Raw genomic sequence first — 144,179 nt, 5'->3', positions numbered from 1 at the left:
GGCTTGCTTGAATCCTGATGGAGCAGTGAGAAAGGGACTCATGTCTGAGTATACCCTGCCACACCTATAGAGGCCAAAAACGATTCAGAAAAGGGGGTGGTGATGAACAGAGTGTCTGAATTAAGCAGACCACTCTTACCCAGTCCAAAGATCAGGGCTTGATCCATCACCGTTATTTATCAAGCATCCTAGGACCGGTGTGTGGAGAGCATGGGACTCACATCTGAGACTACCCATCCCACTCGGCGTGACAAATGCAAAAATAACAGTGATGAACAGAATGCAGAACAATGTCATACATTTACCCCAGTACAGAGATCTGGGCCTAAATCCATAGTTTTTTTGCACTCCACACCACCCCAGTTCAGACATGGCCATATGCAAATCAGCCTTGAACCTGTGCCTCATGGGAACAGTCCAGCCCGAACTGCCAAGCCATGTCTTTCCTGGACCGGAATCAAGCATCCTAGGACCGGTTTCTGGCTATCAGCCGTCTTCAGCCAGGATAGCTTGACTCCAGTGGTGTGGAGAGCATGGGACGATTGTCAAGGCCTGCCGTAGGAGTGACTTATAGGTATATATGTGTCTATATATAAGGTAGGATATAGGTATACTATATCTAAGCAAGGGGTGTTTACACCACCCTGCCCAAGCTGAGTGATCAGCCTGTGGTGTCAGTTTGGCTGGCCAGCCAGGGGTGGTACAATTCATGCTGCAGCCCCTGGTAGGCCTTGGATGCACCTATGCCCTGGGTACCTATGGTACACTATACAGGGGCTCACAAGGTGACCCAATCCCCCATTAGGTATGTACCTAATGTACATGAAGTCCATTTTACAGAGAGAGCAGATAGCCTGGGGCAATGAATAGCAGGATCCCAGGCCAACTAAGTCAAAAACCATCTAAAGTTGGGATAACCATATAGTCAGATATCCACCTTCCTACAGCCGGGATGACGTAGTCGGAGTACTTAGACGCCGCCTGTGAGAAGTTGGCCTGATATATGATGCTCACTAGTTCTAGTGATCACCTTGTATCAGTCCAAACAACCCTTATGGTGATTGGTTATAGACCAGCTATCCTAATGGTAGCATGGACAAAACAGTCGTAGGCTAAACTCTTTTGGCATGTGAAGCCAGCTGTTTTACCACATATAACCCCTTGAATACCAAGTGAAAGGACACCACACAGGTTGTTATGAAAATAAACAATATATTTATTAATAACAAACACCTCTGAACTCTTTATGAGATCAGAGGGCTAAGCACATGACAAGACTCTTAGGAAAAATATGTTTAAGTTGCACGGATTCCAATGGTGCCCTAGGGGCACGAGAAACCATATAATAAACAAGTGGTATAAGGAAATCGATAGAAGGAATGGAGCTGTCCAGAGGCTGTAGGATCGCTGTGACTACACTACCCTAACCGTAGGTAAGTAATAGGAGGCCCACGGGACGCGTGTGCAGAGTGTGAACTCACACGCGAGATGCGGAACAAAGTCAATGGACAGTACAATTTACGAAAAGGTAAGTATTAGACAGTTCCGACTAGCTAGGACTAAAACGACTGGAAATCTGGACACTAGGAGAGTCAATCTACCCTGTAGCACCGAAATGCTCTCGTTACCTCACCCACGGGCTGCAGGTGCATAGGTGTCAAAGTGTGTCGGGTTTCCGCGTTGAAGTCTATGGAGCCTTGAAGAAAGATGCAGCAGGCGACCAGGAGGAAGCTGTCCGGAGTGATCCAAGGGTGGATCAAGGAAGATGAAGACCTGAAAGCAGAGGGGACAATGTTCACAGTCACTAGCCAGTGACTGTGGTGGAACCAGGAAGGAACCAGATAAAGTCGTTGCGATCAGGTGAAGAGTGGACGCTTGACTCTGCAGCCACGTGGACCAGGAGGTGTCTTCGACGACCAGGATGGGGGCACGAGCTGTTCTACGCAGGCTCTCGCTTTCGGCAGTGTTGGTTCCGGATTCGGCGTCAACAGGCCTTGGCAAAGGCAACCCACGCGGTGAGTGGAAAAGGCGTCTGGTGCGGACCAGGATGGTCCGGAGTGCTTCTCCTTTACAGGGAAGCAAGGGCCAGTCTGGAGCAACCAGACCAGCGGTGTGGATTTCAAGGATCGTCGTCTAGGAGGCCACTAGCCAGCCGGCAAGTGACCAGACAACGCGTCGAGCAGCTATCAAGCAAAAGGGCCCCACGCAGATCTCGTGGATGCTGGAGGGCTGATCTTCTGTGTAGGAGCTGCTCGGGCTGGGGCTTCTCAATCCCCAAAGCACTTCGTCGAGGATGCCTCTGAAGTCGTGCTGGAAGCGAAGTGCAGTTTCTTCAAGATGGCCGGTCCCACATGTCTCGTCGCACCCACGGATCTCAGCTGTGCTGCAGATGTGAGTTGAGGTCGGAGAGGTCTGGAAGTCTGGATCCACCAGGGAAGACGACAAAGTGAACCGCTGGAACGCTTGATGGTGCCTGCTTGTGCAGGGTGGTCACTCCTTGGCCACAAGGGAGATTTCTTCAGTCTTCTGTGGAGCAGAACGTCGAAGTCCAGAGTTTCTTCTTGTAGAGTTTCGAATCAGGATTAATCTAATTTGGAATGGGTCCAGCTCTTACCTTTATTCTCCTAAAGGGGGCTGTACTATCACTAGGTCCCTCCTATGGGTGGGACCAGGAAGGGGGGTGGTTACACCCCCTACCCTTTGTCCGGTTTCGCGCCAGAGCTGGGGCTGGAGTGCCCCAGCAACTGGTTTCAACCGGTGTATGCACAGGGACTCCTTGTGTGCCCCAGGCATGTCTCATTCCTTTCAGGCCTGTCCTACCCAATACACAAAATCCTGTCTGGGGTGGTGCTAGCACCTCCCAAGGCAGGAAACCCTTTGTCCAGGCCTCCCTCGCTGGAAGGACTCCCAGCAGCAGGAGGTCAGACTTGTGTCTGTGGTGGCAGCATCCATTTTGTGATGCTGAGGCTCGAGTTAACTTAAACCGGGGTTCACAGTTACATACATGTCGTGTCCCTCTAAAAGGGTGGAATGCTACCCCCGTCGCCAGAATTGGCGAGGGGGTAGTATTCCAATTCGTATGACACCTTGCTCGACCTGTTTTGATAATGCTATGCCAAAGTTAGCAATAACCGCGAGGATTATAATGCACTTAAAAGTATATGGTATAGCGTTATCATGGAAACAGCTAAAGGACATGGTTCCGAAAGCTGCAGACAGGCTCAGCTCATGCCAGAGCACTATCTCACATAATTCCAAGCACTCTGCCTCCAGGATTGTTAAGGCCTGCCATAGGAGTGACTTATAGGAGTATATGTGTCGATTTTAGGTTTAGATATAGGCATACTATATCTAAAGCAAAGGGTGATTACACCACCTTGCCCCAGCTGATTGATCAGCCAGTTGTGTCGGATTTGGATGGCCAGCCAGGGGTGGCATAATACATGCTGCAGCCCCTGGTAGGCCTTGGGTTCACTTATGCCCTGGGTAGCTATGGTACACTGTACAAGGACTTACAAGAATGACCCAATACCAATTGGTAAATGCACCTAAAGTGCATGGATGTCAATGTAGAGAGAGAACAGCTAGGCTGTAGGTTTGATTAGCAGGCCCACAGCCAGGGAAAGTCGTAAACCAGTGAAGCAAAAAGCAAAAATCTGGGGTGACCATAGGATTGCAGACCCTACTCTCCTACACCGCCCTTGCGCGCTGACGTCACTTCTTCTTTTTTCCGGGCGAGCAAATGCAGATCTGGGAAGAGCAGTACTCCTAGTCATTTTTTGATGAAACTTTTTCGATCTCTTTTGGATCTTCTCAAGCCGATTCTCGACTCTCGGTGCCGATAGGGATGCCCGGGTTCAAACCCTGATACGACTGTAACCGCATGATGTCAGTTACCCACCCCCACAGTCTGTGCCTTTACTGCCTTGGGCCGACCACGATGACAAGTCGTGCCCCGACTGCCGGTCCTTAACGTCGAAGGCTATGCGGGAGCGGTTCCGTAAGCGCCTCGAGCTCCAGCAGTCGCCCCGTTCCGCTCGAGGTCCCGGTCCAGGAGTAGGTTGAGGGACCGGTCGCGGGGCCACAGTCATCACAGCTCAGCGAGTCGACACCACTCGTCTGGCTCCAAGTCCTCAAGTAAATCGAGGCACAAGAAGTCGAAGAAGCGACATTGCTCTTCTGACTCCCCCCGACGGTCGCGCGACGCAACCGGGGGTTCGGGCGACACCACCCACGCAGCTCCACCGGAACGCGCAAGCACCGCGTTCATCTCCACACCCGCCGGTCCCAGGGCTGCACGCAACACCGTAGGAGATCAGCGCCTTCCTCACGGCCATGAGGTTGCGCTTCCCTCCGTCGGAACCTGCCGAGGCGCCTTGGGCCCGGCAGGTCCGTCTGGGAGCCTAAGCGGGCCGGGTTCGTCAGGATCCAGGCCTGGATCCGTGATGACACCAGGTCGACCTTACAACCCCTCCTCTGGGGCCGTCACCATGGGTGTTGTCCCCGGACGGCGTCGTCCCCGATCCCCACCCTGGTACGGATCCGGCGTCGGACCGGCGCCGTCTTCAACGCCGATCGGTGAACCCTTCACCGACGACCCGGCTCCATCATTTATTCCTGACTTTCAGGAGATGGATGACGAGGAGGATTGGAGGGGTCTGAGGACCCTCTGGCACTGCAGTGCCAGTTGAGGCAGGACTGGGCAGACGAACTGGGGGAGGCCAGTGGTCTGGACACTTCGCCTCTCCTACCGTGGCTACGGAGGAGGGGGCTGCTTACAGCATGGTGTTGACTAGGGCAGCCAAGGCCTTGGCTCTTGAGCTCCCAGTCGCGGCAGTGAGGACTAACCTCCTCACTGAGGTGCTCAAACCGCAGGCAAGCTCCTCAGAGCCTCTCCTGCCGTTTAACGAGGCCCTCACTGACGTTCTGTTGGGCACCTGGTCCAAGCCCTCTACAGACCTCCCTGTAGATCGAAACATGGCCCAACGCCGGCTCCGGGCGACCCCAGATTCCTGTCCGTTCACCACACCCCTGAGAGCCTGGTGATCCAGGCCTCAACCTCGCAGACCGCATTCCCGCCTGCCCCTCTGTATCAGGAATCCAAACGGTACGATCAGTTCGAGAAGAAACTGTTCTCCTAACTGAGTTTGGGGTTGCGGTCTGTCAACACCGCCTACCATTTGGGCCGTTACTCCCACTCTCTGTGGGATACGGTTGCTGAAGTGCTGCCGCAGTGCCCGGCTGAGTTCCAGGCAAAGCTTACCCAAGCCCTAGCAGAGGGACAGGATGCAGCACGCTATTCCATTCGGTGTGGACTGGATACCACAGACTTGCTAGGTAGGGCGATTGCAACGACGGTGGCGGTTCGCGGCCACACCTGGCTGAGGTGCGCCAATTTTTCTTGGGGATGTCCAAGCCTTCCTTATGGACATGCCCTTAGATGGCCGTCGCCTCTTTGGCTACAATGTCGGATAGTGCTCTGGCATTTCAAGGACTCCAGGGCTACGGCCAAGTCCTTGGGCCCCGGCCACCGCCAGCAAACCTCCGCCTTTCGTCCCTTTCGTGGCCAAGGAAGGGGCACCCCCTCACGTCCAGCTAGCCACAGGCCGCAGAACCAACCTCAGCACGGACGTGATAACTGCCGTGGCAGTGCCGGGGGACACCATCAAGGCCAGTCCACACCCGCAGCATCTGCCTCAAAATCCGCCTAGTCAAAGTTTTCAGGCCCATTTGACGCCCGTGGGGGGCAGGGCTCACCATCACCTCCTCTACTGGCGCTCCATCACGTCGGACAGGTGGGTGCTGCAAATCGTCCGAAGGGGCTACTCCCTCTCCTTCGAGGCGACTCCTCCAGCCATGCCACCACAGTACCACCGCATGTCGGGGGATCACTTGCAACTTCTGCACGAGGAAGTTACGGCCCTCTTGGCCAAGGGGGCTGTCGAGCGCGTTCCTGGGCCAGAAGTAGAACGTGGTTGCTATTCCCACTACTTTCTGGTACCCAGGAAGGGCAAAGGAGCCCTACGCCCTATCTTGGACCTCCGAAGCTTCAACGGCTTCCTTCGGATGGAGAAGTTCAAGATGCTGACTTTGGCTCAGGTTCTAGCTGCCTGGACCCACAAGACTGGATGGTGGCGTTGGACTTGCAGGACGCGTATTTCTACATCCCTGTTCTGCCGGCCTACCGGCGTTACCTGCGGTTCACAGTAGGCCACAAGCACTTTCAGTTCACTGTGCTCTCCTTCGGCCTTACCAGCGCTCCACGGGTGTTCACGAAAGTGCTGGCGGTGGTCGCAGCTCATCTACGCAAATTAGGGGTTTCGGGCTTCCCCTATCTCGACGATTGGTTGTTGAAGGCGGGCTCGCCCTAGACAGTCCTCTCCCACCTCCAGACTACGGCCGACCTCCTGCACTTGTTGGGGTTCTCCGTCAACATGCAGAAGTCACACCTGTGCCCCTCTCAGAAGCTCCTTTTCATCGGAGCGGTTCTGAACTCAGCGCAGTTTCGGGTTTATCCCCCGAACAGCGGGTTCGGGATATTAAGGCTCTGATTCCGATCTTTCAGCCTTTAGCCCGATTCTCGGTCAGGTTGACGCTGCGGCTTCTGGGGCTGATTGCCTCCTGCATCCTTCTGGTGCATTACGCCCGGTGGCGGATGCGGGCTCTGCAGTGGGACCTGAAGTTTCAGAGGGCACAGCATCAGAGCAACCTGTCCGACCACGTCCGGATCTCGGAGGGCACTGCAAAACAGTTGCAGTGGTGGCTCACGTACCGCGATTGGGTCAGCGGCAGATCTCTCTTCCTACCCCAGCCGGAGCATGTAGTGGTGACTGATGCGTCCCTCCTGGTAAGGGGGGGCCACGTGGGAAAGAGGGAGATCAGAGGCCTCTGGTCTCCGGCGGAGTCCCGGCTCCACATCAACCTTTTGAGCTGCGGCAATCCAGTTTACACTGAAGGCATTCCTTCCCTGTGTCCGGGGGAGTGTAGTGCAGGTGTTCACGGACAACACCACCGCCATGTGGTACTCCAACCAACAGGGCAGGGTGGGATCGTGGACCCTATGCCAGGAGGCTCTGCGCCTCTGGCAGTGGCTGGAACATCAAGGCATGACCCTGGTGTTTCAACACATTGGTAGGTTCCCTGAACGCCAGGGCGGACGAACTCAGCCGTCTGTGCATGATGGATCACAAATGGCGTCTGAACTCGGACGTGGCACAAGGTCTCTTTCAGCAGTGGGGAGAGCCTTGGTTAGATCTATTCGCCACCGAAGAGAATGCGCAATGTCATCAGTTCTGCGCGTTGGAATTTCCAAGGCGGCACTCGCTCGGAGACGCTTTTCGTTGCGAGTGGAGCTGCGGTCTGTTGTACGCCTTTCCGCCTACCCCACTTCTGTCCAGATTGCTGAAGAAGATCAAGCGCGACCGGGCACAAGTCATCCTTGTGGCTCCGGACTGGGCACGAAGGTACTGGTATCCCGAGCTACTCAGTATGTCATTCGATCCCCCAGTTCGTCTGCCTCTTCGGGAGGACCTTCTGTCGCAGCAGCAGGGGACGGTCCTCCACCCGAACCTGTCCAGTCTCCACCTTCATGCTTGGAGATTGAGCGGCGACAGTTGAGGCCATTTGACTTGCCTCCTGAAGTCTGTAACATCATTCTGGCAGCCAGGTGTCCCTCTACAAAGTAGGTATACGACTGCAGGTGGAACAGATTTGTGGCATGGTGCACAGCAAAGGCTGTGGATCCCCTCAATGCCCCTCTTTCTGAGGTTCTCCTCTTTCTTCTCTCACTTGCCCAGCAGGGCTCTGCTCTGGGCACTGTCAAGGGCTATCTTTCAGCCTTTCTGAGGCTGCCTGACCAACCTTCTTTGTTCAAGTCCCCTATCGTTAATCGATTCCTGAAGGGCATCACTCATACGTTCCCTCCTGTTCCCTTCGTGATGCCGCAGTGGGACTTGAACCTGGTTCTTACGTTTCTGATGTGCGCTCCCTTTGAGCCACACCACAACTGTCCTCTTCGCCTTCTTTCTTTGAAGACTGCCTTCCTGGTAGCCATCACCTCTGCCAGGAGAGTGAGTGAGCTCCAGGCTCTATCTTGTAAGCCTCCTTTCCTTTCAGTCCATCCGGACAAGGTTGTGTTACGGACGAGGCCCTCCTTCCTACCCAAGGTAGTCACAGCCTTCCACATTGGGCAATCCATCACGTTGCCCACCTTCTTTCCGCCTCCGCACCCCTCGAGAGGAGTCCAGAGGAGGAGAGGCTCCACCGTCTGGACCCAAAACGTGCGCTCTCATTTTATCTGAATCGCACACAACAGTTCCGGGTGGATGATCAACTCTTTGTTGGATACGCGGGCGCTAGGAAAGGGAAAGCGGTGCACAAGCGGACCATCTCCCGGTGGATTATCTTGTGCATCCAGGCGTGTTACTCCTTGGCTAAGTGGCTCGAGTGGAAGGAGCCCTCAGCCGAACAGGGGGTTGGGCTGAGGGCTCATTCCACTCGAGCCACAGCCACTACAACTGCCTTGGGCCGAGGTGTGCCCTTGCAGGACATTTGCCAGGCGGCTACGTGGGCCTCGCTGCACACGTTTGCAAGACACTATTGCCAGGACAGTCAAGTCCGGAGGGATGGCTACTTTGGCCGTTCCGTCCTCCAGGACTTTCTGGTGTGATTATTGGTTCGCAGACCCACCACCACGGGGTTGGTATTGCTGGGGTATCTATTCTAAGGTAAGGAATCTATCACTAACGTGTTTTTTTCAGATGCACAAGTTACTACTTGTCTAACGATATATCTGTAAGAGACATTAGTTAGTGATAGATTCCTTACCGACCCACCCATGGTCCCCGTTCTGCGAACCGATATCTAGGGTTAAGGTCATCCCCTTTCAGGGCCCTAGTTTCATGGCACCAGTGTTGGTTTTTGGCATGGCTCTGCGCTTCTGGCGAGGAAAAGCTGTGTCTAAGAACTGACGTCAGCACGTGGAGGCGGCGTCTAAGTACTCCGACGACGTCATCACGGCGCCCATGACGCGGACGACGGACGTGGAGCCGCAGACGACGCCTACCGACGCGCAAGGGTACTGCTACGCAAAAGTTTACGGATCCAGTCTGACGCCTGGGGATATTCTAAGGTAAGGAATCTATCACTAACTAATGTCTCTTACAGATATATCGTTACACAAGTAGTAACTTGTGCTTCTGTGTACATGCACATCCGTGCATGTACACTTGTGCCATGTGGCACACACACATGGCACACAAGCCAGAAACAGGGGTGCAACAGGGTGTCAAAGTGACTCCCTGTCCCCCTTGGAAATTCTGTATTTTTACCGATTCGGTAATTGCTATTGAATCCTATGGGCTTCAAGGCCCATAGGAATCAATGGCAAATACTGATTTGGTAATTACCGAATCAGTAATTACCGAATCTTACCGATTCAGTATTTTTACCTTGTTTTTTTGTTTTTCCTACATAGCAATTACCGATTAGTAAATACCGAATCTGTAAAATTCGGTATTTACCATTCGGTAATTTGCTATTACCTACATCTAGCACCAGATGCCCTGCCTCACCTGTAATCTGTTGTGGTGCATCTAAATATAATAGTGCATATTTATTTTTTCAAAATGCAAAGTATGACACAGGTCGGGTCGTCAACAGTCCTTAATTAAAATCATTTTGTTTTATTTATTTATGTGCACATTGTGTCACTTTTTCTGCTCTGAATTGCATTTCTTCTTGATCAACAATGGTGCAGAATTTGGTAAATTACGTCCATCAGGTTTCCAAGAAAAACGTTTATTTATCGCTTTATATTTTAGGACCTTCGAGCCCTTGTACTGTTGTTGTCGGTGCACACTCCCAAACAGCTCAACCCGGCCTTGATTTCTACTTTGCAAGATCTTTTGAGTAAGTGCAAGACTTGCCAGCAACAGAGAAGTTTGATGCAAGAACAAGAAGCCAAAGACCGAAAAAGTAAAGGTTTGTTTATCTTGTCTATGTTGTGTATTTTTGCCTCCTGCAATTATGACCTTTTTTTTTTTGTAAAATTTTTATTTATTGCATAGTAAAGAGAAAGAAAGAAACATAGAGAGAGAAAAAGTGAGAAGAAAACAAGCGGCCGTATTGCAGTATGATACATGGGGAATATGGAAGGAGGCTCAGACAGAGGCTTCTGCTATGGTGTTCTCCAACAGGGAAGGTGTCCTGAAAGCAAGAAAAGCCAGCAAAAGTCAATGAGCTGACAATCATATGTTCCGGAAGTCTCGGCCGCCTCCTCCAAGGAGAAAGTCAATCCAGTAAGTTCACGGGTCTCGAGGGCCTCCGGGTAAGCAAAATCTCCCCTCAGCCATGCAACGCCGCAGCAAAAAACAGAACCCCCCCCCCCCCCCCCCTAAACTCCCGCCTCCCCAAACTGCCCCTCCCCCCAAGGTGGTGGCGCCAACAGACATTCATTCTTATTCACAGTCGCACTATCACACAACCTACTTAAATCTGGAAAAGATGAAATGCTCGTAGGGCCGATGGGCAGACCGCTGACGGCAAACCTCGCGATAAATATCGGACCAAAGGGCCCCACCGAAACATAAAGTTCTTAAAGTTGCCCAGAAAGATGTCCGCCATTCTCTCCATGCTCATCAACCTCCACAACTTCGCGTGCCACAAGGACATAGCCGGTGCCGTTGGTTTCTTCCAGGCCGCAGCCAACGTAAGTTTAGCCGCTCCCAGGCAGAGCCACAAAATCTGTTTGTCCGCCTTCGTTTGGTGCTCCAATAGCGGGTCCCTCAGGCCCAAGATGACAAAGGCCAAGGAATCAGGGATCGGATACCCCAACATATCTTTGATATGTGACAAGATCTCGGTCCAGAAGGGCCGTATGACCGGACAGTCCCACCAGATGTGGCTAAAGTCCCCCAATAGACCACAGCCCCTCCAACAGCGGTCCGAAGAAGCCGGGAAGATGCGATGCAGTTTCGAGGGGTACAGGTACCAGTCGAACATAGTTTTAAAATGGGCGTCCCGTAAGTCCACTGAGTGATTATGAGTTCTAATGTCACGCCAGAGACCCTTCCATTCTCCTTCAGCTATGTCCCTACCCAGCAGACCCTCACAATGATCCATGTAACGTGGACGGGGGGAAATTGTCATACGAAGCAAAAGTTTATACAGAAAGGAAATCGCTCCCTTCATTGTGACAGTTCGTAAAAGAAAGGCCTCGAAGAGTGAGGGCGGTCTAGTCGCCGCTTCTCGCAGTCCCGTCGAGGTAGCCCAATGGATCAGTTGGGCATATCTAAAATGTTCCGTGGAAGGAAGGCCATAGTCATGCATACAGTTAGGAAAGGAGAGCGGCTCCGTACCGTGAAACAGGTGCGTAAGGGCTCTGCACACCCCCTCTCTTCAGAGTCAAAACAGCCCCTCTAGCAGCGCCGGCGGAAAGGCCGGGTTAAAATGCAAAGGAGTAAAGGGAGAAGGGAACGTCGTCTAGCGCTCATCCCCCGTCACTGTGTCCCACACCTTCAGGACGGTGCTTGTGGGCGTGCTGATGTAGGCGTTTCTGGGCCTGTCAACTTTGGGTTTCCAGGCCAGATCCCAGATCGACCGTCCTGCCACACTCCTGTCCATGTGCAGCCAGTGCTTCTCAGATTCTTGCTGTGACCATTCCACCAGCACTCGCAATTGTGCAGCTTTATAAAACAAGTGCATATCAGGGAGTCCGACCCCTCCCTCCTCCCTTGGGCACCGCAGAGTTGCATAGGAAAGTCGTGCCCGGCCTCCCTGCCAGATGAATTTCAGCAAGAGAGTCTTAAGGCGCCGGAAGAAGTCCAGCTCTATAGGAATAGGGAGCGCCTGGAAGAGGTATAAGAACCTGGGAAGGAGAACCATTTTAATGGCATGAATCCTACCCAGCCAGGAGATGTATTTCGGCTTCCAGCGGTCCAGTTCCCCACGCACAGCCGACAGCATAGGAGGTAAATTTGCCGCGAACAGGGACCCAATGGTAGGTGTCAAACGTACACCCAAATACAGCAAGGAGGCACGCGCCCACGCCAATGGTGTAAGCGGCCGGAGTCGCTCCACTTCAGCTGGTGGAAGTGTCAGATTCAAAATATACGATTTGCCGAAATTAACCTTGAATCCGGCCACTTCCTCATAGTCAGTGAGCAATGACTGAATGTGCGGCAGAGATTGAGCTGGGTTCACCACTGAAAGCAGCACATCGTCCGCGAACAGGGATATTTTATGCTGTTCACCCGAAAAGGGAATTCCCTCTATTTGCTCCCTTCCACGCACCGCCAGGGCCAGTGGTTCAATGCTTACAGCAAAAAGGAGGGGTGACAAGAGGGCAACCCTGCTGAGTACCTCGGGAATGAGCGAAGCTGGCAGAGTGCTGGCCATTAATTACCACTCTGGAACTGGGAGTGCTGTAGTTCGCACGGATCATGGTGATAACCTGGGGCGAGAAGCCAAAGGCCTCCAGCGTGCGGAATAGGAATCCCCAATCCACCCGATCAAAGGCCTTCTCAGCATCCAACCCCACCAGTACAGCTGGGATACAGAACCGAGAGGCCTTCTCTATGAGATGTACAACTCTTCTAAAATTATCATGCGTCTGGCGGCCCTTAATGAAGCCGGACTGATCCGGATGTATGATTGCTGGCATCAGGTCCTGGAGCCTACGGGCTATGATGGTGGAATATAATTTAGCATCAATATTGAGAAGAGCAATCGGGCGGTATGACGAGCACTGAGATAGATCTTTACCTGGCTTGGGAATCACCGTGATCACGGCTCCCCCCATGGAGCCCGAGGTTCGTCCCGTGGCCGCCATTTCATTGAAACGAGGCACCAAGATGTCACAAAGTTCCGATGCAAATGATTTATAGAACAGCGCCATGTATCCATCGGGTCCCGGTGCCTTGTGGAGCTTCAGATCTCTGATAGCATCCAACACCTCCGATCTGGAAATGGGGGCCGCAAGATGCTCATTCCACTCTCGCGACACCCGCGGGATGGGGAGGTCAGCCAAGAAACGAGCCTGAGCCTCTTGATCGAGGGAGTCACCCCTATATAGTGTCTCAAAAAAACGGCCAAAAACATTTGCCTTGTCCACATCCTTGTGGTGCAGCGACCAAGTGGGGTCCTGAATGCCTCCAATATAATCTCTCTCCCTCTTGTCCCTCAGCTGACGTGCCAAGTGCTTGCCACTTTTATTCCCCTGTGAGTAGGAAATACGCCGCAGCCGAAGGAGGGTGAACTCTGCGTGGTTGTTATAATGGGCTTTCAATTTGCCCCTTACGGCAGTCAGTGGTCTAAGGGTCAATCTAGACAGATTGGTTTTGTGGGCTTGTTCTAAAACAGCCAGCTCCGCTTCCAGATCTTCCCGCTCTTTTCTCATCAGCCTATTAAGGTTGGCATTGAGACTGAGGCAGGTGCCCCGCAAGTAGGCCTTACACGCATCCCAAGTATTAAAGAGGGAAGTGTCCGAGGCCGGGTTAAGGGCCAGGAAGTCCCCTATCGCCTTACGCAATTCTTTACAGAAGGTGTCGTCCCGAACAAGGGCGGGCGGAAAGTACCACTTCCTCGTCCCATCTCCTCTAGTCGGCCAGTGGAGCCCAAGCACCAATAGGCTATGATCAGCCACCGAAAGAGGGAATATGCTAGAATCACGGACATCCCCCCTGAGGGCCTGACTTATGAAAATATGATCAAGTCGGGAATAGGTACTATGTACATGAGAATAGAATGTGTAGTCCCGTGTGTGCGGGTGCAAGAATCGCCAGCTATCAATAAAACCAAGGTCACCAACCATACTCTGAGTATCCGCAGAAAAAACCCCAGTGCCCGCCCTCTGAGCTCTAGAACAGTCCAAGTCCCTGTCCCATATCATGTTAAGATCCCCCATAAGAATCACATGCCCTTCAATAAAATCCCCCGCTCTGTCCAACAGATCTCGGAGAAATGCATTCTGCCCTGAATTGGGGACATACACCACCACAAACGTACAGATCGTGCCATGAAGCACCCCCTTGACCATCAGCCAACGCCCCTCTTTGTCGCAGCTAATCCCCATAGGTTGGTAGTGTAGGGACGCTCGGAACATAAGTGCCACCCCTCTATGTTTAGTAGCTGCAGAAGATCTGTAAATGAGCGGGAAATGCCTGTGACGTAATCGAAGCTCATCTTTATGCGCTAAGTGGGTCTCCTGGAGCCCCACAATATCTAATTGGTGATCGGAGATATATTTCCATATTTTTTGGCCCTTCTGGGGTGAGTTGAGGCCCTTCACATTCCAAGTCCCAACACTAATTGGCATGGGAATTAATCAGACCCCACCCCTGCCTGTGCGTCCCGACAACCTGCCCACGTTTCCATCCCCTCAAAGGCAACCAAGCAGACCCCCAAGCCCCAATCAGCATCAGGTCTTCACAGAACACCGTAATCCTCACAGATCTTGGTAACCCAGGGACAGCGACAGCTCCCACCCAGGTAGCAGGCCCTTCCAGAGGGCCGACAGACAAGATCACAGTCACCGCAAATGAAGAAAGAGCTAAGCATACCACACAATCATACCAGACGCCACCACCTAGCAGCCCAACTTCCCCCCAGACTCCCACCACCCCCCCCTCCCCTCCAGAGCCCCAAAGTGTCCTCCCGCCTCCAAAACCAAAAGCAAAACCAAACCCAAAAACAAACAAATGTACTTAGCAGTCCCAGTGGAGGGTAGTTCGTACAAATCCTCCTGGGTGGGGGCCGGGGAACCATAGTCGGAACCCCAAGAGACCACGGACCGGGGTGTCTTCTCCAAAAGTACAATCAAACCCACGGTACCTGAAGTCATGTGCCCCTCCGGTACCTACCAGCTGGCGGCTGAGAAATCAAGCAGCTCCTGAGCTTTGCTGGGAGGACGCCAATGTCGTCGAAGCCACCGAGGCCACCGCATCTCCCCTCTCCAGCATGCTAGTCGAACGGTCTGGCCGTCTGGTGTCCAAATCCGGGCCCACCCTCTGTCATGAGGGGGAGCGCCTGCGCCTCCGTGGCTGCGAGCCGCCTGCTTCCTGCGAGGGGGCCCCGTCGTCCATGCCCAGAAGATCCTTCGCTACTTGGAGAGAGCGAATCTGTGCTAGTCTGTTTTCCCAACGAAAGATGATGCGGAACGGGTGGCCCCATAAGTAAGAAATGCCTCGCGCCCGAAGGAAGGCAGTCACTGGGCGGAACTCCCGCTTTTTCTGGAGGGTTGATGCTGCCAGGTCTTGGTAGAGCTGCGGCCATTCCATGTACCTTAGGTGCATATCTAATTGGATACTGAGTCACCTTATCAGTCCCTGTACAGTGTACCTTAGGTAACCAGGGCATAGGTGCACCCAGGGCCTACCAGGGGCTGCAGCATGTATTATGCCACCCCTGGCTGGCCATCCAAATCTGACACAACTGGCTGATCAATCAGCTGGGGCAAGGTGGTGTAATCACCCTTTGCTTTAGATATAGTGTCTCTTCCCTATATCTAAACCTAAAATGGACACATATATTCCTATCAGTCACTCCTATGGCAGGCCTTATCAATCCTGAATGCAGAGTGCTTGGAGTTATGTGAGATGGTGCTCTGGCAGGAGCTGAGCCCGTTTGCAGCTTGCGGAAACAAGTCCTAATAGCTGTTCCATGATAAAGCTATACCATATACTCTTAAGTGCATTATGAACCTCGCGGTCAAATGCTAACTTTGGTATAGCATTATCAAAACATGTCGAGTAAGGTGTCATACGAATTGGAATACTAACCCCTCGCCAATTCTGGCGACGGGGTTAGCATTCCACCCTTCTAGAGGGACACGACATGCATGTAACTGTGAACCCCGGTTAAAGTTAACTCGAGCCTCAGCATCACAAAATGGATGCTGCCACCACAGACCCAAGTCTGACCTCCTGCTGCTGGGAGTCCTTCCAGCGAGGGAGGCTTGGACAAAGGGTTTCCTGCCTTGGGAGGTGCTAGCACCACCCCAGACAGGATTTTGTGTATTAGGTAGGACAGGGCTGAAAGGAATGAGACATGCCTGGGGCACACAAGGTGTCCCTGTGCATAGTCCGGTCTAAACCAGTTCCTGGGGCACTCCAGCCCCAGAGCTGGCGCAAGACCGAACAAAGGATAGGGAGTGTAACCACCCCCCTTCCTGGACCCACCCAGGGGAGGGACCTAGTCGTAGTGCAGCCCCCTTTAGCTGAATAAAGGTAGGAGCTGGTCCCATTCCAAATCAGATTAATCTTGACAACTTCCACGAAGAACTCTTGACCTTCAACCTCCTGAACCTCAGAAGACTAAAGAATCTCCCCTATGGTCAGGGAGTGACCATCCTCCTTCGCAGGCACCATCAAGCTCTTGTGCGGTTTGCTGCAAGTCCTTCCTTCCCGGAACCCGACGACCCAGCTTGACGAGACCCGGACCTCCAGACTCCTCTGACCTCTACCCACATCCACAGCACAGCTGGGACCCGTGGGTGCGACAAGCAACTTGTAGACGGCCATCTTGAAGAAACCTGCACAGCGCTTCCAGCACGACCGCCGAGGGATCCTCGAGTGAGTGCATTGGGGTCTGAGAAGCCCCACACCGACGCAGCTCCTGCACCAAAGACCAGCCCCCCAGCATCCACGAGATCTGCGTGGGGCCCTTTTGCTTGGTTGCTGCTTGTCCTGTTGTTTGGTCACTTTCCGGCTGGCTAGTGACCTCTGAGACGACGACCCGAAGAATCCAACACTGCTGGTCTGGTCCCCCAGACTGGCCCTTGCTTCCCTGTGAACGAGAAGCACCCCGGACCCTCCTGGTCCGCACCAGACGCCATCTTTGTTCCACCGCGTGGCTTGCACTTGCCAAAGCCTGTTGACCAGATCGACGATCCAACACCGCCAACAGCCGCAGACTACGTAGGACAGCTTGTGCCTCCAGCCTGGTCGTAGAGAACAGCTCCTGGTCCACGCAGCTACAGAGAGAAGTGTCCCGTCCTTCACCTGACTGCGGCGACAGCATCTGGTTCCCTCCTGGTTCCAGCACCGTCACTGGCTAGTGACCGAGACTCTGTCCCCTTCCCTTTCAGGACTTCTTCTTCCTAGTTCCATCCTTGGAACCACCGGACTTCTCCATCTGGCTGCCTGCCAGCAACTCCTTGTTTCAGGCATCACCGGGATCAACGCAGCAAACCCGACACCACTTCAGCCCTATGCACCCGCAGCCTGTGGGTTAGGTAACTAAAGCTTCTAGGTGCTGAAGTCAGTGTTCACTATCCTAGTGTTCAGGTCCACTGTTGTTTTCCCTCCATCCAGCCGGGTTCGTCCGGAATCCGTAACTTTGTAAACTGTAGCATCCATAAACGTTGGTAACCATCCCGCGTGAGAGTTTCCACTCTGCACGTGAGTCCCGTGGGTCTCCGGCTCCTTACTTACGTAGTCAGTAGCGTAGTCCCAGCAATCCTCCAGCCTCTGGATCTCCTTACAGTACTTTCTTTCCTCGCATTCCATTGTTCTTAGTATATGGTTTGTCATGCCCCTAGGGCACCATTGTAAATCGTGCAACTTGAGTGTATTTTTCCGAAGAGTTTGTCATGTGCTTAGCCCTCTGACCTCATAAAGAGTTCAGAGGTGTTGTTAGTTAATAAATACTTGTTTATTTTCATAACTACCTGTGTGGTGTCCTTTCATGTGGTATTCAAGGGGTTATATGTGGTAAAACAGCTGGCTTCACATGCCAATAGAGTTTAGCCTAAGACTGCTTTGTCCATGCTACCATTAGGATAGCTGGTCTATAAGGTTGACTTACAACCAATCACCATAGGGTTGTTCGGACTGATACAAGGTGATCACTAGAACTAGTGAGAATCATATATCAGGCCAACTTCTCACAGTATGCTTATTGTGTAACTTGTACTGTATCTCGAACTCTGACCTCATAAAGAGTGCAGTCATAAAGAGTGCAGAGGGGTTGTGTTAGTAATAAATACATATATATTTTATATATACCTCGCGTGGTGTCCTTTCATTTGGTATTCAAGGGGTTATTATTGGTAAAACAATTGGCTTCACATGCTCTCTGAAGTATTAGCCTAAGACTGCTTTGTCCATGCTACCACTAGGATAGCTGGTCTATAAGGTTGACTTTACAACCATCACCATAAGGTCCTGTCCTGGACACGAACGGCCGCTCCCCTTGCCTCCTCCTGCACAGACTTGGTATTGTAGCGCCTGACTCTGCTGCCCTTTCACCACCACGCTGATATTGTAGCGCTTGTCTCCGCATTTTGGTATTGTAGCGCTTGTCGCCGCATTTTGGTATTGTAGCGCTTGTCTCCGCATTTTGGTATTGTAGCGCTTCTCTCCGCATTCTGGATCGTAGCGCTTGTATGCAAAAGTATTACTCTTCTAGGAGCGATTGTGTGCTCTGGGGTAACAATTGAAATCGGCTGCATTATCATTGCTAGCGCGCACTTCCTGGCTGTGTTTGCATAAGAGATAAGATTAGTGAAAGTGCGTCCGTTTAGTCTGCTGCATACCTTGTTGTTTTTGCTGCCCTGTTGTTGTTTCTGCCATTTTGTTTATCATCCCCTGGCCCTTCCCCCACCTCGCTCCCGCCTCCCGGCTGACCCTCCCACCCACGGAAACCACTAGCCGTCCTCGCACCCTCCTTGGAGCTGTGACCGTCCTGTCCTGGACACGAACGGCCGCTCCCCTTGCCTCCTCCTGCACAGACTTGGTATTGTAGCGCCTGACTCTGCAGCCCTTTCACCACCACGCTGATATTGTAGCGCTTGTCTCCGCATTTTGGTATTGTAGCGCTTATCTCCGCATTTTGGTATTGTAGCGCTTGTCTCCGCATTTTGGTATTGTAGCGCTTGTCTCCGCATTTTGGTATTGTAGCGCTTCTCTCCGCATTTTGGATCGTAGCGCTTGTATGCAAAAGTATTACTCTTCTAGGAGCGATTGTGTGCTCTGGGGTAACAATTGAAATCGGCTGCATTGTCATTGCTAGCGCGCACTTCCTGGCTGTGTTTGCATAAGAGATAAGATTAGTGAAAGTGCGTCTGTTTAGTCTGCTGCATACCTTGTTGTTTTTGCTGCCCTGTTGTTGTTTCTGCCATTTTGTTTATCATCCCCTGGCCCTTCCCCCACCTCGCTCCCGCCTCCCGGCTGACCCTCCCACCCACGGAAACCACTAGCCGTCCTCGCACCCTCCTTGGAGCTGTGACCGTCCTGTCCTGGACACGAACGGCCGCTCCCCTTGCCTCCTCCTGCACAGACTTTGTATTGTAGCGCCTGACTCTGCTGCCCTTTCACCACCACGCTGATATTGTAGCGCTTGTCTCCGCATTTTGGTATTGTAGCGCTTGTCTCTGCATTTTGGTATTGTAGCGCTTGTCTCCGCATTTTGGTATTGTAGCGCTTCTCTCCGCATTTTGGATCGTAGCGCTTGTGTGCAAAAGTATTACTCTTCTAGGAGCGATTGTGTGCTCTGGGGTAACAATTGAAATCGGCTGCATTATCATTGCTAGCGCGCACTTCCTGGCTGTGTTTGCATAAGAGATAAGATTAGTGAAAGTGCGTCCGTTTAGTCTGCTGCATACCTTGTTGTTTTTGCTGCCCTGTTGTTGTTTCTGCCATTTTGTTTATCATCCCCTGGCCCTTCCCCCACCTCGCTCCCACCTCCCGGCTGACCCTCCCACGCTCCGCCCCCTCCACTATCCATTAATGCCAGATGTCCCGACGCGCAGCGTCCACGCGCTACGGCCACGCCGAAGGTGCGCCAAAGGTAAGCCCGTCTACGCCCGTCCGCGCCTGGACCGCGCCCAGCGCCAGAGCCCCTGGTCCTCGTAAAGTCCACCCCTCCCGCATTACTTACGATGCCACCACCCTCCTAGCCCTCAACCCCGGCCGCTCCCTCAACTGCGTCCAAGCTGCTCCTGGACACACCCATGGACCCTTTTCCTGCTACTCCTGCAAGTTCGACGGCACCAAGAACAACTCCTCATCTACGAACTCACAACAGATATCCGATCCCAACCACCTACAATGCATCCTGCTCAACACCCGCTCGGTCCACAGACACGCCATTGACCTCTGGAATCTACTCGACACCATCTCTCCGGACGTCGCCTTCCTAACAGAAACATGGATGAATGCCTCTTCAGCCCCAGACATCACCATCGCCATCCCGGAAGGCTATAAGATCATTCGCAAGGACCGTACCGGCCACACAGGAGGAGGCATCGCTATCGTCCATAAGAAATCCATCCGCATCTTAACCAGCTCTGACGTCAATCTCGCCAACTCTGAACACCTTCACTTCCAGATCCACATCGACCCCCAAGACCACACTCAGAGGCACCCTCCTTTACAGGCCACCTGGACCCCGCGCACAATTTAGTGAAGACATCACGGACTTCATCACTCCACACGCGCTCCCCTCCGAGGACTACATCCTTTTGGGAGACCTCAACACCACCACCCTTTTGGACAACCTCGCAAACCTCGGACTTAGACAACTTGTCACTACCCCCACCCACATCGCAGGTCACACACTCGACCCTATCTTAACCTCCAGCAAGCATGTTTCCTTCAGCCACACCACGGCTCTCCTTTGGACTGACCACAGCTACGTTCACTTCACCTACAATAAGCCCACATCCAACAACCACCCTCAACCCACCCTGCAAAGAAACTGGAACAAAATCACCATCGACCAGATCTCCTCATCGCTTCTTCAAAAGCCCCCCGCCCATTCCTCAAACCCAGACCAAGCAGCCACCAACCTCACCCAATGGTTATCCAACAGCGCCGACATCCTAGCACCACTGAAAAAACGACAAATCAAACTAGGCAGCAAAAAGGCCTCCTGGTTCAACGATGACCTTAAGAAATCGAAGAAACTCTGTCGCTCCCTCGAGAAGGCCTGGAAAAAAGACCCAACCACCAGCACCAAGGACGCCTTCAAAAACGCCACCCGCATACACCACCAACTAATCCGAAATGCCAAGAAAGCAGCCTTCAAAGACCGTCTAGATAACAACGCCCATAACAGCAAGGAATTATTCAACATCGTCAAGGAATTTACCAACCCCTCAGCCAACTCCAACGACATCACCCCCTCTCAAGCCCTCTGAGACTCCCTAGCCTCATTCTTCCACAACAAAATTGCAGACATCCACAACAGCTTCGACAACCAACCCGGAGACCAACCCACCCAATCCCCTGCAGGACCCCCACCCCCCCTGATCATCCTCAATGACTGGAAGCCAATCTCCACTGAGGACACCGTCCGTCTGATGAACTCTATCCACTCAGGATCCCCCACTGACCCTTGCCCGCACCACATCTTTAACAAAGCAGACTCCATTATTGCACCGCACCTCCGAGACGTCATCAACTGCTCCCTCAACTCCGCAACCTTCCCGGAAAGCTGGAAACATGCCGAACTCAGCGCCCTCCTGAAGAAACCCACAGCTGACCCCACCGAACTCAAAAACTATCGCCCTATCTCACTCCTTCCATTCCCGGCCAAAGTCATCGAGAAAGCTGTCAACAACCAGCTCGCCGCATTCCTCGAAACCAACAAATCCCTCGACCCCTCATAGTCCGGCTTCCGAGCCAAGCACAGCACCGAAACCGCCCTCATCGCAGCAACAGACGACATTCGAACTCTACTGGACAATGGAGACACAGTCGCCCTCATCCTCCTCGACCTCTCCGCAGCCTTCGACACAGTCTGCCATAGCACCCTTCTACAGCGCCTCAAAAACATCGGAATCCAAGGAAAAGCACTGGAATGGATCACCTCGTTCCTCTCCGGAAGAACCCAGAGAGTCCGCCTTCCACCATTCAAGTCAGAGGCCACTGAAGTCATCTGCGGCGTACCTCAAAGGTCCTCACTCAGTCCCACCCTCTTCAATGTTTACATGAGCCCCCTCGCGGCCATCGCGCGCCAACATAACCTCAACATCATCTCCTACGCCGACGACACTCAACTGATCCTATCACTCACCAGAGACCCTAACACGGCCAAAACCAACCTACACGAAGGAATGAAAGAAGTAGCCGAATGGATGAAGCACAGCCGTCTGAAACTGAACTCAGACAAAACAGAAGTCCTCATCTTAGGCACCTCCCCCTCCGCCTGGGATGACTCTTGGTGGCCAGAGGCCCTTGGAAAAGCACCCATCCCGACGGACCACGCACGGAACCTGGGCGTCATCCTGGATTCCTCACTCTCGATGAACAGACAAGTCAACGCCGTTTCTTCATCCTGCTTCAACATTCTTCGCATGCTCAAAAAAACATTTCGCTGGATCCCTACCGAAACTAGAAAAACAGTCACCCACGCTCTGGTCACGAGCCGTCTGGACTACGGAAACACCCTCTACGCCGGCACCACCGCAAAACTCCAGAAAAAACTACAACGCATCCAGAACGCCTCAGCCAGGCTCATATTAGACATCCCGCGTAAAGAACACATCTCTGATCACCTGAAAAACCTCCACTGGCTCCCCGTCAATAAGAGGATCACTTTCCGGCTCCTAACCCACGCACACAAAGCACTCTGCGAAATCGGACCCGAATGCCTCAACACACGACTATCCTTCTACAACCCCTCCCGCCAGCTACGATCCTCCAACCAAGCCCTTGCCACTGTACCTCGCATCAACAAAACCACCATGGGAGGTAGATCCTTCTCCTATCTAGCAGCTAAAACTTGGAACTCACTTCCCACTCACCTTCGCCTCACTCAGAACCACCTAGCATTCAGAAAGCAACTCAAAACGTGGATATTCGACAAGTAACTCCCTACCCTTCTTCAAGCGCCTTGAGACCCTCTGGGTATGTAGCGCGCTATACAAATCTTTTGACTTGACTGAACTTGACTTGTTTGGACTGATACAGGGTGCCCACTAGAATAGTGGACATCACATATCAGGCCAACTTCTCACACTGGTTATCCAGGCCTCTAACTCCCAGACCGCATTCCCGACTGCACCACCTGATCTAGAATCCAAAAGGTATGAGCAGTTCGGTAAGAAGCTGTTCTCCTCACTTAGTTTGGGGTTGCGGTCAGTCAACACTGCTTGCATTTTGGGCCGTTATACCCACTCTCTGTGGGACACGGTCGCAGAGGTGCTGCCAGCTTGCCTGGAAGAGGCCCAGGTCAAACTTGCTCAAGCTCTTGCGGAAGGGCGGGATGCAGCACGGTATTCTATCCGATGTGGCCTGGATACCACAGACTCACTGGGCAGGGCGATTTCCACAACCGTGGCGGTTCACCGCTGTAGGAGAGTAGGGTCTGCTTCATATGGTCACCCCCACTTTTTGCTTTGATTCTCTGGTTTTTCGACTTTAGTGTGGTTGTGGGCCTGCTAATCAGACCCACAGCCCAGCTGTTCTCTCTCTAAATTGATACCATGTACTTTAGGTACATACCAGATTGGATATTGGGTCACCTTTAAGCATTGTCGAATTTTGCGAATTCGCAATTCGTGAATTTGCGAATTCGCGATCCGCAAATTCCGAATATTTGCGGATTTGAGGATTTTGCGGATTGTGTGGGTAAAGGCCGGGCGGGAAAACGGTGCACATCGCTAGTGTGAGGGGCAGGGCCAAACGGGCGAGGCTTATATGCGAGTTCACATGCCTCTTGTGTCTATAAAAGGACAGGCACGTATCAGAGAAGCTCGTGGTCACAGGAACTGCACAGGGATTGAGCTCGTGAAAGTCAATAATGCAAAGGCCTCCATCAAGCATCATGGCTATTTTTCGACGATAGATATGGGGAGAACGCACACCTACCCAGCCTCGACAAAACACACATCATCCTGTTACTATTTTAGGATGGCGCCGGCAAGCTGCCAGCGCCATCCTAAAATAGTTACTAAATTAGCTTTATCAGGAAACACTAATAGATAAAATAAAGCAGGCGCTCGAGCACCTGCTTTATTTTATCTATTAGTGCTTCCTATTGAAGCTAACTTAGTAACTATTTTAGGATGGGGCTGGCAGCTTGCCAGCGCCATCCTAAAATAGTTACAACTTGAACTTTTGCCCCCCAAATCCGCCGCTCGCGGATTTGCGGATTTTCGGTAAATTTGCGGCAGTTTGTGGATTGCGGATTTACCGAAAATCCGCGAAATCCGCGAGCGGAACAGATTTTGCGCTCACCCTTAGTCACCTTTGTGAGCCGCTGTATAGTGTACCCAGGGCATAGGTGCATCCAAGCCCTACCAGGGGCTGCAGCATGTATTATGCCACCCCTGGCTGGCCATCTAAACCAGGGGTCTCCAAACTGGTCCTGGAGGGCCGGATCCATGCCAGATTTTTAAAATTACTACATGTATCTCAATGGGGATATCCCAAAAATCTGGCATGGATCCGGCCCTCCAGACCGGTTTGGGGACCCCTGGTCTAAACTGACACCACAGGCTGATCACTCAGCTTGGGTAAGGTGGTGTAATCACCCCTTACTTAGATATAGTATATCGATATCTACCTTACATATATACACATAGTAACCTATAAGTCACTCCTATGGCAGGCCTTAATAATCCTGGAGGCAGAGTGCTTGGTTTTATGTGAGAGGGTGCCCTAGCATGAGCTGAGCCTCTCTGCAGCTTTCGGAACCTTCTCCTTATAGCAGTTCTATGATAAAGCCATACCATATACTCTTAAGTGCATTATAATCCTCGCAGTTAATGCTAACTTTGGTTTGGCTTTATAAAAACATGTTGTGTAAGGTGTCAAACACTTTGGAATACTACCCCCTCCCCGCCAGTTCTGACGGCGGGTGTAGCATTCCACCCTTCTAGAGGCAAAAGACAAGTATGTTACTGCTTTACCCGGTTAAAGTTAAACAGAGCCTCAGCATCACAAAATGGATGCTGCTGCCACAGACACGAGTCTGATCTCCTGCTCCTGTCAAGGGAGGTGCTAGCACCTCACCAGACAGCCTGTAGTGTATTGGGGCAGGGTGGGTTGAATGGAAAGATGGTTTTCCAGACACTGCCTGGGGTACACAACGTGCTCCATGCATAGCCTGGTTCAAACCAGTTGCTAGGGCACTCCAGCCCCGCTCTGGCGCGAAACTGGACAAAGGGAAAGGGGTGTAACCACCCCCTTCCCGGTCCATCCATAGGAAGGACCCAGCAGGTAATCCAGCCCCTAAAATCAGTATAAAGATAGGAGCTGTGTCTAGAGACTTTAGATTATCCTGGAATGAAACTCTGATACGAAACTCGTGGACCTTTGACGTTCTATATCGATGAGAAGACTGAAGACATCTCCCTTGTGGTCAAGGAGTGACCACCCTGTGCCAACAGGCATCACCAGTAACTTGCCGGTTTGCATTGTCGATGCTCCTGCCAGAACCTGAAAACTCAGCGACTCAGGAACTGGACTTCCAGACTTCTCTGACTCCGATCCACATCCACAGCAAAGCTGAGACCAGTGGCGGACATGAGAGACGTGGGACCGAACACTCTGGGCTTCCTGCATTTTGCTAACTGCTCGACTCCCGAGGTACCCTCGCAGTTGTGCATTGGGGTATGAGAAGCCCCAGACCCGAGCGCCATTTGCACTAAAGCTCAGCCCTCCACACTCAATGAGTGCTGCGTGGGGCCTGCTCCTGCATTTCAGCTCAGCGCGTCTTCCCGGTTGCTAGCCCATTGGCTAGTTAGCCCTCTGAAGACTTCTTTTTGAATTTACACCACTGGCCTGGTTGCTCCAGGCTTGCTCCAGCTTCCCTGCAAAGGAGAAGCTCCCCAGACCTTGCTGGTCTGACTCGAAGCCAATCTTCCCTTCCTGTATGGATTGCGTTTGCCAAGGCTTGTTGGGTCCAGTCCGGATACCGACACTGCAGTCAACTAGGTCCTTCGTGCGACAGCTCAAATCCAGCTCCTGGTCATCGTCAACACCTCCTGGTCCTCGTGGCTGCAGAATCTGAAAGAAACAGGTTAGTATTAGATTCCTTACCTTAGAATATCCCCAGGCGTCAGACTGGATCCGGAAACTTTTGCGTAGCAGTACCCTTGCGCATCGGTAGGCGTAGTCTGCGGCTTCGCGAACCGTCGTCGGCGTCGTTGGCGCCGGGATGTTCCTGTAGTACTTAGACGCCGCCCTCGCACGCTGATGTCAGTTCTTCTTTTTTCCGCGCCAGCAAGCGCCGATCCGGAAAAAGTTGTACCCTAAGTCAGTTTTTGACTTACATTTTCGATCCTTTTTGATCATCTTTCGAAGTCACTACGACTCCGACGGTGCCGGTAGGGATGCCCAGGTTCAAACCCTGCGTCGATTGCAACCGAATGATGTCGGTTACCAACCCCCATCGCCGGTGCCTGACCTGTCTGGGTCCCGCCCATGACGACAAGTCCTGCTCCGACTGCCGGGCCCTGACGTCCAAAGCTAGATGGGAGCGTTCCCGCAAGCGACTCGAGCTCCGGCAGTCCGCCCCGAGCCGCTCGAGGTCCCGGTCCGGAAGGAGGTCGAGGGACCGGTCGTGGGGCCGGAGTCACCACAGCTCCGGGAGTCGTCATCGGTCTTCGGGCTCGAAGTCCTCAGGTAAGAGGCACAAGAAGTCGAAGAGGCGACATCGTTCTTCAGACTCCCCCCGATGCTCGAGCGACGCAGCAGGGGGTTTGGGCAACATCACCCACGCGGCTCCTCCGGAGCCGCGGGCGCCGCGGCCAGCTCTATACCAGGCGGTCCCTGGGCTGAACGCGACGCCGGAGGAGATCGACGCATTCCTTGTGGCCATGAGGAATCGCTCTTCTCTGACGAGCTCTTCGGAAGTGCCTTCGGGCCCCAGGGGTTCGTCTGGGGGCCCTAGTGGGCCGGTGGCTTCGGCCCCAGCGCTGTCGGGTGCTTCAGCCCCGGCGCTGTCGGCGACTTCGGTCCCGACGCCGCAGGGTCCCACTGGATCTGTCGGATCCGGGTCTCCGCTGGTCGACCTTACGACCCCTCCGCCAGCGCCGGCCCCTAGGGGGTCGCCCTCAATGCCGTACCCGGATGACATCGTCCCGGATCCCCCCCTCGATCCGGTTCCGACGTCGGAACGGCGTCGCTCGACGCTGCATTAGACATCGAGAGAAGAGCAATTAATATATGATCCGGCTCCATCATTTGAAGCTGATTACCAGGAGATGGAGGGCGAGGCGGATTGGGAGGGGTCTGAGGACCCTCTGGCACGAGAGTGCCAGCCTTTCAGGACTGGGCAGGTGAGCTAGGGGAGGCCAGTGGTTTGGACACTTCGCCCGACACTGGATTTGTCTCCCCTCCTACCGTGGCTATGGAGGAGGGGGCTGCCTTTAGTGTGGTGTTGACGAGGGCAGCTAAGGCCTTGGCTCTTGAGCTCCCCGTCGCGGCTGTGAGGACGAACCTCCTCACTGAGGTCCTCAAACCGCAGGCAAGTTCTTCAGAGCCTCTACTGCCGTTCAATGAGGCCTTAACTGACGTTCTGTTGGGCACTTGGTCCAGGCCCGCTACAGGTTCCCCTGTAGATAAGAACGTGGCCAGACGCCACCGCCCGGCCCCGGGCAACCCTAGCTTCCTGTCCACCCACCCCACCCCAAGAGCCTGGTTATCCAGGCCTCTAACTCCCAGACCGCATTCCCGACAGCTCCCCCTGATCGGGAATCCAAAAGATATGAACAGTATGGGAAAAAGATGTTCTCACTCAGTTTGGGGTTGCGGTCGGTCAACACCGCTTGCCTTTTAGGCCATTTTTCCCACTCTCTGTGGGACACAGTCGCGGACGTGCTGCCACAATGCCCGGAGGAGGCCCGGGTTAAACTTGCCCAAGCCCTTGTAGAGGGGCGAGATGCGGCACGGTATTCCATTCGATGTGGGCTGGATACCACAGACTCGCTAGGCAGGGCGAGTGCAACGACGGTGGCGGTTCGCCGCCACGCCTGGCTGAAGTACGCCAATTTTTCGGCTTATGTCCAGAACACCCTTATGGACATGGCGTTTGTTGGCCGTCGCCTCTTTGGCGACAAGGCAGACAGTGCGCTTGAGCGCTTTATCGACTCCAGGGCTACGGCCAAGTCCTTGGGCCTGTCAACCCCCCGCCAGCAACCTGCTGCCTTTCGCTCCTTTCGTTGCCAAGGAAGGGGCACCCCCACACGTCCTGCCAGCCACGGGCCGCAGACTAACATCCAGCGTGGTGGCGGACGTGGTAACTGCCGTGGCGGTGCCAGGGGACAACGGCGAGGCCAGTCCACATCCACCCCCACAGCATCCACCTCAAAGCCCTCCTAGTCCGAGCTTTCAGGCCCATTTAACGCCAGTGGGGGGCAGGGTTCACCATCACCTCCTCCACTGGCGCACCATCACATCGGACAGGTGGGTGCTGCAAATCTTCCGAAGGGGCTACTCCCTCCCCTTCGAGTTGACCCCTCCAGCCATGCCACCGCAGTACCACAGCGTGTCGGGGGATCACTTGAAACTTCTGCAAGAGGAAGTTAGGGCCCTCTTGGCCAAGGGGGCCATCGAGCGCGTTCCTGGGCCAGAAGTAGGATGTGGTTGTTACTCCCACTAATTTCTAGTTCCCAAAAAGGGCAAAGAGGGCCTACGCCCTATCTTTGACCTGCAGAACGTCAACAGCTTCCTCCAGAAGGAGAAGTTCAAGATGCTGACTCTGGCTCAGGTCTTAGCTGCCCTAGACCCGGGAGACTGGATGGTAGCGTTAGACTTGCAGGACGCATATTTTCACATCCCCGTCCTGCCGTCCCACCGGCGTTTCCTGCGGTTCACAGTAGGCCACAAGCATTTTCAGTTTAACTTGCTCCCCTTCGGCCTTACTAGCGCCCCTCAGGTGTTCACGAAAGGGATGGCGGTGGCCGCAGCTCATCTGCGCAGATTAGGGGTGTCAGTCTTCCCCTATCTCGACGACTGGTTTTGAAGGCGGGCTCGCCCCAGACAGTTTTCAGCCACCTCCAGACTACGGCCGACCTCCTGCACATGCTGGGGTTCTCCATCAATGTGCCGAAGTCACACCTGTGTCCCTCTCAGAAGCTCCTCTTCATCGGAGCAGTTCTGGACTCGGCGCCGTTTCGGGTTTATCCTCCCAAACAACGGGTTCAGGATATTCAGGCTCTGATTCCGATCTTTTAGCCTTTATCCCGAATCTCGGTCAGGTTGGCGCTGCGGCTTCTGGGGCTGATGGCCTCCTGCATCCTTCTGGTGCATCACGCCCAGTGGCAGATGCGGGCTCTGCAGTGGGACCTGAAGTTTCAGTGGGCCCAGCATCAGGGTAACTTGTCCGACCACGTCTTGATCTCAGAGGGCACTGCAGTGGTGGCTCACGGACCGCGATTGGATCAGCGGCAGATCCCTCTCCCTACCCGAACCGGAGCACGCAGTTGTGACGGATGTGTCCCTCCTCGGCTGGGGGGGCCACATGGGAGAGGTGGAGATCAGAGGCCTCTGGTCTCCGGCGGAGTCCTGGCTCCACATCAACCTTCTGGAGCTGCGGGCAATCCGACTTGCACTGAAAGCATTCCTCCCCTCTGTCCGGGGGAGTGTAGTGCAGGTGTTCACGGACAAAACCACCGCCATATAGTACTCAAACAAACAGGGCGGGGTGGGGTCCTGGACCCTATGTCAGGATGTTCTGCGCCTCTGGCAATGGCTGGAACATCAGGGCGTGACCCTGGGTGTTCAACACCTGGCAGGTTCCCTGAACGCCAGGGCGGACTAACTCAGCCGTCGGTGCATGAAGGATCACGAATAGCGTCTGAGCTTGGACGTGGCTCAAGGTCTCTTTCAGCAGTGGGGAGAGCCTTGGTTAGATTTATTCGCCACAGAAGAGAGCGAGCAATGTCATCAGTTCTGCGCGTTGGAATTTCCAAAGCAGCACTCGCTCTGAGACGCTTTTCGTCATGAGTGGAGTTGCGGTCCATTGTACGCCTTTCCGCCTATACCACTTCTGCCCGGAGTGCATAACTCATCTCTTTCCTCCTATTCCCTTTGTTATGCCTTAGTGGAACTTGAACCTGGTTTTAACTTTTTTTATGTGCGCTCCCTTTGAGTTGCTTCACAACTGTCCTTTAAGGCTCTTGACTCTCAAAACTGCGTTCCTGGTGGCCATCACTTCTGCCAGACGAGTGAGTGAGCTCCAGGCGCTTTCTTCTAAGCCTCCTTTTCTCTATATACATCCGGACAAAGCTGTCCTTGGGACTCGTCCATCCTTCCTGCCCATGTTTGTCACTGCCTTCCACATCGGGCAAACTATCACTTTGCCCACCTTCTTTCCACCTCTGCTTCCTTCGAAAGAGGAAGAGCGGCTCCACCGTCTAGACCCAAAACATGTGCTTTCTTTCTATCTGGATCGCACAAAACAGTTCCGAGTGGATGACCAACTCTTTGTTGGCTACATGGGTGCCAAAAAAGGTCGGGCCAAACAGAATCGCACCATTTCTCGATGGGTCTTTTGTGTATAAAAGCATGCTATTCTCTCGCTAAAAAGGAGCCTCCAGTGGGGCTACATGCCCATTCTACCAGGGCGACAGCAGCCACTGCTGCCTTGGGAAGAGGAGTTCCTCTGAATGACATCTGTGAGGCAGCTACGTGGGCATCGCTGCACACGTTTACCAAACACTACTGCCTGTACGGTCAAGTCTAGAGAGACTGCTTCTTTGGCCGCTCTGTTCTCCAGGACTTTCTGGTGTGATCTTGGTCCGCAGACCCACCACCGGGGTTGGTATTTCTGGGGTATCAATTCTAAGGTAAGGAATCTATAACTAACTTATTTCTTTCAGATAAACAAGTTACATACCTTCGGTAACAATATATCTGTAAGAAACATTAGTTAGTTCTAAATTCCTTACAGCCCCACCCATCCTCCCTGTTCTGCTGACTTATTTCTAGGGTTAATGTTATCCTTTCAGGGCCCTAGTTTTGTGCACCAGTGGTCAGTGTCTTGCATGGCTCTGTGTTTCTGGTGCGGAAAGTTGTGTACAGAACTGACGTCAGCGCGTGAGGGCGGCGTCTAAGTAGCTACCGTGATGTCATCCCGGCGACCACAACGCCAACTATGGACAAGGAGCTGACCGCCGCCAGCTTCCGACGTGCAGAGGTACTGCTGACGAAAACCAGAAACAGACATCAGGATGAATTGTTCTTTGCATAAAATGGTGTATCATTCTAAAGAGCTAAGGATATCACTATTGACTTTGCAAAGGGTTTTCCAGTGGTGGACTTCTGCCTTCCGCTACATGGACATCCACCTGCATCTTCACCAGATATTACTATCATGACTCTAAGGTCCACAGGGAGTTCTACATTACCTGCTCAGTACTGCTGGATTTCTTGGTGTGAAGTTCACTCCATAGACCCTCTATTTGTTGGGGTATTGCTTTGGTATCTCCTCAAAACATGACGTTTGAATCAATCATCCCAACAAGTTACCACCGGTACCTCTTTTTTTCTGGAGGATACTCTAACTGCAGATTCCTCACCACCCTTCTTCATCCCTGTATTGTTTTTAGGATTCTGAAGAGATCTCTAGTTAGGTTGAAAACACTGTCATGGTTGCAGTCTGTCATCGTTAATGGCAGTTTGTCAGTGCATAACAGTTGAAAAAGAAAGCACCTACATAGGGCCATTTATCATCATTTCTAGAAGCAGTTTTAAGGCAGCAGCAAAGCCACATTTGCTGAAAAAGTTTTAGATTCAGTCCGACACTTGCAGAACACAGATGGCGAGGAATCTGTGGTTCGATCAAGTATACACCGTAAAGAGCATTACCGAATGTAATCAACTTTCTCTTCCTTGTGTTAGGTCTGCAGCCGAAGTGCTTGATACATTGAACCTTTTGGCATATTAAGACATTAACAAGCATTGATGAGAGGTTTGTGTACTAGTCCATATTTGATTAAAATACTCCTTGTTCCTTTTCTGAATTGTGATGAGATATGGATAATAATTTGGTGAAAAGTTGTGCTTTACCTCAAGGGCATGCAGCAGATGTTCTAAGAGCGCGTTGAACTTAAAAAAATCTCTTTGTTTTTTCAGATGATGAAGGTGCTACTCCGGTGAAACGAAGGCGGGTTAGTAGTGACGAGGAGCCACTTGTGGAAAGCTGCATTGGTGATATAAAAACTGACACGATGGATGCTTCAACCCCTACAAGTACCTCAGATAATGAGACAAGGGACTCTTCAATCATTGATCCAGGAACGGAGCAAGATCCTCCTTCTCCGGAAAACAGTTCTGTTAAAGAATACAGGATGGAAATTTCGTCTTCATTTTCAGAAGATGTTCTATTAAACACTAGACCGCAACATACAGAAGAGCAGTCCACTAAAAATGTTAAATTTGAAGAATGTAAAAATCTAAAAGACCTTCAGACTAAGGATTCTCTCAACACTGAGGAAGAAGCAGAGTTCCCTTCTACTTCTATTTCATCCGTTTTGGCTGATTTAGCAGATCTCAGAAGTTGTGACAGTCAAGTATTGTCTTCACAAGATCATGATACTAACTCAACAATTGGTTGTGCGCATTCCAGAGGACTTCTTAGTAGTATGCCTCATCAGGACATTTTAGATATGCTATGTAGGACCATTGAGTCAACAATTCACGTGGTCTTAAGGATATCTTGTAAAGGAAATCAAGCTGCTTCTTGACATTGGTTGTAGCATGTCTTGCTTTTAAGTTTTTTTTAAAAAAAAGATATATGCTGTTTGTATAGAATTTGCTTATTTTTGTTTTATGCTTCAGTTCGTCAAGTGCTCTCTGCTGGAATGGCAAGATAGATTTATATGCTAAACAGTTAGTTCTTGATCGGACAGCACACAGATTACAAATACATCTACAATACACTTTCTTAAGGGCAATCAGATAATATGTTTTATGTAATTCAGAGTTCACTGTAGTGGCTTTCATTTAATATGGCTATCTGGGGAGACAGGGTCTCATTTACCCTGTATGGTGTAATTTAAACCTACAACATTTTTACTGTGTATAATATGGTGTTCTATGTGCCAGTTTTGTATCTTATAATATAGGCAAATTGCCTCCAATCGCTGTGGTTCTTATAATAATTAAGTTTACTTGTACTAAAATAAAACCACAAGAAATTTGATTCTGTTAAGAATCCTCTTTAGCTGTGGCCTGGCAGTATATATTGTGCTTTATTTAACAGAATACCTGTGGAAGAAATAAAGCACACTTGATGTAAAACGAATGGTTCTATTTTTATTGAAATCACTCAAATTCTGTTCTCTTCATTAAACTTATTGTGATGACTTCTCAATTTGTTTACTTTAAGTTGGCTCACTCTCGTAGTGTTTCTTGCAGAATTTGATATCTAAGAATTTCAGCTAAAATATGTAAAAATAATAATTATAATCTCTACATGAATACAACAATCATTAGGTTTTCTGAGAGATACTTCAAAATACATATTTCTTACTTTTAAAATATTCAGCAGGCACCAGACTGTGTCCATAAGTTTGAATAGCAGTGCTCCCGTGCCCTGCCAGGTAGCACCTGTGTGGGTACACATTGACTCGTTCCGGTTGAAAAGCAGCTGCCTACAACTCAACACCGACAAAATAGAAGTACTCATCATGGGCCTGCACCCCGACGCCTGGAATTACACTTGGTGGCCCCTCGCCCTCGGAAGCTCACCCACCCCCACGGACCATGCATGCAATTTCGGAATCATCCTGGACTCTGTGCTCAAAATGGACCACCAGATCAACCCCGTCGCATCCTCCTGCTTCTACACCCTCCGCCTCTTATGCCAGACCTTCCAATGAATCCCCCTCGAGCACAGAAAGACAGTCATTCACGCTCTCATCACCAGCAGACTCGACTACGGCAACGCACTCTACGCCGAAATAAACAAAAACCTCAACCGCAAGCTACAAAACATCCAGAACGCCACCACAAGACTGGTCCTCAACCTGCCAAGACATATCTCCCGGTACAAAAGGGGGTGGTGATGGACGGAGCATCTGAACCAATAAAACACTCACACCCAGTCAACAGATCTGGGTTTAATCCATCACCGTTTTTCAGCCCACTCTGCCACCCCAGTTAAGACATGGCCATATGCAAATCAGTCTGACCCTGTGCCTCATGGGAACAGTCCAGCCCGAACTGCCAAGCCACGCCTTCCCTGGACCAGATTCCAGCTTCCTAGGACCGGTTTCTGGCATTACAGCCGTTTTCAGCCAGGCTTGCTTGAATCCAGTGGCAAAGTGAGCAAGGGACTCACGTCTGAGCATACCCTGCCAACTTATGGCGAACAAAGCGGTACAAAAGACATATCTCCCAGCACCTTTGTACACTCCACTGGCTCCCCATCGAGACTAGAATAACCTTCAAGATCCTCACCCATGCACACAAGGCCCTCCACAACACCGGACCAGCATACCTGATCAGCCGACTCAATTTCCACGCACCCCAAAGGACTCTGCGATCAGCCCAGCTCTCCTATGCTGTGGTCCCCCGCACCAGAAAGACCAGACCAGGAGGCCGTGCCTTCTCCTTCCTCGCGGCCAGAGCCTGGAACGCCCTACCACTCCACCTCAGACAGACAACATCACTCTCCATCTTCACGAGAAACCTCAAAACTTGGCTCTGCGACAGACCCCCCTCCTTGATGGACTGGAACCTGCACCTCCCCTCCTCCCCTCCTCCCCAGTGCCTTAAGACCCTTGCGGGTGAGTAGTCGCGCTTAACAAACTTGTTGATTGACCCCAGAAGTGACGGATATGTACGAGGTGTGTTTCTGGTGTTTGGGCTCTGGTCATGACTGTGAGAAGTTGGCTTGGTATATGATGTTCACTATTCTAGTGAGCACCTTGCACCAGTCCAAACAACCCTTATGGTGATGGTTGTAACATCAACCTTGTAGACCAGCTATCCTAGGGGTAGCATAGCATGGACAAAGCAGTCTTAGGATAAACTCAAGAGGGCATGTGAAGCCAGCTGTTTTACCATATGTAACCCCTTTAATACCAAATGAAAGGACACCACACAGGATATATATAAAATATATATATGATTTATTACTAAACAAACCCTCTGAACTCTTTATGAGGTCAGAGGTCTAAGCACAATACAAGATTATCAATTTAAATACAATAAGTTGCACAAAATACAGTAGGGCCCTAGGGGCACCCTAAACCATATACTAATATATATATATATATGCGCCGAGACACCCCAGGGTAGTTGTGCGCAATAAAAATCCCAAAAACATAAACATAAAAACTAAAATAGTGGTATAAGGACCACCACACGGAAAGTGAATAGGCCTAGGGCCTAGGGAATCGCTGGGGCTATGCTGAGCTACCAAGAGTTGAAAAGCAGGAGACCCACGAGAGGCGTGTGCAGTGGTGTCTAAACACACACGCAGGTTACCATAGAGAATGAATGGGAATGTAAAAGTTACAAACTAGTTCTTTTAGGGCACTTCTGACTGGACTCCGTGAAAGTTACTTGAAACCTAGGCAGTTGGATAGTTGATACCCACAGGAGCACCGAAGTACTCTCGTTACCTCACCCACAGGAAGCGGGTGCTAGGTGTCAAAGTGTGTCGGGTTTCGTCGTCAAATCCTATGGAGCCTGGAAGACAGATGCTGCAGGCGCCCAGGAGAGAAGTGTCCGGATGGATCCAAGGGTGGATCGAAGATGAAGAGGACCTGAAAGCAGAGGGGACAGAGTCTGGGTCACTAGCCAGTGACAAGGAAGGAACCAGGCGATGTTGCGAAGCAATCAGGTGCTGATGGGAAGCTTGTCTCTGCAGCCACGTGGACCAGGAGGCGTCGACGACGACCAGGAGTCAGGCACGGACTGTCCCACGAAGGCTCTCACTGTCTGCGGTGTCCACTTCAGGATTGGAGTCAACAAGCCTTGGCAAAGGCAACCCACGCAGGACACGAAGTTGGCTTCTTACTCAGACCAGCAAGGTCTGAGGGGCTGCTTCTTTTGAGGGAAGCAAGGCCTGTCTGGAGCAACCAGACCAGCGGTGTAAATTCAAAGGATCGTCTCCAAGATGGCCACTAGCCAACGGACAAGTGACCGGGCAGACGCGTTGAGCAGGAAAATGCAAAAGGGCCCCACGCAGAACTCGTGGAGTGTGCAGGGCTGATTTTTGGTGCAGATGCTGCTCGGAGCTGGGGCTTCTCAATCCCCAATGCACGCTTCGAGGAGGCCTCGGATACTGCACAGTTAGCAGGTCGCAGACTTTTCAAGATGGCCGGTCCCACGTCTCTCGTCGCCTCCACGGGTCTCAGCTTTGCAGGGACTGTGGATCGGGCTGTTGGATGTCTGGGAATCGGTTCTCGTCGGGCTCTGTGCTCGGGCTCCAGCGGGGGGCAGTGACAAAGCAAGTCGTTGATTCCTCGATGGTGCCTGCTTGTGCAGGGTGGTCACTCCTTGACCACAAGGGAGATTCTTCAGTCGTCTTCTTCAAGTAGATTGTCGAAGGTCCAGAGTTTCGTTTCAGAGTTTGTCAGGATTAATCTAAAGTCTTGGGACTCAGCTCCTACCTATATACCAACTCTAGGGGCTGGATTACCTGCTAGGTCCCTCCTATGGGTGGGACCAGGGAAGGGGGTGGTTACACCCGTTTCCCTTTGTCCAGTTTCACGCCAGAGCTGGGGCTGGAGTGCCCCAGCACCGGTTTGAACTGGACTATGCATGGGACACCTTGTGTGCCCCAGGCAGTGTCTCATTTCTTTCAGCCCTCCCTGCCCTAATACACAAAAGCCTGTCTGGGGTGGTGCTAGCACCTCCCAAGACAGGAAACCTATTGTCCAAGCCTTCCTCGCTGGAAGGACTCCCAGCAGCAGTAGGTCAGACATGTGTCTGTGGCAGCGGCATCCATTTTGTGATGCTGAGGCTCTGGTTAACTTTAACCGGGAATAGTAGGAACAACATGTCTTCTCCCTCTAGAAGGGTGGAATGCTACCCCCGTCGCCAGAACTGGCGAGGGGGTAATATTCCAAATCGTATGACACCTTACTCGACATGTTTTGATAAAGCCAAACCATAGCTAGCATCTGACCGCGAGGTACATAATGCACTTAAGAGTATATGGTATGGCAATATCCTAGAACAGCTATAAGGACATGGTTCCGAAAGCAGCAGACAGGCTCAGCTCATGCTAGATCACCATCTCACATAAAACCAAGCACTCTGCCTCCAGGATTGTTAAGGCCTGCCATAGGAGTGACTTATAGGTGTATATGTGTCTAGATATAAGGTTAGATATAGGTATACTATATCTAAGCAAGGGGTGATTACACCACCTTGCCCCAGCTGAGTGATCAGCCAGTTGTGTCAATTTGGATGGCCAGCCAGGGGTGGCAAAAGATATGCTGCAGCCCCTGGTAGGCCTTGGATGCACCTATGCCCTGGGTACCTACAGTACACTGTACAGGGGCTCATAAGGAGATCCAGTATCCAATGGGTAATGCACCTAAAGTACATAGTAGTAAATTTAGAGAGAGAGCAGCTGGGCTGTGGGTCTGATTAGCAGGCCCACAGCCACATTAAGTCGAAAACCAGTTAAGCAAAAAGTGGGGTGACCAAAGGAAAGCAGACCCTACTCTCCTACAATGACTCCAAGTCATGTGAGGAATATGGCCTTATGCAACTTAAGACCATCCCATGATGCACTCTTCTGCCCACTCTCAAGATGGCAGGACCCCCTGTCTTGGCATACACAGTTCCCTAGCCCAACCAAGAGATGTCACTACCAAGGGGGCTACACGCCCCTGGAAGACCAGTTTGCCAACTGGTTTCCCGTCTCCTGTCCAAGTGCCAGCCCATTTAGCTGAACAATACGGCAACCCCTCTCCCAAATGATCCCCATTTGCTCTTCAAAGATGGCTTCCCCGTTAATGCGTGCCTTTTGGCCCAGCATGTGTGTGGCTTCTTACCAGGGGGAGATAGCACATCTCTCCTGTGCAGGCTGCTATTGTCTTCTTTCCTGGGAGTAGTGTGCACAGTTACCCAGGAGGGCAGAAAGCTGTCTCTGAGACAAACTCCATGGCCAACTACTCAGGGCACAGGAGGCTAAAGGCAACAAAGTGGCAACTTTGTAAAAGTTTCACACTACAAGTAACATTCATTTTGACTTGAGCATCAAGTCAGGCTTAATGTAACAAGTTGTCGCCTTTGGTCGCACCATTCAGGAGTTAGCAAAACTGAGGAATTAGCATGTAACCCTGTGCTCACCAATGGAGTGACCAAATCTTTCCAGATTAAAAAGGACAATATGGTGTTTTTATCGTCAGAACATGTAAAATATATTTTCTGCTTTGCACCCTGCCTTAGGCTCGCTAAGCCTACCATAGGGGTGACTTACACAAATTCAAAAGGGAGGTTTGAGTATTGCTATTCTTCCAATGGCAAAGTTGGACTAGCAGTGACACACGTCTCTTCCAGTCAGCAGTGGCAACTTGGGAGACCTGTTTTACCTTTGTCATACCCAGGGTGACACAGCCAATGCGGCAATACCCGGAATGACACTCTATATTACAGGCTCTGGTTCCTGTATACCAAGGGCTTATATGTAAGATAGCATATGTTCCCAGGTCATCGCACTGGCACTGAGGTCTGGTTAGCAGTCCTCAGGGCACTCTCAAAATCGAAAAACCAGCAACACCAGTCCCTAAAACCTGGTGGTAACCATACAGAAAGACATTTCCTTGCATGGCCCCCTTCTAGATGAAAGGTGAAACCTTTATTGTTATAGTTCGCTTCATTTAAGTGGAAGAACCTGGAAAGGGCATCTACATTGCCATGGTCAGTCCCATGTCTGTGTTCCACTCTAATGTCTATACCCTGTAGGGAAATGGACCAACTCAACATCTAAGGGATCTGATGGAGACTTCTAGCTGCAGACTCCTTCCCGTAGAAATATCTCCAGGTATCCGATTGGATCCGTAAATGTTTTCATGAGCAGTTCCCATGCACCCTGGTAGGATGGCATCGTTGGTTCTATGTGGCGTAGTTCGATCCGGAAGTAACATGCGCAGTGCCTGAATAGGCACCATCCCAGTGCACTGCTGTGAGATCTTTTATTTCTGCACCAGTCAGCCCAGGTCTGGAAAGAGCTACCCCTGTCAGTCTCTTTTTGATTGTGCTTGGTCAAAGTTGTCTGTTAGTTCTTCTCCTGGTATGGCAGGGATATCCACTATGAACACCTGCTTCAAGCCCTGCAGTGCCTGTCATCGACATATATCTGAAAGAAACAGGTTACTGTAGGAAGGTGGATATCTGACTATGGTTGCCCCCAACTTTTTGCCTAGTGTTTTGCTGGGTTTTGACATAGTTGGTCTGAGATCCTGCTATTCAGGACCCCAGGCTTCCTGCTCTCTCTGTTAAAAGGGACTCCATGTACCTTGGGTACATATCTAATTGGTATTGGGTCACTCTTGTAAGTCCTTGTACAGTGTACCATAGGTACCCAGGGCATAAGTGCACCCAAGGCCTACCAGGGGCTGCAGCATGTATTATGCCACCCCTGGCTGGCCATCTAAACAGACACAACTGGCTGCACGACAGCTGGGGCAAGGTGGTGTAATCACCCTTTGCTTTAGATATAGTATACCTATATCTAACCCTAAAATGGACACATATACTCCTATAAGTCACTCCTATGGCAGGCCTTATCAATCCTGAAGGCATAGTGCTTGGAATTATGTGAGATGGTGCTCTAGCATGAGCTGAGCCTGTCTGCAGCTTTCGGAACCATGTCCTTTAGCTGTTTCCATGATAACGCTATACCATATACTCTTAAGTGCATTATAATCCTCACGGTTATTGCTAACTTTGGCATAGCATTATCAAAACATGTCGAGTAAGGTGGCATACAAATTGGAATACTACCCCCTCGCCAGTTCTGGCGACGGGGGTAGCATTCCACCCTTTTAGAGGGACACGACATGTATGTAACTGAGAACCCTGGTTAAAGTTAACTCGAGCCTCAGCATCACAAAATGGATGCTGCCACCACAGACACGAGTCTGACCTCCTGCTGCTGGGAGTTCTTCCAGCGAGGGAGGCCTGGACAAAGGGTTTCCTGCCTTGGGAGGTGCTAGCACCACCCCAGACAGGATTTTGTGTATTAGGTAGGACAGGGCTGAAAGGAATGAGACATGCCTGGGGCACACAAGGTGTCCCTGTGCATACACCGGTCTAAACCCGTTCCTGGGGCACTCCAGCCCCAGAGCTGGCGCAAGACCGGACAAAGGATAGGGGGTGTAACCACCCCCCTTCCTGGTCCCACCCAGAGGAGGGACCTAGTCGTAGTACAGCCCCCTTTAGCCGGATAAAGGTAGGAGCTGGTCCCATTCCAAATTAGATTATCCTGATCAACTTTACAAGAAGAAACTCTGGACTTCGACGTTCTGCTCCACAGAAGAAATCTCCCTTGTGGGCAAGGAGTGTCCACCCTGCCTAAGCAGGCACCATCAGCGTACAGCGGCTTCCCTAATGTCGTTTTCCTGCAAGGATCCAGACTTCAGAGCCCGACGAGACCCGGACTCCCAGACCTCTCCGACCTCTACCTACATCTGCAGCACAGCTGAGATCCGTGGGTGCGACGAGACACGTGGGACCGGCCATCTTGAAAGAAGCAGCACTTCGCTCCAGCACGACTTCAGAGGCATCCTCGTCCAAGTGCTTTGGGGACTGAGAAGCCCCGACCCCGAGCAGCTCCTGCACCGAAGACCAGCCCTCCAGCATCCACGAGATCTGCGTTGGGCCCTTCTGCCTGTTTACTGCTCGACGCGTTGTCCGGTCACTTGCCGGCTGGTTAGTGACCTCCTAGACGACGAAACCCGACAACTTCACTGCTGGTCTGGTTGCTCCAGACTGGGCCTTGCTCCCTTACAAAAGAGGAGCACCCCGGACCCTCCTGGTCCACTCCAGACGCCGTTTCCACTCACCGCGTGGGTTGCCTTTGCCAAGGCCTGTTGACTCCGAAGCCGACACCGCTGACAGCGAGAGCCTGCGTGGGACAGCTCGTGCTTCCATCCTGGTCGTCGAAGACACCACCTGGTCCACGTGGCTGCAGAAACAAGCGTCCACCTTCAACTGATCGCGACAACGACATCTGGTTCCACTCCTAGTTCCACTCCAGTCACTGGCTAGTGACTTTGAACATTGTCCCCTCTGCTTTCAGGTTCTTCTCTTCACTGATCCACCCTTGGATCACACCGGACATCTTCCTCCTGACCGCATGCAGCATCTTTTCCTCCAGGCTCCACAGACTTCAACGCCGGAACCCGACACGACTTGGCACCTATGCACCCGCAGCCTGTGGGTGAGGTAACACGAGCATTTCGGTGCTCAAGGGTAGCTTGACTCTCCTAGTGTCCAGTTCCACAGTCGTTTTGGTCCTATCTAGTTAGGGACGTCCGTACTCACCTTTTTCTTAAAACTGTACTGTCCATAGACGTTTGTACGCATCTCGCGTGTGAGTTCACACTCTGCACACGCGTCCCGCGGGCCTCCTATTACCTACCTCAAGTTAGTATAGCGTGTTCCCAGCGATCCTACAGCCTCTGGACAGTTCCATTCCTATTATTGACTTTCATATTCCACTTACTTAGTATATGGTTTGTCGTGCCCCTAGGGCACCATTGTAAATCGTGCAACTTAAACGTATTTTTCCTAAGAGTTTGTCATGTGCTTAGCCCTCTGACCTCATAAAGAGTTCAGAGGTGTATGTTAGTTAATAAATACTTGTTTATTTTCATAACAACCTGTGTGGTGTCCTTGGTATTCAAGGGGTTATATGTGGTAAAACAGCTGGCTTCACATGCCAAAAGAGTTTAGCCGGAGACTGCTTTGTCCATGCTACCACTAGGATAGCTGGTCTATAAGGTTGACTTACAACCAATTCACATAAGGGTTGTTTGGACTGATACAAGGTGATCACTAGAACTAGTGAGCATCATATATCAGGCCAACTTCTCACAGGAGAGATAAACGAACACCAACACAGATTTTATATTTACCTAGGATAGGGTGAAGACTAACCCTAGCCACGGGTCAGTTTGGAAAGACGGGAAAGGACCCTCAAGGACTTAGGTTGCCAGTAGGCGAGCATGGACAGTCAGGACTGGATAACCCTGGAATTTGGATCAGGACCGGGTTCACCAAAGGTTACGACCAACACCCGCAGCTTCGGTTGCAACGCCTGCGCTACTCCCTCTCTGCAAGGAATCTGCCAATAACCCCGATTGGGTTCTCAAATCTCCCAGTAAAGTGCTTCACCAGCACTTAAGCGTCTCCAAAACCCCGAGTGGGTCTGTGGAAATTCGGACAGAGTGCTCCGCAGCTCTCTATATCAGTCACCTATAGAGTGCGTTGGGTCAGTGACAGGTCAGCTATTCGGACAAGTCGGACAATTTCTCTAGCTAAACCTAGGCTAGTTATACTGTTTTTCGGGTCAGTGTACCACCCCCCAATGTTGCAAGTGTAAGGATCCCCAATTCTGATTGGACAAAGGAGGAGGTTAAGTCATCACACCACCTAAATTTTAGACTTTCTCAGGCTTAATATTCAGTTTTCGTACCCACCCCTTAAATTCTAGTTTCCCATGGCATATGTTTTACAGAGAACAATAGTGTATACAGCAGTTTATTACAAATGTAACAAATTCAGGTACAGTTCAGCTGCGTCCTGCTGGGTTACAGGTCAATTCCCAAGAGTATCTTGGGCGAGGCTGCCAGCTGGCTGGGTTCCACTGCTGCAAGGTTCTTTTCCCCCATCACGTGACTGGTACCATACAGGCTTTTCCAAGATGGAGTAGTAAGCACCTCCCAGGCCCAAAAAATACGATACATGAAAAGCAAGCGAAAACAATTTAGGAACACAGAATAAAAAATTACACTGTATACCATGGGATGTCTATACTATGTCCCTTAATTTATAATAACTATAGCGTTATTTATTAGGCAGTACAGACAGCTTTGCAAAAGCGGCAATGCAAGCATAAAGCATGTGAGAACTTAAAACAGCCATCTTTAGCTGTATTGCGCATGAGCAACAAATTCCCACCAGAACTGCGAGCACGTCACGTCACATGAGTGTGACCGACGTATGCGCAGACTAAATTCCCGCGTAGCAGCAGCCATTTTAGGTGGCAAGCGTATTACCTTTTAGTAAACACATAGGCAAGCGTCTCTGGAACACCCCGTATAGTGTAAAATGTGCAATATTAGTAAGACAAACAAGTTGATTACGTAGTTAGTTATTCGAGGTTCTTGATTACAAGCAAGTCGCTAAATATGCGAAACCTTGCTCCATCAATCCCCTCTTTGATGATATTTACTATCATCACTTTTCATGGAACCAGATGCCAACTTTTCACATTTCACCCATTTCAATTTCTTCAAACTTTTTATCCAGCCTTTTTTCTGCATCCTTATTTGGATGAGAATTTTTCACCCTTTTATAAATCTGATTATTCAGCTCTTCTAATTCAAGTTCATCAACATTTCGTTTCATTCCTCTCTTATTCACAGCATACTTCTTTTTGTGTTTTCGACATTTACAGCAAATTATTATGATTAGCACGAATAAGCCTATTCCCGCTATTGGCATCAGTATTTTACTCACAAGACTCTTACCTAGTTTAGAAAACCAATTACCTACAGAGGAGAGACCATCAGTTAGTCTCTTCCAGGCACTATCAACCTCCAGTGGTTTGAGCTCTTTTTCCAAATTAGTTATGTTTCTCACATATTTCTTAATTTCAACACTTTTGTCAGGAATGTAAGTGCAACAATGTTGCGCTTTCAACATTCTACAGACTCCGCCCTCTTTTGCCAATAGAGTGTCAAGAGCAAGTCTATTCTGTAAAACCATAGATCTGATCGCAACCATTTCGGTATTGACCAGCAGGAAACCTGCAGCAGTGTCCGTTGATAACCGATCTACCACTTTAGACAATTTACAAATTCTTTGTGTATTCAGAGGTACTCCCACTGCAGGTATCAATGCACTAAATATATCACCTAATATTTCTCCTACACTTTCTCTTTTACTACGCACTAATCCATTAGTGTTTTCATTGCTTCCAGCGACTTCATTCACATGGTATATTTTTGGGAAGACAATTCCAAAATAGCAGCTTCCATACCAGTGATCTGGCAATTTGAAATAAGCCTTGTTTCCACATATATATTAAATTCCGGGAAACACAGGTTCTGACCCATTTTTGAAACCCCAACCTCCAATTACCTTGTAATTGTGTTCGCATTCACTGGAACCAATGAATATGTTATTATAATAACTAGTCTTTTCTCTGTGAAGACAAAGTTTCCCTTTCTTTTCGAAATCCAGTAACAACGCAGCATTTGCTCCACTATTTGAGGTGCTCCCCATGTTTTCAGCCCATTTAGGATTTTTCTGTCTTTTATCATTCGCTTTCATTTGGAAACTTTCTCTTCTATTCTCTGCCATATTTAGAAACATGTTCTCTTGTTCATGTAATGAACATGTTAAGTTATCTCCATGTGCCTCACCTAAATCTATTGTACCTATGGTTAGAAAGTATTCTCCCATATAACTTGTTACATCACTCTTAGTATGTACAGGATTCAGATTTCCACGTATAGGAAGTTCAGAAAATATCACGTCTGAGTTAGAATAATAGTACTGTAACGGTCCTCTTTTATAGAATAAATTAGCTAAAATACTACAGGAAATTACATAGTTTAGTGGTAAATGATGGTAGGTCACACCCTCAGCTACTGAAGTAGGTAGCTTCATACAGACGTAACAATCTTCTATTTCCATTGCTTCTACGTAGTGTACTAACAAGTTTGCAAATACATTTAAATGAGTTCTATTCCTGATTCTGTGATAATGTAGCCCTTCCTCATCTGATGCATCTAAGTCCATTCCAGTTTGTTTAAGGCTAAGTGCTTTCCCTTGTGTTTCTACTCTTTGTGATGTATCTTTCGTTTGCAGCTCTTCTGTGTCTTTTGTCACTGATTTAGTAGGGTACAAAATAGTATCTTTCCTCATCATGTAAGGAATAGTTATTGTTAGTCCTATCCATAATATCAGTACTAATGCTATACTACACAAACATACTTTGCAGCATGTTTTACAACGATTTCGTCTTGGCCTTCCATTCACAGTGGAATCGGACATTTTGGCTTAAAAGAAGCTTCAACCCCTCTTTGTAACTTTACATAGGTTGCTTACACAGTGCAACTTTCAGGTTGGTTGCACTTCTTCGTCAGTCTGATCAGCAATCAATTCTTCATCACTTTCGTCACTTATTTCAAGATTTTCAAATTCGTCCAACTCCAGATAAGTCCATTCAGGACTCTGATACTTGTTGTTTAGTCTTTTTATTCGGGCACTTCTTCTCTTAGGCTTTGCTCCAGACTGGTCAGCTTTACTGGATTCTTGATTTTCTTGCTCAAGTTTTTCGTCAATAGTTTTTAGTCTCAGTCTGTCTTTTGACAAATCTTGGTTCTCTATCTTTTTTCTTGAATCTTTTAACTGGCACTGTAATTTTGCTTTCTTCAAATGCTCTTTTATTTTCGTTCAGTTGTGGCACATCTGTTTCAGTGTCTTCTTCTTCCCTTCCTGTCTGACTAGTTCCAGGTCTTAGGTCAGTTTCTTCTGCCTGGTCACTAAGCTGGCCTTGTTCAGGTATATGCTGGATTTGACTTTGTTTTGTTTCAATTTCTTCTTCCTGATCACATTTATCTATTTCTATCTGCTCCTGTTCAAGCACTTCGAACTTTTGATTTTCTTCCGCTTGAACTTCTGCTCTAATTTCTATCTGTCCCTTTTCAGGCTCAGGAGTTTTTAGAGGTGTGTTGATAACCTGCTCTGTCCCTACCTGGCCTTCCTCATCATCAGATTTGATTTGGATTTCAATGACCTGATTATCTCCTTCTATTCCTGTCTCGTCCTCACTATCCCACTCTCTATCTAAGTAGGTTTGTCTTCTGGTTCTTATTGGATCGAGAGTCAGGTCGATTACTAGGACCCAATCATCTTGACTGGAGCTCGGTTGTTCTTCTTCAGCTACTTCAGGACCATCTTCAGGAGACCCCTCAGCTGCACAACCTTCAGCCTCAGTTTATTCTTCTTCTTCTGTCACTTTATTTGTATGGCTGGCATGGATCCACTGTGGCACACCTGCACACTTCACCGCTGTTGTGGTAACAAGAATCACCTGTCTTCTTTTTCCCCACTTCGGTGCAAGGCAACTCTTCCGAGTATGTTTCTTAATTACAGCCCAATCACCAGGGTTCAAGTCATGGGCTGGAGTTGCTGGTCTGGCGACGGCGTCTTCTCCAATCTGGTGAGAGATAGAACGCACTTGGTCACCCAGTTGCTTGCAGTACTCTAGCACCAAATCATCAGATATGTTTATCAGTTTGTGTCATGGCACCCATGCTTGCCCCATTGCTCTTCCCATCAGTATCTCATGGGGACTCAAGCCTGTCTTCTGGTCTGAAATACTTCTAAGTCCCATCAAGACAAGGGGCAAAGCATCTATCCACTCCATTTTAGTCGATTCACACATTTTTCCCAATCTTGATTTGATTGTGCCATTCAGTTGTTCTACCCCTCCAGAAGCCTCTGGGCGATATGCACAGTGCAGTTTTTGCGTGATTTTGAATGTTTCACAGATTTGTCCTATTATTTCACTTTGAAAATGCCCACCTCTGTCTGATTAAATTGTGACTGGAAAACCGTACCTAGGTATTAGTTCCCTTAGTAACAATTTGGCCACAGTGATGCTGTCGTTTCTGCGTGCAGGATAAGCTTCTACCCATTTTGAAAATAGGCAGACAATGACGAGGACGTACTTCATTCCTCAACAGGGGTGTAACTGAATAAAATCAATTTGCAATCTTATGAAAGGGCCTTCTGCTTTTCCAATTGTACCTGGTAAAAGTACTGTTTTCTTTCCGGGATTAAATTGCTGACATATCAAACACCTCTGGCAGAGTGCCTCTGCTATGTTTCTGAATTTCGAATTGAACCGCGTCTGTCTAAAAACACGAATCATTGCATCTCTTTCTATATGGGTATCTCCGTGTATCAATCTAGCCATAGGAGCAAGCATGCAGTCTGGCAACACAGGCGTATCATCAAGGTAAACAATAACACCATCCTCATTCCTCCTGCGACAACCACATTTTCTCCACCTTTCTTTTTCTTTTGGTTCTGCTGCATCCTGTAAATCTCTCAGTTCTTCCCATGTTTTTATGTCTTCAAACACCATAAGTTGGCAGCTGTTTCCGCTTACCCCCAAATTTGTATTGATTGATATTTTGTATTTCGCACAATGTTGGGCCAGTTGGTCAGCATATCGATTACCTGCTGTCACTTTGTCATCGCCAGATTTGTGAGCAGCACACTTGACCACTGCCAATGCTTTTGGTAACTGGATTGCTTCCAGTAATTCTTGCACAAAATTTCCATTTCTGATAGGAGTACCTGAAGAAGTCAGGAACTCTCTTTGCAGCCACAATTGGCCAAAGTCATGCACAAACCCATAACCATACTGGCTATCAGTGTATATGGTTATTTTCATGTTTTTCCCAAATTTACATGCTTTTGCCAATGCAACCAATTCGGCTACTTGTGCAGACTTTACTCCATACAAATAGGATGCTACTACTGGACCTCCTAAAGTGCACACCGCATAGGCAGCACTTAAGCCTCCACTCTCATGTCTCATGCATGGGCCATCTAAAAACAGCTCATAATCTTCATCAGTTAAGGGTACTGTTATTATGTCAGGGCGTGGTTTTGTGCTGAACACAGTCAGGTCTAAGCAGTCATGCTCAACTTCTCCCCTTACTCCTGATGTGAGAGAGTTTGGTAGGAGAGTGGCTGGATTCAAGATATTACATCGAGAAATGGTTACATTTCCTGCACCTACAAGAATTCTCTCATACTTAGTCAGCCGACTAGGTGTGAGGTACTGAGTTTTTGTTCTGGTCAACAAAATTACAACTGCATGTGGAACATACACAGTTACAGGAGGTCCCATAATGATAGACTCACTTTGTTCAAGACTCATGCAAGTTGCAGCTACTGCTTTCAGACATCCAGGTAATCCAGCAGCCATGAGATCTAAAGTGGAGGAAAAATACGCTACAGGTCGTCTTGTTAAGCCATTACTTTGGGTCAGGACTGAAAGTGCACAATTGTCTCGTGTGTCACAAGACAGTGCAAAGTCTTTTGAGTAGTCAGGCATTCCCAGTGTGGGAGCTGTACACAGACAGTCTTTTAATTTTACAAACGCGGTCATGTTTTATCATCCCACTCAACTGGGTCTTTTGCTCCTTTCTTTGTCATTTTTATAAATGGTCTTGCTAGGACTGCAAATCCCACAATCCACTGCCTACAGTATCCTACAACTCCAAGAAACATTCTGATTTCTTTTTGAGTATTAGGTAGATGCATGTTTCGAATTATCCTAATTCTTTCTGTGGTAACTTTCCTGATACCCTTCTCTATCTGGTGCCCCAGATATTTCACTGAAGTGGTACAGAACTGTAGTTTGTCTGGTGACACTTTATGTCCCCCTTCACCTAAATGGTTCAGTAAGGCAATGGTATCTATGTATTGCATCAGGACTGATTCTCTAAGCAATACCAAGGATTCAAGGCATTTTTTCAGAATTTGATTGAAAATCGAAGGGCTTTCCGTGTACCCCTGAGGGACACGATTTCAGACATCAACATGACTGTCGAATTCAAATGAGAAAAGAAATTTGCTGTCTGGATGCAATGGGATTGAAAAGAATGCATGGCACAGGTCGATGACAGTGAACCATCCAGCATTCCATGGTATTTTGTACAAGATCACTGCAGGGTTTGGCACAATAGGACAGCAAGGGACGACAATTTTATTTACCTTGCGCAGGTCCTGCACTACCCTGTACTTACCACTTGGTTTCTTGATTCCAATTATGGGCGAATTACAAGGACTGCTCATTACCTCTTGTATGATGCCTGCTTCCAACAACCTTTTTATTTCAATAGCAACTCCTGCTTTCCCTTCTGCACTCATTTTATACTGTTTAGTATTCGGGTAGACTGCATCTTCCTTTATGGAGATTTTAATTGGGTCAACATTTGCCATTAGTCCTACATCTTTCCCAGTGAAATCCCACACTTCATGTTTCACCGTCTGTTGGAGTTCTTCAGGTAAGTCTTGTATTGTCAGTCTTTAAGTTTCTGAGTCAGGTCTTATTTTTTTTTTTGTAAATATTTTTTTATTGCAGCAAATTAGGTGGTACAATCAAAACATTTGTGTCATTCCCACTGTTGTCCATTATATATATGAATCTCCATTATACGTGCCACACAGCCATTTAGCTCACACCCCGGAGGTCGAGCGGCGCAACAGCGGAGAAAGTTCTGTGCTGGAGAATACAGCATGGCTCAGCGACAACCAGTCATTCGGGAAATGGCAGTGCTGCTTTTCAGTCCTCTCATTCCCCCCCATGTGCGCAATGTCCAATAGACCCAGTAGTCCCTCTTCTCCATTTCTGATCAACAACCCCCTTCCCGCCCATCCCTCCCAACACCTCCTACCCCCCTCCCCTCTCCTAGATCTACTCCCCCCGCCCCTATCCCTGCCCCCCAACTCCCCAGGCGTGCCAGAGTACCACCAGTGCGAGTCCGCATCCATCCCGACTAATCCATACCCGAAGCAGACCATCAGGAGCAATCAACAAACAACTGTCAGTCATCACATAGGAAGTAGGGGAACAAGGGAGGGAGCCTAGGCCACCATCTCTCCAGGCGGTTGTTCTGCCTGAGCAGGGCTATGCGCCGGGGTGTCTTCCTCATCCAGGTCCAAAAGTGTGAGGTCTAAGACCAACCTCTCCCACGCCCTGACCCTCTCCAGAACCGCGTCATTGCCTGCTCTAAGCGCAGACTGCATACGGAGCTCTCCCTCACACCGGGCCCATTTGTGAAGCTCAGCCTTCCATCTCTCCACCGTGGGGCCCCTATTCGCCTTCCATTGGGATGTTATGGCCCGCTTCGCTAGAAGTAGACCCAGGTCCAGAAACTTGCTAGTAATCTTGTTCTTCGATGTGTGTGGGAACCAGTGTATGTGCCATGGTGAATTGCAAGTCCCTCTCCGTAACCTCCCTCAGGCTATCCACCACCTCCCGCCAAAAGGAACACAACTCTGGGCAGGACCAGAACATGTGCTGGAAATCAGCCAAGTCCGGCGGGCATCGCGGGCAGGCCGCCGGATGGGCCGGGAAATATTTATGTAATTTGTCAGGGGTCAGGTAGGCCCTGTGCAGGACATAAAAGTGCACCAGCTGGAACCTAGCGTTGCTCGTCCCGTTCCGGGCCCGTTCCGCTATGCTAGTCCACGCCTCCTCAGGGATCTCCGTCGCCAGGTCAGCCTCCCATCTCGCCTTCAGGGACAGCAGTGGGGCGACAGTCTCCGAGACCATGCGCCTATATAGGCACGTGACTGCCTTGACCGTCCCTGCCATCATCACCACGTACTGGCAGCCCAGAGACAGTGGCGGCTCCGTCATGCCCGTCTTCCAGTGCTTGCGGATCGCCATCTTATCTTATCTTATCTTAATAGTCATTTGTTGAACGCACGTACACCCTTGGGTTTCTTGGCGCTAGTTAGTATGGCCATCGTTAGTGACGCATGAAGGAAGAAGTCCCCCCCCCCGCCAGCTCAAAGCGGTCTCTCAGAAGGTCAAAAGGCAGCAGCACCCCGTTCTCATAGAGGTCCTCCATGGACGTCAGCCCCTGCAGCTCCCAACTTTCCAGCCCGTGCCACGAGCCTCCATGCGGTAGTGCCCTGCACAGCTTGAGCGGGATCTCAGGTGCATATGGGACTGCAATACGGCCCCTCCGGCGATATCTATTCCAGCATTTCTGGGCCGTCGCAAATTCCCGAGTGAGGTGGAAATCTCCCACCGGGAGCCCCAGAACAATCCGGGATAACACCTGAACCGGGCCCGCCGGCTCCCCCGATCCGTCCTCCCCTCTCCTGGCTCTCGCGACCCATTGTGTCAGCCATTGCAGCTGTGCCGCCAGGTAGTATAGCTCGTAGTCTGGCACCGCTAGTCCTCCTTCCTCTCTAGGGCGGAGAAGTGTATTGTGTGCCACCCTGCGTCTGCCCGACCCCCAAAGAAAGCCGATTACCATCGACCTCAGCCGCCGGAAGTAGCTCGCCGGGATCCAGATCGGGAGGGTCCTGAAGAAATAAAGCCACTCTCCCCATTAGTGACAATGGGAGCGTGCTCCAAAAGTCGAAGTTCACTTTAGTGTGCCTGATTGCCGACCCAATATTTCCCTCAAGGATATCCGCCTTATCATGGAAGATCGTGGTCCCTAGGTAGCGACTACTCCTCTCCTCCCACGTTACCCCCTCCGTGGACTGTGGACATATTCTTCGTGGGCGGGCCGGGAACAGGTAGGACTTCGTCCAGTTCACCCGAAGGCCTGCCACCCTGCTCAATGATTGTAGGAGGGACTTAGCCCCCCGCAGAGAGTCAGTTGAGTCCGCCAAGAACATCAGCAGGTCATCTGCATACAATGCGATGTGGTGTACCTGTCCATAGACATCCAGCCCCTGATATGCCTGACCCAGCCGGGCTCGCGCCGCGAGGGGTTCGACGGCTATGGCGAACAATAGGGGGGAGAGAGGACACCCCTGGCGGGTGCCCCTACCCACCGCACACATCTTAGAGATAACTCTCCCAGTTCTGACCCTCGCCGTCGCGTTCCGGTAGAGCAGCGCCGTCCAATCCACGAAGCCCTCGCCCAGGCCCAGCGTGCGCATGACATGGAAGAGATAAGGCCATTCCAGGCTGCCAAAGGCCTTCTCCATGTCGACTGCAAACACCACCGCCTCATCGCCGTCATAGGTGTCAGCTTCCAATACATGCAGGAGCCATCGTACGTTAACCGCCGTGTTGCTGGCCGGGATGAAGCCGGACTGGTCCGCGTGGATCAACGTGGGCATATGGGGGAGCAAACGCGTCACCAAGATTTTACTCAAAATCTTATAGTCCAGATTGAGCATGGACAGTGGGCGATACGCCGCCCTGTCCCATGGCTGTTTGCCTGGTTTTAATAGGGGGACGATAAGCGCTTCACCAGTAGTCACCGGCAGGCTGCCAAGCCGTTTCGCCTCATTGTAAAGCCACGTCAAACGGGGCGCAAGGAGGTCGGCATAGGTGAGATAAAATTCCGTTGGGAGCCCGTCGGAGCCCGGCGTCTTGTTCCTCGCCATACCCTTGATGGCGACTCTCACCTCCCTCTCCTCAATTTTGCCCCCGAGCAGCTTCGCGTCCTCCTCCCCCAGCTCCAGCAAATCTAGCCCCTCCAAGAAACCCTGGAATTCGTCCACAGACGGCAGGACCCTGCTGCGGTAGAGCTCCGTGTAGTAATCATAGAATGTCTCATTAATCCCCTGTTGGTCATACCGCGCCACTCCCGAGTGATCCCTGAGCTCAAGGATGACCGAGCTCCGGCGAGCCGGATTGGCCAGCCAGGCCAAAAGAGCTCCTGACTTATTGCGCTCAGAGTGCGCGTATGTGAGGTAGGCCTTGTAGTCGAAGCACCGGAGGCGCTCCACCGTTGCCGCCACCACTTCCCGCACCTCAAGTAGGGCCTCATGTGTGTCCGGTCGCTCAGGCCTTGCTCTCTCCAGCCCCCGTAGCTTCTCGTCTTCCCTTGTGATGTCATCTAGCAAGGTCCTCCTAACGCCCGACGCCGTTGCAATGCATTGCCCCCGCACCACTGATTTGAAGGCGTCCCATTCAATCGCGGCTGAGCCCGCGGTGCCCGCATTGACCTGAAAGTACGCCTCGATGTTCGAGGCTATTGTGGTTCGGAAGAGCTCGTCGTCTAGCGCCTCTGGACGCAGCTTCCAGGCAGGGACTCGCGGGCGGCACTGCGACCAGCGCAGCTGCACAAGTAGCGGGTTATGATCGGAGACCGTGCGCGTGAGATACTCACTGTGGCACACCTCTGCATGCACGTCCTGGGAGCACAGGAAGGCATCGATGCGGACGTGTAATTCATGGAGAGCGGAGAAAAACTAATAGTCCCTGTCCGACGGATGGTTAGCCCTCCACGAGTCGACCAGATCCCATTGGCGTTGCCAGGCAGAACACGCAAGTGTCAGTTTGCCAGCTGGTGCATTAGGTAGGGGGGAGTGCGATCTGTCCAGGGCTGTGTCAGTCACGCTATTAAAGTCCCCGCCAAGGAGCAAGGGTTCCACCAAAAACGGGGCCAGCTTGTTGGACAGCAAGGAGAGAAGTGCAGGTTGGTCTACATTCGGGGCGTACAGACAACCCAAGGTAAGGTCCCTCCCATCCAGTTTGCCTCGCACCATGACATACCTCCCCTCTGGGTCAATTAATTGCTGTGTGCATTGGAATGGTACACCCGCCTGTATCCAAATGGCCACCCCCCTAGCATATGCGGAGTAACCAGTGTGGTAGACCTGCCCCCTCCATCTCCGTTGCATCGCCTTCCCCTCCTTAGCTAGTAGGTGTGTTTCCTGGAGGAAGGCGAAGTGGATGCCTCCTCTGACTAAATAGGAGTCGATCTTGTGGCGTCTATGCATTGTATGCATCCCTCTTACATTCCACGTGAGACATTTGTAGCCTAAGTCGGGTCCCATTGTAGAGCCCATCGTGCTTCGTCCACTCTCTCAGTGACCCCCCTGGCACGCCCGGGTCCCACCCCCATCCCCCCCCCCCCCAACCTGATCAATTAAACTTCCCCAACTCCCACACCCCAGGACAGACAACCAACGTGGAATCCCCATCCAAACTCAAGTAGTGAAATTGTATCCCAATAGAATAGGGCTAGGGTGGCCATGACGCTGACCCAAACAGGCCCAAAGCCCCCCACCCCCGCCCCACCCCCCCCCCCAGAACATTCAGGAGGAGCCCCACGGCTCTTCCCCCCCCATAACTCAGTGATAAGTCCCAGGAGGCATCCACACCTCTCCGCACAGCGTCCGAAGGCAGCCTCAACCCACAACCCAGTACCTTACAAATGTGTCCAGTGTCCTGCGGTCCACATCAGCCAAGGATTCCGTCTGCTGTTTGGGGAGTCACCACCGGCAGGTCCGTCTCTGAAAGATCGTGCCCACTACTGGAGCCAGGTCTGGGAGCACTGACCTTCAACTGCTCCGATGCACTACTGGAAGGGCTGGCGTCTCCCTGGCTGATGGCCACTGTAGGAGAGTAGGGTCTGCAATCCTATGATCACCCAGATTTTTTGCTTTTGTTTCACTGGTTTACGACTTTCTCTGGCTGTGGGCCTGCTAATCAGACCCACAGCCTGGCTGTTCTCTTTCTAAATTACGATATGTACCCTAGGTGCATTTACCAATTGGTACTGGGCCACCTTATCAGACCCCGTAACGCAGGGCATAGGTGTACCCAGGGCCGCCAGGGGCTGAAGCATGTATTATGCCACCCCTGGCTGGCCTCCTAAATTTGACACAACTGGCTGCACGACAGCTGGGGCGAAGGCGTGTAACCACCCTTCGCTTTAGGTATAGTAGCTCTATATCTAACCATACAATGGACACCCGAGTTCCTATCAGTCACTCCTATGGCAGGCCTTAACGATCCTGAAGGCAGAGTGCGTGGGCTCGTGTGAGCTAGGTTCAGGCCCGAGCCGAGCCCGGTTGCAGCTTGCGGAATCAAGACCCAATGGCTGTTCCATGATAACGCGTACCATATCGGTAACTCCGGTGTCGCGTTATCCAGGCATGTCGAGTAAGGTGTCATACGAATCGGGGTGCTGCCCTCTCACCAATTCTGGCGATGAGGTTAGCATCCCACCCTTCTAGAGGGACACGACATGTACGTAACTGTGAACCCCGGTTAAAGTTAACTGAAGCCTCAGCTCCACAAAATGGATGCTGCCACCACAGACACGAGTCTGACCTCCTGCTGCTGGGAGTCCTTCCAGCGAGGAGCACTTGGACAAAGGGTTTCCTGTCGAGGGCGGTGTTCGCACCGTCCCAGACAGGGTTTGTGTATTCTGGGTAGGTAGGGCTTTGGCGAGAAGGTGACTGCGGAGTGGCACCCCGGTGCTCACTACGCATCTGCCGGTTAGAACCAGTTCCAGGGGCGACGGCCCTGGCCTGGGGAAAGTCCGGCAGGGGAGAGGGGCGTAACTACCCCCCTTCCTGGTCCCACCCTTAGGGCAGGACCTAGTCATGTACCCACCCCTTTCTTTAGAATAAAGACCGGAGCGGGGACCCTTCCAAATTAGATCATCTTTGATTCAAGAACTACTTTCTACGAAAGGACATTCAAGACTCTTCTCAAGATTTCTCCCTTGTGACTAAGGAGTAGTCACCCTGCATCAGCGGGCACCAACTAAGAACTCTGCGGTTTGCTGTAAGTCCTTCCTCAAGGAATCCGACGGCCCAGCTCGACGAGAACCGGCTTCCCTGGCACCTCTGACCTCTACCCACGTCATCAGCTCAGCTGTGATCTGTGGGTGCGACGAGACCTCGAGGGACCGGCCATCATCAGAACCTGCACGCTCTTAACGCCAGCACGACCATCGAGGTAACTCTCTGGTGAGTGCTCTGGGGTCCGAGAAGCCCCGACCCTGAGCCGCTCCAGCACCGAAGTGCAGTCTCCCAGCATCTCCACGATCTGCGTGGGGCCCTTCTGCTCGCTGCTCAGCACGTTGTCTGGTCACTAGCCGCTGGCTTGTGCCCTTCTGTGACGACATCCGAGAATCATCACTGCTGGTCTGGTTGCTCCAGACTGGCCCTTGCTTCCATCTTTGCGAGAAGCACCCCGGACCCTCCTGGTCCACTCAAGACGCCATCTTAGGCCCACCACGTGGCCCTGAGATCTGCCAAGGCTTGTTGCCCCATCCTGGGCCCAGCGACGCCGACAGCATCATCCTTCGTGGGACAGCTCGCACCTCCGCCGTGGTCGCCGACAACGCCTCCTGGTCCGTGAGACTGCAGAGCCTAGCGTCGCCCACTCACCTGGTCGAGGTGACGGCCAACCGGTGCCTTCCTGGTACCCTCTGACTACTGGCTAGTAGTACGAACTTGGTCCCCTCTGCTTTCAGGTTTCATCAATCTCCGATCCAGGCTTGGATCTCTACGAACTATTCAGCACTGGTCGCCGGCCAGCAACTCCTTTTCTTCCGGCTCCTGGCTCGTCAGCGAAGACCCCGACGCCTGTAAGACTTGTGCAGCCGCAGCCCTCGTGGCTAGGTAACTCGGCATTTCGGTGCCTGCATAGCCTCCTTACTCTAGGGTCCTGAGTCCCTCGCTTCCGACTTGCCTTATCGGGTCCGCCCGAGACCTTAATCTTTCCGTGTCCTCGGACACTTGTTTTAATTGTGCACTTGAAGTATTTGCTAAAGAGATTTGGTTTGTGCTTAGTACCCTGTCCTCATAAAGAGTACAGGGCTGTTGTGATTCTTAATAAATATACTGTTTATTTTCATAACACTTGTGTGGTGTCCTTTCACTGGGTGTTCAAGGGGTACATGTGTGGTAAACAGCTGGCTTAACGCGCCCTCTCGAGTCTTTAGCCTTAGACTGCTCGTATCCACGCTACTAGGATAGCTGGTCTATAGGTTGACTTACAACCAAACACCATAAGGGTCGTTGGAACGATACATAGCGGTCGCTAGAATAGCGAACGTTGCATATCGGGCCAACTTCTCACATTGGTGAGCAGCGGTTGGGATTTGAGCTTGCTGTTGTTTTACCACACGTATCCTAAGAATATCTTGTTGAAAGATCGCACAAGTACTGTTAGTACATATAACTAAAAGCTTAGAATACTCTGAGTTCTACTGAACCAGCTGTTGTAGCTCCTCAAGGCTTAGCACACCTTGGCTACAACTCTTAGCAAGGGTACAGTAGGTAAACACGTAGTGTAGGTAGGTGCATCACTTACACCACACTAGAAACAGTATGTCGGACAAAGGAGGAAACTCTGGGTCTCCCCTTGTGTCAGTTGACCCTCCACAGGTCATCCCTTCAGGATATACTGTGCTGAGCTTCAAGGAGTTAAGACGACTGTGTCACTCCAGGAAGATTCAGCAGGGGTCTAACCCCACAACGTCCTTTCTGATTGGTCTCTTGGAGACTTATGATGCCAGAAGAGCTGAGAAACTTCGTAGCTCTTCTAATCCAGAAGGAGACATGCCTCCCCTCGAGGGAACCCGAGACGATCCTGACCTCATCCACCTCGCAACTGAGAACGAAGATGTGGAGGAGGATGAGGATGAGGATCTCTCTGGGGATGAGGCAGATAAGGGACAGGTAGAAGTCGTCAGACTAAGCAGGTCCAACTTAAGCAAACATGATAGCGGTACTGGGGGACCCCTGGGGCCACTATCAGGTCAGCTTAACATTGGGAATGGACGAGCCCGATCTCTGTCAAGAGACTCTGGCAGATCCCTTCAAACCAATGGCTCTCACAACTCTTCTCAGAGAGGGATGACGTCCCCTCAGAGGAGAGTGTACGAAGCTAAGGAAAGGGCAGCCAATCTAAGGATTGAAAGGGAAGAACTTGCCCTGGCCAAAGAGAGGCTTGCCTTTGCTAGAGAGCAACAGTTAAGTGGGGCAGTCCCCACTGGTGGCAGCAATGTACCTAGTAATAGGGGAAAGAGTTTCGATACGAAACACCTTGGTAAGATAGTGCCCCCCTTTAAACAAGGGGACGACATCCACAAATGGATTACTGCTTTGGAGAGGGCCTGCACTGTGCAGGGTGTTCCCCAGAGTCAGTGGGCAGCTATCTTGTGGCTCTCCTTTGAAGGAAAAGGAAGAGACAAGCTCCTCACCACAAGGGTGGAGGATGCTAACAGTTACCAAATCTTGAAAAATACACTCGTTGAAGGGTTCGGCCTAACCACTGAGCAGTACAGGGTGCTGTTCAGGGATACCCAGAAAACGCAGTCTCAAGATTGGTCTGATTTTGTCGATTGTGCCACTAAGGCTTTTGAGGGCTGGTTGCTGGGCAGTAAGGTTACTGATTATCAAGGATTGTATAATTTGATGATGAGAGAACAAATTTTAAACAATTGTCAGAACCAGTTGTTGCATCAGCATCTTGTCGACTCGGATCTGACCTCTCCCCAAGAATTGGGAAAGAAGGCAGACAGATGGGTTCGTACAAGAGTTAAACAGAACCAGGGCCAGAATCAAGGTGGTCAGAAGAAAGCAGACCAGAAGGGTAAAGATTCTAAAGGGGAACAAAATGACCAGAAGTCTTCGACAGGTCCCCAACAACCCAAAGAGGGTGGGGGTCAGGCTCCCCAAAAGAAGAAAGAAGGCCAATCCAAAAGATGGTGCCAGTACTGTAAAAGTAAATCTCACTGGTTTAGTGAGTGCACCAAGAAAGGAGGAGGGCAGACTCCTGCCACTGCCGCCCCTAAGGCACCTGTGCCCCCTAGTACAGTCAGCAGTGGTAGTGCGCCTCCCAAGGGTTTAGTAGGGTTAACCCTGGGTTCTGAGGGGCGTGACAACTTAGTTGGCACACTCACTCAGGCTGTCCTTGTCAGTACAGGGGACGCAGACGTATCCCCTGACGTAAGCCCCAATACTTTGGGCAAATACCGACAGACGCCTTTCATAAATGGAAAGATGGCTCAGGCCTATAGGGACACTTGTGCCAGCGTCACCATGGTGACGCCTAACTTTGTGGACCCTGGACAGATCATGCCAGGTACAGAATTCCTGGTGACCAATGCAAGCAATGTCACTACCAATCACAGTATGGCAATTGTAGCTTTCTCCTGGGGAGGGGTAACTGGCCAAAAGAAGGTTGTAGTTAGTTCAGACCTCCCAGTGGATTGTTTGTTGGGCAATGATTTGGAGTCGTCACAATGGTCAGAAGTGGAGCACCGGACTCACATGGAAATGTTAGGTTTGCCAGCACATGTGTTCGCTGTGACTAGGTCACAGGTCAGGAAATGCCCCACTGAACAGGTGCTGGATCCTGGAACAACGGACCAGACACCTCCCAAGAAAAAGAGCAGTAGGGTTAAGGCTGCGCCTTCCCCCTTGCCCCAGGTCGAGGATCAAGTCTCAGAGGAGGCTGACCTACAGGAATTGAGGGAAACTGAGCCTAGGGAATTCGAACTTGATCAAGTTGAATTCTTGGGTTCAGGGGGACCCTCAAGGGAAGACCTGGGGAAGGACCAGTTAGACTGCCCTTCTCTTGAACCCCTCAGACAGCAGGCTGCTGCTGAGGCTGCTGGGAACGCCACAGGTACCCACAAGGTATACTGGGAAGATGGACTCCTGTACACTGAGTCAAGAGACCCCAAGCCTGGCATGACCAGGAGGCTGGTTGTACCCTTGTCTCAGCGTGGTTTCCTACTTACCTTGGCCCACGAGATTCCCTTAGCAGGTCACTTAGGCCAGACGAAAACGTGGGACAGGCTTGTCTCACACTTTCACTGGCCTCACATGAACGAAGATACCAAGGAGTTTTGCCGCTCCTGTGTCACTTGCCAAGCCAGTGGTAAGTCAGGTGGCACGACAAAGGCCCCCCTTATACCAATGCCTGTGGTGGGGGTGCCCTTTGAACGGGTGGGGATCGACATCGTCGGTCCCATGGAACCACCTACAGCATCAGGGCACAAGTTTATACTGGTGGTAGTGGATCATGCCACCAGGTATCCTGAAGCTATTCCCCTTAGGACCACTACAGCACCTGTTGTGGCAAGAGCCCTAGTTGGAGTGTTCTCCAGAGTGGGCTTCCCTAAGGAGGTCGTCTCCGACAGAGGTGCAAACTTTATGTCGAGCTACTTAACTGCTATGTGGAAGGAATGTGGTGTTAACTACAAGTTCACTACACCCTATCATCCACAATGCAATGGGCTTGTTGAGAGATTCAACAGGACCCTAAAAGGGATGATTCATGGACTACCGGAAAAGCTTCGGCGTAGATGGGACGTCCTGATCCCCTGCCTCTTGTTCGCCTACAGAGAAGTCCCGCAGAAGGGGGTTGGCTACAGCCCTTTTGAACTTTTGTACGGGCATCCTGTAAGGGGACCCCTGTGTTTGGTGAAGGAAGGATGGGAGAGGCCTCTCAAAAAGCCTGCAGCCAACATAGTGGACTATGTGCTTGGCCTCCGCTCGCGGATGGCTGAATACATGGAAAAGGCATCTGAAAACCTTAAGGCCAGCCAAGAACTCCAAAAAGCTTGGCATGACCAAAAGGCTGTCTTGACTGTTTACCAGCCCGGACAGAAGGTGTGGGTGTTGGAGCCAGTGGCCCCAGCAGCACTCAAGGACAAATGGTCCGGGCCCTACACCATCCTGGAGAAAAAGGGAGAGGTCACCTACCTGGTCGACCTGGGAACTCCCCGGAGCCCCCACAGGGTGCTTCATGTCAACAGGCTCAAGGCATATGTCGATAGGAAGGACATGAGTTTGCTCATGGCCCTAGATGAGGGACAGGAAGAGGAGAGTGACCCTCTCCCCGACCTGCTCACTCAGAATCCTGACGATGGATCGGTCGATGGTGTTGTCTTTTGTGGCAGCCTCTCCGAACATCAACAGAAAGACTGTAAACAGGTTCTTCAGTCTTTCAGACATATGTTCTCTCTAACACCCAGTCAGACCGATTGGTGCACCCATGAGGTTGACACTGGTGACAGCTTGCCCGTCAAGAGTAAAATCTACCGGCAGCCTGATCACGTTAGAGACTGCATCAAGAGTGAAGTGCAGAAAATGTTGGAGCTGGGAGTCATTGAACCCTCGGATAGCCGTAGGGATGCCTGCTTTCAAGGATTGTGACGATTCCGACCGCACCATGTCGGTCACGGATCCTCACCACCTGTGCCTAACTTGTCTAGGCATCGACCAAGACGACGAGGCCTGCCCCGACTGTCGGGCCCTCTCGAGGAAAGCCAGGCGGGAGCGGTCCCACAGGCGGCTCGAACTCCGGCAGTCAGCCCCGCGCCAAGTGAGCTCCCGGTCCCGGTCCCGGTCTCACGGGAGGTCGAGGGACAGGTCGTGGGGACGGAGCCGTCACAGCTCCGGGAGTCGGCAGCACTCCTCCGGGGCCAAGTCGTCAGGTAAGAAGCACAAGAAGTCGAAGAGACATTATCGCTCTTCTGACTCCTCCCGACGCTCGCGCGCTGCGGCCGGGGGTTCGGATGACACCGCCCACGCGGCTCCATCGGAGTCGCGGGCGTTTCATCCCGCCCCACACCCTCCGGTCCCTGGGCAGGACGCGACACCGGAGGAGATTGAGCGCTTCCTCATGGCCATGAGGTCCCTTGCTCCTCCGACGGGCTCCGTGGCGCCTTCGGGCCCAGCGGACCCGTCTAGGGGCCCTAGCGGGTCGAGGACTTCGACCCCGACGCCGTTGGGTGCTTCGGCCCCGACGCCGCCGGCGCCTTCGGGCCCGGCGCCGCAGGGCCCCACGATCCCGACACCGTCGGTGCCTTCGGGCTTCGGCGCCGCAGGGTACAGCGGCTCTGGCGCCGCCGGCGCCTTCGGGCCCGGTGCCGCGGGACGCCGCTGGGCCTTCCTTGGGCTCTGGATCGTCACCGGTGAACCTTACGACCCCCTCGGCGTCGGTCCGTCAGGTGTCCCCTCCGGCGCCGTCCTCTGGCGGCGCCGCCCCAATACCTTTTTTACTTCGGTTCCGACGTCGGAGCGGCGCCACTGGGCGCCGCTCTCGACGCCGCTTGGAGATTTCCACTTCTATGAACTGACCTCATTCAATTACAACCCTGAGTCTCAGGAGATGGGTGGAGAGGAGGATTGGGAGGGGTCTGAGGACCCTCTGACCAAGGAGTGTCAGTCTCATGAGGACTGGGTAGGAGACCTTGGGGAGGCCAGTGGCCTGGACACCTCTCCGGACACTGGGTTTGTCTCTCCTCCTACCGTGGCTTCGGAGGAGGGGGCTACCTATGGTGTGGTGTTGACGAGGGCTGCCAAGGCCTTGGGCCTTGAGCTCCCCGTCGCGGCTGTGAGGACTAACCTCCTCACAGAGGTCCTTAAACCGCAGTCATGCTCGGCTGAGCCTCTGCTGCCCTTTAATGAGGCCTTGACCGACGTTCTTTTGGGCACTTGGTCCAGGCCCGCTACGGGTTCGCCCGTAGATAGGAACGTGGCCAGACGCCACCGCCCGGCTCCGGGTGACCCATGTTTCCTGTCCTCCCACCCCACCCCGAGAGTCTGGTTATCCAGGCCTCTAATTCCCAGACAGCATTCCCGACGGCCCCGCCGGACAGGGAATCCAAGAGGTATGAGAATTATGGTAAAAAGATATTCTCCTCCCTTAGTTTGGGACTGCGTCTTCCAACACCGCATGCCTCTTGGGCCGCTACACCCACTCTCTGTGGGAGACGGTGGCGGAGGTGCTGCCAGAGTGCCCGTTGGAGGCACGGGCCAAACTCGGCCAAGCCCTTGTGGAGGGCCGGGATGCAGCCAAATATTCGATCAGGTGTGGGCTGGATACCACCGACTCGCTAGGCAGAGCGATGGCTACGACAGTGGCGGTGAGACGCCACGCCTGGCTGAGATCCGCCAATTTTTCGGCAGATGTCCAGAACACTATGATGGACATGCCGTTCGATGGCCGTCACCTCTTTGGCGACAAGGCAGACCACGCGCTTTAGCGCTTTACGGACTCCAGGGCTACGGCCAAGTCCTTGGGCCTCTCGGCCCACGCCAGCAAACGGGTGCCTTTCGCTCCTTTCGTGGCCAGGGAAGGGGTGTCCCCACATGTGCCGCCAGCCACTCGCTGCAGACTAACATCCAGCGCGGCGGCGGCCGTGGAAACCGCTGTGGTGGCGGTCGGAGAAACAGGCGAGGTCGGTCCTCACCTTCCCCTGCAGCATCCGCCTCTAAACCCTCCTAGTCCAGCTTTTCGGCCCATGTGACGCCAGTGGGAGGCAGGGTTCTCCATCACCACTCTCACTGGCACACTGTCACTTCGGACAGGTGGGTGCTGCAGATCGTCCGGAGGGGCTACTCCCTCCCCTTCGAGACGACTCCTCAAGCCATGCCACCGCAACACCACCGCGTATCGGGGGATCACTTGCGGCTCCTGCAGGAGGAAGTTTCGGCCCTCTTGGCCAAAGGGGCCATCGAGCACGTTCCTGGGCCAGAAGTAGGACGTGGTTGCTACTCCCACTACTTTCTGGTACCCAAGAAGGGCAAAGGGGGCCTACGCCCTATCTTGGATCTGAGGAACGTCAACTGCTTCCTCCGGAAGGAGAAGTTCAAAATGCTGACTCTGGCTCAGGTCTTAGCTGCCCTAGACCCAAGAGACTGGATGGTAGCGTTGGACTTGCAGGACGCGCATTTCCACATCCCGGTCCTGCCGGCCCATAGGCGCTACCTGCGATTCACGGTAGGCCACGAGCACTTTCAGTTTACCGTGCTCCCCTTCGGCCTTACCAGCGCCCCACGGGTGTTCACGAAGGTGATGGCGGTGGTCGCAGCTCATCTGCGCAGGCTAGGGGTCTCAGTCTTCCCTTCCCTCGACGACTGGTTGTTGAAGGCGGGCTCGCCCCAGACGGTCGTCAGCCACCTCCAGACTACGGCGGATCTCCTGCACCAGCTGGGGTTCTCCATCAATGTGCCGAAGTCACACCTGTGTCCCTCTCAGAAGCTCCTTTTCATCAGAGCGGTTCTCGACTCGGCGCAGTTTCGGGTTTACCCGCCCGAACAGCGGGTTTGGGATATACAGGCTCTGATTCCAATCTTCCGGCCTTCATCCCGGGTCTCGTCAGGTTGACGCTGCGGCTTCTGGGCCTGATGGCCTCCTGCATCCTTCTGGTGCATCACGCCAGGTGGCAGATGCGGGCTCTGCAGTGGGACCTGAAGTTTCAGTGGGCCCAGCATCAGGGCAACCTGTCCGACCATGTCCTGATCTCAGAGGGCACTGCGAGACAGCTGTAGTGGTGGCTCACGGATCGCGATTGGGTCAACGGCAGATCCCTCTCCCTTCCCCAACCGGTGCACGTAGTTGTGACGGACGCGTCCCTCCAGGGCTGGGGAGGCCACATGGGAGAGGTGGAGATCAGAGGCCTCTGGTCTCCGGCGGAGTCCCGGCTCCATATCAACCTTTTGGAGCTGCGGGTGATTCGTCTAGCACTGAAGGCATTCCTCCCGTCTGTTCGAGGGAGTGTAGTGCAGGTGTTCACGGGCAACACCACCGCCATGTGGTACTGCAACAAACAAGGCGGGGTGGGGTCGTGGACCCTTTGCCAGGAGGCTCTGGTCCTCTGGCAATGGCTGGGACATCAGCGCGTGACTCTGATGGTTCAACACCTGGCAGGTTCTCTGAACGCCAGGGCGGACGAACTCAGCCGCCGGTGCATGATGGATCACGAATGGCGTCTGAACTCGGACGTGGCGCAAGGTCTCTTTCTGCAGTGGGGAGAGAATTGGTTAGATCTATTCGCCACCGAAGAGAACGCGCAATGTCATCAGTTCTGCGCGTTGGAATTTCCAAGGCGGCACTCGCTCGGAGACGCTTTTCGTCGCGAGTGGAGTTGCGGTCTGTTGTACGCCTTTCGGCCTATACCACTTCTGCCCAGAGTGCTGAAGACGATCAAGCGTGACCGAGCACAAGTCATCCTTGTGGCTCCGGACTGGGCACGAAGGTACTGGTATCCCGAGCTACTCAGTATGTCAGTCGATCCCCCGGTTCGTCTGCCTCTTCAGGAGGACCTTCTGTCGCAGCAGCAGGGGACGGTCCCCCACCCAAACCTGTCCAGTCTCCACCTCCATGCTTGGAGATTGAGCGGCGACAGTTGAGGCCATTTGACTTGGCTCCTGAGGCCTGTGGTCTGATTCTGGCAGCCAGGCGGCCCTCCACAAAATCGGTATACGCCTGCAGGTGGAACAAATTTGCGGCATGGTGCGCAGCAAAGACTGTGGGTCCCCTGTCTGCCCCCCTTTTAGAGGTTCTCCTATTTCTTTCTCTTGCCCAGAAGGGCTCTGCTCTAGGCACTATCAAGGGCTACCTCTCTGCCATTTCAGCCTTTTTAAGGCTACCTGATCAGCCTTCTCTTTTCAAGTCCCCTGTTGTAAATAGATTCTTGAAGGGCATCACTCACGTGTTTCCTCCTGTTCCTTTCGTGATGCCTTAGTGGGACTTGGACCTTGTTCTTACTTATTTGATGTGCGCTCCTTTCGAGCCACTGCACAATTGTCCTCTTCGTCTTCTCACTCTTAAGACTGCCTTCCTGGTGTCCATCACCTCTGCCAGGAGAGTGAGTGAGCTCCAGGCTCTTTCTTCCAAACCTCTTCTCCTTTCTGTCCATCTGGACAAAGTTCTTTTGAGAATGCGTCCCTCTTTCCTTCCCAAGGTTGTCAAAGCCTTCCACATCGGGCAGTCCATCATGTTGCCCACCTTCTTTCCGCCTCCGCATCCCTCGAAAGAGGAAGAGAGACTCCACCGTCTGGACCCAAAACGTGCACTCTCATTCTATCTGGACCGCACACGCCAGTTCCGGGTGGACGACCAGCTCTTTGTTGGTTACGTGGGCGCTAAGAAGGGACGGGTGGTGCACAAACGGACCATCTCTCAGTGGGTTGTGTTGTGCATCAAGGTATGCTACTCTTTGGCTAAAAAGGAGCCTCCTGTTGGGTTGAGGGCCCATTTCACTCGGGCCACGGCTGCTACTACTGCCCTGGCTTGGGGAGTCCCCTTGCAGGACATATGTCAGGCAGCTACGTGGGCCTTGCTGCACATGTTCGCTAGACACTACTAACTGGACAGCCAAGTCCGGAGAGATGGCTTTTTCTGCCGTTCTGTTCTCCAGGACTTTCTGGTGTGATCATTGGTTCGCAGACCCACCACCGGGGTTGGTATTGCTGGGGTATCTATTTTAAGGGAAGAAATCTAACACTAACCTGTTTCTTTCAGATGCACAAGTTACTTACCTTCGGTAACGATATATCTGTAAGAAACAGTAGTTAATGTTAGATTCCTTACCGGCCCACCCATCCTCCCCGTTCTGCGAACCGATATCTAGGGTTAAGGTTCTTCCCTTTGAGGGCCCTAGTTTCATGGCACCGGTGTCAGTTTTTATCATGGCTCTGCGTTGCTAGCACGGAAAAGCTGTGTATAAGAGCTGCCGTCAGCGTGCGAGGGCGGCGTCTAAGAACTCCGACAACGTCATCCCAGCGCCAACGACGCCGACGACGGACGCGGAGCTGCAGACGAGGCCTCCCGACGCGCAGGGGTACTGCTACACAAAACTTTCCGGATCCAGTCTGACGCCTGGGGATATTCTCAGGTAAGGAATCTAACACCAACTACTGTTTCTTACAGATATATCGTTACCGAAGGTAAGTAACTTGTGCTTTAGGGAGACTACACTAAGGATTGATATGTTTATGGGGGCCCCTCTAAGAGGTCCTCTGTGTGTAATGTTTATTAAATCTGAAACTGGAACCAGGCAGGTTTATTATGCTGAGATGTTTGGTACAAAAAATCCAATACTGCAGTGAAGCCATCATGGAGCTGGGAGACTCGTAATGACGAGTTTCCAACACATGTAATTACTATGGCTTCCCTGGTCACTTTAAATACCCAGGAATTGACAAGGATATTGCAGTGTGTATCTGCTAATTCTGATATGCCCACACAGGATATATAGTGCACCCTGCCTTTGGGTGAAGGCCTGATAGAGGGGTGTCTTACTAATATCTCATGCTGTATCTGTGGGCATGGCATACAGGAAGGTGTGCCATGTCGACTCTTCAGTATTGTCTGAACCATGACACGCTGACTGCAATGGCAGTGCGCATGTGCTTGGTAAGGGGTCCCTTAGTACGGCACAATTCATGCTGGAGGCCTTAGAGACCCTCTTTACCCACAAGGCCCTTGGTACTAGGGGTACCTTTTGTAGGAGAGTAGGGTCTGCTTCCTATGGTCAACCCCACTTTTTGCTGTGATTTTCTGTTTTTTTGATTTTAATATGGCTGTGGGCCTGCTAATCAGACCTACAGCCCAGCTGTTCTGTCTCTAAATTGATACCATGTACTTTAGGTACATACCAGATAGGGTATTGGCTCACCTCTGTGAGTCCCTGTATAGTGTACCATAGGTACCCAGGGCATAGGTGCATCCAAGGAGTTTTATCAAAAATGAGACTCACATTTATTTACTGCAGGAAACCCATCTGGAGGCCCAAGAATGTAATCAGGGTTTCAATAAGCTTAGTTGGGTACAAGAGGTGATGTCCTCAATCAGAAAGGTTGTACAAGAGGAGTGGCAATGATTATAAGACGTAATAGAGGGATTATGGTGGTGAAATGGAGTACTGACCAGTCTGGGAGGTGGCTAACTGAAACTCTTTCTATTAATGGTATATCAGTAGTTTGTGCTGTATATTATGGGCCAAATGAGGATAATCCGGGTCCTCTGTTAAAGCTTCAGACCAATCTGTTAGAAACTTCAGGTCCATTGATATTGGGCGGTGATTTTAATTTAGTATTTGATACAGATCTTGACCGTACTTAGAAAGTAAAATATAGGGTTCCACCTAGAACTTTCTCTACTCTCAACGTTTTGGTAACAGACTTTAAGTTATTAGATGTATGGGGGGTGGATAAAGGGAAAGCTTTAGCAAGAAATACAGGCAGTACTCAAGAATTGATTATTTCTTAATTGATCAGAGCCTACTTTCAGACCTTAAGTCCATAGCCTATACTCCTGCATCAATATCAGATCATTCTGTAGTAGAGATGATACTTAACCTTAAATCAGACAGGTGTCAAAGGAGATGGACCCTGGGCAGGACCTTATTATTAGAAGAGAGTGTGAGAATAGAGCTGGATAAGAAAATTGAAGAATTTTTAAGACTTAATAGCGCCACCACCAGTGAATGCATAGTCTGGGAGACCTTTAAGGCCTATGTGAGGGGGCTCCTGAGCTTCTTGATGATCATTAAAAAGCAGATCAGCTAAGGAAGCGGATGCAGACAGTTCTAGGAGAATTAAGGAGAAGGAAAAGGAATTACAACAGGCAGCGCTTACATCTAGAAGCCTTATACAACAGCTTGAGAAGGATCTGGTCTCCCTACAAGCTGGTCGCAAAACTAGATTAGATAAAATCGTAAAAGACAGATGGGATGCCAGTAAGCTGCAGCATTTCGCCTATGGTGAAAGATGTGGTTCTCTTCTTGGTTGAAAATCTAGGGCGGATCGAGTCCGGAATAACATAAAGAATTTGGTCCAAAGAAGGACAGGTTTACTACAGCAGGAAGAAGATGAAATCAGGGGGAAGCCAGATCTTTTATGTACGACCTAAATAAGGAAGAAACATGCTATAACCCAGAAGTGTAAAAATTTGGTTGAATTAAGGAGGGATCTTCCACATCTGTCTGAGGGCGACAGTATATATCTAGCCTCAAGGATAACAGAGGGGGAGATCAGAGAGCAGTTTAAAAAGATGTGCAGAGGTAAAGCTGCGGGCCCAGATGGGCTTCCGGTAGATATTTATCTGAGCTTAACGGATAGGATTGTACCAGTTTTAAAAACTCTCTTCAATAGAATATTCTTAGATAATGAACCTATCCCCCCCCACATGGTCGGAGGCAACCGTATCATTGACCCTTAAGCCAGACAAGGACCCTCCAAAAATTGAGGCCTATAGGCCCATTTCACTACTTAATTCAGATCTCAAGATCTTTTCTGGTATTTTGGCCTCTAGGATGGCAAAAATCATTAAAACTATCATACATATGGATCAGAGGGGGTTTATACTGGGAAGGCAGCTCAATGAGCTCACTTTTCAAGCAATAGGAGCAATTGAAGTTCAAATGGAGAAAGGGTTACCATTAACACTAGTTGCAATCGATGCCGCTAAGGCATTCGATCAAGTCAATTGGAATTATCTCTGGGAGACGATGCATAGTTTTGGTTTCCCATTGAATTTTATTGATGCCATTAAATCTTTGTATTCGAGCCCACGCTCAAAGGTTTTAGTTAATGGTACCCTATCAGAATGGTTCGACATCTCAAGAGGCACTAGACAGGGTTGTCCCCTGTCCCCTTTATTGTTTATTGTTTAATGTTTATATCGAACCTTTTGTTTGTTCCCTTAGGGAAGAACCCTCAATTTTGCATTTTAAGATTGCTGATTTAGGTTGACCTATATGCAGACGACCTGCTAATGTATACTTCCGACCATGTAACAGCTATACCTACATTATATAAGTTAGCGGGTGAATTTGGTAAGATCTCTGGCTAAAAAATGAATAAAGAAAAAACTGAAATAATGTTTTGGAATTGTACTGATGTAATACCAGGAGCAAAAGGTCGGATGAGATACTTAGGGATCCATCTAGCACAGCAATTGAATGATACATCTAGGATTAGTTGGGATAAGGTTTCGAAGGAGGTGGGCTCCTTATTAGCGCGCTGGGCGAATCTCCCATTAAACATATACGGGAGGGTGCACCTCATAAAAATGATAATCTTACCTAGGATAACCTTCTTGTTCAACTCCATTCCACTCTCATTTAATGCCAGAGATCTTGCCATCCTTCAAGGCAAAATTGGATCATTTATTTGGGCCATTAAAACCCCGAGGATAGCTTGGAAAAAGCTGAGGAGAGGGCTGAAACGGGGGGGATTAGCTCTACCTGACTTGCTTTCCTATTGCCATGCCTTTCACTTCAAAAGTTTTAGAATGCTAGCTAACACTATCGATTCTTCCTCCATGGGTCGTTTGTTTCGGGCCTTATTGCATGATATTCCACAGGGACAGGAATTCTTTCTCTATAAATTTGGGGATCCAAAGTTCTACAAGAAAGTCAGACCTAAGGTTCTATCGGCTGCATTAAGAAATTGGGGATACATCAGGAAATCTCTAGGAATACCATACTATGCGCCCCATGCCCCAATCTGGGATTCTCCAGGTACCCCCGATTGTCTTCAGGACCAATTATCACAACCGCTTAGATCTGCTGGCATTAGAGTTTGGAGAGACCTCCAGGTGGATTTACATCTTATGAGCTGGGACTTGATGTCCTGTGTTACTAGGGGGACACTGACAAGATTTAAATTTTACCAGCTATCCACGTGGGGGTCATCACAATCATGGAGCAATGAAGACTCTAGCACAACTATTGACTCTATTGCTAGATAAGGATCATGGTTTATTCTGGTGGTAGTGGATCATACCACCAGATACCCAGAAGCTATTCCCCTAAGGACCACAACAGCACCTGTTGTGGCAAGAGCCCTCCTGGGAGTTTTCTCAAGAGTGGGTTTCCCAAAGGAGGTTGTCTCTGACAGAGGTGCAAACTTTATGTCTGGATATCTGACTGCTTTGTGGAAGGAGTGTGGAGTGAACTATAAGTTCACCACACCCTATCATCCACAATTCAATGGCCTAGTTGAGGGATTCAACAAGACCTTAAAGGGCATGATTAAGGGTCTCCCTGAAAAGCTTAGGCGGAGATGGGACATCCTGCTGCCCTGCCTTTTTTTTGCTTACAGAGAGGTCCCACAGAAGGGGGTTGGCTACAGCCCTTTTGAACTTCTGATTGAGCACCCTGTAAGAGGACCCCTTTGTCTGGTGAAGGAAGGATGGGAGTTACCTGTCAAAGCTCCAAAGCAAGACATTGTGGATTATATACTTGGTCTCCGCTCCAGGATGGCTGAGTATATGAAAAAGGCATCCAAAAACCTTGAGGCTAGCCAGGAATTACAGAAAGCCTGGCATGACCAAAAGGCTGTTCTCACTGTTTACCAGCCAGTGCAGAAAGTGTGTGTGTTGGAGCCAGTGGCCCCATCAGCACTCCAAGACAAATGGTCTGGACCCCACACTATTGTTGAGCAAAAGTGAGAGGTAACCTATTTGGTTGCTCTTGGAACTCCCAGGAGCCCCCACAGGGTGCTTCATGTCAACAGACTGAAACCATATGTTGACAGGGCTGACATGGGCTTGCTCATGGCTACTGATGAAGGACAGGAGGAAGAGAGTGACCCTCTCCCAGACCTGCTCTCTCAGAACCCTGATGATGGGTCAGTTGACGGTGTAGCCTTGGCAGGCAGTCTCACTGATCAGCAGCAGAGGGACTGCAGACAAGTTCTGCAGGCCTATAGACATATTTTTTCACTGACTCCAAGTCAGACAACCTGGTGCACCCATGAGGTGGACACTGAGGACAGTCTGCCTGTTAAAAGTAAGATTTACAGGCAACCTGATCATGTCAGGGACTGTATCAGGACAGAGGTCCAAAACATGTTGGAGTTGGGAGTTATTGAGCCCTCAGAGAGCCCTTAGGCCAGTCCTGGAGTCCTAGTGCCTAAACCTCACACCCAAGATGGTAAGAGAGAGATGAGGTTTTGCGTGGATTACAGAGGCCTCAATGCTGTCACTAGGACAGATGCCAAATAGTACAAAAAGGGAGACCACCTCTTGAAGTTAATTTCAGGTCAGGGAGTAGAGGGGAAAAGAAATACCAAGACAACTGAAAAAGCTCCCTCTTGACCTATAGATACTTTTATCACGGGAGTTACCTCTCAAACACAGGGCATACACCAACAATGTCTACACAAAATGTGAATTTTTACTCATTTTATTTCATTTTTCTGTAAAAAAGCCTTTTTTCCATTATATCATATTTTTCTAATGCAAGAGTTATAAAAATATACATTATTCAAAGAAACTCCAGGGGAAATTCTTTCAACACAATGGAGCTGTAAATATATATCCTTGATTTTTCAAATTCATATAAAAAGCAGAATCAATTTAATGTGCACAACCAGGTAAAGAGCCACACACACATACTCATACATACTTCCTAAACATACATCCCATCACAAAAACAACCATAAAGTATCCTATAACGTTGAATCTGTTGTCCAGTTGGTGACCAAAGTCATTAGATTTGAAAGGAAGGGGATTGGTCGACGCGTTTCGGTGGAAAAACAGCAGTAAAGACCACCTTCATCAGGACCAGTCAGAGACAGTGCGGTATAGGATCTCTAAACCTGGAATGCGAATCTGAAAGAATATGCACAGAAAATAATAATTTACTAGTATGCCCTATAATACTCAGTGTAATCTCATTTACATTTGAAACAACGCATGGACCAACACACACGCTCAGAATTCACACAGCCTTACACCACCAAGTGAGACCTTATAATCCACAGGACACAGTGTGATGACCCAGTAACCGAGATAGAAGAGACATTACTATACAAAGAATGGTCCTAAAGTCCAATCGCACGCTAGAAGGCCTGTAAATGGGTACCTTTTCTAAGAGAACATGGGTACATATCTCATAGAAGTATTCCTACTGGATTACAGCAACACAATCTAATGTGGGAAGGACATGGACATTACTGATACTTGCTACATTTGGTATTGACCTCAACATTTATTATTTATTAAGGAAACATAGTCACCATTGGTTACCTGAAGATTTGCAGTAGCCAGATTCATATTTCGTTTGTTAAAGAGGTAAAAGCAGCTGTTTGCGGAAAAGTATAATAATGACGAATGCTGTTCAACCCTGATTAGAATATAATGCATACGATAGATATTAACCCAAAGGAAAAACCCTTTGTAGGAGAGTAGGGTCTGCAATCCTATGATCACCCAGATTTTTTGCTTTTGTTTCACTGGTTTACGACTTTCTCTGGCTGTGGGCCTGCCAATCCGACCCACAGCCTGGCTGTTCTCTTTCTAAATTACGATATGTACCCTAGGTGCATTTACCAATTGGTACTGGGCCACCTTATCAGACCCTGTAACTCAGGGCATAGGTGTACCCAGGGCCGCCAGGGGCTGCAGCATGTATTATGCCACCCCTGGCTGGCCTCCTAAATTTGACACAACTGGCTGCATGACAGCTGGGGCGAAGTCGTGTAATCACCCTTTGCTTTAGATATAGTAGCTCTATATCTAACCATACAATGGACACCCGAGTCCCTATCAGTCACTCCTATGGCAGGCCTTGACAATCCTGAAGGCAGAGTGCATGGGCTTGCGTGAACTGTGTTCTGGCCCGAGCCGAGCCGGTTGCAGCTTGCGGAGAAAAGACCCAATGGCTGTTCCATGATAACGCGTGCCACATCGGTAACTTCGGTGTCGCGTTATCAAGACATGTCGAGTGAGGTGTCATACGAATCGGGATGCTGCCCTCTCACCAACTCGGGCGACGAGGTTAGCATTCCGCCCTTCTAGAGGGACACGACATGTACGTAACTGTGAACCCCGGTTAAAGTTAACGAAAGCCTCAGCTCCACAAAATGGATGCTGCCACCACAGACACGAGTCTGACCTCCTGCTGCTGGGAGTCCTTCCAGCGAGGAGCGCTTGGACAAAGGGTTTCCTGTCGAGGGCGGTGTTCGCACCGTCCCAGACAGGGTTTGTGTATTCTGGGTAGGTAGGGCTTTTGCGAGAAGGTGACTGCGGAGTAGCACCCCGGTGCTCACTACGCATCTGCCGGTTAGAACCAGTTCCAGGGGCGACAGCCCTGGCCTGGGGAAAGTCCGGCAGGGGAGAGGGGTGTAACTACCCCCCTTCCTGGTCCCACCCTTAGGGCAGGACCTAGTCATGTACCCACCCCTTTCTTTAGGATAAAGGCCGGAGCGGGGACCCTTCCAAATTAGATCATCTTTGAATCAAGAATACTTTCTACGAAAGGACTTCAAGACTCTTCTCAAGATTTCTCCCTTGTGGCTAAGGAGTAGTCACCCTGCATCAGCGGGCACCATCTAAGAACTCTGCGGTTTGCTGTAAGTCCTTCCTCAAGGAATCCGACGGCCCAGCTCGACGAGAACCGGCTTCCCTGGCACCTCTGACCTCTACCCCCGTCATCAGCTCAGCTGTGATCTGTGGGTGCGACGAGACCTCGAGGGACCGGCCATCATCAGAACCTGCACGCTCTTAAAAACCAGCACGACCATCGAGGTAACTCTCTGGTGAGTGCTCTGGGGTCCGAGAAGCCCCGACCCTGAGCCGCTCCAGCTCCGAAGTGCAGTCCCCCAGCATCTCCACGATCTGCGTGGGGCCCTTCTGCTCGCTGCTCAGCACGTTGTCTGGTCACTAGCCGCTGGCTTGTGTCCTTCTGTGACGACATCCGAGAATCATCACTGCCGGTCTGGTTGCTCCAGACTGGCCCTTGCTTCCATCTTTTCGAGAAGCACCCCGGACCCTCCTGGTCCACTCAAGACGCCGACAGCGTCATCTGTCGTGGGACAGCTCGCACCTCCACCGTGGTCGCCGACAACGCCTCCTGGTCCGTGAGACTGCAGAGCCTAGCGTCGCCCACTCACCTGGTCGAGGTGACGGCCAACTGGTGCCTTCCTGGTACCCTCTGACTACTGGCTAGTAGTACGAACTTGGTCCCCTCTGCTTTCAGGTTTCATCAATCTCCGATCCAGGCTTGGATCTCTACGAACTATTCATCACTGGTCGCCGGCCAGCAACTCCTTTTCTTCCGGCTCCTGGCTCGTCAGCGAAGACCCCGACGCCTGTAAGACTTGTGCAGCCGCAGCCCTCGTGGCTAGGTAACTCGGCATTTCAGTGCCTGCATAGCCTCCTTACTCTAGGGTCCCGAGTCCCTCGCTTCCGACTTGCCTTAACCTTTCCGTGTCCTCGGACACTTGTTTTAATTGTGCACTTAAAGTATTTGCTAAAGAGATTTGGTTTGTGCTAAGTACCCTGTCCTCATAAAGAGTACAGGGCTGTTGTGATTCTTAATAAATATACTGTTTATTTTCATAACACTTGTGTGGTGTCCTTTCACTGGGTGTTCAAGGGGTACATGTGTGGTAAACAGCTGGCTTAACGCGCCCTCTCGAGTCTTTAGCCTTAGACTGCTCGTATCCACGCTACTAGGATAGCTGGTCTATAGGTTGACTTACAACCAAACACCATAAGGGTCGTTGGAACGATACATAGCGGTCGCTAGAATAGCGAACGTTGCATATCGGGCTAACTTCTCACACCCTTTACCTGTAAGATATACAAAGGGGCAGAACAAGGCAGAGGACGACTTTTCACAATCTCTAAATATGGTTTATTCTTCGTTCAAGTTGTGGAGGGGATGCCACATCTATGATAGAATAATTAGGCGTCCATAACATACAAATCCTTTCAAGATAAAGCTAAGACCCATTTTTTTAAACCACACATAGGCCTACTTACTTTTGAATAGTTTTTGTTACGCTTTGTTTGTCCCATACGCCACCATAATACGGTGTCTCTTTAAAATGCAGATGCCTGAAAGAGAGCATTCATACAGTATAAGGGAGGGAGCTAGCTCTTCAAAAACTGTGGCACCTACTATGAAGAGAGATGTTATAGTCCCGAGTGTAAGGAATGTCTGCAGCTTAGATACGATTATTTCTAAAAATATATTGCGTTTGTTAAAAAGGGCATGTTGCGTGGGTATTGTGATATGAATGAACCAACCAACGTTTAAACACGCAAGCTCGAGCATAAGGGTGATTACAACCTCACCTTGACTCTTAACCCTCCTCCTACTACAGGACGACACAAAAGTTTGAACGGACATATTGCATGAGTATCATAATACAAATATGCCAAACAGCATTAAGCACGCACGCTCGAGCGAGCATAGGGGTGATTGCACCCTCACCTAGATCATTATTTCTCCTCCCCCTGCAAGACGACACAAAGGATGAACGCCTACAATGAAAATCCGACACCTATACAAAAGTATGCTAATCTTAGACCCCAACATTCAACTTACGTTTCCAGAAGCACGAAAATTCCTAGTCCCCATCACACGCCGCCTCCACCTTCGTCCCCAGTTCGCTCCACGCTGATAGGTAGGTAGCGAACCTTCTTCTTAAATATCCAGCGGAAAGTCTCTTAACACGCTGCAGCTGTGTTAGATGCGTGCCGTCCACTCCACGTTATCAAAGACTGCCCCCGAGTTAGAAAGCTAGTAATAGATAAAGGACTACACCAGGTGCCGCCATCTTGAAGTGGTGTCGGCGGAATATTCGGACGTTACATAAGCCCCAATTAACTAAACATTTAATTGTAGATCACAGGCGAGCGGGACAGATTTCAAATCTTTAAAGGACCCTCCTCAATTTCACAGTCTCAACACACAGTATAACGAGACATGCATTTGTTTACATTGTCAATCATGTGCCAAATGCTTAATAAATTCACTCCAATGGCACAATCCAACTTGTACCTCAAAGTCCTCAAATCCAACTTCTAAAAGAATTGGGACAGATGCCCACTCAATACCAAGGGAAGATGAACTCATTGACAGATTGGAATCTGTAAAGTTTTTGAGTACATTTGACTTGACAGCTGGCTACTAGCAGATCAGACTAGCTGATGATGCAAAAGCCAAAACAGCATTTTCAACCCCAGGAGGACATTATCAATTTGTGGTAATGCCCTTTGGTCTGAAAAATGCACCTGCCACATTCCAAATTTTGGTGAACCAAGTCCTCTCAGGTCTGGATGACTACTGTGCAGCTTATCTTGATGATATTGCTGTCTTTAGCTCCACTTGGGAAGATCACCTGATCCACCTGAAGAATGTTTTGGAGGCCCTGCAAAATGCAGGCCTAACTATCAAGGCTACCAAGTGCCAGATAGGGCAGAGCAAGGTTGTATACCTGGGCCACCTTGTAGGTGGAGGTCAGGTTCAGCCATTGGAGAGCAAGATCCAGACCATAAAGGAATGGACTGCTCCCACCACCCAGACACAGGTCATAGCTTTCTTGTGCCTGACTGGGTACTCCAGAATATTTGGCAAGGGGTATAGGTCCATTGTGACACCCCTTAATGACTTAACTTCTAAGAAAATGCCAAAGAAAGTTCAGTGGACAGTAAGCTGTCAAAAGGCATTTGATGACCTGAAGCAGGCCTTGTGCACTACACCTATTCTGCAAAGTCCAGACTACTCCAAAGAATTCATTGTTCGAACAGATGCTTCTGAGTTGGGTGTAGGGGCTGTTCTTTCACAACTGAATAAAGATGGTCAAGACCAGCCAGTAGCTTTTATTAGCAGAAGTCTGACCCCTAGATAGAAACGTTGGTCAGCTATTGAGAGGGAGGCCTTTACTGTGGTTTGGGCCCTGAAGATGCTGATGCCATACTTGTTTGGTACTCACTTCAAGATTCAGACAGACCATAAGCCCCTCTTGTGGCTAAATCAGATGAAGGGTGAAAATCCCAAACTGCTTAGGTGGTCCATTTCCCTACAGGGAATGGACTATACAGTGGAACATAGACCTGGGAGTAACCATGCCAATGCAGATTGACTCTCCAGATATTTCCACTTGGAACATGAAGATTCGACTGGTCAAGGTTAGTTTAATGTTTCTACCTGGGGGGCGGGGGGGTTGTGTAGCAGAGTAGGGTCTGCTTCCTATGGTCACCCCCACATTTTGCTGTGATTGTCTGGTTTGTCGACTTTAGTGTGGCTGTGGGACTGCTAATCAGACCCACAGCCCAGCTGTTCTCTCTCTAAATTGATACCATGTACTTTAGGTACATACCAGATTGGGTATTGGGTCACCTCTGTGTGTCCCTGTATAGTGTACCATAGGTACCAAGGGCATAGGTGCATCCAAGGCCTACCAGGGGCTGCAGCATACATATGCCACCCTGGCTGTCCCTTCAAACTGACACCACAGGCTGATCACTCAGAACCATATCCTTATAGCTGTTCTATGATATAGCCATACTATATACTCTTAAGTGCATTATAATCCTCGCGGTTAATGCTAACTTTGGTTTCGCTTTATCAAAACATGTCGTGAAGGCTAACTTAATGTCACATTTCGCCAGTTCCGCCCCCGGCCCACACATCCTCACTAGGCGAATCGCATTGTCCACCGAAGCATAAAGCACCCTGGAGTCCTCCTCGGCGATGAAGTCATTCATTGATTGACCCTCCGGCCACGAGAGATGGTGTATCATCCGAAACTCCCCTTCCTCCTTCTTAGGCACCACCCCCATTGGAGAAATGATTAGGTCATCTGCCGGCCAATCGCTAAACGGGCCAGCTATCCTCCCTTCCTCCACCTCTTTCTTCAACTTAGCAGCCACCACTCCTGGCAACTCCTTTGTGGATTTTAAATTGTCAGCCCACCTCCTCTCTCTGGGACCCTGATAGCCCACCCTAAAGCCCTCCGTGAAACACCAAAAAAGCCTCAAAGCCGCCTCCTGGTTCGGGTAACACGAGAGCCACGGGGCCATCTCCTCCACCCTAGCCGGTGTAGGCGCCCTTCTATCCAGGTTGTCCCCTACCTTTGGCATTCCGACACTGCTCCGAGGGGGTGACCAGAGTAAGGCACTGCGTGAGGGCATGTTTCCCGCCGCACTTAGAGCACTCGTGCTTGAACTTACAGGGGTATCGCAAACAATAGCCTCTGTTGTAGCTCCAGCAAGCCCCAGTGTTATAACTTCCTGGTTTGCTGACCCTGCCCAGTGGTAACGGTGCTGGCAGCAGCACCTTCCCCCGCCCCGCCATGGGCGGGGCACGGGGGAAAGGACTGATACACCACGGGCAACCCGCTGGCTGTATGCGTAGACGCCGACGAATGTGTGGACGCCATCCATCGCATCCAAAGCTCCTGGTCTACCTCACCCCAATTCTTGTCCGGGTTAGCACTAACTCTGGCCCTGAACTCCTCATCGTAGCTCAACCAAGTGAACCCACCAAACTGCATTTGCGCCTTCCTTATTATGTCCATGTACTTCAGCAAAGCAATGGCCCTGTCCAGGTACTTCTCGCATTATATACTGGCGTAAATCAGGAAACCGAAAGTCCAATTTTCCATCGTCACAGGGACCCTGGGCCACCTAGTCAGTTCCCACTCCTCTTCCTTTGAACCCTCTTTCGCCTGCACCTCCCTGTGCAACAGCTTTAAACACGTCTACGTACTCGTGCTTTCAGATCCTACCCTTAATCTTGTCCGATAGGTGAGACCCCAACCCATGTAGGGAAGCTTTTTCTGTCGTTTATCACCCCCTTGCCCCTTTGTCGTCCTTGCCGTCCCCCTTTTCCATCTGCACCCCAGCCTTAGCAACCGACTTACCATCCTCCTGTTTACCTTCCGCAGGCGGACCACCTTCTGGCACTCCAGGTTCCCGGACAGACCCATTCCCCACCCCCACAGACCTACAAGCTTTTTTCTTACTCCCCTTGGGCCCACCATCCCATGCTGCCCACCAAGTCCCTTCACCTGATAGCGTGGAGTGCAGCTCCCGGGGCCGTCCTTTTGGGGTAGAAACCTTGGCCGCCTCCACTTTGTCTTTGCCCTTTGCCGTTTTTGGAACCTGTAAAACACCAAGGTCGCTGTTGTCCTCCACACCTCCTGTCCCGTCCTCGTCATCTCTCACCTCCCCGTCCTCAAGCTCTTCAGTCTCATCCTCATAATCCAACTCCACCACCGGCTCCACATCCACAGGTGCAAACAACACTTCCTTCACCACTCTTTTCACACCCTTACTCATCACCGCAGTCGCTCTCTGCTCACCAGGCACAAATGCCGCCATTGCCCGCTCCCGCATTCGAGGGATGGCCGCCGCGGACCGCCCTGCTGCTTCCGGACAGCGTTTCTGGGCCGTTTTGCGCTCGCCTGGCCCCTGACCTCTGCCGACAGATGCCGGTTTGGAACCCCACCCACCCCTCAGGTCACTCCAGCCTGAGTGGGCCCCAGCACCATCGGGCCTCAAAGCTGTCCTGGCCGTCCCTGAACTCTCCTGCTGACCCTTAGGACACCCCACGCACACCTTCTTACCCTTCGCCCGCCTAGCCACCTCTTTCCTGCTCTGCCCACCCCACAGCTCCAACCCGGGCCTCAGTCTGTTCAGCCCACCTCGCCTCATTAAGCTGCACCAGCAGCCTTTGCGCCCGGATCCTGTCATCCCACGCCAAGGCCCCCCAGCATGGGATGGGAGGGGGCGGGCAGTAGCCCTGAAACCCTGCTCCAGGCGGCAATAACCACTCCTGTAAACCCCCTATGCGCCGGAACCCTACCCACCACCAGGGCGCCCATGCAGAAAACCTCCCCCTACCCATCCAACTGTGCTTCAGCCCTCACCCCCTTTGCTGGGGCTGGTGTGTTCGCCCTGGAACTAAACGAGAGGTCATGGGAGCGTCCTCCCATTGCCCCCTTACATCTCCTTATCTGCAGGCGCAGGAGCCTGCAGCGCTGCCTACCCTGCCGACTCTCCTTACCCCCCTGGCCTCACCACCACCTGGCCATCCTGAAAGCCCTACTGTGCTTCTCCCCCCTCCAAATCGGTGGGCCCCGCCCCCCCTGGGATGCCCGCGCCTCCCGGTGTCACAGGAGCCTGCCCACTGCCCGTCTCATTCTGCCCAGGAACCACGAACTGCACTTGCGGGAAGACTCGTGAGGGCAAGCTCTTCCTCTTGCCGCCCGCGCAGTGTCCTTCAGAGCCCTGCCCCGCCCCCTCCCAGCCGCCTGTTCAGTCGGCGTCCGTGGGTCCTCTTGACATGCCAGGACCGCCGTCGCGACCCCAGACGAAGCCGCACGCGGGGCCCTGGCACAACCCACCCACGCCTGGCTAAGAATTCCGGGCTGCAAAAGATCCTCCCGGCCCGCCTGCGCCAGCAGTAATAGCGCCGCCCTCACTTCCTCCGCAGACACGGAGGCCATGCCGAAACAACGCTGCAACTCTCCCCAACGAAACAAAATCGAGTCACCGGCCAGCGACTCCCAACGCCACCTAATCTCCTCTGCTTCAAGCGAAAACGACGTTTCAACCCACGAGGACCTACTCAACTGACTACGAACACCCTTTTGAATAATCCCTCCCGATGGTGCTGAGCGCAGGAAGAGGAAGTTGCCTTCCTCCCCTGCGCTCTTATAACCTCCCCCTAACTCCACCCTTTCCCCCTAGCTACCCTGATCTCACGCGAATGACCCCGGGGGAAGACTAGTCTGCGACTCTGCTTCCCCCGGGGCCCGGCAAAGTAGCAGTACTCTTGAATGCCATTAGGTGGAGCCATGTAGATTTGCTCCAGCTCCATAAGAAGTGATAGAACAGAGCTGCAGACACACGTCATCCAGAATGTTGACGTCTGTTCCTTTCTTTTCACTTCTTCTAATGCTGGAGCTCTGCTCTTGTCAGCTTTTCGATGATTCCAAAACTTTTCCCCAAGTCTGCTACCGAACGATGTCCTCACTGAAAAGGACAGATTTCAATTGGTGCCATGACTACAGGAAGAAGAGGGAGAGATCGCACCTGGGGCCGTATAACTGGAGTGCCCCCGGGGTGCAACAGGCATTTGTGCCCGCTTTGCGCACCCGCGGGGCACTTTGATATCGCAGAAGGGGCCACAGATGCTTGTGCGCCTCCTTCTGTAATACTGATAGCACTGGCACACAAAAAGCACCATCACTATCATCAGAGGGCATTTCCTCATTTGCATGGGGGCGTGGCCCCTTGCAAATGAGGGAATAGCCTTTACCTCTTCACCTGCGCTGTGTTACAGATACAGGCGCAGAGGCAAAGAAGCTGTCAGTTCCATGGACCCCCCAGACATCCCAGCACATATGTTTGCAGCCACTTACTGCCTGCACTGTGAAACACGGAGTGGCTTAAAAGCTGCTGCTTCGTTTATCACCTGATGGGCAGCTTGAGTTCGCGCCTGCCCTGGGAGCAGTATATTCAATATAATGCCGAGTATTTTCTTGGTTAGCTCTGGGCACACCTTTTGAAAGGTGCACCCTGCCCTAACGAGGAAAATGCGCAGCATACCGTAATGCGGCTCCAGGTTTGCCTTTGGTGCATGAGCTTGAGACACAACAATAGTTGTGTGATAAATGCATTCTAATGAACTCAAATGCAACTAGAGACCAGAAGGCGAAGATGCTTTTTTACTAAACTCAAGAAGAAGTCATGGCATGGCATGGCATGACGGACTGTTGTCCCCCCCATGTTCTCCAGGAAGTCTTTTCCAAATGTCCAGACATTCCACTCTCTCTTCTTAAGAAACCACTTGAGTCGGGCATAGTTCCTGACCTCTTTAAAAGTGTGGAAATCATTCACATTCTGAAAAAGCCACTTGCGGACCATTTTATTCTTGGCAATTACCACCCAATCTCATTATTACCTTACCGTGGTAAGGTTCTAGAGTCATATGTCTCAACCCAACTTAGGGGCCTATTAGGATGGCGGACGGATCTGCGTCCGTCCGCCACCCCCGAGGTGGAGGGACCGTCCGCAGGGGCAGCGGTGGTCCCTCCGGTGCAATTAGGATGTGACGGCCACCTTGGCGGTCACATCCTGTATCTTTAAACTTGCGGCGGGTGCTACTTGAAGCAGCACCGCCACAAGGTTAAAAATGCAAGTTGCCACTCCACCGTTTGAGTCCAAACTCTATCCCCTGGATCTGGGTGTGCCTCAGGGTTCGTCTTTGAGCCCCACATTATTCAATCTTTATGTGAGGCCGCTGGCTGATGTTGTCAAGCATTGGGGTCAGACCATGTCCTCTTACGCTGACGACACGCAGCTGGCGGTCACCCTGAGTGGGGACTCCGACCTTGATGCTCCCAGATTTCGGGAAGGACTCCTGGCAGTGGCCAGCTGGATGAACACCAACTGTCTCCAGCTTAACGCCAAAAAAACAGAGGTCATGATAGTGGGTAAGCGAGCGGATCTCTGGGATGATAAGTGGTGGCCCCCTGAGCTGGGTGTAACCCCCTACCCCAGTGACAGAGGTAAAGAACTTGGGGGTTTGGCTTGACCCTGCCCTCAACTTTTGTGGCCATACGAAAAAAGTAGCGGCCACCTGTTTCGGCATCTTACGAGGGCTGAGACCTATCCTGAGATTCTTTGATGCCTCAACCAGGCAGCTGGTCATTCAAGCATCTATACTATCATGGCTTGATTACACCAGATCATTATTGCTGGGTGCCAACCAGGCTGAAATCACGCGGATGCAACGTATCCAGAACGCTGCAGCCAGAGCCCTGGTGGGGCTACCGAGGTTCTGCTCTGCTGAGAGTACCATCCGCTCTCTTCATTGGCTGCCGGTGGCACATAGGATCCATTTTAAGACACTGTGCCTGTCGTTTAAGATCCTCAGGATGGCCGCCCCCGATTCTTGACAATCATTTGAAGCCTTATGTTCCCCTGCGCCCTTTGAGATCCATGGGCTAAAACTTGGCTGTGGTTCTGCGATTTAGATTATGCAGAGCAGGAGGACGTTCCTTCCGAGTCCTGGCTGCGAAGCTGTGGAATTCTTTACCGTCCCACATCTGCGAAATTGATGAGCTGCTGAAATTCAGGAGAGTCATCAAAACGCATCTGTTCCCCGATCCCTCCTAGGATTCTGTCTTGTGTGCTTCCTCCATCTTTCTGTTGTGTTGTGTCTGGATTCCCTTCCAGAAGCGCCGGGACGCCCCTTTGCTGGGGCATCTGTGCGCCATGGAAGTGTTATTAACATAACATAACATAACATAACATAACATAACATAACATAACATAACATAACATGCACAAAGCGGCCGGCACCACGCGGTGCCTGCCACTTTGTGCATGTAAATGCTGGGGTGTACCATAGGTACCCCCCATGTGCACCCCCCACCCCCCGACACCCTGGGGGCCGGCAACGTGCCTCTAAACACCAAAGACCACATGCTTTTCCATGGCGGAAAAGCCACCGTGGAAAAGCATGTGACGATGCACATCCTAATTTGGCTGACGGTGTCCTGCAGACACCGCCACCAAATGGCCCTCCACACCCCGCGGATCAGCGGCGGATGGACCTGCCGTCCGCCGCTGGTCCCACCACAATCCCACCGCCATCCTAATCTGACGGTGGGTGTATTCTGTGGCCGCGGCGATGAATCTGCATTCATCAGGCCAGCGGTGGCTTCCGCCATCCTAATCGGCCCCAAAGTACCTTTGTAGAACAGTTTCATGTCTTGGACCCCCACCAGGCCAGTTTTCAACCCTCCCACTCCACAGAATCAGGCATCTTGACAGTTATGGATGACCTCAGAGGGGGCATAGATAGAGGGCTCACCCAGGCCCTGGTTCTCCTGGATCTGTCAGCAGCTTTTGACACGGTCGATCATAACATCCTGATTGACCGTGTCAGCAATGCCGAGATCCAGGGCCTGGCCCTAAAGTGGCTCTCCTCTTTTTTTCGTAACCGGTTTCAATCGGTACGTCTTGCTAACTTCTCCTCAAAGAAGATGGAACTACCTTGTGGAGTACCCCAGGGCTCCTCCCTCTCAACGCTTCCTTTTAATCTGTACCTCCTTCCTTTAATCTCCTCTCTCCGGGAAAGGAAAGTCTTGACATACAACTATGCGGATGGCCTTCAACTAGTCTTTATATAAAACTAAACAATTGCCAATACTGTTACCGTAAATCCTTCTCTTTTCCCCACATCACATTAGAGTTAAACACATTGTAGGTGGAAGACTTCTAGTTCAGTCTGAAATAATCTCTTTGTTTATTTTTTATTTATAAATCCATTCGTTGGTTAAATTTCACCAAATTTATATTTTCAACATCTACATCACAAATACAAAAATTCTTACTTTTAGTAAAACATTAAACTCTACATATTCATAATCATTCAATACTCACAGTCACTCAACCTATCAGACATTCAACCACTTCACACTCACATACACAGCCACAACCAGTTATTTACAGTTCAATACTAATTACAATATTATACAACAACTATTGAAAATAAGTTTGTCTAATCTCATAAATTTGGAGCAATATTTTTGATTTGAAGATCTTATGGCTTAACAAACAATGGTCTACGCGTTTCGAACTCCTACTTGGTAAGGAGTTCTCATCAGGACCCAAAAAGCTTAGATCGTCACTTTTTAACAATATGTAGATGCAGGCACTCGGGAGGACCTCTGAGTGCCGCTGTTAGACGCGAACCGATTGAAACGGCGTGTTCATTCAATAGGCTTTGACATTTATCTCCATCCATCCTATGTGTCTCATTTTCAAGATACCATGATTTTCATTAGTGAGTGGATGAATGAAAATCAACTAAATCTCAACCCTGATAAAACTGAGCTGATCCTCACTGGTGGACTTGTTAACCCATGGAACTCCAACTTTTGGCCATCTACCTTAGGCAACCCTTCCCTCCCAGCTAGCTCAGCCAGGAGTATGGGTATAATGAATGAATGAATGAATGAATGAATAAATGTATTTGCGTGGTTACTCAAAACCATTACAATAAAAAAGAAGAGCACTACATTTTAAAAGATAGACAGTGTGATTAAAATCTAAAGGTCTAAAATTCAAAGATCTTTAAAACCAAGATAACTCTGTGTACTCAGCAAATTGTTGTACATGCTCCAATTAAGCTAATCAGGTAATACAAGATGATAGGTGACCTCGGCACAAGTGCTTGCTTGATCGCTTAGCGGGAGTGTCCATCAGCTTCGTGCGAGTGTGTTGTACAAATTTGCTAAACATAGCCATGTGCTTCACTATGTCCATAGTATAAAGTTGATGGACTGCCTCCTTTACAGTTGGAGTGCCCAATCGTAGCAAGATGGGCCTGAGATAAATTCTGCGAGCTAAGCGCAAGGCCGGGCAACAAAATAGGATGTGGGCCAAAGACTCACGTTTATATTTACAGAGCCGGCACTCCATGATCACCGGTCTTGCTGACCCTGTGGGGTATAATTCTTTAAGGGGGAGAGGGTGTAGTCTGAACGCTAAGATCCTATGTAAGGCTTGTCTCCCCACGGCCTGCGTAAGGTGAAGTTTGGAGCTATGCTCTGTATGTGGAAGCTTTGGAACTCATGGAAACCTCTTGTTACCAGCGATTCCATGTCCAAGGTGCCAGAGCAAAGACTTACTTGTTTTTTTATTGTGCTTTTGATAGCCTGTACTTGACTGTCTTGGGGTCCCAATTCTCTGTTGCAAGTTTCAAAGAGTCTTTGGCAGAAGCGAAACTGGCTGACTAAGGATTGCTGGGTTCCAGAAAGATACTTTTTATGGCAGCCTTCATTGTGTTCTCTGGTGCCGCCTTGTAAGGTAGAAGTAAGCCAATTTTAGTATGGTCTAGGAGTACCAGGTCGTCGGCGTATTGTATTAGTTGGATCTTCACGTGCCCAATCCTGGGTGTTGCTAGTGTGGCTCTAGTCAAGGCTTGGTCCATGTCTACGGTGTATAAATTAAAAAGCATCGGGGCTAAGACGCACCCTTGCTTTAGCCCGCGATCCGTGTCGATTTTCTCTGTAGCAGATTCGTTCGAGAGTTTGATTCTTGCCCAAGTTCGTGAGTACAATGATTGAATCGCTTGTAATAGAGATGAGTTGATATTCCAGTGTGATAATAATCACCAGATAGGGAGGAGGAATATCTGTCCATTCAGTTCCCCTTATAAGTATTCAAAGAATCAAAAGCAGAATGGACACTTGTAACTGCGTTACCTTGGTTTGCTTAAAAAACCCTCATAAACGCGGTGGAAAAGTCACTATGCAGTGTATTTTGTTTCTCCGCCCCACACTCACGTTATGGCATCGTCATAGGGTTTAGTAAATGTGCTGTATGCCCGCCTCAAGCCTGAGGCAACCTCGGGGCAGCGCAGTAGTGTCCAGAGATCAGTCAGTGCCCACAAAAAGTAAAAAACAAGCTTACATCCAGAATGAATTTTAATAGGGATTAGATGAGGCTTGTTAGTAAAAAATCTTGGGTATACTCATCGATCGTGTTACTGGATCGTATTATACCACTTTCAAAAAACGGTCAACATGTTTCTGCCCCTCCATGCCCAGCCGGGTCTATGGGGCATTCGTCAGAACTAAACAAAAATACTTACACCATTTGTGCAGTAATTCAAGTGGATTTTGTGTTGCCACAATGTTTCGTTTCGAGTTTATGGTGTACCAGTAATTATAGAAACATAAACATACAAACAATGTGGGATATGCATACAGCCATATGTGCATATTTTCGCTCAAACCTCAACTTAAGGTGAACATCTCATTATTAATATTACTTAACATCGCTTTCATTCTCACTAGGGAAGTTACAGTATGGTGACCATCATGTTTCAGCTATAGATAGAAAAATCTTGAAATGTGGAGGAAGACTTATGTGTTCAACTACTATTATTCACAATCGTCTTTATTCTGCATTTGGTGATGTATTTTTTTACCTAAATTATAATTCAGACTGCTTGGGCCTGTCTCGTATCAGGGATATCTCATTATGTCTGTTGCCATGCGACTAGTCTCTACTTATGTAAGCGTTAGTTGACTTATTGCGGCACTCGTTTTTTACCGCTGTTACTACTCTCATTCACAAACGTCTGAGTTATGCATTGATTGATATGTTTCTTAACCTATAGTGTAGTTCCAACTACTCGTTCTTCTCTTGTGTCAGGGGTATCGCATTATGTCTGTATAGTACGGCTAGTCTCAACTTGAATGAGCATAAGTAAACTAGTTACGGCGCTCATTTTTTCTCACTATTATTTTACCCATTCATTACCCGTGTTACGCAATTTTTACCTCCGTAGTTGCTAAGACGCGTGTCCTCGGGGGTTATGGATATCTTGATCCCAGGCTGTTAATAAAGTATCAATGGTATACTTTAGTACAAAAGATATTAGCAGGTTTAAGAGCAAGCGCTCCCGCACCTTCCTTACCCGCATTCGGAGACTTCCCCGCGTCTTGTGCTGGCTCTGCCCCGGACACAGAAACGACGTTCCGGGCGTCTTTTGGCTGTGTATGGTCGTGGAAATAAAAATAGGACTACGACCGTCTCTATAATACTAACCCTAATCATTGAGTGTCTCAAGTCTAATTTACATTGTGGTATTTCAAAAAATATTTTAATTAGAACACTTAAACTAAAGGCATATTTTGCAGGCACGGAACCTAGGGAAAAGGAAGGAGACACCAACCTGAGAATAAAATCAACGTTCAATCCTCCAAGTAGCATGATCCCTATTGAAATACAAACATTTGAGCAAGCACTACTGAAGGGGGCAGATGAACTAAAGAACAACATGAGGAAACCATTTCAGAATCTAACAAGGAATGAAAGACAGGCCCTTGAGGAATTACAGAATAATGAGAGAATAATTATCAAACCAGCGGATACAGGGGGAAGCATTGTAATCCTAGAGAAAGAAGGGTACAATCAGCAATGCCTCTCCCTTCTCTCAGGCACCAAATTCTACAAGAGAATTATGATCGATCCGACACCGCGGTTACAAAATACAATAAACATCATGATACATGGAAGCAGAAACGAATTCATGGATATCGAAGAAAGAAGCGGAGTATCTGGTAGCACGGGAACCAAGAATACCTTTCTTTTATTCGCTCCCTAAGACACATAAGAACAGATCACCCCCACCCGGTCGCTCGATAGTTTCGGGGATAGGTTCTATTTTGGAACCTTTGTCAAAATTTGATGATCAGTTCCTAAAACCATTAGTACAACGGACACCAACATATTTAAAAGACACCCGAGACCTCCTAAATCTACTAACAGGAATAAGCTTCGAGCAAGAAACACTGTTATTGGTAGGATTAGACGTGGAATCACTCTATACCAGCCTAGCTCAAAAAGAAACACTACAGACCTTGGAAAACATCTTATTTATGACAGAATGGAATCACCGCACCCCAAGACACTTTGTACTGGAGTGTTGCCGTCTAGCTTTGACAGAGAACTTTTTTGAATATGATGGAACATTATTTATACAAAGCCATGGAACTTCCCATCTGTAGCCGGGCTCTATGTGAGTGAGTTTGAGTCCCAACACGTACTGAATAATTCCAATCCATTTGCTGTAAATATATTGTTTTGGAAACGATATATAGATGATATCATAATGCTTTGGAAAAATGATAAAGATCTGAACATATTTATTGAATGGCTCAATCAGAGAGATGAATGTCTAAAATTTACCTTCACAGCAGACAAAAAAAGTCTGGACTTTCTTGACATAACGATCTTTGTTGAGAATGGACTGATCGAGACTAAGACATACTGCAAACCGACATCAAAAAACAGTCTCCTGTCATATCAGAGTTTCCACCCGGAACCATTGCGAGAGAACTTGCCGTACAGCCAATTTCTGAGGCTTAAACGGAATTGCAGTAAAGCAGGTGATTACAGAACACAAGCAAAAGAACGGAGTCAGAAATTACAAAAAAAGAGACTACCCACTAAAAACAATAGCGAAATGCCAAAAAAGAGCAAAACATCAGCCAAGAGAATGTCTTCTCCAAACCACAGCAAAGGAACCCATCACTGACCGACCTTATGACATGCGTAACAACATATTGGCCAGCAACATATACAGTGCAAAAAATTGTAAACAAAAATTGGCGAATCCTAACAACAGGAAAATTCAACTGGCCTAAACCAAGATTCGCAAACAAACATACTCGGAATATAAAAGATATACTTGTGCACACACAATCACAAAAACATCTGAAGATCCCAGTGACAAGGAGTATCGACATGGCCCCAATAACAGGTCACTATCCCTGTGGAACTTGCTTGGTGTGCAAATTAACAACTGTCACCAAGACACTGCAACTGACGGACTCATTCACCTGGACACAAAAACAGCATACAAATTGTAACTCAACGCACGTAATCTACATGGTTGTATGCCCCTGTTGAAAGAAATACATCGGAATGACATGCAGGCAAGTAAAGACACGGATTGGGGAACATAAGAGCAATATTAAAACAAAAAAGAATACAACGAAATTATGTGCCCATTTTACAGAACTGGGCCACAAGGCAGAAGACCTCAGATGGACAGTGATAGAAATGTTGCATAAGAAAACTCAAAATACCGAGAGAATTCTGTTTGAAAAGGAGCAAAGATGGGTGGAACGATTGAAAACTAATATTGACGGACTAAATGATAATATACCGTGGCATCAATTTTCCAAATAGATCTCTAAAAATAAGCTCAGTAACTAATGACATGTACCACTGTGACATTAGTATTTGGAGAATAAAGAGCATTTAGTCTGCCAAAAAATGCCTATTTTGACCAGTACTCACTACTAACAACACATTTGAAATATAATTCGTAATGGTTTAGAACATAGAAAGAGCATTGACCAAGATCTCTCCTGACATAGAATGTGCCCCTTTATAGTATAAAAACAGTGGCTCGTAGATTCCAATAAATGTGAGAGGATTCTAATTAAAATATTTTTTGAAATACCAAAATGTAAATTAGCCTTGAGACACTCAATGATTAGGGTTAGTATTATAGAGACGGTCGTAGTCCTATTTTTATTTCCATGAACATACACAGCCAAAAGACGCCCGGAACGTCGTTTCAGTGTCCGGGGGCAAGCCAGCGCAACACGTGGGGAAGTCTCCGAATGCGGGTAAGGAAGGTGCGGGAGCGCTTGCTCTTAAACCTGCTAATATCTTTTGTACTAAAGTATACCATTGATACTTTATTGACAGCCTGGGATAAAGATATCCATAACCCCCGAGGACACGCGTCTTAGTAACTACGGAGGTAAAAATTGAGTAACCCAGATAACCTCGAAATGAAACATAGTGGCAACACAAAATACACTTGAATTACTGCACAAATGGTGTAAGTATTTTTGTGTAGTCCTGACGAATGCCCCATAGACCCGGCTGGGCATGGAGGGGCAGAAACATGTTGACCGTTTTTTGAAAGTGGTATAATACGATCCAGTAACACGATCAATGAGTATACCCAAGATTTATTACTAACAAGCCTCATCTAATCCCTATTAAAATTCATTCTGGATGTAAGCTTGTTTTTTACTTTTTGTGGGCACTGACTTATCTCTGGACACTACTGCGCTGCCCAGAGGTTGCCTCAGGCTTGAGGCGGGCATACAGCACATTTACTAAACCCTATGACGATGCCTTAACGCGAGTGTGGGGCGGAGAAACAAAATACACTGCATAGCGACTTTTCCACCTCGTTTATGAGGGTTTTTTAAGCAAACCAAGGTAACGCAGGTACAAGAGTCTATTCTGCTTTTGATTCTTTGATATTCCAGCGTGCCAACTTCTGCCAGAGGATGGTGCGATCTACGCCCTCAAAAGTTGCCAAATAGTCAATGAAACAAGCAAAGAGCGGCAGACTTTGGTGAGTCACGGCTTGTTGAGCTAGATATGACAGGGCGATTATGTTATCCACCATTGATGCCCAGGTCTGAACCCTGTTTGAAAGAAGTTCAGAAGGCCTTCAGTGCTGGCCCAATTTGATAGTTCCACCAGAAGGGTGCTTGCATAGGCCTTGCCCTCAATATCCAGCAGGGCAATCATACAGTAGTTTTTTGGGTTGGAATTTGGCCCTTTCCTATATATTGGGTGCAATAACGACCCTCTCCAGGAGTCTGGAGCGTCTCCCAAGAACCTGCATTCAGCAAACAACTGGGTCAGATTGTCCTTCCAGAAAACTGTATCTGAAAGAAACACGTTAGTGTTAGATTCCTTACCTTAGAATATCCCCAGGCGTCAGTCTGGATCCGGAAACTTTTGCGTAGCAGTACCCCTGCGCGTCGGTAGGCGTCGTCTGCAGGCGTCCCCTGCGGCTCCGCGTCCGCGTGATGACGTCGCTGGAGTATATAGACGCCGCCTCCGCGCGCTGACATCAGTTCTTCTTTTTTCCGCGCCAGTAAGCGCAGATCCGAAGAGCAGTACTCCGGTCTTTTGACCAACTTGTTAAAACTTTCTAATCTCTTTTTGGTGCCTGGTAGGATGCCCGGTTTCAAGAATTGTGACGGTTGTGACCGCACGATGTCGGTCACGGACCATCACCGACTCTGTCTCCGGTGCCTGGGCTCCGACCACGATGTGGACGCCTGCGTCGACTGCCGGGCTCTCACTAACAAGGCTAGACGGGAGCGGTCCCGCAAGCTGCTTGAGCTCCGGGTGTCGGCCCCGCGTCGGGAGCGGTCCCGGTCCAGCCGGAGGTCCAGGGAGCGTTCGAGGGAGCGGTGGCGGAGCCGCGCCGAGCGCTCCGGAAGTCGTCACCATTCGTCGGGCTCTTCAGGTAAGAAACACAAGAAGTCGGGGCGTCGTCATCGTACCCCCGACTCCCCCCGACGCTCGCGCGATGCGGCCGGGGGTTCGGGTGACCCCAACCCCGCGGCTCCGCGAGAGTCGCCGGCGCGGCCTGCCCCATACCCTCCGGTCCCTGGGCACGGTACGACGCCTGAGGAGATTGAGGCGTTCCTCATGGCCATGAGGGCGCTCAGTTCTCTGACGGGGCCTACGCCGCCTTCGGGCCCAGTGCTACCGTCTGGGGGCCCTAGCGGGTCGGGTGTCCCTGGCTCGACGCCATCGGGTGCTCCGGCCCCGGTGCCGCCGACGGCTCCGACCCCGGCGCCGCAAGGGCCTTTGGGGTCGACGCCGGCTGGCCTACCGGCTGGTCCGGCGCCGTTCCATCGGGGTTACCCCCGACGCCGTCCCCGCGCGGCGCCGGTTCTCCTGTGCTGGCTTCGGCCGGCGCCGGGGCTCCGGCGCCGGACGGCGCCGTCCCCATACCCTCCCCAAATCCGGACGCGGAGTCGGATCGACGCCGGGCTCGACGCCGATGGGGCCTGTGAACCCCGAGGAGCCGGTCTACATCGTTGACTCCGAGTATGGAGATGATGAAGAGTACGGGGAAGGTTGGGAGGGGTCTGAGGATCCTCTGTCACGTGAGTGCCAGTATGACCCCGACTGGACAGGTGATTTGGGGGACGCCAGTGGTCTGGACGACTCTCCTAACCCTGGCTTTGTCTCTCCTCCTTCCGTGGCGTCGGAGGAGGGAGCTGCATATTCAGTGGTGCTGATGAGGGCTGCCAAGGCCTTACACCTTGAGCTCCCCGTCGTGGCCGTGAGGCCTAACATCCTCACTGAGGTCTTCAAACCGCAGTCATGCCCACAGGAGCCACTGCTGCCATTTAACGAAGCCTTGTCAGACGTTCTGTTGGGCACGTGGTCCAGGCCCGCTTCAGGTTCGCCTGTTGATCGGAACGTGGCCAGACGCCACCGTCCTTGTCCAGACGACCCCAAATTCCTGTCCACCCATCCCACCCCCGAGAGTCTGGTGATCCAGGCCTCTACCTCCCAGACCACATTCCCGTCGGCCCCGCCCGATCGGGAATCCAAGAGGTATGACCAGTATGGCAAGAAGGTCTTCTCGTCCCTGAGTTTGGGACTGCGGTCTTGCAACACCGCTTGCCTCTTGGGCCGCTACACCCACTCTGTGTGGGATACGGTCGCGGAACTGCTGCCAGAATGCCCCATGGAGGTGAGGGCAAAACTCGGCAAGGCTGTGGCTGAGGGCCGAGACGCAGCTAAATATTGTATACGGTGTGGTCTTGATACGACCGACTCGCTAGGCAGAGCGATGTCCACGACGGTGGCGATTCGTCGCCACGCCTGGCTGAGATCCGCCAACTTCTCGGCACATGTCCAGAATGCCTTGATGGACATGCCGTTCGATGGCTGTCGCCTGTTTGGTGACAAGGCGGACCACGCGCTGGAACGCTTTAAGGACTCCAGGGTCACGGCCAAGTCCTTGGGTCTCTCGACCCAGCGCCAGCAAACGGGTTCGTTTCGCTCCTTACGTGGCCAAGGAAGGGGCGTTCCCACACGTGCTGCCAGCCACGCGCCGCAACAATCCTTTCAACGCGGTGGCGGCCGTGGAAACCGCCGTGGCGGCGGTCGGGGTCAATGGCGGGGTCAGGCCACACCTCCCCCGCAGCATCTGCCTCCAAATCCTCCTAGTCCGTGCTTTCGGCCCCATGTGACGCCAGTGGGTGGCAGGGTTCGCCATCACCACGCTCACTGGCGCACAATTACATCAGACAGGTGGGTGCTGCAACTCGTCCGAAGGGGCTACTCCCTCCCCTTCGAGACCACTCCTCCAGCCATGCCACCGCAGAACCACCGTGTGTCGGGGGACCACTTGACGCTTCTGCAGGAGGAAATCTGAAAGAGACACGTTAGTGATAGATTCCTTACCTTAGAATATCCCCAGGCGTCAGACTGGATCCGGAAATTTTTGCGTAGCAATACCCCTGCGCGCTGGTAGGCGTCGTCTGCGGCTCCGCGTCCGTCGTCGGCGTCGTGAGCGCCGGGATGACGTCGTCGGAGTATGTAGACGGCGCCCATGCGCGCTGACGTCAGTTCTTCTTTTTTCCGCGCCAGCTAGCGCAGATCCGGAAGAAGCTCTACCCCCAGTCACTTTTTGACTGAAAACTTTTTTTGATCTTTTTGATCCTCTATTTAGTCGATTCTCGACTATCGGTGCCAGGGATGCCCGGGTTCAAGCCTTGCTCGAAGTGCGGCCGACTCATGTCGGTCACGGACCCCCATCGCCGGTGCCTGAAGTGCTTAGGCCTCGACCACGACGATCGAACCTGCTCCGACTGCCGGGCCCTGACGTCGAAGGCTAGGCGGGAGCGGTCCCGCAAGCGTCTCGAGCTGAGGCAGTCGGCCCCGCGCCGCTCCAGGTCCCGGTCCCGGTCCCACGGGAGGTCGAGGGACAGGTCGCGAGGTCGGAGTCATCGACGTTCCGGGAGTGGACACCGATCGTCTGGTTCCAAGTCCTCAGGTAAGAGGCATGAGAGGTCGGAGCGACGCCATCGATCCTCCGACCCGCCCCGTCGCTCGCACGATGCGACCGGGGACTCGGGCGACACCGCCCACGCGGCTCCGCGGGAGTCGCAAGCGTCGCCGCCTGCCCCACACCTTCGGGTCCCTGGGCACGGCGCGTCGCAGGAGGAGGTCGAGAGGTACCTCATGGCCATGAGGGCCCTCCCTCCTCAGTCGGTTCCCGTGGCGCCTTCGGGCCGATCGGCTCCGTCTGGAGGTCCTTCCGGGTCGGGCGCTTCGGCCCCGACGACGTCGGGTACTTCGGGCCCGGCGCCGCTGGCGACTTCGGTCCCGGCGCCGCACGACCTCGCTGGATCAGGCTCCGGATCCGGGACCTCGCCGGTCGACCCTACGACCTCGCCGGCGCCGTCCCTTCAGGTGTCGTCCCCGGCAGCCGATGTGGTTGCCGCCCCCAATGTTTCCTACGGTCCTCCTCAGGAGTCGGAGGGGCGCCGCTGGGCGCCGATTCCGTCGGCCTTCGGAGAGTTCTATCTCCACGAGGAGGCCCTGGCTGTTCATCCTGGTCTCCAGGAGCCGGGTGACGAGGAGCAATGGGAGGGGTCCGAGGACCCTCTGGCACGTGATTGCCAGTCGAATCAGGACTGGACATATGAGCTTGGGGAGGCCAGTGGTATTGACACCTCGCCAGACACTGGATTTACGTCGCCCCCGACTGTGGCTTCGGAGGCGGGTTCTGCTTACAGTGTAGTGTTGACGAAGGCAGCTAAGGCCTTAAACCTTCAGCTCCCCGTCGCGGCCGTGAGGACTAATCTCCTCACTGAGGTCCTCAAACAGCAGTCCGGCTCCGCGGAGCCCCTCCTGCCGTTCAACGAGGCCTTGTGTGACGTTCTTCTGGGCACTTGGTCCAAGCCCGCCACAGGCCCCCCTGTGGACAGGAACGTGGCCAGACGCTACCGCCCGGCACCGGGCGACCCTTGCTTTTTGTCCACCCACCCCACCCCCGAGAGTCTGGTCATCCAGGCCTCCAACTCCCAGACCGCATTCCCGTCGGCCCCGCCCGACAGGGAATCCAAGAGATATGAGCAGTTCGGGAAGAAGGTCTTCTCGTCTGTGAGCCTAGGGCTACGGTCAGTGAACACCAACTGTCTCTTGGGCCGCTACACCCACACTCTGTGGGACACGGTTGCGGAGGTGCTGCCACAATGCCCTGAGGAGGTCAGGGCTAAACTCAGCCAAACCCTTTCGGACGGCCGAGATGCGGCACGTTTTTTTATCCGGTGTGGGCTGGATACCACGGACTCACTGGGCAGGGCGATGGCAACGACGGTGGCGGTTCGACGCCACGCCTGGTTGAGGTCCGCCAACTTCTCGGCCGATGTCCAGGCCACCCTCCTGGACATGCCGTTTGATGGCCGTCGCCTCTTCGGCGACAAGGCAGACCATGCGCTGGAACGTTTCAAGGACTCCAGGGCCACGGCCAAGTCCTTGGGCCTTACGGCCCCACGCCAGCAATCGGGTGCCTTTCGCTCCTTTCGTGGCCACGGAAGGGGCGCCCCACCACGGACCGCCAGCCACACGCCGCAAAATGTCCAGCAGCGCGGTGGCGGACGTGGGAACCGCCGCGGCGGTGGTCGGGGTCAGCGGCGAGGCCAGTCCACACCTCCCTCAGCAGCCCCCGCCTCAAAACCTTCCTAGTCCGAGTTTTCAGGCCCATGTGACGCCTGTGGGAGGCAGGGTTCGCCATCACCTCTCCCACTGGCATACAGTCACTTCGGACAGGTGGGTGCTGCAGATTGTCCGAAGGGGTTTCTCCCTCCCCTTCGAGTCTTCCCCTCCATCCATGCCACCTCAATACCACCGTGTGTCGGGGGATCACTTGCAACTTCAGCAAGAGGAAGTTTCGGCCCTCTTGGCCAAGAGGGCCATCGAGCGCGTTCCTGGGCCAGAAGTAGGACGTGGCTGTTACTCCCACTACTTTCTGGTACCCAAGAAGGGCAAAGGGGGCCTACGCCCTATCTTGGATCTGCGGAACGTCAACGGCTTCCTCCGGACGGAGAAGTTCAAGATGCTCACTTTGGCTCAGGTCCTGGCTGCCCTGGACCCAGGAGACTGGATGGTAGCGTTGGACTTGCAGGACGCCTATTTCCACATCCCCGTCCTGCCGGCCCACCGGCGTTACCTGCGGTTCACGGTAGGCCTAGAGCACTTTCAGTTTACCGTGCTCCCCTTCGGCCTTACCAGCGCCCCACGGGTGTTCACGAAGGTGATGGCGGTGGTCGCAGCCCATCTGCGCAGGCAAGGGGTGTCAGTCTTCCCCTACCTCGACGACTGGTTGTTGAAGGCGGGCTCGCCCCAGACAGTCGTCAGCCACCTCCAGACTACGGCCGACCTCCTGCACTTGCTGGGGTTCTCCATCAATGTGCCGAAGTCACACCTGTGTCCCTCTCGGAAGCTCCTTTTCATCGGAGCGGTTCTCGACTCGGCGCAGTTTCGGGTTTACCCACCCGAGCAGCGGGTTCGGGATATTCAGGCTCTGATTCCTGTCTTCAGGCCGTTATCCCGGGTCTCGGTCAGGTTGACGCTGCGGCTTCTGGGACTGATGGCCTCCTGCATCCTTCTGGTGCGTCACGCCAGGTGGCGGATGCGGGCTCTGCAGTGGGACCTGAAGTTTCAGTGGGCCCAGCATCAGGGCAACCTGTCCGATCATGTCCTGATCTCGGAGGGCACTGCGAAGCAACTGCAGTGGTGGCTCACGGACCGCGACTGGGTCAGTGGCAGACCCCTCTCCCTACCCCAGCCGGAGCACGTAGTTGTGACGGACGCGTCCCTCCAGGGCTGGGGAGGCCACATGGGGGAGGCGGAGATCAGAGGCCTCTGGTCTCCGGCGGAGTCCCAGCTCCACATCAACCTTCTGGAGCTGCGGGCGATTCGTCTTGCACTGAAGGCATTCCTCCCCTCTGTCAGGGGGAGCGTGGTGCAAGTGTTCACTGACAACACCACCGCCATGTGGTACTGCAACAAACAGGGCGGTGTGGGGTCGTGGACCCTTTGCCAGGAGGCTCTGCGCCTCTGGCAGTTGCTGGAACATCAGGGCGTGACCCTGGTGGTTCAACACCTGGCAGGCTCTCTGAATGCCAGGGCGGACGAACTCAGCCGCCGGTGCATGATGGATCACGAATGGCGTCTGAACTCGGACGTGGCGCAAGGTCTCTTTCGACAGTGGGGAGAGCCTTGGTTAGATCTATTCGCCACAGAAGAGAACGCGCAATGTCAGCAGTTCTGCGCGTTGGAGTTTCCAAGGCGGCACTCGCTCGGAGACGCTTTTCGTCGCGAGTGGAGCTGCGGTCTGTTGTACGCCTTTCCGCCTATACCACTTCTGCCCAGAGTGCTGAAGAAGATCAGGCGCGACCGGGCCCAGGTCGTCCTTGTGGCTCCGGACTGGGCACGAAGATACTGGTATCCCGAGCTACTCAGCATGTCAGTCGATCCCCCGATTCGTCTGCCTCTTCGGGAGGACCTTCTGTCGCAGCAGCAGGGGACGGTCCTGCACCCGAACCTGTCCAGTCTCCACCTACTAGCTTGGAGATTGAGCGGCGGCAGTTGAGGCCATTTGACTTGCCTCCCGAAGTCTGTGATATCATTCTGGCAGCCAGGCGTCCCTCCACAAAGTCGGTATACGCCTGCCGGTGGAACAGATTTGTGGCATGGTGCACAGCAAAGGCTGTGGATCCCCTCAATGCCCCTCTCTCTGAGGTTCTTCTATTCCTTCTTTCCCTTGCCCAGCAGGGCTCTGCTCTGGGCACTCTTAAGGGGTACCTTTCTGCTCTTTCCGCCTTCTTACGGCTACCAGATCAACCCTCTTTATTCAAGTCCCCTATTGTGAGTAGATTTCTGAAGGGCATCACACACATGTTCCCTCCTGTTCCCTTCGTGATGCCCCAGTGGGACTTGAATCTGGTTCTCACCTATCTGATGTGTGCTCCTTTTGAGCCACTTCATAACTGCCCTTTTCGTCTCCTTACTCTAAAGACGGCCTTCCTGGTTGCCATCACCTCTGCCAGGAGGGTGAGTGAGCTCCAGGCTCTTTCTTCTTCTCCACCTTTCCTGTCTGTTCATCCTGATAAGGTGGTGTTACGTACACGTCCTTCCTTTCTGCCCAAGGTTGTCACGGCCTTCCACATCGGGCAGTCCATCACCTTGCCCACCTTCTTTCCGCCTCCGCATCCCTCGAAAGAGGAGGAGAGGCTCCACCGTCTGGATCCAAAACGTGCGCTCTCCTACTACCTAGACCGCACTCGCCAATTCCGGGTGGATGACCAACTCTTCGTTGGTTACGTGGGCGCGAAGAAGGGAAAGGCTGTACACAAGAGGACCATCTCAAGGTGGATCATCTTGTGCATCCAAGCATGCTACTCCATGGCGAGGAAGGAGCCCCCGGCTGGATTGCGGGCTCACTCCACTCGGGCCACGGCAACGACAACTGCCCTGGGCCGCGGTGTCCCCCTGCAGGACATCTGTCAGGCAGCCACGTGGGCCTCGCTGCACACGTTCGCAAGACACTACTGCCTGGACAGTCAAGTCCGGAGGGATGGCTTCTTTGGCCGTTCCGTCCTCCAGGACTTTCTGGTGTGATATTGGTTCGCAGACCCACCGCCGGGGTTGGTATTGCTGGGGTATCTATTCTAAGGTAAGGAATCTATCACTAACGTGTCTCTTTCAGATGCACAAGTTACTACTTGTGTAACGATATATCTGTAAGAGACATTAGTTAGTGATAGATTCCTTACCGCCCTCCCATCCTCCCCGTTCTGCGAACCGATATTTAGGGTTAAGGTCATCCCCTTTCAGGGCCCTAGTTTCATGGCACCAGTGTTAGTTCTATCATGGCTCTGCGTATCTGGCGCGGAAAAGCTGTGTTATCAGAACTGACGTCAGCGCGCATGGGCGCCGTCTATATACTCCGACGACGTCATCCCGGCGCTCACGACACCGACGACGGACGCGGAGCCGCAGACGACGCCTACCAGCGCGCAGGGGTATTGCTACGCAAAAATTTCCGGATCCAGTCTGACGCCTGGGGATATTCTAAGGTAAGGAATCTATCACTAACTAATGTCTCTTACAGATAAATCGTTACACAAGTAGTAACTTGTGCGTTACGGCCCTCTTGGCCAAGGGGGCCATCGAGCGCGTTCCTGGGCCAGAAGTAGGGCGTGGTTGCTATTCCCACTACTTTCTGGTACCCAAGAAGGACAAGGGGGGCCTACGTCCTATCTTGGATCTACGGAACGTCAACGGCTTCCTCCGGAAGGAGAAGTTCAAGATGTTGACATTAGCTCAGGTCTTGGCTGCTCTAGACCCGCAAGACTGGATGGTAGCGTTGGACTTGCAGGATGCGTATTTTCACATCCCCGTCCTGCCGGCCCACCGGCGTTACCTGTGGTTCACGGTAGGCCAGGAGCACTTTCAGTTTATCGTGCTCCCCTTCGGCCTTACCAGCGCCCCACGGGTGTTCACAAAGGTGATGGCGGTGGTCGCAGCCCATCTGCGCAGGTTAGGGGTTTCAGTCTTCCCCTACCTAGACGACTGGTTGTTGAAGGCGGGCTCGCCCCAGACAGTCGTCCACCACCTTCAGATGACGGCCGACCTCTTGCACGACCTGGGGTTCTCCATCAATGTGCCGAAATCACACCTGTGTCCCTCTCAAAAGCTCCTTTTCATCGGAGCGGTTCTGGACTCGGCGCAGTTTTGGGTTTATCCTCCGGAACGGCGGGTCTGGGATATTCAGGCTTTGATTCCCATCTTTCAGCCGCTATCCCGGGTTTCGGTCAGGTTGACGCTGCGGCTGCTGGGACTGATGGCTTCCTGCATCCTTCTGGTGCATCACGCCCGGTGGCGGATGCGGGCTCTGCAGTGGGACCTGAAGTTTCAGTGGGCCCAGCATCAGGGCAACTTGTCCGACCACGTCTTGATCTCGGAGGGCACTGCGAGACAACTGCAGTGGTGGCTTACGGACCGCGATTGGGTCAGTGGCAGATCCCTCTCCCTTCCCCAACCGGAGCACGTTGTCGTGACGGACGCGTCCCTCCAGGGCTGGGGTGGCCACTTGGGAGAGGCAGAGATCAGAGGCATCTGGTCTCCGGCGGAGTCCCGGCTCCATATCAACCTGTTGGAGCTACGGGCGATTCGTCTAGCACTGAAGGCATTCCTCCCCTTTGTCAACGGGAGTGTAGTGCAAGTGTTCACCGACAACACCACCGCCATGTGGTACTGCAACAAACAGGGCGGGTGGGGTCGTGGACCCTTTGCCAGGAGGCTCTGCGCCTCTGGCAGTGGCTGGAACGTCAGGGCGTGACTTTGACGGTTCAACACCTGGCAGGTTCTCTGAACGCCAGGGCGGACGAACTCAGCCGTCGGTGCTCGATGGATCACGAATGGCGTCTGAACTCGGACGTGGCGCAAGGCCTCTTTCTGCAATGGGGAGAGCCTTGGTTAGATCTATTCGCCACAGAAGAGAACGCGCAATGTCATCAGTTCTGCGCGTTGGAGTTTCCAAGACGGCACTCGCACGGCGACGCCTTTCGGTGCGAGTGGAGTTGCGGTCTGTTATACGCCTTTCCGCCTATACCACTTCTGCCCAGAGTGCTGAAGAAGATCAGGCGCGACCGAGCCCAAGTTATCCTTGTGGCTCCGGACTGGGCTCGAAGGTACTGGTATCCCGAGCTACTCAGCATGTCAGTCGGTCCCCCGATCCGCCTGCCCCTTCAGGAGGACCTTCTGTCGCAGCAGCAGGGGACGGTCCTCCACCCGAACCTGTCCAGTCTCCACCTCCATGCTTGGAGATTGAGCGGCGGCAGTTGAGGCCATTTGACTTGCCTCCTGAAGTCTGTGATGTAATTCTGGCAGCCAGGCGTCCTTCCACAAAGTCGGTATACGCCTGTCGGTGGAACAGATTTGTGGCATGGTGCACAGCAAAGGCTGTGGATCCTCTTTCTGCCCCTCTTTCCGAGGTTCTTCTTTTTCTTCTCTCTCTTGCCCAGCAGGGCTCTGCTCTGGGCACTATCAAGGGCTACCTTTCGGCCCTTTCAGCCTTTCTAAGGCTTCCTGATCAGCCTTCTTTGTTCAAGTCCCCAATTGTAACGAGATTCTTGAAGGGCATCACACACATGTATCCACCTGTTCCGTTTGTGATGCCTCAGTGGGACTTGAACCTGGTTCTAACCTTTTTGATGTGTGCTCCCTTTGAGCCCCTTCATTCTTGTCCTCTCCGTCTCCTGACTTTAAAGACGGCTTTCCTGGTTGCCATCACCTCTGCCAGGAGAGTGAGGGAGCTCCAGGCTCTTTCTGTCCAACCCCCTTTCCTGTCCATTCATCCTGACAAGGTGGTTCTAAGGACTAGACCTTCTTTCCTGCCCAAAGTAGTTTCTGCTTTTCACATCGGGCAGTCCATCACCCTCCCCTCCTTCTTCCCGCCTCCGCATCCTTCAAAGGATGAAGAGCGGCTCCATCGTCTGGACCCAAAACGTGCGCTTTCATTTTATATGGATCGCACACGCCAGTTCCGGGTGGATGACCAATTGTTTGTTGGCTACGTGGGTGTGAAGAAGGGACGGGCGGTGTGTAAACGAACCATCTCTCGGTGGGTCGTTCTGTGCATCAAAGCGTGCTACTCTTTGGCTCGGAAGGAGCCTCCTGTTGGGCTGAGGGCCCATTCCACTCGGGCCACGGCGGCTACTACTGCCCTGGGCCGGGGAGTCCCTTTGCAGGACATTTGCCAGGCGGCTACGTGGGCCTCGCTGCACACCTTTGCGAGGCACTACTGCCTGGACAGTCAAGTCCGGAGGGATGGCTTCTTTGGCTGTTCTGTCCTCCAGGACTTTCTGGTGTAGGAATGTATTAGTTCGCAGACCCACCACCGGGGTTGGTATTGCTGGGGTATCTATTCTAAGGTAAGGAATCTAACACTAACGTGTTTCTTTCAGATGAACAAGTTACTTACCTTCGGTAACGATATATCTGTAAGAAACATTAGTTAGTGTTAGATTCCTTACCGAACCCACCCATCCTCCCCGTTCTGCGAACTGATACCTAGGGTTAAGGACATCCCTTTCAGGGCCCTAGTTTCAAATGGCACCAGTGTTGGTTCTCTCATGGCTCTGCGTTTTCTGGCGCGGAAAAGCTGTGTACAAAGAACTGACGTCAGCGCGCGGAGGCGACGTCTATATACTCCAGCGACGTCATCACGGCGCACGACGCCGACGACGGACGCGGAGCCGCAGGGGACGCCTGCAGACGACGCCTACCGAGGCGCAGGGGTACTGCTACGCAAAAGTTTCCGGATCCAGACTGACGCCTGGGGATATTCTAAGGTAAGGAATCCAACACTAACTAATGTTTCTTACAGATATATCGTTACCGAAGGTAAGTAACTTGTTCGTCTGCCCTGAAGAGGGAGCCAGGCAGGCCGTTAGGACCTGGTGCCCCATTGTGTCAGATCTTTTTTAAAATAGTGCGAACTAAAGTTTTGCCTGGAGGAACTCGGTCATCCAACGTTTTCAATGCGTGTACAGTGCTGTCTGATTCTTCACTCGCATTAAGGCCTTTATTTAAGGAAGTTCTACTTTGATCTTCTTTGTACAATGTTTTCACATGAGTGGCCCAGGTACCTGCATCAAGTAAATTCTCTCTGTGGGTGTCACCTTGGGTTAGATTATTTAAGTATCGCCAGAACTCTTGGGATTTGCATGGTCTCAGCAAATCAAAGATCTTCAGTCATATCGCCTCGATGCATTCGCGTTTTGCGGCTCAGACCTGCTTCCAATGGCTTTTTACGGCTTCTTTAAGTAGCCTTTTCGCGGATGCTGAGCCAGTTTTCCGATAAGCCCTATGTTTGGCATTTAATTGTTTGACACTCTCTTTAATTGCTGGGATGAGTCCTAGAGTATGTGATGAGGCTAATTTGGTGGCGAACTGATCCCATTCACCTATAGCGCCCATGATGTTTGCGCTAAGTCGCCAGCCTGCCAATGTTTTTTTCCATTTATCAAACTTGTTAATTGGCACTGGCCCTCATTTGATTTTTCTTAATAACTTGTGCAGTTCTTCTCCATTAGGTGCCCCAATGCAGCTTAAAGTGTGGCGTGTATCTGCTGGGAGGTTTAACATAATCAATAAGGCGGCATGATCGCTTTCGCATCGTGGGTGCACTGTATAATTGACCATGAGATTTTGTATTCTCTTACTTAATAGAATATAATCTATTGCCGTTTGATTGTTGTATGTGGGAGCAAAAAATGCCCCTGGTTTATTCCTTAAAAACAGAGAATGTGCTGTTATATTGTACGTCTGCATTAGGGCATTGAAAGCATCTGTAGACCCGGAATGGTTGCTTTGTGTTGCAATGTCCCCTATATTATGTGTGTTGAAGTCCCCAAGGATGATGGATTCCATAGGTGCGAACTGTAAGAGCAGAGTTTCTATCTGACGTTAATTAAAAGAATTGAGAGTGGGCCGTTAATCGTGGAGAGGCCTTTCAGGGTACCCGCCAGAAACATATTTGATGGTGTTTTTTATTTCTGTAAAATTTATTTTCAGAGAGTGCTTAATGTATATAAAAATCCCGCCTGAGGGTCTTCCGAATATGTTGCCTTTGATAGCTGGTTTGCAATATTCCACGTAACCTTTTATTGATATTGGTTTAGTAGCCCATGTTTCTTGGGTGCTAATTAGGTCGGCTCCTTCAAGAAATGCCAATGTCACTGGGTTTTGCTCGAGCGTTAAAATCTCTGCAACGTTCCAGGTCATGCAATTTAGTCTTCGGATGCTGACCATCGGTTTACTGTACTTGGCTAAGCCATTTTTCGGCAGATGTTGAACGGTCTCCTCGCTTGCAGGGGGGCGGGTATTAGGGACTGGGATTTAAGGCCTGTGACAGCCAAGACCAGTCGTTGCGGGTGTTCCCCTTAATTGAGCAATAACAGATGCCCTGTCCCAGACTCGTTGTTATTTTAATTAAGCTGTCGTTTGTAAGATTTATTTTTGTGCCGCCTTTGGTCCTGTGGAGGATGGACTCAGCTAGTGGCACTGAGTAGGTCAAGACATTCATGAATGGCTTTTTCTGAATAATCTGTTCCTGAGAGACTGGCGGTTCCTTAAAGTCGCTGTTTTTCAAGATCATTGGATATTTTAACTCGGGCTGAGTCATGATTTTTATGCCCCAGTTTTCCAATTGCTTGTTATTTCTTTTCAAGACCTCAACCATGGCCGGATTGGTGAAGATTAGCTCTGTAGTCTCATTGATCTCACTTGGTCCTGGGGTAAGGAAAGACACACTCTCAATATCCGTTGTTTTTATCTTTTCTAGACCTGGAATGTTTGCGCAGAGTTTTAGGAGATTGCTGTGAATAAGAATATCCAACTTACCCTGTGAGACATATTCAGGGTACAGCAATATTTTCAGATCATCGTGGTTTATAGATGGCAGATTTTGTTGGATGATTACCTCCTGCGGGTCGTGGGGCTTTGTAGGGTTTGGGGTAGTCTGTGCCTAGGTGTCCAAATCATCCTCTACCTGATTTGAGGTAGCCACCGTCTGCTGTGCTTTGTTCTCGATCAATGGTCTAGTTAGCATAGGTTTCATCTCTCGGTTATTGGTAAATTCAATTTTGCCTTGAGATGCCCTGTGGCCTTTTGCTGGCGTAATAGTATGCTTGGGTATAGTGGTAAGCAATGACCTATCAATGAAAGCTCGGATCAGCTCGGTGGTTTATGCTGGGTTTTTTCAACTACACAGAATTAGGAAGATTAGCAGATTTCTGTCTTGGTAAGCTCTGACCTTACTGATCTTGGACTTGGTCATCTCCCGACTGGACTATTCCAACTCTCTCTATGTACGTATCCCGGGCTACCAAGTTAAATGCCTCCAGTTAGTCCAGAATCAGGCTGCCAGACTCATCTTCCATCAACTTAAATGGCACCGCATCAGGCCCCTGATGAAAATCCTTCACTGGCTCCCTGTGGCTATGCGTGGCCTTTTCAAGGTGGGATGCACGATCTTTAAAGCTCTTCATGACAATAGCCCAGCTTTTATTTCGTCTAAGATCCTATGTTAACCCGACTCGTAATTTACGATCCTCCCATTTGAATCTGCTAGTCACCCCCACCTTTAAACGCAAGAAACATGGAGGTTCTCGATTTGCAGTTTTAGCTCCTCAGTTTTGGAACTCGCTCCTCATGGAGCTGAGGGCGGCCACCTCCTATGTACCGTTCAGAAAACAGCTGAAGACATGGCTGTTCTCTCAGGCATATGATAACTAGGTCTCTTTCCTCTATTGCTGCCTCACGTCTCCCTCAGCGCCAAGAAGCCGTTTGGTGAACGAGCGCTTGATAAGTTCCTTATAACATAACATAACATAACTTGGCCATGTTGCCTAGCCCCTGTTTATGCATGGAGCCATTCCCGCAACCACTTCACTTCCCATTCAAAGACCTCTGTAAATCCAAGATTAAACATAAAGTGAAAAGGGACTCGACTCCCATCCCTGCTACTCTGACTCCAAAAAGGTCAAGCGGTGTCAATATGTCAGTCACAGTCCATCGAGGTCACTGGACATTGAGCTGAATCCTCAGTTAGTCCAGCATACATCCTGAGTTTCCTAGGCCATCGTCAACCCCCACAGTTGATTGAGGCCTTCAAATAGGCCATGCTGCATATTTTTTGTGCTTTTTTGTCTCTGTCTGGCACGCCTTGAGGCCCTAAAGAACTACTGGGTCCAACAGTCAGATTACAGCTTATGAGTCCCTCCCCAGAGCTGCCTGTCCCCTCAGGACCCATTACTGGGCCCACACCAAATTTTTGTATACACTTCCATCCTTGCCCTGAGATCAACACTGAGTTTAACCAAACTGCCACTGGTAACGCCACGTGTGTCAGCTCAATCTTGACCTATATTGTACCATGAAAATACAAAACTGCAACCAGTTGCCTTGCACAATGATATCTGAAAGAAACACGTGGTGATCGATTCCTTACCTTAGAATTACCCCCAGGCTTCATACTGGATCCAGAAAGTTATCGTCAGCAGCAACCCTGCACGTTGGTAGGCATCGTCATGCAGCTCCATGTGCGTCCTTGGCGTTGTTATCGCAGAGATTATGTCGCTGGAGCTTCTTAGACGCGCCCACGCACGCTGACGTCAGGCCTTTTGTCTCAATTCTTTTAAATAGATCGACTCCTGGTGTCGCAGGGATGCCCTGCTTTAAGAACTGTGGGGACTGTCACCACATGATGTCAGTGACTGACCCACACCGCGTGTGTCTCCACTGCCTGGGGCGCGACCACGACTCCAAGTTGTGCCCGACTGCCGGACCATGGCACCGAAGACTTTGCGGGAGCAGTCCCAAAAGTTGCTGGAAGTCCGGCAGTCGGCTCTGCACCGCTCAAGGTCCCGGTCCCGTGGGAGGTCAAGGGACCGGTCACGGAGCCGTCATCATCGTTCCTCTGGATCTAAGTCTTCGCACTCGGGGTCAGGTAAGTCGAAGCAATCCAAGAAGAAGTCGAAGAAGCGTTGTTGCTCTTCGATGTGCGGGTGGTCTCACCCCGTGGCTCCGGCGGAGCCTGCGACATCACTGCTGGCCTACCCGCCCTTTCCAGGTCTGTCTGCGACACCTGCTCAGGTTCAAGAGTTTCTTGCTGCCATAGCCCGAGACTTTGAGCTGTCTGGCCCCGCAGGCATGCCTATGGGCGCGCGGGGCCGACTGGGGGTTCTGCCCTTCCGGCACCACAGGACCCCCCTGTATCCAGGCTAGGATCCTGGGTGACACCAGTTGACCTCAAAACACCTCTACTGGCGTCGACCCCTCCTCAGGCACCACCTCCGACGTCGTCCAGAGGCACCGCCGACGTCGGCCCCAGTTTAAGCCCGGACACGGCGCCGGATCGGCGTTGCTCGATGCCGATGGGGCCTTTTCATCCCTATGTCCGTCCTCCTTATTTTCAGCCTGTTTCCCAAACTTCGGAGGAAGGGGAGGTCTTAGGACCCTCTCACACAACAGTGTTATTATGATCCGGACTGGGCAGAGGATTTGGGGGATGCCAGTGGTCTTGACACCTCACCTGACCTTGGCATGCTGTCTGCTCCTACCGTGGCTACAGAGGAGGGAGCCAGTTACGCAGTGGTGTTGCGTAGGGCGGCCAAGGCACTCCACCTCGTACTCCCTACAGTGGCCGTCAGGACTAACCTCCTGACAGAAGTGCTTCAGCTGGCAGCAACCTTTTCAAGCCCTTGCTGCCTTTTAATGATGCACTTTCGGGCGTTATTTTGGGCACTTGGTCCAGGCCCAACACAGGGGCTCCTGTGGACAGGAACGTGACCCAATGCCATTGCCCAGCTCCAGGTGACCCCCTCTTTCTCTCCCAACACTACAGTCCCAAGAGCTTGGTTGTCTAAGCCTCTGCTTCCCAGAGCACGTTCCTTTCCGCACCTCCCGATAGGGAATCCAAGAAGCTGGAGCAGCTTGGCAAGAAGCTGTTTTCACCTGCCAGCTTAGGGCTGTGGTCGGTGAACACCGCATGCCTCTTCGGCCGTTATTCCCACTCTGTGTGGGATACGGTTGTGCAGGTGCTGCCCTACTGTCCGGAGGAGGCACGGACAGTCCTCTCCCAAGCTATATCAGCTGGGAGAGATGCAGCTAATTTCACCATTCGTTGTGGGCTTGATATCACCGATTCGCTGGGCAGGGCGATTTCCACAACAGTGGCGCTTCAGCGTCACGCCTGGCTGAGACCAACTGGCTTCTCAGGGGATGTCCAGAACACTCTGATGGAAATGCCCTTTGATGGCATTTACCTTCCTGGCAATAAAGCAGATAGTGCATGGGAGCACTTTAAGGACTCATGGGCTACGGCCAAGTCCTTGGGCCTGTTGGACACTCGCCCTCCTCCGCCTTCTGCTTTTTGCTCTTTTTGTGTACAGGGAAGGGGTGCCCCATTACGTTTGTTTCAGAAGCACAGGCCTGCGCAGCAACATCCTCAGCCCGGGCGCGGACGTTGGATCCGCAGAGGCGGTTCTGGGGGCCAGCAGGTGGGTCAGTCCACCTCCACCCCCGCAGCATCCACTTCAAAGCCTTCCTAGTCTGACCCTTCAGGCCCATCAAACGCCAGTGGGCGGCAGAATTCGCCATCATCTCCCCCACTGGCGCAACATCACCTTGGACAGGTGGTTGCTGCAAATTGTCAGAAGTGGCTACTCTCTCCCCTCCCAGACTATCCCTCCAGCCATGCCACCTCAGTACCAGCGCATGTCAGGGGACCATCTTGCGCTTCTTCAGCAGGAAATCACAGCCCTCTTGGCCAAGGGGGCCATTAAGTGCGTTCCTGGGCCAGAAGTAGGTTGTGGTTCTTATTCCCACTACTTTCTGGTCCCCAAGAAGGACAAGGGCCTGGTCCTATCTTGGACCTCAGGAACGTCAACCGCTTCCTCCGGAAGGAGAAGTGTAAGATGTAGATGCTAGCTCAGGTCTTGTCTAAACTGGAGCCTGGATGGTAGCATTGGACTTGCAGGACTCATATTTCCACATCCCCGTCCTGCCAGCCCACCGGCATTACCTGCGGTTCACGGTAGGCCACAAGCACTTTCAGTTTACCGTGCTCCCCTTCGGCCTTATAAGCGCCACTTGGGTGTTCACAAAAGTGATATCGGTGGTCGCAGCTCATCTGCGCAGATCAGGGGTTCCAGTTCCAGAGTTACTCCCCTGCGTGGCATGCACAAAAGATGCATCTGACCGGTTTGCATCTCCAAAACTCCCGCCGTACTCTAAAGTATTTGCAACACAGGAGGTGGATTTCCAGATTTTCCAGAGGCCGACCCGAGTCCCCACCTGCAGCCCTCATGGGTACGTGGAACCGGAACCCATGGATACAGTGCACATTTGTAAGTGGATCAGCCCCTCAACTTCCCTTGAGGCTGTGCATTGGGTTACTTGTAGCCCAGACGCCGAGCACCTTTTCCACTGAAGATTGCTGGAGTACACTCCACGAGTGTTTCGTGAGCTGGCTCTTTGTGTTTTTGCTCGAGGTACCATCGCAATCACTGTTCCGTTTGACTGGTGGGTCCCTGAGAAGGCAATTTTGACTTTCATTGGGCTTCCCTGGTTGCTCTAGATGCGTGGGTTGCTGTTGCCAACTCTTGTTGGGTCCCATTCAGGCACCGACACTGCAGCACGCAACATCCTTCGTGGGACAGCTCAAATCCAGCTCCTAGTCATCATCGACGCCTCCTGGTCCTCATGGTTGTAGAGTCAAGCTTCACCTCTTCACACCTGAATCACCCGACATCGGTGGGCATTCATCTATTGTGCCTGTGGTCACTGGCAAGTGACCCGGACTCAGTCCCCTCTGCGTTCAGGTTCTTCTCATCCTTGATCCAGGCTTGGATCACCCCGGACACTTTTCTTCTTGACGGCAGCAGCACTTTGCAGTAGATCGCCATTGAAATCAACGACGATTCCCGAAACCAAAAGACACCTATGCACCCGGCTTCCCTGGGTGAGGTAAATCGAGTCCTCCGATGCTCCAGTGGGTGTTGGCCCTAGAACCCCTTAAGTCGAAAGGGGTTTGCTCAAAGTCCTATCCTAAGTGTGTGTTGGAGAGTAGCATCTGCTTACTATGGTTCCCCCCACTTTTTGCTGGTATTTCACTGTTTCTCGACTTTAGTCTGGCTGGGGCCCTGCTATCCAGGACCCCAGCCTAGCTGCTACCTCTCTAAAATGATTGCATGTACTTTAGGTACACTCCAGATTGGTTACTGGGTTACCTTGTGAGTCCCTAGTATATAGTACCTTAGGTACCAAGGGCATAGGTACCCCAGAGGCCTACCAGGGGCTGAAGCATGTATTATGCCACCCCTAGGAAGCTTTCCAAAATGGCACCACAGGTCTGCCACTGCAGCCTGGGTAAGGTGGTGCATGCACCCCTTACTAAGATATAGGTTAACTATATCTACCTTTAAATCACTGACACATATAAATCAGTCACTCCTATGGCAGGCTTTATCAATCCTGAAGGCAGAGTGCTTGGTTTTGTGTGAGAGGGTGCCCATGCATGAGCTGGGCCCCTCTGCAGCTTTCGGAGCCTATTCTCTGAGGCTGTTCTGTGATGCAGCCAGACCATATACTCTTAAGTGCATTATAACCTCACGGTAAATGCTAACTTTGGAATGGATGCATGGAAGCATGTCGTGTTTGGTATCGAGCAAATTGGATTTCTACCCCCTGCCAGTCCTGGCGGCAGAGGTAGAAATCCATCCTTCTAGAGGAAAAAACATGTACATACTGACCTAACCGGTAATAGTTTAAAATAACCCCAGCATCACAAAATGGATGCTGAAGCCACAGACACGGGTCTGACCTCCTGCTGCTGGATGAAACTCCGGCAGGGGAGGCCTGGACAATAGGTTTCCTGTCACAGGGAGGTGTAACCACTTCCCAGACAGGCTTTAGTGGATTTGGGCTGGGAGGGTGCATTCAGAGAATGCTTTTCAGACAGTGCTGGGGGCACACTTGGTGTCCCTGTGCATACCCCAGTTCAAACCGGTTGCAGGGGCACTCAGCCCTTGCTCTGGCGCGAAACTGGACAAAGGGAAAGGGGTGTAACCACCCCTCTTCCCAGACCCTCCCATAGGTGGGTCCCCAGAGTATGTCCAAGCCCTTTCTTTAGTATAAGTAAGGGACCCCTGACAACAGGACATTCGATTATACCTGGACAAAACTCTGAAGCTGAATCCTGGGAACTTCGACACACTATATCGACTATAGGACTGAAGAATCTCCCTTGGGGTCAATGAGTGACACCCCTGCTCAAGCAGGCACCAAAGAAGCATCTTGCCGGTCTGCATTTGAATGCCGAAGTATTTGTTGTGAGAAGTTGGCCCGATATGCAACGTTCGCTATTCTAGCGACCGCTATGTATCGTTCCAACGACCCTTATGGTGTTTGGTTGTAAGTCAACCTATAGACCAGCTATCCTAGTAGCGTGGATACGAGCAGTCTAAGGCTAAAGACTCGAGAGGGCGCGTTAAGCCAGCTGTTTACCACACATGTACCCCTTGAACACCCAGTGAAAGGACACCACACAAGTGTTATGAAAATAAACCGTATATTTATTAAGAATCACAACAGCCCTGTACTCTTTATGAGGACAGGGTACTAAGCACAAACCAAATCTCTTTAGCAAATACTTCAAGTGCACAATTAAAACAAGTGTCCGAGGACACGGAAAGATTAAGGTCTCGGGCGGACCCGATAAGGCAAGTCGGAAGCGAGGGACTCAGGACCCTAGAGTAAGGAGGCTATGCAGGCACCGAAATGCCGAGTTACCTAGCCACGAGGGCTGCGGCTGCACAAGTCTTACAGGCGTCGGGGTCTTTGCTGACGAGCCAGGAGCCGGAAGAAAAGGAGTTGCTGGCCGGCGACCAGTGCTGAATAGTTCGTAGAGATCCAAGCCTGGATCGGAGATTGATGAAACCTGAAAGCAGAGGGGACCAAGTTCGTACTACTAGCCAGTAGTCAGAGGGTACCAGGAAGGCACCGGTTGGCCGTCACCTCGACCAGGTGAGTGGGCGACGCTAGGCTCTGCAGTCTCACGGACCAGGAGGCGTTGTCGGCGACCACGGCGGAGGTGCGAGCTGTCCCACGAAGGATGATGCTGTCGGCGTCGCTGGGCCCAGGATGGGGCAACAAGCCTTGGCAGATCTCAGGGCCACGTGGTGGGCCTAAGATGGCGTCTTGAGTGGACCAGGAGGGTCCGGGGTGCTTCTCGCAAAGATGGAAGCAAGGGCCAGTCTGGAGCAACCAGACCAGCAGTGATGATTCTCGGATGTCGTCACAGAAGGGCACAAGCCAGCGGCTAGTGACCAGACAACGTGCTGAGCAGCGAGCAGAAGGGCCCCACGCAGATCGTGGAGATGCTGGGAGACTGCACTTCGGTGCTGGAGCGGCTCAGGGTCGGGGCTTCTCGGACCCCAGAGCACTCACCAGAGAGTTACCTCGATGGTCGTGCTGGCGTTAAGAGCGTGCAGGTTCTGATGATGGCCGGTCCCTCGAGGTCTCGCCGCACCCACAGATCACAGCTGAGCTGATGACGTGGGTAGAGGTCAGAGGTGCCAGGGAAGCCGGTTCTCGTCGAGCTGGGCCGTCGGATTCCTTGAGGAAGGACTTACAGCAAACCGCAGAGTTCTTAGTTGGTGCCCGCTGATGCAGGGTGACTACTCCTTAGTCACAAGGGAGAAATCTTGAGAAGAGTCTTGAATGTCCTTTCGTAGAAAGTAGTTCTTGAATCAAAGATGATCTAATTTGGAAGGGTCCCCGCTCCGGTCTTTATTCTAAAGAAAGGGGTGGGTACATGACTAGGTCCTGCCCTAAGGGTGGGACCAGGAAGGGGGGTAGTTACACCCCTCTCCCCTGCCGGACTTTCCCCAGGCCAGGGCTGTCGCCCCTGGAACTGGTTCTAACCGGCAGATGCGTAGTGAGCACCGGGGTGCCACTCCGCAGTCACCTTCTCGCCAAAGCCCTACCTACCCAGAATACACAAACCCTGTCTGGGACGGTGCGAACACCGCCCTCGACAGGAAACCCTTTGTCCAAGTGCTCCTCGCTGGAAGGACTCCCAGCAGCAGGAGGTCAGACTCGTGTCTGTGGTGGCAGCATCCATTTTGTGGAGCTGAGGCTTCAGTTAACTTTAACCGGGGTTCACAGTTACGTACTTGTCGTGTCCCTCTAGAAGGGTGGGATGCTAACCTCATCGCCAGAATTGGTGAGAGGGCAGCACCCCGATTCGTATGACACCTTACTCGACATGCCTTGATAACGCGACACCGGAGTTACCGATATGGTACGCGTTATCATGGAACAGCTATTGGGTCTTGATTCCGCAAGCTGCAACCGGGCTCGGCTCGGGCCTGAACCTAGCTCACACGAGCCCACGCACTCTGCCTTCAGGATCGTTAAGGCCTGCCATAGGAGTGACTGATAGGAACTCGGGTGTCCATTGTATGGTTAGATATAGAGCTACTACACCTAAAGCGAAGGGTGGTTACACGTCTTCGCCCCAGCTGTCGTGCAGCCAGTTGTGTCAAATTTAGGAGGCCAGCCAGGGGTGGCATAATACATGCTGCAGCCCCTGGCGGCCCTGGGTACACCTATGCCCTGCGTTACGGGGTCTGATAAGGTGGCCCAGTACCAATTGGAAATGCACCTAAGGTACATGGAATCCATTTTAACGAGAGAGCAGTAGGCCTGGGGTCCTGATTGGCAGGATCCCAGGTCGACTATGTCAAAAACCAGCTAAAACACAGGGCAAAAAGTTGGGGGCAACCATAGTCAGGATGTACCTTCCTACACAACCCCCCCCCCAAACGAAAGGAGATAAGGCTATCCTTGTCCAGGTAAACCTCTATTACCTAAGTGGCCATATAAGGAAGGACCAGCTCTGGCTTGGTTTCCCCCTGTGTCATGGTCCACTAGGCAACCCCTCACCCTAAGGGTATCTGAGGGTCTCCACCATAGGGAATCTCTGTCTCCGGTGTGTCTTGGGAAAGAAGAAGGCTGATGCTGGGATGGAGTACTGAAGTGAGGCTCCTCTACCTTTGGGCTCAACTTCCTCCAATCACCATTCATCATGTGTGCCTTCCTTTCTTTAGCTGAGATGCACTGAGCTCTCAGGGTCAGCCTCTGGCTACCTAAAGCTGGAGGCTGAGTCCCTCTGTTTGGCTTACTGGAGGGACAGGTCAGGGCTGGGGTTTTTAGGCCCCATGTTTGGCTGTGCCCAACAGTGTCCAGCTGTGGGAGTTCCCTAACTATTTTTAAGGGGGATCCCTCAGGAGTCTGTTCTATTTTCACTTGGCTAGGTTTACCAGCTTCAGTGATCCTAATCTTCTGATTAAGGGGTTCTTTTGGACAGGGGGCCCTTTGGGGTCCACCACTGGCCTCCCTGATCTCTTCAGCCCTGGGCTGACTGAGACAGGGTAGAGAGGTGCAGGTTACCTGCTCCAGACTGGGTCCCACCTGGGAAGGGTCCACGGCCATCAGGGGCTCTGCCAGGCTAGGCCTGACTACCTCTGGGGCAGTTCCTTCAACAGGGGTAGAGTCAGTTCCCTGAGGAGGCTGGCTCTCACCTAGTGTCTGGGAGGGGGAAGACTCTTCTTCCTCCTCAATGCTCTCTGTTTGAGTGGAGTGATCCATTGTTTCAGGCTTCACAATCTCACTATCCGTTTGAGTAGAGGCTGAGACCATTTCAACCTTGCCAGCCTTTTCAGGAGGGCACTCAGTCTGTGTTTGGGCGGTGACTGTCACAGCCCTCCTATCCTGTTCTGGAAAGTCTGTCTGAGCCTGGGCAGTGGCTACCACTGCCCTTCCAACCTTTTCAGGGAGGAATGGTGCTTGGACTGGGGCTGTAGCTATTACTGCCCCACTAACCTGTCTGGATAGGCCTATCATTCGGGAGTGAGTTTCTTGCTCCACCTCAGCCCATGCTGAGAGTTCCAGGTCATTCCCCAGTAAGCAATCTACAGGTAGGTTATCTGTCACTGCCACTCTCATGGGCCCTGTGACATTACCCCAACTGAGCTTGACCACTGCCATGGGATGCCTTCTCTTCACTCCATGAATGTCTGTCACCTGATAAGTAAAACCAGGGGTCAGTTGAGCAGAGGGGACCAGATGGTCACTCACCATGGTGAGGCTGGCCCCTGTGTCTCAGAATGCCTCAACTTTCTGACCATTCACTAAAACTTCTTGTCTATACTTTCCCAAAAGGTGGGGTCCAGTAGTGAAGTTGGCAAACCCCATGCCAGTCTCACAGACAAGAGTGTGGTCAGGGAACCTGGCTAGGCCATAGTCCTCCTGATTGCCCAAAGTAATGCCCACCACATTCTTGGGGGCACTCCCACCACCTGGGGGATTACCACTAGTGGTAACAGGAGATCTGGGAGTGTTACTTGGGGGTATGTTTTCCTTATTGCTATTTTTAGGGCACTTGGCATCACTTTTGTAATGGCCCACCTGTTTACAGGTATGGCAATAAGGCTTCTTCTGTTCTGAAGGAGTGTTCTGGGACCCACCACCCTTGTTGGAGTTTTGGGGCCCTTGGGGAGTCTTCTCTGTGGATTTATCCCCACCCTTCTCTTGAGGCTTGGTCGATTCCTTTTTCTGGTCACCACCCTGGTTTTTAGGCCTAACCCTGGTTCTGACCCATTTGTCTGCCCTCTTACCCAATTCCTGTGGAGAGGTCAGATCAGAGTCTACCAGGTGCTGGTGTAATAACTGGTTCTGACAATTATTTAAGATTTGCTCCCTTATAATTAGATTATACAATCCTTTAAAATCAGTAACCTTACTACCCAGTAGCCAGCCTTCAAAAGCCTTAGTGGCACAATCGACAAAGTCAGACCAATCTTGAGACTGCGTTTTCTGGGTATCCCGGAACAGCACCCTGTACTGCTCCGTGGTTAGGCCAAACCCTTCAACGAGTGTATTTTTCAAGATTTGGTAATTGTTAGCATCCTCCACCCTTGTGGTGAGGAGCTTGTCTCTTCCTTTTCCTTCAAAGGAGAGCCACAAGATAGCTGCCCACTGACTCTGGGGAACACCCTGCACAGTGCAGGCCCTCTCCAAAGCAGTAATCCATTTGTGGATGTCGTCCCCTTGTTTAAAGGGGGGCACTATCTTACCAAGGTGTTTCGTATCGAAACTCTTTTCCCTATTACTAGGTACATTGCTGCCACCAGTGGGGACTGCCCCACTTAACTGTTGCTCTCTAGCAAAGGCAAGCCTTTCTTTGGCCAGGGCAAGTTCTTCCCTTTCGATCCTCAGATTAGCTGCCCTTTCCTTAGCTTCGTACACTCTCCTCTGAGGGGACGTCATCCCTCTCTGAGAAGAGTTGTGAGAGCCATTGGTTCGAAGGGATCCGCCAGAGTCTCTTGACAGAGATCGGGCTCGTCCATTCCCAATGTTAAGCTGACCTGATAGTGGCCCCAGGGGTCCCCCAGTACCGCTATCATGTTTGCTTAAGTTGGACCTGTTTAGTCTGACGACTTCTACCTGTCCCTTATCTGCCTCATCCCCAGAGAGATCCTCATCCTCATCCTCCTCCACATCTTCGTTCTCAGTTGCGAGGTGGATGAGGTCAGGATCGTCTCGGGTTCCCTCGAGGGGAGGCATGTCTCCTTCTGGATTAGAAGAGCTACGAAGTTTCTCAGCTCTCCTGGCATCATAAGTCTCCAAGAGACCAATCAGAAAGGACGTTGTGGGGTTAGACCCCTGCTGAATCTTCCTGGAGTGACACAGTCGTCTTAACTCCTTGAAGCTCAGCACAGTATATCCTGAAGGGATGACCTGTGGAGGGTCAACTGACACAAGGGGAGACCCAGAGTTTCCTCCTTTGTCCGACATACTGGTTCTAGTGTGGTGTAAGTGATGCACCTACCTACACTACGTGTTTACCTACTGTACCCTTGCTAAGAGTTGTAGCCAAGGTGTGCTAAGCCTTGAGGAGCTACAACAGCTGGTTCAGTAGAACTCAGAGTATTCTAAGCTTTTAGTTATATGTACTAACAGTACTTGTGCGATCTTTCAACAAGATATTCTTAGGATACGTGTGGTAAAACAACAGCAAGCTCAAATCCCAACCGCTGCTCACCAATGTGAGAAGTTGGCCCGATATGCAACGTTCGCTATTCTAGCGACCGCTATGTATCGTTCCAACGACCCTTATGGTGTTTGGTTGTAAGTCAACCTATAGACCAGCTATCCTAGTAGCGTGGATACGAGCAGTCTAAGGCTAAAGACTCGAGAGGGCGCGTTAAGCCAGCTGTTTACCACACATGTACCCCTTGAACACCCAGTGAAAGGACACCACACAAGTGTTATGAAAATAAACCGTATATTTATTAAGAATCACAACAGCCCTGTACTCTTTATGAGGACAGGGTACTAAGCACAAACCAAATCTCTTTAGCAAATACTTCAAGTGCACAATTAAAACAAGTGTCCGAGGACACGGAAAGATTAAGGTCTCGGGCGGACCCGATAAGGCAAGTCGGAAGCGAGGGACTCAGGACCCTAGAGTAAGGAGGCTATGCAGGCACCGAAATGCCGAGTTACCTAGCCACGAGGGCTGCGGCTGCACAAGTCTTACAGGCGTCGGGGTCTTCGCTGACGAGCCAGGAGCCGGAAGAAAAGGAGTTGCTGGCCGGCGACCAGTGCTGAATAGTTCGTAGAGATCCAAGCCTGGATCGGAGATTGATGAAACCTGAAAGCAGAGGGGACCAAGTTCGTACTACTAGCCAGTAGTCAGAGGGTACCAGGAAGGCACCGGTTGGCCGTCACCTCGACCAGGTGAGTGGGCGACGCTAGGCTCTGCAGTCTCACGGACCAGGAGGCGTTGTCGGCGACCACGGCGGAGGTGCGAGCTGTCCCACGAAGGATGATGCTGTCGGCGTCGCTGGGCCCAGGATGGGGCAACAAGCCTTGGCAGATCTCAGGGCCACGTGGTGGGCCTAAGATGGCGTCTTGAGTGGACCAGGAGGGTCCGGGGTGCTTCTCGCAAAGATGGAAGCAAGGGCCAGTCTGGAGCAACCAGACCAGCAGTGATGATTCTCGGATGTCGTCACAGAAGGGCACAAGCCAGCGGCTAGTGACCAGACAACGTGCTGAGCAGCGAGCAGAAGGGCCCCACGCAGATCGTGGAGATGCTGGGAGACTGCACTTCGGTGCTGGAGCGGCTCAGGGTCGGGGCTTCTCGGACCCCAGAGCACTCACCAGAGAGTTACCTCGATGGTCGTGCTGGCGTTAAGAGCGTGCAGGTTCTGATGATGGCCGGTCCCTCGAGGTCTCGTCGCACCCACAGATCACAGCTGAGCTGATGACGTGGGTAGAGGTCAGAGGTGCCAGGGAAGCCGGTTCTCGTCGAGCTGGGCCGTCGGATTCCTTGAGGAAGGACTTACAGCAAACCGCAGAGTTCTTAGTTGGTGCCCGCTGATGCAGGGTGACTACTCCTTAGTCACAAGGGAGAAATCTTGAGAAGAGTCTTGAATGTCCTTTCGTAGAAAGTAGTTCTTGAATCAAAGATGATCTAATTTGGAAGGGTCCCCGCTCCGGTCTTTATTCTAAAGAAAGGGGTGGGTACATGACTAGGTCCTGCCCTAAGGGTGGGACCAGGAAGGGGGGTAGTTACACCCCTCTCCCCTGCCGGACTTTCCCCAGGCCAGGGCTGTCGCCCCTGGAACTGGTTCTAACCGGCAGATGCGTAGTGAGCACCGGGGTGCCACTCCGCAGTCACCTTCTCGCCAAAGCCCTACCTACCCAGAATACACAAACCCTGTCTGGGACGGTGCGAACACCGCCCTCGACAGGAAACCCTTTGTCCAAGTGCTCCTCGCTGGAAGGACTCCCAGCAGCAGGAGGTCAGACTCGTGTCTGTGGTGGCAGCATCCATTTTGTGGAGCTGAGGCTTCAGTTAACTTTAACCGGGGTTCACAGTTACGTACATGTCGTGTCCCTCTAGAAGGGTGGGATGCTAACCTCATCGCCAGAATTGGTGAGAGGGCAGCACCCCGATTCGTATGACACCTTACTCGACATGCCTTGATAACGCGACACCGGAGTTACCGATATGGTACGCGTTATCATGGAACAGCTATTGGGTCTTGATTCCGCAAGCTGCAACCGGGCTCGGCTCGGGCCTGAACCTAGCTCACACGAGCCCACGCACTCTGCCTTCAGGATCGTTAAGGCCTGCCATAGGAGTGACTGATAGTAACTCGGGTGTCCATTGTATGGTTAGATATAGAGCTACTATACCTAAAGCGAAGGGTGGTTACACGTCTTCGCCCCAGCTGTCGTGCAGCCAGTTGTGTCAAATTTAGGAGGCCAGCCAGGGGTGGCATAATACATGCTGCAGCCCCTGGCGGCCCTGGGTACACCTATGCCCTGCGTTACGGGGTCTGATAAGGTGGCCCAGTACCAATTGGAAATGCACCTAAGGTACATGGAATCCATTTTAACGAGAGAGCAGTAGGCCTGGGGTCCTGATTGGCAGGATCCCAGGTCGACTATATCAAAAACCAGCTAAAACACAGGGCAAAAAGTTGGGGGCAACCATAGTCAGGATGTACCTTCCTACATTTGTGACTCAGGATACAGACTTTCAGACTTCTCAGAGGCCGACACGAGATCCCAGCAAGGCTGAGACCTGCAGCCCTAACGAGCGATGTGGAACCAGAACTCCTGGACACTGTGCACATTTGCATCAACTTCCCAAGCTTTCCCGAAGTTGTGCAATGGGCTATTTGTAGTCCAAGCCTCGAGCACCATCTGCACCGAAGATAGTGGGCTTACACTCCACAAGTGTTTCGTGAGCCCGCTTCTAGCATTTCTACTTGAGGCCCCTTTGTGATCAGTGGTCCATCGACTGGTGGGTCCCCACGAAGGTAATTCTACTTTCCTTTGGGCTTTCCTAATTGCTCCAGATGTGCCCTGACTCCCCACCACGTGGTGAGTCCCTCAGACCTTGCTGGTCTGTACCAAAGCCAATCTCTGTTTTCTGTGTGTTGCTGTTGCCAAGGCTTGTTGGGTCCAATCTGGAAACCGACACCGCAGCACTCGACATCCTTCATGGGACAGCTCGAATCCAGCACCTGGTCATCGTCGACGTCTACTGGTTCTCGTGGCTGAAGAGTCAAGATTCACCTTTTTTACCTGAAATCACCCGACATCGGTGGGCATCCGCTCATCGCCTTCCTGGTCACTGGCAAGTCACCCAGACTCTGTCCCCTCTGCTTTCAGGTTCTTCACATCTCCGATCCAAGCTTGGATCCACCCAGACACTTTCCACTTGGACGCCAGTACCACTTTGCAGCAGATCGCCATAGAAATCGATGACGAAACCCGACACAAAAACAGACCTATGCACCCGTCTTCCTTGGGTGAGGTAACTCGAATACTCCGGTGTTCCCGTGGGTGTTGACTCTAGAACCTCCTAGATCTAAAGGGGTTTGCTCCGAGTCCTCTTCTAAGTGTCCTTTATCTTTAAAATTCCAACAGCGACTTTCCCCATAGAAGTTAATAGTGATTCGCTGCTGTGTTTAGACACTGCACGCGTCCCCCGTGGGTCCCCTGTGTCACTACCTTGGGTGGTTCCTGGTGGCCCCAGTGGTTCTAAAGGCTCTAGGCCTTGTCTCTAGGTCAGTTGCGATTCTTATACCACTTTCTTAATATATGGTTTGGTACGCCCCTAGGACTCAACATATATTGTGCTAATTTACTGTGTGCTAATAAAGTTTACTGAATGTACTTTTGCCTCTAGCCTCATAAAGAGACTAGACGGATGTGTTTAGAATGACTACATATATTTTATATATACATACCTGGTGTGGTTCTCCTTTCATTTGGTCATTCACAAGATTATAGACTGGTAAAACAAGCTGCTTTACATTCCTTCAAGACTTAGCCTGAAGGCTGCTCTCCACAGCTACCACTAGGATAGCTTCCTATAAAGGTTGTCTTAAACCTACCATCAATAAGGGTCGTTTGGATTGGTGCAAGGTGCCTACTAGAATAGTGGACAGCATATGCCAGGCCAACTTCTCACATTGGTGTGCAGAGTGTGGGATTCCAGCTTTGCCATTGTTTTATCAGATAATTCAAGTGACTGGTCATTTGAAAACCACTGAAGGTACCAGAGGTACATATAATACAAGCTTAAATACAGTAAGTTCTACTGAACTTAGAGTTGTGTGTTAAGGGCTTTGCAGACCCTTTCTACAGCTCAAGAGAGTTTAGTAGGTAAACAACCAGAGTAGGTAGTGCATACACCACACCTCACTAGTTATGTCTGCAAGGCCAGGAGCCAGTGGGTCCCTGCCATATGTCAATCAAGTGCAAACATCCAAGTATGACACATTCCCTTTTCAAGAATTAAGGGCTCTGTGTGCTATGAAGAAATTGAAAACAGGTCAGAATCCCAACACCCAACGCCTCATAGAGGCATTGCTGCTAGATGACTTTAGACAGGCATCAGAGCCTGAAAGGGTAGGCAGTTTGGTTGGGACAGCAGACGAAGAAGGGCCCTGTGGTCCAAACCACCAGGACCTAGACTCTGATGCTGACCAGGCATGTGCTAATGACCTAGACCTGGACAATCCAACTCCTCCAGGAGATGAAGAAGGCCAACGTGGCCCTCTCTTTGTCCCACCAGGAAGAGTTGGGGGTGTGCCTACAAGACCAATATCTCCTACACAGGAATCTAACCATTCTGACACATCTGTAGGGAGTTCTGTCTCTTCTCATAGGAGGGACACCTCCCATGAGAAGAGAGAGAGAGACAGCTGAGGTTTAAAGAAGCTCAACTGATAATATGTTAGGGTTTGTCTGCAACAGAGAGCAAGTCTGCAACAGAGAGCAAGTCTTTAGTATAACAAGGAGGGAACCATTTCTTGTGGTAATATAATTTAGTTGGTTATGATTTCTGAAAAAGGTCTTTTGAATTTAACGATAGTCAGTATCATTTGAGAGACTTCTGTTGTTTGTAGCAAGGCTTGTTGAACACTCTGAACTCTTGCAGTCTTACACTCCTTGCCGGTATGTTAATTACCGCTGCACGTTACAAACTGTGAATCCTGGAAACGTGCAGCGCGTGCAAGACCCCGCCCGCCTTTGGCTATAAAAGCCGACTCAAAGCTAAGCGAGTTGCTTGTGATCGTCGATCCTCAACTTACCTGCGTATCCTGAACTTCTCCTCACCTGAATCTCTTGTCTTGTTGTTTCTCCCCGCGAAGCCTCGTCCTGCCTCCCCTCACAACCGGAAGACGTCGCCTCAGTGCTGGTCCTCCGCCGGATTCGTCCCCTGCATTTCCGGTCTTCTTCGGACATCGCTAAGTTCCGCCTGAGAAAAGAAAAGAAAGTCATTAACCAGGTATCCCGCATGCAATCCAGAACACTGAAAGTAAGTGTATTTATCATTATAAGACAACAAACTTATTATTCTGATTTTCTGGATAAAACCAAAGACTTATTTGCCACATTTACGATCGCATTGACTTTTAAAAGGGAAAGAAGATGATTTATCTGAACATTGTGAGCAAAGTGCTTTCGTATTTCATTTCAAAGTGATGCCAATATTTCGAAGCTCATTATAAGCATTCCTGGGGAGCCACAAATGTTTTAAAAGGAATCCACAGGTTACATTTCAAGAGACTTTGAATTCAAGAAGAGTGTCTTTTCAAAACTCCATATATGAATCCATGAGTAATTAAGCAGAGGTTATTTATAAGCATCAGTGGGCCCAGGTTAAGTAAGTAGCGCCATCTCATGGTCACAGGTGGAATCAATATTAGGAGTCCTGAGTAATCACACTTTACCTAATGAGGTTTTGTTTTCTCTTTAAAGGAAGAAGTAACACTTAATTCTGGTCCACTGCTCTGGCAAGCTATAGAGCCAGAATAGAGAGGTATTCTTTAGCTATAAATGTTTTAAACGCATATATATATATTAGTATTTAGACATAAGAAAGAATAGATTGTAGGGTAGAATAAAGTGTTTGTCTTCCTTTTGTGTGTTTAGATATCACACTGTCCAGAAACCAGTTCATTGAGAAAACAAACATCTTTGGAGCCGGAGCAGTGTTTTGTTTCTCTGTTTATTATTTTATCCAATTTCCCCCTTCCCTTGGATTTCTTGATATCTTCACATTGTTCCCATTCAGTGTGTTGAAGCAAGGAGTTCAGAGGTGGGTTAGAACTAGCTTCAACTTTCCAACAGAAGAAACGAACAGGATATACAGGTAACTGATTCTTGACATAATAAGGAGACAAAAAGTAGCCTTCTAAAGGGAGTCCCTAGAGCTTGAAAAAGCTAGAAAAAAGATGGGACTAGAATCCCATGGTGGCAGCAACTTCCCTAGTGGTAGGGAAAGGTCTTATGATCATAGAAACTTAAACAAGATTTTTCCTCCCTACCAGAGTGGGGATGACATCCACAAATGGATAACTGCACTGGAAAGGGCCTGCGAAGTACAGAAGGTTCCCCAGGAGCAGTGGGCAGAAATCATGTAGCTTTCCTTTACAGACAAAGGTGGATGATGATGATTACAAAGTCCTGAAGAGTGCTCTAATTGATGGGTTTCCCCTAACCGCTGAGCAGTATAAAATACAGTTCAGAGATACCCAAAAGACTCAGACTCAGGACTGGGTTGACTTTGTAGATTGTGCTACTAAGGCTCTGGAGGGCTGGTTACTGGGCAGTAAAGGGTGTGATTAAACAGGATTGTACAACTTGATTATGAGGGACCAGATCCTCAATAACTGTCAGAATCAGCTGTGGCATCAGCACCTGGTAGACTCTTCTCTGACCTCTTCCCAAGAATTGGGAAAGAAGGCAGACAAATGGGTCAGAACCAGGTTGAAGCAGAAGATACAAAACCAAGGTGGTGATTAGAAGAAGCAAAATCCTAATAAGGGTGGGGAGAAGGGTAAAGACCAGAAGTCTTCACAAGGCCCCCAAAAATCTTCTAATGGTGGGGATTCCCAATCTTCCAAAAAGAAAAAGCCCAAAAGAAACCATGGTGTAAAGTCTGTAAACAGAAAAGCCATTGGACTAGTGATTGCACTAGAAGTAAAGATTCAACTCCAGCCGCCCTTGCCCCTAAGGCAACTGTTGTCCGGTGTTCAGCTCCAGGTGGTGGTACTCAGCAGAAGGGTGTAGTAGCATTAACCCTGGTTTCTGAGGTGGACTCTGGCCTAGTCATAGTTCCAACTCGGGCTGCTGGAAATGCTAGAGGCACCCACAAGATTTATTGGGATGATGGACTCCTGTATTCAGAGAGTAGAAACCCCAAGTCTGGTGCAGCCAGGAGGTTGGTTATACCTTTGAAATGTAGGGGCTTCCTATTGACACTAGCCCATGATATTCCTTTAGTAGGACACCTGGGCCAAAACAAGACTTGGGACAGAATTGTCCCTCACTTTAATTGGCCCCACATGTCTGAAGACACATAGGAGTTTTGTCTCTCCTGTGTCATCTGTCAAGCCAGTGGCAAAGCAGGTGGTATACAATGGCCCCCCTGGTACCACTACCTGTGGTTGCGGTTCCCTTTAAGAGAGTGGAGATTGACGTTGTTGGACCAATGGATCCTCAGACAGCATCTGGGCACAGGTTTATCCTAGTGGTGGTAGACCATGCCACTAGGTACCCAGAAGCAATTCCTCTTAGGACCACTACAGCACCTATGGTGGCAAGAGCCCTCTTGGGAGTGTTCTCAAGAGTGGGTTTCCCTAAGGAGGTAGTATCTGACAGAGGTGCAAACTTTATGTTTAGCTACTTGACTGCAATGTGGAATGAGTGTGGCGTGAATTACAAATTCACCACACCCTATCACCCACAATGAAATGGTTTAGTTGAAAGGTTCAACAAAACCTTAAAGGGTATGATCAATGGTCTCCCTGAAAAGCTTAGGCGGAGATGGGACATCCTACTACCCTGCCTTTTTATTTGCAGACAGGGCGGTCCCTCAAAAGGGGGCTGGCTATAGCCCTTTTGTACTTCTGTTTGGGCATCCTGTAAGAGGCCCATTGTGTCTGGTGAAGGAAGGATGGGAGTTACCAATCTCAACTCCCTGAACAAAACAGAGAGGACTATGTACTTGGTCTCCGCTCCAGGATGCTGAGTACATGAAAAAGGCAACTAAAAACATTGAGGCTAGCCAGGAATTACAGAAAGCCTGGCATGCCCAAAAGGCTGTACTGACTGTTTATCAGCAAGGACAGAAAGTGTGGATGTTGGAGCCTGTAGCCCCAGCAGCCCTCCAAGACAAGTGGAGTGGCCCCAATACATTTGTTGAACAGAAGGGAGAGGTTACCTATTTGGTAGACTTTGGAACTCCCAGGAGACCCCATAGGGTGCTTCATGTCAACAGACTGAAACCATATGTTGACAGGGCAGACATAAGCTTGCTTATGGCTACTGATGCGGGACAGGAGGAAGAGAGTGACCCACTCCCTGACCAGCTCTCACAGAAACCTGATGATGGGTCAGTAGTTGGTGTAGCCTTGGCAGGCAGCCTCACTGACCAGGAGCAAACTGATTGCAGACAGGTGCTCAATCAGTTCAGACATATGTTTTCTCTGACTCCAAGTCAGACTACCTGGTGCACTCATGAAGTGGACACTGGGGACAGTCTGCCTGGTAAAAATAAGATTCACAGGCAACCTGATCATGCTTGGGACTGTATTAGGACTGAAGTCCAGAAAATGTTGGAATTGGGAGTTATTGAACCCTCAGAGAGCCCTTGGGCTTGTCCAGTGGCCTTGGTACCTAAACCTCAAACCCATGGTGGTAAGAGAGAAATTAGGTTTTGTGTTCACTACAGGGGTCTCAATGCAGTCACTCGGACTGATGACCATCCAATCCCAAGAGCAGCTGAGCTTAAAGATATGTTGGCCTCACTCAAATTTTCGAGCACATTTGATCTTACAGCTGGCTACTGGCAGATCAGATTAGCTGATGATGTAAAGCCAAAGACAGCATTCTCAACCCCTAGTGGGCACTATCAATTTGTGGTAATGCCCTTTGGTCTGAAGAATGCACCTGCTACTTTTCAAAGGTTGGTGAATGAAGTCCTAACATGCCTGGAAGACTACAGTGCAGCATATCTAGATGATATTGCTGTCTTTAGCTCCACCTGGGAGGATCACCTGGTCCACATGAGAAATGTTTTTGAGGCCTTGCAAAAAGCAGGCCTAACTATCAAGAATGCCAAAGAAGGCCAAATAAAGTTCAGTGGACAGTTAGCTGTCAATAGGCATTTGATGTCAAAGAAAATTATTCCTTGGGTTCATTCAATCTCGAAATATCAGACCTTCATTCACACTCCACTCTATAGTGACTCATAGTACCAAGCAAAAAATATACAATGGTTATCGGCGATAATAACATATCATTCAAAATGAGCTGCCATGCAATATAATATAACAAAGGATTCAATGCAATGTAATTATGTATAGAACCTGAGAATTGTCTAGTAATCAAATTGTAATATTGTTTTTATTGTTTTTTAGATCAATTTTTACCAGAAGGTATTGAGAAAAGAGACATAATGAAATACTAGTCTTGATAAAGGTGGTGCATATAGAGCACATACACCGAAACGCGTCAACGCAACCTTTTCTAAAGTTAAATTTACAGAACGACTTGTCAGGACGGATCCTTGATAACTCAGACTTTTCTGTAAAGATTCCTGTGAATTAACATTCCGATGTGTTAGATTGAACATCACAGGTGTTTGAGTCTCTCTTCCTTGTCAGTATTTTTTTTTATATATTGTGTATATTCTTTTTATGTGTTAATACTTTTAAATGGTTTTTAACTGACATGATTTAAATAAATTGACACATTGTGATAATCGAAATTTCAGTTTTTTTTATAACTGAGAGGTGTTTGTATTGATAACCATAGTATATTTGTTGCTTGGTACTATGAGTCACTATAGAGTAGAGTGTGAATGAAGGTCTGATATTTCGAGATTGAATGAACCCAAGGGATAATTTTCTTTGATTCTTGTTGGTACCCTGTCCCTTGGATGGTTGGGCCATTCCCTTTTTCTTTTACAATAGGCATTTGATGACCTGAAGCAGGCCATGGGCACTGCACCAATTCTGCAAAGTCCTAACTACTTGAAATAATTAATTGTCCAAACAGTTGCATCTGAGTTGTGGGATGGGGCTGTGCTGTCACAATTGAATGATGAAGGTCAGGACCAGTCATGAGCTTTTATTAGCAGAAAGCTGACCCACAGAAGAAACGTTGGTCAGCTATTGAGAGGGAGGCCTTTGTATGCTTTGGGCTCTCAAGAAGCTGAGGCCATATTTGTTTGGCACTGACTTCACTGTTCAGACTGACCATAAGCCCCTCTTATGGCTAAAACAGATGAAGGGTGAACACCCCAAATGTTTGAGGTAGTCCATTTCCCTACAGGGGATGGACTATACAGTGGAACATAGACCTGGGAGTAACCATGCCTATGCAGATGGACTTTCCAGATATTTCCACTTAGAACATGAAGACACAACTGTTCAAGGTTAGTTTAATGTACCTGCGTTTGGAAGGTAGGGTTGTGTAGAAGTGTAGGATCTGCTTACTATGGTTACCCCCACTTTTTGCTAATTTTTCACTGTTTCTCAACTTTAGTCTGGCTGGGCCCCTGCTTTCCAAGACCCCAGCCTAGCTGCTTCATCTCTACAATGTTTGCTTGTACTTTAGGTACACTCCGGATTGGTTACTGGGTTACCCTTGTGAGTCCCTAGTATGTGGTACCTTAGGTACCAAGGGCATAGATACCCCAGAGACCTACCAGGGGCTGAAGCATGTATTATGCCACCCCTGGCAAGCCTTCCAAAATGGCACCACAGGTCTGCTACTGCAGCCTGGGTAAGGTGGTGCATGTGCCCCTTACTAAGATATAGGTTACCTATATCTACCTTTAAATCACTTACACATATAAACCTATCATTCACTCCTATGGCAGGTCTTATCAATCCTGAAGGCAGAGTGCTTGGTTCTGTGTGAGAGGGTGCCCATGCATGAGCTGGGCCCCTTTGCAGCTTTCGGAGCCTATTCTCTGAGGCTGTTCTGTAATGCAGCCAGACCATATACTCTTAAGTGCATTATATTCTGGCTGCATGGAAACATGTTGTGTTTGGTGTCACCTCCTGCTGCTGGATGAAACTCTGGCAGGGGAGGCATGGACAATAGGTTTCCTGTCACAGGGAGGTGTAACCACCTCACAGACAGGCTTTAGTGTATTGGGGCTGGGTGAGTGCATTCAGAGAATGCTTTTCAGACAGTGCTGGGGGCACACTTGGTGTCCCTGTGCCTACTCTAGTAAAAGAGAGAGGGACCCCACAACCAAAGGGATGGGGTGCCAAGTGGACTGTTAGGTCAAGCAAAAAATCCCTTTGGGACACCTTTTTATAGTGACAAAACGTTCAACAAACAATAAAAACAGAAACAAGTAAACTAACAGAATACTGTACTCATGAGGCAAAACACAAACGAAATTATGAAAAATCCTGAACAATTTATTACACAGTGCAACGTTAAAACATAATAATTCAACAATAATTAAAATGACGGGGAAGAGCATTAAAAGAAAGGAAACATTGAATTCCTATTAATAAAAAAGAAGGTGTAGACAGAAAATTAAATTCAGCAAAGAACGTCAGAATTATTTTCTAAGCAATATAATACACAATCCTCCTTTTATTATGCGACGCGTTTCGGTGGATCATATGGTCAGACCACCTTCATCAGGGTTATATATAGTTTCTTCCCCAAAAATTCTGAAATCGAGAAAAATTATGTTTAAAAAAAGCATTTTTGTGATTTCAACTTTTCTAAGTTACAACACTGTCAATTCCAATTAAAAACATTGTACAACAAATCTCACAATGACCTCGTTATATTGCCTCAAGCTTTCTTCGACAGTATTACACAGACATAAAACATTACTAAAGAGACAAATTTAAGACTATACAACAAAGACATTCCATCACATTTAATATATACATAAAAATAAATACTTCATATCATGTTGCCCGACCATTGAGTAAAAGTCGTGAGACACAGTATAGTAAATATTCATGGACATTTCAGCAATTACAACATAAGGTATAAACAGTGCATAATTTTATTTTTGTCCCTGCTTATTTATAGATGAACCCTTATGGTAAGTGGTTTACACTTTCTAACAGAGTGGACCAAAGTGGGTATGGGCCTGTCTCACACATGATAGCCCATCGATCAATTAGAGAATGATAAGTGAGTACATCCTGGAAGAGAATCTAATGAGGGAGCAGCAACAACATCCAGATTGTTATTGTTTAAATATATGAAAGTCTATGCTCACGTTCCTCAAAACTTTTAAACCATATCAGCTTACAGTAGATGGTTCCTACGTTAATAGAAAACCTTCTCTCGTCCAATGAGTTAAAAAAATTCTCAGACCCGATAATCTATATAAAAAACATAAGAGTTAAAAACATCTATTTCCTGGTCAGCAGAGTTAGAGCCACAAAAGTGATCCCTGTTAGTAGTGTACCGAATTAATAACCCACCTTTGTCAGTGCTTAAAGACAAGTTAAGGTGGGACAGTCTCAAACGGTGCTCTGATAAACCGCCGATACAGATACAAGATACACGATAAATCTGTAAACAATAAATACATAACAACCCATAAGTGTCTAATTCGTCAAGCCTCAAACCAAAAAAGGCACTACCTAGGGTCATACTTACATTTGTTAAATGTTTACAACTCTCCAGTAACACACGGTAAATATGAGGGGCTTATAAAACGACACCGTCCTGGGTCGGACATCGGCGCAGGAAAATGCTGCTGTACTCGTGTGGTTCCACAAATCAGTACTCTCGGATACCACCTAAACAGCGCCAAAATTGGACAGAGAATAGAACATAGGCCTCCCTTATTCCACACTACGAGATAATCTAAAGTCTCTACTCAGTCGACAAACAGCGCCTAAGCTTACCGGAGTTTGTTAAAATGACGGCGTCCCATGTGTCGTTCACCTTCACCATATACGAAACGCCGAGATTCTCACCCGCCGTTTAAATACTTTTTAGAACGCGGAATCTGCTAATACACAACAGCTGTGTATGCTGCTCAGTGAATCAAACTGATAGTTTCCCTAAACACTGGCACAAACAGCAAGAAAGGACTGTTTTTATCACAGGACCTTCTTTGTTTACATAAGTTATTGGTCCAATCCAATATGGCCGACATTGTTTAATATCGCCGATTCATTTGATTTAACGGCCAAAACACCGATATGGGTAAGGAATGCCCCTAATAATTAATATAAGTCACTTGGTGAACAGGCATATCACTCACAGAGAATCTAATCAATTAAATGAGAAATATATATTATCTACAGGTTATGAACAATAAATGGTGTGAATGTCCATATGCATGCATCCATAATAATGCCCACTTGCCATTTTCCTTTGAAATGGGCACAATACTTCTCAGGCTATTTTATGATGCCAGTTCTAATAGTGGGTAGCATCATTACTCGAAGGTAAATGCCAGGCATACACCTTAGTAGCCACTGCATCCGAAGTTAAATATCACAAGAGATCCCAGTTCTGATATCGGGGCAGCAAGATCCCAGCATAAACTGTAGACCTTAATATATTTGTTCTAATCATTATGATATAGAAAAATGTCTGATAATGGAAATGAGACACTACACAGTTGTACTCTCACTCCAAAGACGTAAAACAAGTGTATGCTTCATTGCTGCGAAATCATGTTAGTCTAAATTGACATTAATCAACCCGTTTTCAGAATCCGACATAAGGTCAGTATAGCAAAGATGTAAGTGCAATATTGGTTCCTAACTACGCTTGTAAATTAATGGATATAGGTTTCAGCCTAGTACTATGAAAAGAACTAATACTTGCTGAAAGTATCACAGTAAAATCAGAGGTAATAATGCCTTTGATCTAAAAGATTTTTGCAATCATTTAACTCAGGATTTCAAAGTTAAGACAAAGGGCAAACATCAAGTGGAAGAGAGACAGAAAGTGCTATCAATACAGTACAGCGAAACAGCACCAATAATTCTGTCCCATTCTTCTCTTGAATTCAGACCATTCCTAACAGTATTGAAAAAAGAGATGTACCATTGCTCCCTTTGTTTCCGCACGGTAGTGATGTTGCCACCCCTCTTGCCTATTTTCACCTTCTCCAGGATGAACCACTTAAATTAATTCTCTCCATGATTCTTCTGTAAAAAATGTGTGACAATGAGAGCTGTAATATTTTTAGTTTTTATCGCTGATCGGTGTTCTTGGAAGCGAGTACGTGCTTCTCTACCTGTCTCTCCGATATAACAAAGTCCACATGGGCACTGGAGAAGATAGATAATATTTTTGCTTCTGCAGTTATTGTGCGTTCTGCATTTCATAGTCATTCCGTTGTGGGTAAACTCTGAGACAACGACACATTGGGGGCATATATTGCATGAACCACATCTCGAGTTACCGACTACTTTGGTGTTGTCTAATGTTCTTTGTGGATCAGTAACATTATCCCTATAGGTGTGAACTAATAAGTCACATAGATTTCTGTTCTTCTTGAATGCATATAGGGGTCTCTCGAGGGAAACTTCCTCGTCAAAATGTGCCAGTTCTTGTTGACCACATTTTTTATCTGATTACTGAAACCAGAAAATTTGCTGATAAATACAATTTTATTCATAGGGCCCTTATCTTTTTTAGTTGTGTAGATCAATGCTTCCCGATCACATAATCTAGCCCTTTTCAATGAATGTGATAGAAGTTTTCTTGGATATCCACGATCTTTGAATTTATTCTTTAATATTTCAGCGTGTTTGTAGAAATCATTAATGTCAGTACAGTTTCTTCATAATCGAACTGTGATCTAGGGTGAAAACTTGAGTATTCTTGGCCATCGGTTTGGTGTATAATTCAACCGTTAAAATGCCATTTGCATTCCCAATCGAGATATCCAAGAAATCCACTTTCTTGTTGCTATAGGACAATGTAAATCTTAATTTAGGGTCTCCTAAGTTTATCCAACTCAAAAATTCTTAAAGGAGCTCAGTTGTACCTTCCCAAATAAAAAAGATATTGTCAATGTAGCGGTACCAGCCCCCTACATTTTCGAAAATGTGGGCCATATCATTGTATATATGTTTGGCCTCAAAATGTCCCACATAGAGACAAGCCAGACTGGGGGCACAAGTGGCCCCCATGCTGGTCCCTTTAAGCTGTTTGAAATACTCAGTCTTAAATAAAAAGACGTTATTAGTAAGAATTAGTCTTACACAGTCCACAATAAACTCTTTGTTGGCACCACCTAGGTCGACATTGGTCAGGAGCATATCAATAACATCCACTGTAGCAGATTGTGGAATGTTCGTATAAAGAGACTCAATGTCCAGAGTGACCAGACACTGAGTCTCTTCACAGAATGGTAGTCTTTCAACAAGTGAAATGATAGGGGCAGAATCTCTCATATATGACTTAAGATTACACACTAGTGGTCTCAAAAAATGATCCACATATTTGCTAACTGGTTCTAACAGGGAATCTACGCTTCTGACAATCAGCCTCATAGGTGGGTTCAGTTTATGTTTATGTACCTTAGGTAGGCTGTAGATAGCAGGGGTCTTTGGTTCTAAGTTGTTGAGAAATTTGAATCCTTGCTTACAAATATATCCTGCATCTTTTGCCTCAGTGAGAAGATCTAAGCACTCTTTTGCTATTTTGGCGATGCAGGTAACATTCACCCGCTTGTAATGTTCTTCAACATTGAGTAGTTCATACATTTTGTCCTCATAATCTTTGGTGTCAAAAACAACCACACCACCGCCTTTGTCTGCAGGCTTAATTGTTAGCTAAATATCATTGCTCAAGTTATTGATAGCTATTCTTTCATCTTTGCTAATGTTAAAACTATAGGGTTTCTTTTTAGTATCTAACAGTTTATGAATCCCACTCTCTACTGCTAATTCAAATGCTTACACATTTTTGCCCACCATTCCCAAGGTAGGTGTAAAGGTGGATTTTGGTTTCAGACCTGAAATGTTCTCCCTGTCCCTATTCTCTCTATTTTCAAAGAATCTGCGCAGTCTAATTTTCCTAAAAAAGGAACGCAGATCCTTCTCAAGTTTAAATTTATTTAAATTAGTGGACGGAACAAAACTAAATCCTCTGCTAAGAATCCCCAATTCTACCTTGCTCAAGTCTTTGGTGGATAGATTAATCACTGGTAGTCGACCGGACGCCATTATCGTTTGCTCCGGGTGCTGATATATTCCTGCTGAGGAGGTGCCCGATTGTATTGCTGTTGATGGCCTCGATTGTATTGAACCCTCCCTTGGTTCGCATTGAACCCTCGGGCCCTCCTCGGGCGTGACTCTAAAAAATGTCCATGGTCACGGATGTTTCTCCCAGAATTCTCACTACTCTGTCCACCTTCATCTTCACTACTGGAGCCTGATGATTCAGAGAAGGTGACTTGTTTCTTTCCACCCCTTGAGTAGATTTGTTTATTTTGTGGTCTATCCCAAGTGCCCTCATTTCTCAATTGATAATAATTTTCTTTCAAGTAAGGATAGAACTCTTTCTCCAGAGTAATGTTCAATGTCCTTTTTCAGTTTGCTAGTTTTATTATTCAATACATAGTCACTATATCCTTCTACATCTTTATTGATGTCTTCGAGCTTTCTCTTTGCTTCTTCTAGTGCCGGGCAGTTTTTTAATTCAATCTCCAACTGGTCAATAGCATCTTTTTCTATTATGATCAGATGTTGAGCAGTTTCAGTTATTAAGAGCATCCAATCTCTGCTACAGCGGTTGGAGATCAAAGCCCATGTCTCCAAGAATTTCTTGTTATCCACAAATAGGCCAGGTTCGTTTCGGACCTGTAGGCCAATGGGAATAGTGCCAGATTTCACATATTCAACTAGGAAATCTGCATGCGCTTCAGTGCGGATAAGCTTCTTTTTGAGATTTAGCAGTTTACCCCAGTTTTCTCCTTTCCCTGAAGCCACAGTAATTCTATTACCACTTATAGTATTGATTATGCGATTTAACTGGTTTTAATAATAGGAATTCAATGTTTCCTTTCTTTTAATGCTCTTCCCCATCATTTTAATTATTGTTGAATTATTATATTATAACATTGCACTGTGTAATAAATTGTTCAGGATTTTTCATAATTTCGTTTGTAGTTTGCCTCATGAGTACAGTATTCTGTTAGTTTACTTCTCTCTGTTTTTATTGTTTGTTGAACGTTTTGTCACTATAAAAAGGTGTCCCAAAGGGATTTTTTGCTTGACCTAACAGTCCCTGTGCATACCCCAGTTCAAACCGGTTGCAGGGGCACTCAGCCCTTGCTCTGGTGCGAAACTGGACAAAGGGAAAGGGGTGTAACCACCCCTCTTCCTAGACCCTCCCATAGGTGGGTCCCCAGAGTATGTCCAACCACTTTCTTTAGTATAAGTAAGGGACCCTTGGCAACAGGAATTTAGATTATACCTGGATGAAACTCTGATGCTGAATCCCGGAACTTCGACACACTATATCGACTAGAGGACTGAAGAATCTCCATTGGGGTGAAGGATTGACTCCCCTGCTCAAGCAGGCACCAAAGAAGCATTTTGCCTGACTGCATTTCCAAAGCTCTCGTCAGACGCCGAAGTATTTGCGACTCAGGACATGAACTTCCAGACTTCTCAGAGGCCGACAGAAGATCCCAGCAAAGCTGAGACCCGCAGCCCTCATGAGCGACGTGGAACCGGAACTCCTGGACACCGTGTACATTTGCAAGTGTATCAACTTCCTGAGATTCCCCGAAGTAAGGCATTGGGCTATTTGTAGTCCAAGTCCTGAGCACCATCTGCACAGAAGATAGTGGGTCTACTCTCCACGAGTGTTCCGTGAGCCCGCTTCTAGCATTTCTGCTCGAGGCCCCTTCGCGATCCCTGGTCCATCGACTGGTGGGTCCCCATGAAGGTAACTCTACTTTCCTTTGGGCTTCCCTAGTTGCTCCAGACGTGCCCTGACTCCCCACCACATGGTGAGTCCCCCAGACCTTGCTGGTCTGCACCGAAGCCAATCTTTGTTTTCTGCGTGGGTTGCTGTTGCTAAGGCGTGTTGGGTCCAATCCGGAAACCGACACCGCAGCACTCGACATCCTTTGTGGGACAGCTAGAATCCAGCACCTGGTTGTCATCGATGCCTCCTGGTCCTCATGGCTGGAGAGTCAAGCTTCACCTTCTTCACCTGAAATCACCCGACATCGGTGGGCATCCGCTCATCGCCTTCCTGGTCACTGGCAAGTGACCCAGACTCTGTCCCCCCTGCTTTCAGGTTCTTCTCATCTTCGATCCAGGCTTGGATCCACCCGGACACTTTCCAATTGGACGCCAGCAGCACTTTGCAACAGATCGCCATCGAAGACGAAACCCGACGCAAAAAGACACCTATGCACCCGGCTGTCCTGGTTGAGGTAACTCGAGTACTCCGGTGCTCCCATGGGTGTTGACTCTAGAACCTCCTAGATCTAAAGGGGTCTGCACCAAGTCCTCTTCTAAGTGTCCTTTATGTTTAAAATTCCAACTGCGACTTTCCCCATAGAAGTTATTGGTGATTCGTGGCTGTGTTTAGACACTGCACGCGTCCCCCGTGGGTCCCATGTGTCACTACCTTGAGTGGTTCCTGGTGGCCCCAGCGGTTCTAAAGGCTCTAGTCCTTGTGTCCAGGTCAGTCGAGGTTCTTATACCACTTTCTTAATATATGGTTTGGTACGCCCCAGGGCTCAACGTATATTGTGCTAATTTACTGTGTGCTTATGAAGTTTACTGAATGTACTTTTGCCTCTTGACTCATAAAGAGACTAGAGGGATGAGTTTAGAATAAATACATATATTTTATATATATACCTGGTGTGGTTTTCCTTTCATTTGGTCATTCACAAGATTATAGACTGGTAAAACAAGCTGCTTTACATTCCTTCAAGATTTAGCCTGAAGGCTGCTCTCCACAGCTGCCACTAGGATAGCTTTCTATAAAGGTTGTCTTAAACCTACCATCAATAAGGGTCGTTTGAACTGGTGGAAGGTGCCCAATAGAATAGTGGACAGCATATGCCAGGCCAACTTCTCAGTGTCCTTATCTTTAAATTTCCAACCACAACTTTCCCCATAGAAGCTAATGGCGTCTCCCAGCTGTGTTCTCAGACTGCACGTGTCCCCCGTGGGTCCCCTGTGTAACTACCTTGGGTGGTTCCTTGTGGTCCCAGTGATTCTACAGGCTCTAGGCCTTGTGTCTAGTCAAGTAGTGGTTCTTATACCACTTTCTTAATATATGCCTACCCCCCCCCCCCCTCCACCCCCCCACCCCCCGGACCCAGTGTATATTGTGCTATTTACAAAGATTCGTTTGCATTTAAATTGTGTACTTTGCTCTGTAATCTCATAAAGAGATTACTAGAGAGTGTTTAGAAATAAATACATATATTTTATATATATACCTTGTGTGGATCTCTTTTCATTTAGACATTCAAGAGGTTACAATCTAGTAAAATAAGCTACTTTACACTCCCTCAAGACTTAGCCTGAAGGCTGCTCTCCATAGCTACCAATAGGATAGCTTTCAATAAAGGTTGTCTTTAAACCTATAATCAATAAGGATTGTTTGAACTGGTGCAAGTAGAATAGTGGACAGCATATTCCAGGCCAACTTCTCACAGAGGGGGGATGTGATGTCCTCCAGGAAAGGAAATTGTTATATAAGTTTGTCAGCGGTCTAGCTAGTCCAGCCAGAAGTGAGATGCCAGGAACTTCCTGGGTGGAGACAGAAAGTACTAGTTTTCCCCTCTCTACATTGAGGGAAGCCGAGATAGGAGGACGTGTGGAGAGTAGCTCCACATCAGTAGGCCATGTATAAAAGCTGAGAATTTAATAAAGATGAGTTAATATCCTTATACCAGGTGCTGTCTTTCATGCAGAGTGTTATGCTTGCCAGAGCTGTGAAGAGAAAACAATCCAGAACAGGAAAAATATGCCTCTGCCATTCCAGTTCCTTCTCCATGGTAATTAACGTTGAACTTAAACAGTTCAACGTACCAACCAGTGAAGAAAGAATCTGTTGGAGGTGGGCTCCTTGTGATTGTAGAAAATAAAAGAAAATCACTTCATCAAAGAAACTCTGTGTACTTTTGTGGTACTTCATAAAGAAAAACTTGGAGACGTCTTTCCTACAATTTGGCGACAATCAGAAAATAAAGGAGCCCACCAACCTTTTTTCGCGAGGCAACGGGCGGTTTCACTCCCGCAGTCAGTCCTCGCTTCAAAAAGCTTCAACTCCATTTGCTTCTTTCTCCTTCAACCTGCCGCTCAGCCATTTTCTTCTCTGATGTGCACCTCCTCCTAGCATAATGCTTGTGCATTTAATATCCTTCCAGAAACTTACTTTGTCTACTGGGGCAAGAATCAACAGCGAAAGTGTTTCGGGTGGGCAATTAAAGGCAAGCTCCAGCAACAAGGCTTCAGCATGGTAATTTATCTTCACTACGTGTCAATTTCACTCCAATTAGTCTACCGACATCCGCATGCGCATTTCTCTGCAACATGCCTCAATTACACTGCTGAGGTTACGTGTATGCATGCAGAACATTTCTAGTGAGACGATTTCAACTTCACTTCAACTAAATAGAAGTTGTGGTAAGATAAACTTAAGTGGAGCTGAAGGAGCTCACATTTTATAATATTTAAGTTCATTTGGTGAAAGATTTAACCTTGCAGAACATACGCATATGGATTTTATGGCAAGTACGGAGGCTCCTATTATGCTTTCTTATCTTGCTTTATTCCAAACAGCAGCCAAGATAAGTGATAAAAAAACTACAGTTCCCAGGGGCCTGAGAGAACCAACTGGCCAATGGGTCTGTAGAAAAAACGATATCAACTGACCTATCAAGACAAAGTACAGTAATAAGAGACACCACTGACTGCGCAGCTTCCTCTTTTCTTGCTGTTCGCAGTCAGATAAGCGCTCTTCACCTTTCCTCCTATATTGTGTTTTTTTTTTTTACATTATTTGCATTGGTTTGTTTTCTTTACTGTTTATACTGCATTCATTTGGCCTTTGTTCTTTCGTTTCCCCGCGCTCTATTTCAGCGCTTTCCGCCTCACGCTTTGCCCATTAATCATATCGCGCTCGGCGTCTTGCGCCCCTTCCGGGTCTCCCGCTCCGGTGGTTCCTCCCGTGAGCGCTCTGGCTCACGCTACTGTCGTTTCGCTCGCGCTCACCTTTGAGTTCTGTTAGTGGCGCGCGCGTTGCTTCTTGTCTCCTGTGCCCCTTTCATTAGCGTTTTTTTCCACACGGCTGCCGCTGCCTCTCTTCATTGCCGCAGCGTGTTGCCTGCTCCTACTGCCCTTCAGCTCCTTCTGCCTTCCGGAGCCTTCCCACTTTGGTCACGCCCCTGGGAGTGGTTTTGGGCCTCCAGTACCTCCCATACCGCAACTGTTAACCCTCGCTTACCTTTCCTTTCCCCTCAGTTCTCTTTATGGAATTGAACCGCTCTCCTGTGCTAGTCCAGGATAATGATGAAGGTGAATATAAAGAACAAAGGAGGGACCCTGAAGCCTAAAAAGGATAAAGGGGGAGGGAACAACCCACCAGGGCAGAATACATCAAAAACAACATGGAAAGGGGAGTTCCCAATCTTTAAGAAGGACCCAGAGGGTTCCAACAATAAATAAGGGATGCCCACAGAACTGCTTAAGATTCTCAAGAATTAATCATTTATTGATATTCATAGAAAAATCACACATTTTAATTAGTTCAATAGGACATACATTGTTTAATAAATAAGGATCAAAGAAAGAGGTATACCAACAGCCCAAGGGACACAGAGAACACTAAAAATTGGCACGCAAATCACACACTCATTTTATCAAAAAATGACTCATACCCAAACCATAAGCATTCATACTTTACTCAATCAACAACCACATAACATCCAACAACCACTGAAAAGCGCTGACGCGCGTTTCGGAAAGTGCCAATATGGGGAATTCCTTCATCAGGGCACATCACTCAAGGGACACAGTTTATTTAGGTCTCAATGGAGATCCTATGACAGCATGATGTAGGACAGGTCCCAAGTAGTACATGAGGGCAAAAAGAGCATATCCAGTATAATTCAAAAAAGGACTGCTCATAGTCTGAAAAAAGCTTGTGGGCAATATGAGGACCGGGGATCCACGGTCTCCAGGATCAAGCGGCAATACAGATATACAGATGGCTTCACCAAAGAATTAATCTGAGCAATAGTAGCAGGCTGAAAGAACAAGGCGGGTCTGGGTAAGACAACCTTCCAGAAGCACAACGTCCAAGAAATAACCAGGACGTGAGGTCCAAATCAGAGGCAGCAAGGTACAACAATATTCTTCTATAGTGAAGTCATAAATCGGGCCAACGGATAGCCAGTCAGAGCAGGATAAATTCCATGGAGTTACTCGCAGAGGATTCTTCCCACGAATCGCAAAGGGGTCTGCAGCCCAGCCCGCCGGGTGCACGCCCTGTTCTTTCAGCCTGCTACTATTACTCAGATTAATTCTTTGGTGCAGCCATCTGTATATCTGTATTGCTGCCTGATCCTGGAGACCGTGGATCCCCCGGTCCTCATATTGCCCACAAGCTTTTTTCAGACTATGAGCAGTCCTTTTTGAATTATACTGGATATGCTCTTTTTGCCCCCATGTACTACTTGGGACCTGTCCTACAACATTCTGTCATAGGATCTCCATTGAGACCTAAATAAACTGTGTCCCTTAAGTGATGCGCCCTGATGAAGGAATTACCCATATTGTTACTTTCCGAAACACGCGTCAGCGCTTTTCAGTGGTTGTTGGATGTTATGTGGTTGTTGATTGAGTAAAGTATGAATGCTTATGGTTTGGGTATGAGTCATTTTTTGATAAAATGAGTGTGTGATTTGCGTGCCAATTTTTTGTGTTCTCTGTGTCCCAGAAAAAATTACTCTTGTTCTCGCTATTGATCACCCTTTACTCACTTTCTTTTCAAAATTTGAAAAAGATCCCCAGAGGGGAGTTGTCAAGGCCTGGTCTACTTGCCAGGACAAACGTTTGGACCTAGTGGGTCCTCTGGCACGCATTTTTGATATGTTGAGTCGGTCCGCCTCGATGGTTCTGACCTCTCTGCGGAGGACGTGTCCATATGGGATCAACGTGCCTTCTGTTTATTGGGGAATGCCAATGCTGCCATCAGGCATGAACGTCATAAGGACCTTCTTATTAAATTGGATCCCAAATGAGCAAATCTTGCTCCTTTAGACCTGGGTTCCAAGGCTAATGGCCTCCTTTTCTGAGAGAATCTTATCCGGGACCTCAGTCGTTTTGTCTCCACGTTTGCTTCTCTTGATAAAGCACAGCAATCAATAAAGAAAGTGTTCGTTCCTCGGGTTTTTGGATGGGCTGGCAGAGGCAGGGGTCGCTCTTCTGGCCGTCCCTAAACCAATCAAGGCTCCAGAGGTTCATACAACAATTCACAGGAATACAAACCCCAGTTCTACCCTCAGCGGGGTAGAGGTTTCCGAGGCAGAGGATAGAAGAACTACCGTCACAACAACTCCAATCAACAAGGTAAGGCTTTCTCCTTCTCCGGTAGGGGGTTGGCTAAAATGTTTCTTACCAAAATGGCAAACTGTCAGCACAGATCCTTGGGTTCTCAACACAGTTCGGGGTTATCTTATAGAGCTCTATTCGCCACCTATCCAGACTTCTTTTCCCCCTCCTCTAGTTTTCTCTTCAGACATGGCTCTGCTAATCTCAAACGAGATACAATCCCTTCTTCTGAAGCAAGCCATATAGATTTCTCCCTTCGACTCCTCCGCCTTTCTCAGCTCCATTTTTCTGGTCCAAAAAAAACCCAAAAAGCTCCGTCCAGTAATCAATCTAAAATGGTTCAACCAATTCGTAGTTTACCGCCATTTCAAAATGGAGACAATTCTTCATCTCCGGGACACCCTTCGTCCCCACGATTGGATGGTGCGGCTGGATTTACAGGATGCTTACCTTACTGTTTCCATTCGAAATTTCTCCAAATTCCAGTGGTCAGGCGTGATGTACAGATTCACTTCTCTTCCTTTCGGCCTTTCTTCAGCACCCTGGTGCTTTACAAAACTCCTGAAACCTGTTGTCGCCTTTCTTTGGGCTCTCGGAATACGTCTCATCATTTATCTGGACAATATTCTTATTATGAAAACGGACAAACAGCTTCTACTGTCCGAACTACACACTACTCAGACTCTCCTTTTGGATCTAGGGTTTCTGATCAATCTTGAGATGTCATCTCTCATCCCATCCCAGAACATGGAATTCTTGGGTTTTCTGGTAGACTCTGTCGCAGCCTCGCTCTGCCTCCCTCCGGCGAAGGTCTCCACTATTAAATCAGAGATCGCTTCAGTTCTCCGAACATCTCTTATATCCCTCCGGTCCTTATCGAGGATCGTCGGTCTTCTCTCCTTCTATTCAGGCCATCTTTCCGGGCCCTCTGCATTATCGAGCCCTTCAGCGTTAAAAAATCAAACTGCGGCAAGGTTTGGTCTATTCCGATCTTATCGCCTTAGATCAAGAATCCCACGACAAACTGCAGTGGTGAACAGCCCATTTAGATGCGTGGAACGGACGCCCTATCTTAGCTTCGGCCCCAGATCTTGTGTTAGAATCCGATGCCAGCCTGTTGGGTTGGGGCGCCGGTTGTGGTCCAATATCGACTGGAGGTACATGGTCTCACGAGGAGTCCAGATTGGACATCAATTGTTTAGAGATGCTTGCAGGTTCCTTTGCAATCCAAAGCCTCTCAAAGAACAGGATCCGCTGTTCCATCCTTCTCCGAATGGACAATGTTTCTGCGGTCCGTTACATAAACCACCTCGGTGGTACCAAATCCAAACCTCTGGCAGAGCTGGCGAAAAGTCTATGGAAATATTGTCTATCACACCAACTTTCCTTGACGGCAGAATATCTTCCATGAGACCTCAACTCGGTGGCGGATTGGCATTCTCGTTTTCTCCGAGACTCCAGCTATTGGAAGCTGCTTCCGTCCGTTTTCCTTTCTCTTTCTTTAAAATGGGGTCTTTTTTCATAGACCTTTTTGCATCCCGTCTCAGCTCTCAGTTGCCTCGTTTCTTCAGCTGGCGGCCGGACCCTCAGCCTTAGCAACGGATGCTTTTCTTCAGGAATGGTCCCGCCATCTCAATTACGCCTTCCCTCCCTTTCTCATGATCAGCAGAGTTCTGTCCCAGGTTCGTCGACAGACGTCCTACTTGGTCCTAGTAGCCCCCTTCTGACAATCTCATATCTGGTTCCCTTCTCTACTGGAGATGGCAGTGGACTTCCCTGTCCTTCTTCCGTCCTGCGACGACTTGCTCTTGAGTCCCCAAGGTGTTCAGCACAACCTCATTCTAGAGAACTCCCTGACTCTGTCGGCCTGGAAAGTTTCCGGCCTGTCCCTCCTGACGTCCTCATTTCACAAGAGGCTGCTCTCTTTATCAGCCATGCCTGGGCTCCCGGAACATCCAAGGCCTATAAATCCGCCTGGTCACTTTGGGCAAGCTGGTGTCTGGAAAGGAATATTGATCCCCTTTCAGCCCCTCTGAACTTTGTGGTAAATGTTTTGGCCTTGGAGGCCAGTTCAGGTAAATCTTATCGCACAATCAATCTTTATTGTTCAGCGATTTCGCTCAATTATGTTCCTATTGACGGTAAACCTGCGGGCGTTCATCCATTGATCTGCCGTTTACTAAAAGGAGGTTGTTGTTCCAAACCTCAGTTGGATAAGTATTCCTCTTTATGGGATGTTTCTGTTGTTCTCAAACTGTTTACTGATTGGCCAGATAATTCTGCTCTTTCTCTCAAAATGTTATCTGCTAAGCTTACAATGTTGTTGTGTTTAGTTTCCATCAAACGTGTCTCTGATGTTAGAGCGTTAGATATTTCTTCTCGCCAATTCTCCCCTACTGGTGTAGTGTTCAAAATTCACAGACAGACTAAAACACATTTGGATTCTGTTTTTTACTCTTATTTCCCGTCTCATCCTAAGTTGTGTGTTGGAGAATATTTAAAAGTCTATGAACAAAGGACTTCTGATCTCAGGTTGTCCTCTCATTCTCAACTCCTTATCTCCTTCCGTAAACCCCACCTTCCTGTTTCCTCTCCTACCCTTGCCCGTTGGGTTCGTTGGGTTATGTCCCTTGCGGGCATCGATGAGCTCATTCTACCAGAAGAGCCATGGCCTCCAAGGCCTTTTGAGCTGGCTCCCGTCTGGAGGACATCCTGAGATCAGCAGACTGGACCAATGACAATGTTTTCCGTATTGCAAACCGATTAATACCGTGGCTTCTGTTGTTGTTGATATGCTTTAAACAAGCATAATAGGAGCCTCCGTTCTTGCCATAAAATGTAGATTTTCCTAGTTGTTATGACGGAAAGTCTTAATTTGATCAAAGACACAGAGGCGAGTATTATCCCACCGCTACACTACTAATTTTGTGTTCTCCCCCCCTTTCAGCGAATCCGGCCCTGCCGCCTGCTGCTTCGTAGGAAGACTTCTCTCGGCCATCTTAGAGCTTCACCTCGACGGATCTTCCCTCCTGTCTGTCCGTATCCACCTCCTGGAATTCAAGCTGGTCATTTCTTCTGGATTACACGGCTTCAAGAAGTTTGTTCCTGGACTTTGGCGATGGCTCTTGTTGTTGCAATTTTTCCCTTGTTTTCTGACTGTATCTGATCTGCTCGTCAGTGAAAAGAGGAAGCTGCGCAGTCAGTGGTGTCTCTTATTACTGTACTTTGTCATGATTGGTCAGTTGATATCGTTTTTTCTACAGTCCCATTGGCCAGTTGGTTTTCTCAGGCCCCTGGGAACTGTAGTTTTTTTATCACTTATCTTGGCTGCTGTTTGGAATAAAGCAAGATAAGAAAGCATAATACTCACCTCTGTGTCTTTAATAA

At 50.1% G+C, this 144,179-nt stretch overlaps 1 protein-coding gene and 1 long non-coding RNA gene across 3 annotated transcripts in view; one reads left to right on the top strand and one right to left on the bottom strand.

Moving 5' to 3' along the window:
• USP34 (ubiquitin specific peptidase 34) overlaps positions 1–33,191 on the top strand; it is a 2,709,276-nt gene extending 2,676,085 nt beyond the window's left edge. For both annotated transcript variants that reach the window (XM_086927486.1, XM_086927485.1), the window contains exons 78-79: positions 9,822–9,981; positions 32,025–33,191. In XM_086927486.1, the coding sequence (XP_086783612.1) occupies positions 9,822–9,981; positions 32,025–32,635 (771 nt within the window). In that variant the 3' untranslated portion in view covers positions 32,636–33,191. The remainder of the gene's footprint in view (positions 1–9,821; positions 9,982–32,024) is intronic.
• A 38,460-nt stretch (positions 33,192–71,651) lies between these two features.
• Positions 71,652–138,557, bottom strand: LOC147708878 (uncharacterized). The gene is made up of 3 exons (XR_015296524.1): positions 138,453–138,557; positions 122,344–122,485; positions 71,652–71,988 (listed from the first exon to the last, which is right to left on the bottom strand). It is a non-coding gene; the product is annotated as an uncharacterized LOC147708878 (long non-coding RNA).
• Positions 138,558–144,179: the final 5,622 nt, after the last annotated feature.

The sequence above is a fragment of the Lissotriton vulgaris genome, chromosome 6, assembly GCF_964263255.1.
Source record: "Lissotriton vulgaris chromosome 6, aLisVul1.2, whole genome shotgun sequence".
In the NCBI taxonomy this organism is placed as follows: domain Eukaryota; kingdom Metazoa; phylum Chordata; class Amphibia; order Caudata; family Salamandridae; genus Lissotriton; species Lissotriton vulgaris.
This window is presented reverse-complemented; position numbering and strand designations above follow the sequence as displayed.